General features: G+C 38.7%; 2 protein-coding genes and 1 long non-coding RNA gene across 9 annotated transcripts; 2 read left to right on the forward strand and 1 right to left on the reverse strand.

Moving 5' to 3' along the window:
* Positions 1–2,557: 2,557 nt before the first annotated feature.
* On the reverse strand, positions 2,558–23,114 carry EIF3E (eukaryotic translation initiation factor 3 subunit E). Of its 2 annotated transcripts, XM_052704421.1 has the most exons (14): positions 22,998–23,114; positions 21,305–21,419; positions 19,694–19,744; positions 18,767–18,884; positions 15,918–15,960; positions 15,375–15,479; positions 14,042–14,167; positions 12,654–12,778; positions 11,795–11,921; positions 10,189–10,290; positions 9,242–9,351; positions 3,734–3,836; positions 3,391–3,525; positions 2,558–2,721 (listed from the first exon to the last, which is right to left on the reverse strand). In XM_052704421.1, exons 1-14 carry the CDS (start codon positions 23,085–23,087, stop codon positions 2,683–2,685), a joined length of 1,389 nt encoding a protein of 462 aa, XP_052560381.1. In that variant the 5' UTR covers positions 23,088–23,114; the 3' UTR covers positions 2,558–2,682. The 2 variants fall into 2 exon arrangements, with proteins under 2 accessions (XP_052560381.1, XP_052560382.1); XM_052704422.1 differs by lacking the exon at positions 19,694–19,744.
* A 38-nt stretch (positions 23,115–23,152) lies between these two features.
* On the forward strand, positions 23,153–63,550 carry LOC128091363 (uncharacterized). Of its 5 annotated transcripts, XR_008211360.1 has the most exons (7): positions 23,153–24,127; positions 36,589–36,673; positions 40,763–40,826; positions 42,892–43,160; positions 57,221–57,343; positions 57,534–57,652; positions 59,227–63,550. It is a non-coding gene; the product is annotated as an uncharacterized LOC128091363 (long non-coding RNA). The 5 variants fall into 5 exon arrangements; XR_008211361.1 differs by lacking the exon at positions 36,589–36,673; XR_008211359.1 differs by lacking the exons at positions 36,589–36,673; positions 40,763–40,826 and having other exon boundaries at positions 59,227–59,330; positions 61,584–63,550.
* A 37,139-nt stretch (positions 63,551–100,689) lies between these two features.
* EMC2 (ER membrane protein complex subunit 2) lies at positions 100,690–138,206 on the forward strand. Of its 2 annotated transcripts, none has more exons than XM_052704428.1 (11): positions 100,690–100,801; positions 104,673–104,786; positions 106,037–106,101; positions 110,711–110,796; positions 113,378–113,435; positions 124,958–125,043; positions 125,215–125,274; positions 127,607–127,688; positions 128,830–128,940; positions 130,547–130,651; positions 136,958–138,206. In XM_052704428.1, exons 1-11 carry the CDS (start codon positions 100,762–100,764, stop codon positions 137,042–137,044), a joined length of 894 nt encoding a protein of 297 aa, XP_052560388.1. In that variant the 5' UTR covers positions 100,690–100,761; the 3' UTR covers positions 137,045–138,206. The 2 variants fall into 2 exon arrangements, with proteins under 2 accessions (XP_052560388.1, XP_052560387.1); XM_052704427.1 differs by lacking the exon at positions 100,690–100,801 and adding an exon at positions 100,956–101,025.
* The last annotated feature ends 5,973 nt before the right edge of the window (positions 138,207–144,179 follow it).

The raw sequence follows: 144,179 nt of genomic DNA on the forward strand, positions 1-144,179 counted from the left end.
CTCCGCTGAATTAAAGATGAAGTATGTTTTAGAGTTATTAGTACGCATATTAATACATCTGACATATTACAACAAAATGATTTAGATTGAAAAGAACCCCTGGGATTCATTGAGTTCAACTCCTTGCTCAAAGTTGTAACTTTATCACAATGCTCACATACTCAGTTGAGCATTTCTAAGGGTAAACATTCCTCAGTCTCTCTGGATGACTGGTTCCTGTGCTTGAAAAAAAAAAAAAAAATTACTTTTTAAATCTAATTGGAATTTTCCAATTACAATTTACTTCCAACTGTTTCTTCTTATTCTACACCAAGTGACTTTCAAAGAAGTTCTAGCTTGAAGTCTCCAATTACGTACCAACGAAGACGGCAATGAAATCTGTTCTTTGCCTGCTCTACTTAAGGAACATGCAGTTCCCTCAGATGGAGGTTTTATATCACGTGCTCTTGACTCCTCACTCTTTTGGTGGTAATCCCCACTGGACTTGCACAAGATCAGTATCTGCCTTATACTAGGGTTGTTCCATCCCAGACACAGGACTTCACACTTTGCTTTGCCAAAACTCAGACAACTCCCATCAGTCAATTCTTCTAGCCTGCTTCACTTATTCCGAATTACAACCTTGCACTCCAGCAGGTGGATTTCTCACTACCTCCAAGGTTGGTACAGCAAACTGTATGTGATTAGACAGAGGGAAAAAAATATCTGCCTTGAATTTTAACCACATTTAAAGAGATACCTGCTATTTTCATGGAAAAATCTGCTCCTACGACTTTGTTTTTTGGATAACAGATGACAGACATTAAGTGTCTTATAGAAGTTTAATATTACATTTGTAGAAGTTTGGGAAAGAAAAGGAATTTCTTTTCACTGTTACTAACAATTCAGATTCTCTTTTCATTGCATAATGCAATATAGAAATTGATTAATGAGGCAGTCTGGATGCCATTTTTGATGAATCAGTCACATGAAGGCTAAACTTGCACATTACTGAGCATTCAACACTTCTGTAGACATGCCCTCAGTATGCTATCAGTGCCAAAATACTGGTGTTTAAGTAAGATAAAATCACCTTGAAAACAAATTTTTTTGCACAAGAAAAGCTGTACTAGCCAATCCTTCCTTAGAAGCAGCACTGAGAAACAGAACTTCAAGCAATGACAAAGCCATCACTGATAGGATATGAGTAGTTTAAAAAAAAAAAAAACAAAACAAAACAACACAAAACAAGTGAGCCAACTTAGACTTCAAGCTGATTTAAAAGCACTATACTCCTAGTCTATTACAGTATCTTTCACATTACTTGATACTTTATGCCAAATTAGGTATTTAATACTTTTCATAAGTTATTCTTATGCAAGGAGATGAACATGTTGTTACAGAGAAGAGCAAAACAACAGAAACACTCCAAGTCAGAACTAAATATTTTCTAAGAACTTATGATCAAGTCACAAGGTACAAAGGTCCTTCTTTACATGAAATAGTTCTACAACTCACCTTTTGCCAGCTCTGGCATCATACTAACTGTCCAGTAAGTCCTTCAGTTTAAACAAAGATGAAAAAAACTAGCTGGGAAAATACTGTAGGAAGAGAGTGGATGAGTTAAAACAACTTGCTACATGTATGTCAGTACATCACTTCACAGAACTTCACAAAAAGAGCTAAGAAATTAATATGTGACTGGGATACAGTAAAAGGGAGTTACGTCCCCACCCCCAATCTTAAAAGTGAAATTGTGCAGATGCCATCTTTTCCTTTCCAATGCTTGCTCTGACCAATCAGTCTGTACTTCACAGAAAACCCAGGATACTTTCTAGGGATCTGACCTGGGAGGTGTTATGTTATATTCTGCAGAAAAAGAGATGCTAAGGAAGAAAAACAAAACAACAACAACAAAAAAATCACTGAAATGATGGCTGAAGAAAACCATGTTAAAATAGATTTTAAAAGTTACAACAGTCAAACAATACAGAATTTAGTTTATTGGTTGCTTTATGAATCTTCAGAATTTTGTCTTCCAAAAATAAAAGTTTTCAACCTACCAAGCTCGTTATCCACACCTTTAGAAAGGCTTTTCTGCTGAAAAAGTGCCACTCTAGAAAGAATCTCCAAAACCAGACAAGAAAACAGGAACAATCTATAATTCTGAAGCACAATGCCCATCCAAACTGCTTACATATGGACTATGCTAGGTTTTGCCAGGAGATGTATGTTAGAAATGCATTACTAATGACAAGCTTCTATGACAAATGCGGAAGTACAGAAAAAACAATTCTGATCTGGCTATTAGGGATGCATTTGTTCATACTGTGTGCTTTCCATTTTCTTGAAATGCAACTTTTGCAGAAGAAAATAGCTGCATATAAAATTCCCTGCTTATAAACTCAGATGGTTCTAAAAGCCATAACATCCCTTGGTACAAGGCAAGTAAAAATAGAAGTGACGTTTAAAATCCTGCAAACTGATCTAAAATGTTCCAGAATACCATTATACTAACAAGCCCCAGTACAATATAATTATAGTACTAATCTATACAAATTGGAGATAACACAGGTAGTTAAAAGTAGCCAATTTTATTCAAATGATTTTAAGATGAAACAATTGTCTTCTCCAAGTTAGACATACTTATCATACGCTTTTTATTCAAATGAAAACTGATAATTTTCCCGCTACAGAACTGTATCAATAGAATCCAGAGTCTTGAGTAGCCCAGTTAGGTGCCTAAAAACAAACAAAATAAGCATCAGTCAAAAATATGCAATACTCATTTCTTCTCCTATTAAGTTTCATACAACTTCCATCTAACAGAATCAACTTGCTAACTTCCCCTTTTTCACTGGTTGCTGACCAACATATTTTCTACTCCTGAGTCTGCAACCCTGTTCATTTTTCTTCTAATAATACTTACCCACAAATACTTGTATCACAAATGACACCGTCAGAGGAACACTGACTTACAACCCAGTATTGTCAAAGAGCACCAATGTGTGATGGAGAGGGTGATTTAACTTGGTGTTAATATTCAGAGTAATTCAAGTATAATTCACTCAGAAAAGATACTAGCTATTTTCATACATGTCACTCCTTAAAAGGTGTTTTTGGATGGTGAAAGGGACCATTTAAAAAAAAGAACAATCAAATGATTGAAACAAATAATTAGGCATTCTTTTTTTCTGTTTTGTAGTGAGAGGAAACAAGAGAAGAAAACAAGAACTGCTGTAAAAAAATAAACATTTGTCAATTTTATCAGTTGGTTCACTTTTGGCACCAGAACTAGAATTGAGCACGCCTGAGGAACTAAGGAACAGGCTAGAATTACACTTTTAACATCATTCACGTTCAAGAAAACAAACAAACAAACAGATTCTGAAAAATACAACTCATACTGACCTCTGATCTACCACTCTGATTCAATTTCTTCTCAATGTTCATAGCCAACATTTGGCTACGAAAAGACAGGCTTTTGGTCTTCTCAATCACTTGCTGATAAGGTGACACTGCATTGTTGCCCATAACTACATGGCCCTAAAATGCAATAAAAATAAGGAAATTTAACAGTAGTACATAAGCCTTTATTTTAATGCTCTGCTTTCAGAGCTTCTACAAAAGCTCTCTCTTACACAGAGCCAAAACACAGCAGTGAAGCTTACTGTAGTTTGTGGGCAAAGAAAAATGAAGTGGAACACACTACTTCTAGGTAAGAAATCACTTGGATCCATGCATGCAGTCTTACCAGCTTTGAATCCAGTTTGGCATCTAATCGTGCATTTCGAATTAGATTGACGATCCATCTTTCTGCTTCCTCAGGTGTCATATTTAATTTATCTGCCAACATACTAGAAGATAACAGGCTTATCAGAAGATCAAATATGGCCTCTCTCATGTTGATAAATATACTCAGAGCCTGTGAAATACGCATTAAACCAATACACGAAACATGGCACAGCACAAGGCTTTTCTTCACTGTTTTTATATAATTGGGAAACCTACTTTCCTTCAATTGAAATAACTTTAAAACATAAAATCCTTGTTTCCCTCCCCTTATATTTTTTCACCTCCTTAAAAAGGAAAAATCCTGTAACTGCTTGGAATATTCTGAATAAGGAATTCATTCCTTGAAGTACGTGCTTACTGCATATCTTATCTTTAACTTATATATTTATTTATATTCCTATTAAAGCTTGCCTACATAAGAATTCCTTGAAAAATTGTCTATTACGTTGTGGTGAGACTCCATAAAACAGCAACTGTTACTACAAGGGAAAAAACTGAATTCCTTTTACTCTTCTTTAAACCCAGACAGCAGACACATTTTAAGAGTAATTAGACCAGTAAAGCTGTTTGACTGTCACACAACTACCAATGAACTTTAAACTTCCAGAAACAAGGGCCACAAGAGCACACAGCTTGGTACACAATACATTGAGTCTTCATCATGCATTCAATGTAGATACACTACAGTATTCTGCAATTTCAAGGGTGATTAGCAGAGGAGGAAAACAGAGAAAGGAAAATGCTTAATGAAACAGGCACTCTTATCCAGAAATAATTCCCTCTGATGGTTGTTTCCTGTGGCTTCGCAGCCAACTCCTCCAGCTTCCTGCTGGCATTTGGCTCCCAGAGTTTATTTGTAACACTCATTCTTCCATCAGCTTCCAGACTGCGTTGACAAACATGAGGTAAGGGCTGCAGACATCACCAAAACCCAGCTGGTTACACTGGAGTTGCACAAGAGGTCAATTTGTCACCAATTTACAGGGTCTTGCTAAAACATTTTTCTGAACCCAAAAGCAATTTTATACTGATTACTGTTCTATCAATTATTAGCCAGTCCACATAGCTAGACTGCCTACTGATTCTTTATATGGTCTCTCCTTTTACACACTCTTATCTCTTAACTTTCTTCCAATTTCATTTCTGTCACAGATGAATATGAAATGAAGCAAGGAGAAAAATCAAAGTAACTTTAATATTGACCTCAGTCAGTGAAATAACAACAAATACACAACAAGGTACCTGGAATCTTACAAAGAAAAGGTAAGTAAAACCCAAAAATAGTTGCTACTGTTTCATCTGAACTTTTAATCAGTAGAGCACTTCAAAACTACAGTTATGGCAGACAAAGCAAAAGAACAGAAGACACAGATGTAAAATTTTTGTGGAATTATCAGCATATAAGCAAGGGGTACTGAAATCTCAGCAGGAAGAAACTACAATTTTTTTTCCCCCCAAGTCTTTGAATTTGTGCTATTAAGTACTTGACTAAACAAAGAAACTCTGAACTGAAAGAATAGTAGGGGAGAGCAAGCTAGGAGAATTCTCCTACTTTTCTGTTTGAGATATTTTATTAGAATCCTACTGATAACTCTTCCAGATGACCACACGAAGCGGCCACTGCCACAACTTCATGGATTAAGTTACCAACCTTTGCGATTTGGCTATGGAGACAATCAAGAATCAAGTAGCCAAGGATTTGGGTAGCATAACGTGAGGTGGCTCCTGCACCAAGTTGTAACTGGGTGCACAGACTTGAATCAAGTGACTTCCAGTGGTCACTTCTAAGTCACAGCACCCAAATTTTACTTTTTCCTTAACTTACAGTCCCTCTGCACTGCAGTGGGTGTAGGTGCAACATAGGCTTGTAGGGAAGAGCTCTACTGCAGAGCAGAAACAATTAATTGCTTGACATCATCCAGTAGATAAGTTGTACCTTTCTCAAGAGCCACTGAAGATAAGGTTTCTTAACCCAGTAGTCTTCATTAGCATGTATGTTTGCACAAGAAATTAGACCAATCATTCCTACTTCCTATTGTGGGAGACTGCAGTGACAACTATGATCAAAACCAGACTGAAAACTAGATTCTTCCAATTAGATAGAAAGTTAAGATGCACTCAAAGAATAAAGTGCACTTTAACTACTATGATGGGTTTAAGCCTAGTTTACTCCAATTATAACTTGTTTTAAGCAGAACACATGGAGTATGGATGCCAGCAAATTCCTGAGCAACACATTTTTCTCTGTAGATCCAATCCTCTTACACCCACTATTTGCCAACATAAGCACAGCCCTAGGAAGTGCTTCAAACCTCAAGATGACTTATGAGAAGGAATATATATCCTCTACACTCATGTACTATTAGTCTTGAAGGGACAAATAAGAGCTATAAATTGCTTTATCCATGTCTGTAGTTTACAAAATAAGCCTACCTCTGAAGAAGCTGAGCAAGTATGCTAAAATAGTTATATGGACAAGCATACAGCACACCTCTGTACAACTTCTGTACAGGTATTTTCTTCCTCCAACATGCACTTAAAAATCTTCAAAGTTACATAATGAAAGTAACAGAGGGCAGAGAAGGATATAAGGAAACTTACCTGAACTTCTAACTTTGAAATTCAAATTGACTTAAGATTCTAAATATAAAATAACAGGCAGCAGAACAGTCACTTTTCAGTAAAACAAAGGGCTTTTTAATGCTGGTAGTAATACTAAGACTTCAATCAAATTTTTAAGGCAAAAAACAACCCAATTTCAGCATTTGCTACAATTAGGCTCCAGCTCAGAGTTCCCTCACAGGCCACACTGAAGCAGCCAACACCACCTTAAAGTGCCTGGATGCGCAGCGCGAGGAGATAATCCTCTGGCAAAGTAACACAGCCAGAAAGCATTTTCAATCCTTCCAAACTGAATGCACTGAAGACTTATCCTAATTATAACTATGTTACAAACACCATTCTTCTACTGCACTATTAAATATGCATGTATTCAGTACTCCTGTCTACTGTATCATGTTTCATGCTGTTCAAAAAAAATAAAAATAAAGCTCTCCAGATTATTTCCACCCTTCTGTCTTAACAGGATGCTCACTTATTTGGTTCATGCTGGAAGAAATGCTATTTAAAGTTTTCCTCTGCATAAACAGAACGGTTACTGAACTTCCACACAGCCTCTATATATAAATAGACCTGTTGTGCTCTGTGCACTGAAAGATAAGATACAGAAGCATAAAGCATACTGAGCTCTTCGATTAAATACAGGCATATCAAAACTAATCAAATCACATTCTGAAATAATTTAATCTATTACCCTATGCTAAACATGGTATTTTAAACAGTAAACTAATTACAGGATGATTTAGCACTGATAAATTTAAAATTACAACTGATAAGGAAACTACGTCCTTTGGAAAAAAGTATCAGCTGCCTAACAGATGTAGTTAGAGAAATCAAATAAGCCTCCTATTTAGTATTTAATAAAGACATTAATATAAGTAATTTAATATATTTAATATACAGAAATAGCAGTTGAAATTGCTCATGGAGAGAGAAATGCAAGAACTCTGCTCAGCCAAACTTCAATAAGAGCATTCTGATGTGCCAGTTCCTTCAAATGAAGCCTAGAATGCACCAAGAAATACTTATGTACCCCACAGAAGCCCAAATCTAATGCTTGTCACAACTTGTGCAGAAGTTTAAGGCTTGAGTCCGTCATTTGAAACACTATGACCTAGTGCAAACTATCTCCTTAGTGATGACTGATTCCACATGAAGTCACCAGAAACGATATTATGCCAGCAATATCCACACCTAACTCAATTTATTACTTTCCTCAGAACACATCATTGCAATTATGGAATAAAGACACTGCTACCTCTACTTCCAAAACACACAACGAGAACAAACTAAAATATTTTTATCATGTGTGGTACAAAACTGTATAAACCATAAAGCAATAAATGCTCCATAGAGGATAATGTGCCACATACTTTGAAACATCAAACAAAGCTCACTATTTTTGCTATCATGAATCATTTCTTTCAGCAGAGACACCTGCAATGCATTAAAATGCATCTTCTAGGCTCTCTACTTATCACTTCTATGATCTGAGGTCTAATAAACTTCTAAGAATGACATTTAGCACTTAGTTTAAGAAAAACTATCTAACCATCTAACTTCATTAACAACGTGCGCCTTCACGGAAGAATCTTCTTCACAGAAAGATCATTTGCAGGAGATAGCAAGACCCTATGTAGTTTCGTGTATTCCAGAAACTCCACCCTTACAGAGCTTAGTTTACAAAGACATTATTCCAAAATTCTTATTTCAAAGTCCCTTCGTGTAATACTTTGATTCAAGTATTAGTCTCCTTACAAACATGGATGTAAGTACAAAAAAGCTCTGCTCACGTTGTTTAGTTCAGTTTACTACCTTTTAAGTATGCTTAAAACACTGCAGCAGAGTTAAGTTCTCAAAAAAAAAAAAAAAATCACCTTCTACCTTTGCATTGAACTTAATTACTTTAAGCACCTAACAAAATACGATCATTTTCCAGATACATTATTAAAGTAATTTTTGGGGCTTATCCTACTAGAAATGTTAACAAAAAGTCATCCTTTCAATAAGCTTACAAGGTTCTGGAAGAATTTTCAATCAAATTCTTCTATTTCTTAAATCAGGAAGCATTAAACAGCTTCCTCAGAGGGCCAGACAAACACCACTTGTTGCTAGTAGGTCTCCAAAACAAGACTCCACTGAATTGGATTGATTTACCAGCTCTGATTTCTGCTGTTTGGGGGATCTCTCCAATATTCTCCAGGAAAATTTTAAAGTAACATGGACATACAGAGAATGGAGGCATGCACCAACTGCAGCAAGATCTCAAACATGCATAACACCATTTTTTTGCTTAGTTTTTACAACAAAGGTATTGGAAAAGTCTGCTTTTAGAATATTAGTTTGAGGAAGTAGCAGACATCTTTGCCTATGGGAATATCATTGCCTTATAGCTGGATCATTCCAGTAATGCACAGGAATGAAGATATAATTGAAAAAAGCAGTACAACTCCAATCATTTTCAAGGGATGTGCAGTTAAGACATAATTGATTGACAGACCTATGGTTAGGTAAACAATTATTGTATTTGCTATTATTTACTTAATACTATCATTTTTTATCAATGTGTGCAGAAATGAATGCTTGCCTGGGTGGAGAAGGGAGGAGAAAAGACAATTTGTGTTAAATTTCATTAAAATCACGTAGCTTTAAAATATGACTGCTATAATTAAAACAAATCCCTTTAGAGCTATGCATCTAGAAAGACAACTACCTAATTAGGTTTTAGTTAATGAAAAAAATCATTACATTTGATGATTGAACATCTTTAGTACAAAAGTTTATGCTGTTTGTCGATCTCACTTGCAACTGATTTATCCGTACGGCTGTATAAAAAGAGCTCTCTTACCCAATGCTGATACACTGATGGATGCGACAGAAAGTCTCAAATATGAAGAGACGGGCATTCTCAATGAAGTCCTCAAGGCAGGCAACTAGGAAGAAATCATTCACAAGCACCTGCAAGCGTAAGGAGAAGAGGAACACTAAAAACAAACATCATGGAAAGAGTAATTTTTTTTGTCACTCATCTTATTTATTGATGGAACAATGTATTAAAAACTGTTCTCAGCATAATCCATGATGGACAGAAGAAGTCTGCATTTAAAATGACTTCTCATGAATCTGCAGATTGCTAAGTTTACATTACACACTAATCTGATAACTGAGGTTACCAAAACCTGAAGACCCCTGCAGTAACACACAGAACTTAACTACTCTCCTCTTACTTCAAGAGATTCTTCTCATTCTGTCTTATCACACAAGCCAGGTTCATCAGCAGTACAACTGTGCATGCTAAGTTCAGATAAAAGGATCACCAGCCCCTAGCAGTGAATAGAGTTACTAACCTTCTTATCTACTAAGATAACCAGTATCAGTCAAAAGTAAAAAAAAAAAATTAAGATCTGACAACGGTTTTCAGCTGTGAGAAGCATTAACTTTTACACTAGTCAACCCAAGCACTGCTTATCTTTAGCTACACATTTTACATGAATATACACTTACCTACCCTGATTTTACAGTGTTTTTCAATGTCACCATCCCAGAGCACAACACTCCTTGGAACAGAAGTTAAAGCCACCCATTTCTTCAATCTAACACTAACTGAGAAGCTGAAGCTCAGCCAGAAGCACAATCACTTACTTTATGTTCTAGGAGCTGACTAAATATAATCTTAAAGCTAACAAAAAAACACTGGCAGTGGAATTTCAGTTCAAATTTCAAGTAAGTTAGCTGACTTTTGAGAATTTCATACAGACCTGTAGTCAAAGAAAAAAATAGAATTATAGAGCTTACTGTTTCACACTCCCTCAACTTCTTCTGTGCACCATCAAAATCAAAGTTAACATACAGGCATTCCACAAATTCTGTGATGGGGTCCCTGTATGTGTAGGACTCCTATCAAAATAAGAAACACAACTCTATTAGGAATCACTGCAACAAGTTCACTTGAATATTATATACGTTACTCAAACAATTAGATACTGGAAAAACATCTCTTATAAGAGCCACATAAATGTTTTTAATAGTCTCATTAAATAACCACAAGTGCCACTTCAGTCCTAGCATTTAGGACTGCAACCTTCAGGTTAAGAAAGCATCCATGACTTTTACTCATCTTCTATCAAGCACTTCAGTTTATCAACAGATGGTAAGAACAGATATTCTTCCTAAGTTTCAATTTCAAGTCCAAATACCTCCATCATTCGATATACACAACAAGATAAGGCTTACACATATAATGCAACTTCTATACAAAGTACTCCATTTTGATATTACATAAGTTACTCAATCACAAGGCAGAAACAACAACATACACACATCTGTAAGTGTAAATTAAGATGCAAATACAACACCTTCTGGCATATCTCTAACAAGCACTTTACGACAGCTAAATTCAATCTGTTACTACCAGCTTTAGTACTTATAAGACCACCAGCGATTCAGTAAGTTACTAAAAAGGCTCTTTCAGTAGTAGATGAAATATTTTTCCTTACCAGAACTGTATTTATAAACCTCATTATTTAGGTTCAACATTTAGTTTTTACACCACTGTACTTTAAGTAATTACTGCTTATTATGTGAAAGAGCTTGGATAATATTTTCAGTTTAACGAAGATGAACATGTAACTGCCTACTATCAGTTCAATACTTGCAGAATCTTCATGTCGTAGTGTTTAGAGAATGGACAGACATGCCTATCACTACCAGCCTGCCATTAACACCGGACAAACCACTTTATTCAATGCTTCATTCCCCCCCTCCCAACAAGTTACAAGTCATCCTGCATGAACAACTTTCAGATCCATAAAATTTAACATTACAGAATTTGATATTATTCATCTACTCTGTATAGTTCATATTATGTAATATCACTTTATTAAACACATGAACTAGTATGGTATAATTAGTGTTTAAAGGTTAACTGCTTGTATACAAACTGCATGCTGATTTCAGACAAAAGCCTTTGCAATAAACCCCACAATCTCTACCAAGCATCTTGTTCCTTTTGTTACTCCAGTAAGATCCTAAGACTACTCAAAACTGTGAGAACAGAAGCATTTAAGAAGGGCATGCAAATCTGAATGTAAATCAGCATACAAAGACCACTTTTGAAATGTATCTTTTGTATAAAAAAAAACTCCTTGCAGTGATGGCTGAAAAAAATAGACTACGATTCAAAACCATGTCAAGCATCTTGCTGAATGTTCTGCACTTACAAGGGAGAGGGAAAGTAAAACTTGATATGCACATTTTACTCCTTAAGGAATGACTTCAATAAGAGGAAAAAAAAAAACAAAAACAGCACTGAATGTGTAAGCAGTCCCAGAACAAGCACATTAGAAGCCAGTTATGATTTCAGTGAAAAGGAACAGAAACTACTAGAGATTTCAGTTCTTACCTGCTGAATAACCTTGACGAGGTCCTTCAGCACTTGTCTACGCTTTCGAACATCCTTATTTGTTATGACTGCAGTAGTGAGATATCGGAGGATATGAGGGCACATAGTCTGAATTGCATTGAGATACCTAAAGAAAAAAAATAATCACAAAGTTCAGATAACAGTTCTCCATCAAAACATCACTTATGATAGACAGCTCATAAATCCTTCATACTATATGCCAGCAGTGTGCATTTAATCAAATAAAGAAGGATGATTTGTATTTGTTAACACTCTGATGATCTCTAGCTGGGGACAGGTAGAGTGCACCAGATAGTAAAGAAAGAGCAGTTAGCACTGCAGAAGAACAGTCCATATACTGCTGATAACTTCTCAGCATTAATCTGTTGTAGGTATCATACAGGCACAACAATTTAGTTCTCACAAACAACAGTAGCGTTTCAGTTTGCATTTTTATTCTTCTCAGATTTTCCTCAAAAACCCTTTTCAAATACATCTTAACAAATCCAATTAGGTAAGTCTAAAGGGCATCATCTTCCCCTACCACCCTAAAACATGCAGTAGGAGTGGTATATAACAAATATTCAATTCCCCAGAACACCAGGAAAAAAAAAAACAACAAAAAACAGTGCCAGATCTTACTGTTCTACTACCTGCCTCCCTGAAAAAGGACAGGTTATACAACCTTTCCCTTTCCCCCTCTCCTCCTCCCAAAACATGCTTAGAAAATAAAAAACAAGCATAATTACAACTTCTGAGACAGCTTCAGGGTGTGGACTCAAGGTGTTGGACAAGACTGCATAAATCATCTTTCTTTAATGATTCAAAAACCCCAGCAATACAGCACAACACAACTTACTGCGGTTGATAGAGAAAGAGGTCAATGATATTGTCTCTCCCTTTAGGATGATTAAAAAACACAAATAAAGACCAATGGATGAGCCATGTTCTTTGCTGAAGAGACTGCAGTGGAGAGCTGACTGACTGAAAGAAAAAAAATACAGCAATGATTTAAACAAAGATACTAAGACTTCAATTCTTAAAAGATCACCATGTTAATTTGAAGTTACTACATCCCTTTTTGATCCTGAGTTGTTTCTAGTTCTTCAGGCCACAGCTGAAGAAGGAACACTGCTTGGCTTCTCTACCTTTTTAGCTTATCCTCTTTTCTAAAGCATCACAACGTTTGCCATAGACTTTTTGCAGTGATGAAGCACCACAGAATAGGAACATAACCTTCATTTAAACCAACTAATATGGCACAAATAAGAATTCAAGTCTATACATTGCTGGATTTGCTCCAAAATTAACAGCAATTCAAAGGGCTGGAAAGCAATACGTTGTGAATGAATGGATATAACAAGTAATAATCACTCATGGGATCATAACAGCTAACTACTACGATTCTACCCAAAAAGCCATGGGAGTTTAACAACTAAATCAAATTTTAGAGTTTATTACAGCCATACAGGTTCATAAAAATTAGAAAATTTCAAAAAACTCATTAACATTACTTATCTGCCACACAAAATAAAGAACAATTCTGAGAGGAGAAGAAAAATATCAAAGCTCCTATTAAGATTCTGGTTTAGAATAGTAGAACATCAAGTTATTTCATATAAAGCCATTGAAGCCCAACAAGCAGACAGGAAGATAAGTTCTTAATCATGTCAGCTGCTTTGATTTAGTACTGCAGTCCAGTTCTTCCAATTCATGTTCCTGGTGCCCACCTGAACTCTCACTATCACATGGTAAGGAAGCTAAATTGACTGAAACCTGTTTCTGATAAAAAAAAAACTTTCTTGCATTTTTTAAGAATATCATTTTCCTTAGAACAGAGTATAGTTTAGACGCATACATCTACTTCCTTATATTAAAGGAACAGTATAACTCCCTGAAATTTAAGTAGCAGCTTCTCATAATGAAACCATGCTCTCAAATGCTCTCACATACATCCTTGAAGCACGTTTGGTTTCCTGGAAACACCTTAAAAGCTCTCGCTTTTTTTTTTTTTTTTTGCCAAAGCAATAAAAGAAAAGGTCATTTAAAAAGAAAGCTTCCATATTCCTTCGCCTTTTCTTTTCCAGCATCCTTTTGCTTTCTCACCACCACTGGAGGAATGCACAACTGTCTCTAATGAAGCACAGTAAACGGCTCTTAATGAGATTTCAAGCAATTCATATCAAAATTTGAGAACTAATAAACTCTAACCTCTCACCTCACTAACATGACCAAGATCGTACTTACATTGTTATCTATCGTCTCCTTCAATCTTGTGAGGTCTTCCATGGCTGCATCCCAATTCTGCATGAGAATTTCAGATGCCAGTTTCCCCCACAGTGAACTCAGAGCATTTCTGTCTGTTGCTGGAACCTATTTTAACAACAGCAGAGTTATAATCATTTTTTAAAATTATTAACTTCTGAAAAAGAGAAGAAAAATATTTTCTGGTAATATTTTTAACTTAAAGAATGTCAAACATGCACAATTCTCTCTTTAGATATATTTCATACAGCAATTTATATACATAAAGACAGCACTAAAACTTCTGAAGTAGAAACTAGAAAATCCTGAAAGACTCCCTGCTGCTGCAGTTCAACTTAAGAAATAATAATTAAATGTCATCTAATGCTCAGCCACTACTTCCAGGTTTTTCATACTATGCAAAAAATGTTTCCAAACCATTAGCACAAGCCTCTTAGAAAGCAGGTTCCCAAAGAACTTGTGATAGCAGGTATTAGTTCTTATGATGTGACTACTCTAAAGCTCTGCTAATGCTGCAACAATTTATTGCATTATAGAAATGCCCAGACCAACTCTAGCTTTGCAGTAACAAGCTTGTGTCCTAGAAGGGTAGTTCTGAGGTGCTAGTCCTGTGTTAGATTTATACAGGACTGGGTTTTGCTAGGTCATTGTGTCCAATTCTATTCACAGATCAGTTATAATAGCTTCTTCATAGATTGTCATCACACAGAATTTAGAAGAAAAGCTTTTCAGACTTAGTAAAAAATATATACATTAAAACTATTACCAGCATAAAAACAGTACCTGTTTTGAAATTATTTGACATAAAAGAATAATGCTAAACCTAGAAATAAAGCACTGAGAATTAAGGACATCTGCCCACAAATCGTTATTAACTAACTTACTTCCTCCCTCAGCCCATGAATCACACACACAGCACAAAATCATACAGAGAAGTTCAGCCTTATTATCAACATTTAGATGGATAATTCAATTCACTGTCACTCTCAACTCCATTTTCATTAAGATCTAATCTCAAAGTTACTTATGGTTTACAATCAATTTTAAAAGTTATTGCTATTTACTCTAGCAACATTTCACAAAGCTTAGGATAAGTTCCATGGAATCACACGGGTTCAAAATGAGAACAACATGGGTTCAAAGCAACCTTCAAGCCCATCCAGTTCCATCTCTGCTGCCATAGGCAAGGTTACCACCCACCAGACCAGGCTGCCCAGGGCCAAATCCAAACTGGCCTTTAATGCCTCCAAGAATGGAGCATCCTCAGGGCAAACAGTTCCAGCACCGCTCTCAGAGTAAACAATTCAGAACTTACCAGAACCCTGAAGAAGTACAGGTATTCTGCAGCTCCAGAGTAATTGCCACATTCATACTGGAATTTTGCATACCTGTAGAGTGTATCTAGGTACTCCTGTCTAAACTGAAAAGAAACAAAGTGTTTTCCTCACTAGGAAGAAAAAAAAATGTTTTTACACACCCCTTTTAATAGAAGCTTTGGAAAACCTTCAATAGCAACCATTACTATCTCTGAAAGTTATTGTGAACAGTAAGTACTATGCAAAACTACTTTAATCCACATCACTGAATTAGTGATCATGCTGGGGGAAAAACAGTTGAAGTTGTGCTTTACAAAGTAAGACACACGCTAGTTACAAGGATGCATTCTGTTTGTATAAAATGTATGCACTCAAAGACATTCAAATAGGCAGAATTTCTATTACTGAAGTATTCTACTAGCTACAATCAAGTCAGACAAGCCAAATCAGCAGTACTTTGCTGTTCAGTTGTTGGCTGTGGGGGAAATAGAGTGGAGATGTTTAGAACTGAATTCCAAAAGATATAGCAATAGAACACTTACACCATGCTTCTCAGCTAAGTAGTCAAACAGCATACGACCATCCCTAAAACAAAAAGATAAAAACTGATGTTTTCACAAAACAAACTGATTGCCACGTGCAACACCCTGCACACCAGCCTTCAACCATCAGAATCACCTAGTGTTAATTCAGAATACTTCTCCAGAAACTGTACAAAAGTAACTGCAATAGTAGTGAAGCAACCGTTCCTAGCATTATGAAAGTTTTATGTGGTAAAATTAACACAGTTTAAAATGAGTGCTACCAGCAAAAACTACCATCAAGAAAAAGTAAATTTGCAATTTGACAGCATTCTCAGCTTTCAGTATGAAAATTTATATCTGATTTAGAGCTCTTCTCAGTCCTGTTCTAATTCCATAGCAATTACTCTACCCAAGCAGTCGGGAGTTTAATAAGAGACAAGAGGGAAAAAAGCAAGTCAAACAGCTAGAAAGGAATTCTCCACCCAGTGTCAACACTTGGAAATAAGTGAGCAAACCTCTACCACAGACAGAGGCATCTGCAGGACACAATTGTTTATACCAGTGCATTTGTTAAATTCTAAACGTTTACATACAACCATATTTCTGAATTTCTTTTTATTTAGCATCCATAATAAAAACAACCACTCTTATTATGACAGTAGAGAAATTCAAGTGTCCTCTATACAAAAACAGGTTTATCTACAGCCAGTCTTCCATTAATGACCCCTGGATTTTAGATATGTGATATTATTGAGCAGTTCATTTTATTAATAGCTTTTTTTTGTCTAGTATTTGCAAAGGTTCCTGATCAGCTCTTAGAACAAAATTTTAGCACGCCAGTTTTTATCTGGTGATGTACTGCAATTATCTGACAACAAGCACCAACACTGAATCCATACACACAGTTTCTATTTGGAAATGTATTCAACTATCCTCTGTATTGCAACAAGGTGGTTCATATTATTAAAGTACTGTAAGAATGTTGCATTTTCTCTCTTCTAGTTCTCCCATACCTGCAGGTACCCTCTACTTCATTTCTTCTGAGAACTCATATTTCAATGGGGTGTGACAGACACAAGGACTCAAGCCTAGTTCTGAACAGCCTCTTAAATGGCATTTGATGAACACAGTTAAATCATATCTTGCTTTATAAAACTAAGTCCTTTTTTTACAAGCTAAGAATTGCAGTTCTCAGTATGACTTGCAGAAGATTTGGAAGAGCATCATCAGTTTCTTCCAGTGGAAGATTCTGCAAGGATAAGGGATGTTGACTATTTCTCTAGAAACATCTTAATATTCATTGATTATACATCAAGGAATCCAAAGTTGTCTCTTATTGATCTTTACATAATTTAATAGTGTTCTTTAGACAGATACTTCTTTTCAGTCCAATCAAACCCATTTCAACCAATATGTCCAATGACAGGGACCAGAACCTTCAGCAAAAAAATAGTATTTCTGAGTAGCAGAAACCATTCTGACATGCATATTCACAGAAGTCAGCAAGAGTTTCCTTACCCCCTGACATGCTTTTGCCAGCAAAAGCTTAAGTACTTTCTGACTATCAAAAGAGAAAATAAAGCTTCTCCCTGAAGTGCTAAACTAACCAATTTCTAATGAAATCCTGTTTCAAGTGTGCACTGAGAACCAATGCATTGCATCTCACCATTTCTGCATTGATAAAGACTACATCAGATTAAAAATCCTGGAAACAACATGCTGAGTAGAGAAAATGCACACTGTTCATCTGCAAGGGCCAAAAGGGGCGACTAAGCTTCTCAGCAAGTTGGGCGAGGATGGAAATAGGAGAAAAAGGATGGTAATCTGCACTTAGTTAAGTTCTTCCCTCAATTATTTCAGGTTCCCTTTGGGAAGACTTCTCAAAGGATTTCAGGTTGTGCATTTCACATTCATCTAAGAAAATTCCAGAATTAATACAATCCTCCATGCCAGGAGATGCATAGAGCTCACTGACAACAGATCTAAGCACTGGCTTCACCTACAAATTGAAGTTGAGCCTTAGATGGTCCATCTAATGTGGCACGCTACTCGAATCTTAGAGTAGGAAAGCTGAACAAAGGATCTGATGAGCTTTCCATACAAGGGTTAGACACACAACATAATAACAATGGCTCTAACATAAAGACAACCAGCAGTAACTTCCACTGAGTAAATACCACCCACCTTTCTGTTAAAGTCATGCAGTTAACTTTCTTAACTGTGATAGCTGATTTTTCACAGGGATTAATTAAACTTCAACCATAAAACTCACAGTCCTTACAGGCAGTATGTAGACTCTCGTCCTACTTTAATTATTCTCCAAATCAATTAAGAAATCGGACACATCTTTTTTTTTTTAAAAAAAGCAATTCCTAGCACAACCTCACATTCAGTTGACCTGTCCAAGGCAGGGAATGGAGAGAGTAAGAGGACATGCCTGAAAGAAACATATGCTACAACACCAGAAGGATGTTCAACTATAAAGCTTCTCAAAATGGAAAGACAGCATTCTACAGCCTCCTGTGGAAGGCAGATAAAGGAAAGAAGATAAATGATCTGTTATGAAAAAGTAATTTCATTTTTTTCAAACCTTATTTCAATTCCAAAAAATCCAGGCTGTACTGAATAATACCTGGCACTTGTCCACACTTGGTTCAGCTGAACATTAGTTGAGGAGATTTTTGTACAACAGGTAAAAGCAACAAAAAGCTGCTTAAGGCAACTTCAATCACCTCATCACAAACACTGCTTGCAATGGTTGAAGTAAAAACACCTTTCCTTGCAGTTGGTATACAGACAGCACCCCTACCATCAACACCTAAGAAGATACCAACAAGCCCTCATGAGGAAAATACATTAAAAGTTACCTAGTAGACTGCATTTGCCTTGTTGTCTCTGGGTCCTCAAACATCTTGACAATAGGCTCAGTTTCAGCTTGAAGCTGTTTCAGCTGTGCAACAACAGTTGTTCTCTTCTCACGCAAAGCTTAAAAAAAAAAAAAAAAAAAAAAAAAAAGAATTCCACATACAGATCGAGTCTTTGCAGAAACTAACATGTAATCACATTTAAATAGGTTTTCTTCCAATTGCTACCTAGCTTGATCTTCCAAGGAAGTCACAAAACCAGAGATACCTATGAACTTGTTGGCTTAACAAGTAGTCTCCACCATATGGTTTCTCATAGTGTGCACAGTTCTAATCAAACCACCCAAGAGCAGATACCTAAAATAGCCTTGGCTCAAGATAAGGTATGTTCAGGCTTCCACTAAAGGAGAAGCACCTTTTTAAGTAACTTTGCTCATTCCAAATAAACCTGGGGAAAAAAAAAAAAGTAAAAAACCTAAGCTATGATACTAATTAGATTTTCCTCTAACCAACCAGGTTCTAAAACTGGTTTTAAACTATTTTTAAACTATTTAACAACATTACACATGCTAACTGAGAACTCTTTATGAGAAATTAGTAAGAAAAAGTGGCCATCCAAGACTTCCATGTGCAATAAAACAAATAAAAGTCCAGCCCATGTGCTTAAAAACAAAACAAAAAAAAACCAAAACAGTAGCACCTTAGGACTGGAAATACACGCCAAGAAACATATGGGATCCAAGAAAGACAAACCAAGACCAAATCTTAGGAGATAATAGAACCCAGAAGCCACTGGAGAGGGTCACACACCAGGGCACAGAGCATTACAGTGAGTCCATCAGACTTTTCTTTCATGATTTCTTTCGTAGAGGATATCCAAAGTGGATAACACCATTATAGTGACCCAACCTAAATCCAGAAGTGACTTGCCTGACAGGAAGTATTCCAGTAAGGAGAAATTATCTCCAGCTTCAGAAGAATCTTGAGATTTTAAAAAGGGAAACAGATGAAAAACAGAAACATTCAGTTAACTTACTAACAAACGTTTTTCCCTTTCCCTGTGACTGGCTGCATAATCATAAGGTGATTATGGAAGGCAAGACATCTAAGTACACTAACTTTAGAAAATTTCTGCTACAGTAAGGTCTTAGCAAAAAGTTACTGCAAAATTGAATGAAGTCAGTAAGCCTGCAAGTAAAAAGAAATGGCACATACATACATTCTGTTAAATGTAAGCTATCTTTGCATAGGAAGTTCCACCTAAGAGTCGTTTGTTCAGATTGCTTGTGAAAGCATTAGCTCTGCTACTTCCTGTTCTTAGAAAAAAAGGCCAATATCAAATAAGTCATCATACTAAGATAAGTCCTATACTTCCAAAATGCATGCAGAGCCAAACATCATTAGCAAGATTAAAGTTGTTGGCCACTATGAAGGCAGTTTTCCCAATGGCCAAGTTCATCCAACTCAGGTGCAGCTATGAGCTTTCAAACCTAAAGAGCTTAACAACCTGCTTAAATACTTCACTGTAATCAGATGAAAAATATGATACTAATTACTTTTGAAGGCATGCTACTGATACTGTAACATTCTTCTCTAGTAGTTTAGAAAGTCTGGAGCAAGAGAAGAAAAATAAACTGCAGCTTTGAGAATTTAACAACCCTGAGATCACCTGATGGAACTGAAAGGTGAAGCTATCATTGTAACTGTTCCTTGAATGACAAAAGTGAAAACCTCTCATAACCTTCTCATAACTGGCACTATCAGCCCAATGGAGCACTGCATATACACCTATAAAAAACAGACAATGCTAACATATGACATATTTGATCAAAACATTCAATCCATCATCTGTAAGTCTTAACAGTTCTACGTATTTCAAAAGGGGCTATGAGTCTTTAGTTTGAAGAATCTGGAATGAGCAAGACTCAGGCAAAACAGCTGGAACCTGTACCCAGATAAGCAAAAACACCTGAATTTCTTCCTCCTAAGCTGCAGACTAGGCAAGCTGTAAACCCACTGCAGTTTAGAAAAAATTGAACAACTCCATAAGATGAACTAAAAGTGTGTAAACAGGGTGAAGTGCTTATTCAGAGAACAGCATCAGGAATAAGAAAGCTCACAATAAAGATACAATGAAAGAAAAGAAATAAAGGAAAAACAAACAAATAATGTAAGCTAAAAGTTAGTTATCTTATTTTTCTCCCCCCTAAGGTGCCATGTGGGAAGACTGATATTTTCTTCTTAAAATTTTAAAAGTCATGCAGAAGGAGATATTTTTCCTAATGATAGAACATTAAGCATTAGTTTTCGTATGCCTATAATGATTTAATTTGGACTTTCTCCTTCTAGAGAAGCAGCATTTATCTGTAGATACAAGTGATTAAGACCAGGTGTACGCAATGTTCCAGTATTATGCATTCTTTCCTTAACATCAAAGGAAAACAGTACTGAAGTTTGAGTGCCACATTAAAAATACTACCAGCTATTAATTTATAAGCTAAATAAATATAAAAATATTTCTTTATCAAATGAGCAACTTACCATGTGGAATTTCATCAGAATAAAGATTTTTGTACACATCCATAGCAAAATCCACCATGTTGGTATCACTAAGGAGATCCAGTTTTCCTTGAAGTAGTTCTTTTTCATTATATATCTGAAACAAAAATCATCAGCAGATTTCTTTGAATACTGCTAAACATTTACCATTTCAAATTATCCTAATTACCTTTATTGTTACCATTCAATTTATGAATTTTGTCCAACGAAATTATTTTAAACATCAACCTCTCAACTTTTCAAGGTCTGATACCTCTGTCAAGTGGCAGGGTTACCATAAAGCGTCTCTGTTTTTCTAGTACCAGTAAGACAATGCTAATTTCCTGCTATTTATGAATAGCAGAAACTTCAAAAGAATAGTTAGGAGACAAGTCATCTTTTTAGATGATCATTCCTAATGAAAGTAAATGAGTTACTTTGTGGGCCAAAGCAAATTATGAATTCTTCATGGAGAAAGCGGAGAGAATCCAACGTGAAAAATCTGACCAAGACTTAAAACAAACAAACCAACAAATAAAAGACACACCTGTTCTGGCCCCAGAACTTAAGGAAGCACAGCTCTGAGGGAAAGTTCAGTGAATGCTTTGCACAGTGCATTCTGACTAGTGTAGACTCAAGTTACTCAAGTTTAATCTCAAAAGATGCTCAAGATGAAACTTGAGTTGTAGCACAGCTTAATCTAAAATATGTCTACACCTCAGGCAAGCTGCATTGAGCTTCTGTAGTTGGGTCATTTTCTTTAAGTTTGTTTAACTTCTTAAAGGTCTTGGTAATAACTGAGCTATGCATTATAAATGTTAGGTCTTTAAGATTCAGGTGAGGATGTGAACTACCAAAAAACTCAAACATGCACATGTATGAAGGCTACGTTACACTTCATTGCATCATGATCTCTCAGACACAAAACTTAAGAGGTTAAGTTCAGCTTTGAACTGAAGAGTAGTCAAGATAACACACTGCAATAATATCTCTGCTTAACCTGTAGTGGTTCACAAATGCCAAAACACAAAAAACACCCCGGAGATGACTGTTACCAACTCAAACCCACACCCCAGACAGAAGAACTCGGCAGGCCATGTTGTCCCATACATGCATGTTGGGCTAGCTTATTTTTATGGCACCCATAATAGTACGCACTTCAAAATCCAAACTTGGGCAGCCTTGCACTTTTTGTCTCCTTTTTAAGACACTGGAACTAAGTACTTTAAGTAATTTTGATTGACACAAGTCCAGCGTGAAGCACCTCTGGCACAACCAGGTTTCACACGGGGATCCAGCTTCACACCCACAAAAACAACGAGGGATGGGACGCGGCGGGTCCTGCACTTGATCTGAGCGCAGAAATAAAACCAGAGCGGCAACGCTTCATCGCAGAGGCCGGTAAGTAACGCCGCCCGGGCCCCATGGCCCAGCGCCGCTGACAGCCATACCTGGGGAGCGGCCCGCACCATCACAGAGCGACGGAGAGCGAGCGGCCACGCGAGGCACAGCTCCCGCCCTCCCGCTTCCTCCCCACGCAGCGCACTCCCCGAGCCGGCGCAGGAGCGGGCCGCGCCCACAGGGCCCCGGCGAGGCAGAGGCACCGGCGGCACCCGGCACCGATACACCGATACACCGTTCCTCGCCGCTCGTCCGCTCCAGAGCCGGCTCCCTCGCACTTAGAGCACGCGCGTACCTCCTTGACAGAGAGGAACTCCAGCAGCGGGAAGACCAGGTGTCGGTCCAAGAAGTGCGCGATCTTCGTGGTCAGGTCGTACTCCGCCATCTTGGTGCGGGAAAGAAAGAGGCGGGGCGAACGCCGGCACGCGAGGAAGCGGGCGGTGACGGCCTCTCTTAAGGGCTGTGCGCCTGCGCGGGATTGCGACTGCGCCCTGACTGAGGGGAAATGGTCTGCAGGGCGCATGCGCAGGAGGCTTGAGTGTTCGCTGGTGTGAGGCAGGCGAGGGGCTGTGGGATCTTTGGGCTTTCTGTGTGGAAGGAATGAGTGGGCTGTGTCCGGGAGCTTCCAATCCCAAACTTGAGGTGGCTTGGGGTCCGTGTGGGCGCTGGCTGTAGGACCCCAGTGTAAGTGGTGACTGTGGGGCCTGTGAGCTCCCTGAAGAAGCTAGCAAGTGGCAGAGATCCAGGCAAACGTGGGAATACTTTCTTAAGTTTGGCCGTAGAAACAGAGGAGTCAGTGATGTTATGGATGCATCACAGCGTGGATACAGCATGTAGCCTGAGTCAGGAGGGCAGCATGTTTTCTAAGATGTAAAGTCACTCATTCTAAATGGTGTAGAAAGTGCTCTGTGCTTGTAATGTTTTCAGGCTTAAATTGTCTAGAAATGAGTATTTTCCAACAATCAGAAATTAAACTCAGTATATCTGCTGGCTTTGTAACTTATCTGCTTGTTCTTTGATTGGCTTGTGACTCCCTTCTTCATATTTTCTGCTAATCTTTTATTACTACGTTAACATGCGTTATATCCAAGCATTGAACAAGCTTGCCAGAAGTACTTTAGTGTTCATTTGTTTTGTTTACCTGATTGTGGGCTTTTTAGATTCATTCTTTATAACTTTGACATGGAGTCAGAAAGGACTTGTGGTGGTGGTGGAGATGATGTTGTACAGTTAGTTGCTATGACAAATGTAGTTTTTCTTTACTAAGACTTTGGTCCTGAATATGTTTCTGATGCGTGTGGCCTATGCTGCTGTCAGATACTTGGGGTATCTAAAGACATCTACCACAGCTGTACTGTACACTGAAGTGTGAAGCTGGTATCTTTTATCAGCTCATGCTGAATCTGTAGTAAACGGCTAAAGCAGGTAAGTGAGATTTTTCACAAGCTCTTTTCTCAGATTTTTCCATAATTGGCCTCCTTTGTTCCTGTGTTCCATGATCGTTTTTCTGCCTGGTCTAGAGTTTGGTGCATCATGGGGAACCTTCCAGCCCTTAACACCAAAGAACTTTTCTTTTGCATTTGTAATTTCAAGTGAACTATTTTTTATTCTATAAGCTGTGTGTGACATACCTCATGTTATAATCTTTTCATTTAAGAAAAAGACGACGTGTGCATCTGTGACGTGTGTTCATAGTAGAAGAGCCTATATTTTGTTTGTTCTCTTACACTGTGAACAACAAACTAGAATTTGCTGCAGCACCAGATATGATGCTGAACCTTCTTCTTTGAGGTACTAATGAAATGGAGACATGTAGATAAGGGAATGAAATAAATATAGTGTATAAAGCATTTATGTGGAGTGTTATTTAAAAAAAGAAAAGAAAAGAAAAGCACCATATTTCCAAGTGGTCAGTGGTCAAAAATGTACGCAGTAAAAAAGGATCTAAAATATGATGTATAACTGTAACTTTGTGGCTAGGGTTCTCGTCTGAGTTGGGGGTTGTGAGTTCTGCTGGCTTTTTATTTCTGTTAGGTAAGGGAAGATAGCTATGAAGAACAAGATGGACAACTCTTTCAAGTGGATGTCACCAGAACATGCCAAGAAGCATGCAGGGCTTTGTTTCTTCACATTCCTGCTCCCCTATTCAGTTGTTGAGGTATAAGGAATTCAGTCATGCCGAATGGGATACTGAGCATGAGGTCTTGGCTGAAGAGCCTACTGTGGGTTTTAATACAACAGGGAATGGTCCTGTTGTATTAACAGGATCATCTGATTTTCAAATCTTTCAGCTTTTTTACTTCTGCTGGTGACTGACATTAAACCACATTTTTTAGTTTTCTTTTTTAAAAGGAGTTTAACAGAAGAATCACCCACTGGGTAAGCAGCCTGCAAAATCAGAACTTTCTCAAACTGAGGTGAAGTGCCACTGGACACCTAGAACGCAAGTTTCTGCTTGAAGAATGGAAATGTATCACTACTTTCTCAGTTACTATGCATTAATAATACAGTTGGTTTCAGTTGCACAAAATTTTTTAAAGCATTTCCTTTGTTTATAGTTTTGTTGTCTTTTGTTTGTTTTTTAAAAATGTCATGTTGTTTCTGACAATACATGGGAAACATCTACATGTTACTATTAGCAGGTCAAAGGAAGAAAAAGACATTAACTATGAGTACACTTTTGTTCATGGCAGCCTGCTTTAAGGTTCAGCCTCATTGGAAGCTTGGAATAAGGCTGCATGAATTAGCTTATGTAAATTGTGCGTAGCAGATACATGAAGGTACTGCTTGAGAGTGTTCTCTGACTTTTTATCATGGCATGGAGTTGAATTTATCCAAATGAGTTGTGTCATCCTTTGAAATTATGCATGACTCCAGTGTTTGTCACAAGAATATAAGGCCCATTCCATCCTTGAGAAGGCATAAATAATTTGCTTAGTGAATCATAGGTGCAGACTATGCCTATGGCAGCTACAGCTGCTGTTTGTGTTGAATAGCAAGTTAATATATTACAGAGTAGTTTTAGAGTTGGTTTATTTTAAAAGTATTTGAGAAATTGGAAATAAGGATTTAATAACACTAAGCCATTCTGTCACCATTAGTGATGTGCTTCCTGTTTTGCTAGAGGGACGTAAAGGCAGTAGAATACAAGAAGAACAGTGAACAAGAGTATTAGAACTACTGGTGAAAAATACTGCCATGGTAGCTTTGGTGGGAGGCTGCAGAGCTGCCAGTGGAAAACAGGCTGTGAAGGCACAGATGGAGGGCCTGTAGCCATTCAAAATTCTAAAGAATCCAAGGCATTGTGCAGTGCTGCTTTCTATTTTATGCATGACTATCTGGAGAAGTAAGTACAGTAATGAGTGAAAAGGTGTGAAGAACTAGCTGGGAATGGCCTTTTAGGAAACAGTTCTGACAGTGCTGTGCCAAGAGGAGCTGTCTGGACAGCTTTTTATCTGTTGTAAATTCCCAAAGTGAAATATGCTATGTTGAGGAATATTGCTTGAAGAAAAGAATAAATATCACTTACTGAAATAGCTACACTGCCCTTGATGAAAATTATTCTAAAATACACTTTCATGGCAAAGCAGTTTTAGTCAGTTTTAACTGCGTAACTGGAAATTTGGATTTGTTTAGAGCTCTTGTGCAAACACCTGACTGAGAATTAGTATGAGGTGTTACTAACCACTGGGCAAGCTTTCACGTTTGACACAGACCAGACGTGAAGCCAAAGTGCTTTAACCTTGTAGACCACTTCCTTTCTGGAAATTCATTTTACTGTACTTAAGATATTTACTACTGTGCTTAAAATCTCTGTTTTTCTTTATGAAATAAAAGTCACTTGGCTAGAATTACCTAGGAAAATATCTCAAGATAATGGTTTCTTTTACTGTGGCTGTGATTCCATAGTTCTTAATTAGTGAAGAATTTTTGTCTAAAGGATACCAATTACATAATTGGTTTTCTTTATCTCATTGTTACCATAACAGTGAAATCCAACATTCTTCAGGTTGCTAGAATTAAATAATCATAATAAAATATTTTTCCTCTTGTATTATCAAGGGGATGCTTAACCTTTTGCACATCCTTTGAAACAAATGATAGATTGTGTGATTCAAATCTTATGTAACTTGTTTATTTTCTTCATTTCATTTGGAAATAAGATGCCTTTTAGCATTTTTTAATATTTGAAAAAAAAAAAAAAAAAAAGTCTTCATTCCATTACTTTTATTTATTTATCTTTATTGAAACAAAAATATTCCTGAAGTCAAGAATGGGACATGTACAAGAATTCATTTCATAGTCACAGAATTGTTTGAATTGAAATGGACCTTCAAAGGTCATCTAGTCCAACTCCCCTGCAGTGAACAGGGACACCTACAGCTAGAGCAGGTTGCTCAGAGCCCAGTCCACCTGATCTTGAAAGTCTCCAAGGACGCGGCATCTACCACCTCTCTGGGCAATCTGTCCTACCACCAATTTCTCCACTAATCCACATCTTTTAATACCACATCTAAATGTTTCTTGAACACCTCCAGGGCCAATGACTCAGCCACCTCCTTGTGCAGCCCATTTCTTTTGGAGAAGAAATTTTTCCAGATATCCAACCCTAACTTCCCCTGATGCAACTTGAGGCCATTCCCTCTAGTCCTGTTGATAGTTACATGAGAGAAGAGGCCAACCTCCACCTTGACACAACCTTCTTTCAAGTAGTAGAGAGCTATAAGGTCTGCCTCTTCAGGTTCAAGAAACAGTCTATTTCCACCTGAATTGTGGAGCATTTATTCTGCTCCCCATCCCAGACTTCCAGGTCAGGGAGTTGATTGTCCCGACAATAATTGATCTGACTTATAAAAACAGATGTAAAGAAGGCATTGAGAACCTCAGCCTTTTAGTTATCCTCAGTGGTCCGTTCCCTGCTACATCCAGTAAAGGCTGGAGATTCTCCTTAGCCCTCTTTTTTAATATAATTGTAACAAAGTTTCTTGTTCTTTTTTACTACAGTGGCCAAGTTGAGTTCAAACTTGGCTTTTTCATTTCCAATTTTCTCTCTCTGCATATCTTAACTTCTTCGTACTCTCCCTTAGTTGCCCTTCCCTTCTTCCACAGAAGGTAGGTTGTCGTTTTTTCTCCTGGAATCAGAAAAAGTTTCCTATTCATCCACACCAGTCTATCCTGCCAGCTCATCTTACAGCACAGGGGGACAGCCTATTCCTGTGTCTTTAAGACTTCCTTCTTGCAAAACCAGCCTTCCTGGACTCCTTTACTGTGCAGGACTGAATTCCAAGGGACCTTCCCTACCAGTGTCCTGAACAGTTCAAAGTCCACCCTCTGGAAGTCTAAGCTAGTGATTTTGCTGATCCCCCTCCAAACTTCACCAAGAATCAAGAACTCTACCATTGTATAGTCACGCTGCCCAAGGCAGCTCCTGGCCTCCACTTCTCCCACCAGTCCTCTATTTGTGAACAGCAGTTTTAGTGGGGCGCCTTCTCAGTAGGCTCTCTTACCAGCTGTGTAAGGGAGTTATCTTCTGCACACTTCCACACACTTCTTTCCCCTTGTCCTCTCGCAGCAGACCCTGTGAAACAGTGTCCCCTTCTTTCTTATAACCCCTACTTAGATACTGAAAGATCACTATTTGGTCCCCACAGTTCTCACAGCCTGTCTGTATAGGATAAGCGTTCCATTCCTTGGATCATTTTTGTGGCCCTCCTCTAGATAAACTCTAACAGATTCAAGTCTCTTCTGTTCTGAGGGCTCCATGTCTGCACACAGTACTCCAGGTAAGATTCAGTTCAGAGAAGCAGGGCAGGATCACCTCCCTTGACATTCTGTTCATGCTTCTTTTGATGCAGCCCAGGATATGGTTGGCTTTCTGGGCTGCAAGGGCACATTGATCGTGATCCATGAAATGGACCACCTCTCCTGCAAGGACAGGCAGAGAGAGCTGGGGCTTTTCAGCTTGGAATAAAGAAGGCTGCGGGGTGACCTGATAGCAGCCTTTTAGTATCTAAAGGGGAGCTATGGGAAAGAAGGGGACAGGCTCTTTAGCAGGGTATGTGGTGACAGAACAAGGGGAAATGTCTTCAAGCTTAAAGAAGGTAGATTTAGGTTAGATATAAGGAAAAAATCTTTTAGAGTGAGGATGATGAGGCAGTGGAACAGGTTGCCTAGTGATGTGATTGGTGCCCTGTCCCTGGAGAATTTCAGGGTGAGGCTGGATGAGGCCCTGGCAACTTGATCTAGCTGTGGTGTCCCTGTTCATTGCAGGGGGCCTGGACTAGATGGCCTTCAGAGTTCCCTTCCAACACTAAGGATTCTTTGATTCTATTGCTAGCTCATGTCCAGCTTACCAACCATCACTGCCCTCAAGTCCTTTTTGGCAAGGCTGTAGTCTGTCTTGTCCCCCAGCTTGTACTGTTAGCAAGAGTTGCCCTAACGCAGGTGCAAGACCTTGCACTCATGAGGTTCTTTTGGGCCCACTGCTCGAGCCTGTCTGGGTGTCTGAATGGCATCCTGTCCCTCTCGTGTGGCAACTGCACCACACAGCTTGGTGTCATCTACAGGTAGCTTCTGTCCCTCCAATCTTTTGCTACCGTTTTGATTTTGTTTTTGAAGCTAGCGAGAAAAGGCAAGAGAAAGCATTATTTAATTTGAAAGTAACAAATTTAGCTGTTTCTGCTTTGTCCAATTTTCTGCTTTCAAGACATTTGAAAGGCCTGTTAGAAGGCAGAACTAGAACTGGAATTTACAGAACACTTCACTGAGCTTAGTTGGATTGCTTAAAAATAAGTGAATTTGGCTCTATAAGTATGACATAATATGCTTTAAATATACAAAACAAGACAAAGGAAATTGTAAGTAAAGCTTTTTATCCCAACATTCTGGAATCAGTGAGGAAGGGCATAATTCAGTCTCAAATCTTTATTTTGGTGATGATGGGTAAGCCAGAAATAAACCAGTTTTGTTTTCTAGTCCCAAGTTGTTAGCAGGCAGATTTGGAGAGAAAACAAAGTTCAAGGTACTCCAACTCAGGATCAGAGGAACAAATGAGGTTTTTCAAAATATTCATGTGGTAAAATTATTTTTCAAAATAACAGTATAACGTTATAAGTCAAGATCATATGTAAATTAATGAATCTTTTGTTGAGTAGCTTAAAGTTCATTAGGAAGATTTATTCCTTTTATCAAGGAGAGAGGGAAAATAAAATTACAAAGGGCAATTATTTTGAATCATTTTATCTTCTGGAAGCATTGGGGATAGAATAATAGGTCAATATAGAAACGTTCCCCAATTCTTCATGCTGACAGACTCTTATTGTTTTGCTTTTCTATCTTTTAATTTTATTTCAGTTTTAGATTCAGGTAAAAAAAATAAACAATTGTAGAATGATAGTACATGAAAATCTGAGTTGAAGGTGTTGCAAATATTTATAGGACCATGCTTCTTAAGTTGAAAAATATCTGAATTTGATATGAATCTGCTTTCAGCCAGGAGTTTAATGACCACTGTTATAAGTCTCAGATATATTTTCTCTTTGTAGCTTTAAAGCAAACAGGACTTCAAACTATTTTATCTTAAGGTTTTTGTAGTATTTTAAAGTGTTTTTTAAAACTTCTTAATGGAGAGAATGCTTAATTTTCTCAAGGACTTCAGCATAGAGGCTGCAGACTTCAAGCATTATGTAGCACATAGGCATATTGCTTAAAAATGAAGATTGACTAGATTTCTTTTTTTTTCTAATTAAAAAGAAAAAAAAGGTAAAATCACATTCATGTAGGTCAGGAGTAATACCTGTAGAAGTTTACCAACTTGTGAGGAATTCATTTTTGATGCATTTTTTTATTTTAGAATAGTGCAAATACTTTGTTCCTGCTTTTTTAGTTACTGCACTAATTAAGTAAGATTGTGATGAAACTGGTCATCTTCCTTTCAGTAATTGTGGCGTGTTGTAGGTACCATATTGCTGTAATAAGGGCTGCAAATGAGTAACACTCACAACCCTACTCTTGACTCTTAAATACAGAGTTTTAAAATAACTGAAAGAAGCAGTACTGATATAAATGCTGTGCTTACCATGCTTGCTCCACATGTTCATTAGGAGCCAGTAAGCTCTGATTCAGAGGTCTGAAGCTCCGTGTGAACAACTCTGTGTTAAGCCCTCCTAACTAGAGCAAAAACAGAAAGATCAACTCAGTAAATTAATGGTCAAGCAAGCTTAAGGGGAAAATCATAGGATGGGGGAAGATGCTTGACATATATTCCTTCTTTTTTAGATTTAAAATCCATTGCTATACAACTACTATCAGTAGTAGCGGCCCAGACAGAAACTTAAAGTCATCAGAAAAACAGTTCAGAGTCAGAACTGAGTGGAAAGGAGCTGGAGCTCCTCCGCTTCTCGCTTTACCACCTGTAATTTTTTTCATAAGCCCATCCACTGTGCTGCCAAATAGCTCGTTTTTCCTGCGAGAAAGATGGGGTCAAGGAGACCAGGAACTGTGGTCTCCTGTTGTCTGCTGTGTACGTGGACAGGGCAAGTGTGGCAGATAAGTTGTAAATGTTTCTCAATCTAAACTAAAAATGAGCAAACGGTCCCTGATCACCCTTGGCAATTGTTTCCACATATTAACCTTGATCCCCAGAATCTCCCAACTTCCAGGATTTCTACTTCAGCTGGGATTTTCACCATCACCTTTTCATGTCCCTTTCTTCTTTCCAAAGCCTTATCTTTTGGGGGAACCCTTCTCTGAGGTGCTTCACCTCTAATTTTCCCAACCTACGTGATCAGCCTCCTCACAGAGGGTTTGGCTATGAACTGGAGGATTTGGTAGGTGCCATTCTGCAGACCCTGTTTACCAGTAGCAGTTCTCCAAGAGTTTAAAACTTCAGTTTTGAACACACGTGTAGACACAGTTATCAGTTGCTCAGTAAATATTTTTTTGTAGTTACCTTTTTATTTTGTTTACGATAATTAGTGCACCACAGATGCCTGAAAATACAAAATGAAGCTGGCTGCTCTCGTTTTTTGTCCATGAGAAGTGGGCTGAGTCACCATGCTGACTGTGACAAAAACAGTCCAGCCTTAAAGTTCTCCCTGTACTCATCTCAAATCAGCTTCTCCAGGAGGGATAATATTGTCTGCACAGTTGATGAGGAGGAAAATTGAAGCAGGGTGATGATAAAGACTTACTCAGAGCTAACACAATAGACTGGTAGCAGAAGCTAGGAAAGAGGGAAAGATCTGACCTCAGTCTGGTCTCTAGCAGTACTTAATTGTTGTAGGGGCCTCCAGTCGGTAATGAGTCTAAGACAGTGGAAAGGCAGAGTTTCTCACGGCGCGGGGGGTTGTGGTGAAGATGTTCATTCCTTTTCTTTTGTTCAAGAGTTGTCTTTGAAGGCATTGTTCCTCCACAGCTGCAGTAGCCTACATTCATTGTGATAATTATGGGACAATATGTAGGATGGATGATTGATACATGAGATAAAGTTGTGTAAGACTATTACTAGAAGATCATATGGAGATAATAAATTATGCAAAGACAGCTCAAAGAAATAAGCTAAGGACAAATTTAGTGGGGTGCAAAAATGGAATGGGGACAGCAGATCCAAACCAGGCTAAAAATGGGTGGGAAACAAAATACAGCTGTCCCTCCAACAGATCACATAACAGGGCATGAATTGTTACAGACAGGTAAGGCAGGAAAAGTACAGAAAATGGGTGACAGACAGAAAAGGAAACCAATTCTTCATGGTTATGAAAAGCCCTGCACTCCTTGTGCACCTCATCTCTTTCTTTCATACTAGAACAAGAACTAAGTGCACTGTTTTCCCTTGGCTGAGAAGTCCAGATGTGTGGGCAGGGTTTGGCTGTTGGAGAGGTTGGGACCAGCAGGCATGCAGCAGAGCTTGCAGAACAGCCTGGATGCAGCTGCAGAGGTGCTGAGATACAATGCAGGAGAGACCTCTGCTTTCTTGAGTTAGATTCATTCAGAGCATGGGAAGCAGAGCACAGGTAGATAGGAGGTCATTCCTAAAGGGTATGGGATATGTGTATGGTAACAAGCAGGCAAAGAATTTTCCTTCTTTTTTCTTTTAGCCTTAGTAAAATCAGTTCCCAGCTTTTTACTAAGGTATTTTGAGAGCCGAGTATTCTCACATTTCTCAGCTCTTCTTTTCTTACTGTGAGTCAGTTGTGCTGTTCTTCTTGGCAGTTTGAATTTAGCTTCAAGAACACTCTGGAAGATTTTGTAACAAAAAAAAAAACAAACAGAGAAATGGATAAAAAAGTGAAGATGCAACCAGATAAACTGTTGTTATAATTAAAGGATTCGATAAAGTCAAGATACTTTTTGTTAACAGGCACCTACCAAGAACACCACTTGGTGTTTTAGCAGATGCTGAAAGAAATGAAGACCCAGTTGGATGCTTTGCAACAGGAACAAGCAGTGTTCCTGTTCAGATTAATGTTCAGATTAGTGAAATCACCCTGTGGTTTTGGACTTCTCTCTCCTTTGAAAATAAAGGGAGATTAGCTGCTGACTGCAGTGTTGTAAGTGCCTCCGGTGGGACGAACTGTCTCAGAATCACCATTCTAAATGCAGCCTCAGAAAGCAGGGAGAAGGGAGAGCTGTCTTTCCTTTCTCACTGCTGTATACATAGTATGTTACTGATCTACAGAACTTTCCAGTCAATGAAATGCAACGTCTTTGGTTGCAATAATAATTCTATCCTGTCCTAACAAGGCTGCTACATCTGAATGTCTGGAAATCCTGTGGAAAAGTCTCTGTGTCATGATACAATATTAGGGAGTTTTATGCAAAGGCTGTTGAAGGTGGTGGAATGAATCTGTTGATTTCACTGGATTTTGAAAGTTCAGAAACAGATAGGAGATTTTGACCAGAGAATTAGCCTGACAGATAACATTATTGCCTGCAACAGCATATCATTTCCCATGCTGTGTTTAATTACCTTAAGATGTCTAAGGAAATAAAAGAAGTCCATTTTTCCTTTCCCCTCCCAAAATACTGAAAACATATCAATTACTCATGCTGATCTTTTACAATATTGCATTTGAGAAAATTCAGGCAGCACTCGATGCCTATGGGCATGGGACGGTTATGAAACTGTGGAAGTCCTGTGTTTTAAGTTGTGGAAACAGCCTTCGTTTGTGATGTTACATTATCTTTAAGCCCACAAGAAAGGTGTGGGAACTTATTATTTCCTTTTTTTTTTTTCTAAGCTGAGTTGTTAGCCCTTGAAAAATGGAAGTGCTGATATAATTTGAAATAGTATTTCCTGAAGGGCCATGTTGGAACAATATTCTAGGAGCTTAATAAGTCCCATTGTGAGAGTCATTTGTCATTTTAACCCCAGAGGCAAATTTGTAAAGGTTAGTGAAGGCTATTTGTCAAAGTTAAATAATTCAGCTGTTGTTTCTAAAATGAGTAGCTTGAAAATACTATTAGTTGTTGTTTTCAGATTATTTAGTTGCTTTTTTTTTTTAATGGTTTTGGATAGGGCAGATGGAAAAAAGTGTCTAAGCTGAAATTGTTTTCTCATTTGCTTAATTACGAAGAAATGGTTTTCTGTGTAAATACAGAAAGCAGAGCCAGCACAGAGAAGATCGCACAGTTTAAGAAAAATAGGATGGCCATTCTGTATTGAAAGAGAAACTCCGTATGCCAATCGCCAATACTCAAACAATGAAGATGTTTTAAATAGGATCTGTGTAAGAAGGAAACCTAATCTTTTATTAGTTAAAATGAATTGTGTATTCTGCCATTTGATCTCCTGTAAATGCGAATGATGGTTTGCAATTCCAAAATGTCCTCAGTATGCATTTCAAATGGTTATACTTGTAGATGGAAATGGAAGTTGCCAGTCTAGCAAATTCCCCCTGCTTAAAAACTTTAATAAACTATATCACAGTTACAGAAGCTATTTGGAATGCTAAGATAAAGGACTGATACATTAACTGTGTCTTTGCAGTAGCAAAAGGATTTGTGGTTATTGCTTTTTAACATACTTTATCACAGAATCACAGAATTGTAGGGGTTGCATAATTGTATGAAAATGCTTATTATTGAAAAGCATATTCCACTTAACTGCAGCATTGGCAATCTGTAGGGAGTTGTGTAACAACCTTTCTTCTTTTGAGGAATTCAGAGTTTTCTTTGTATTTTTCATCAAGTTACATTTTTTATTTACGGAGTTTAGGTAGCTGAGTTCACAGTAAGCATGCTGTAGGCTTACAGGGTTTGATTTAATTAAAATACCCTTTAGTTAGGCAATAGCCCTTCCACATAGCTTTATGGGCAGTTACACCAATTAGTAAAACAAATACCGAAACAAAAAAGGGGACTGCTTGTTTTCATAAACTTTTTAATCAGGAATCTCATCCCAAAAGATGGATCAAATCCTCTTTTTTAATTTATTCAACATAAATGAATTAAATTGAAACCTGATTAGCTCACAGTTGGGACAATCTCTCTGCAATGACTTGGGACACTTGCTAGAGATTATCCCCAAATCCCAGGCCCCATATTCTTCTGCACTGCCTTTTCTAGTGGCATCATTTGTTCACAGTAAGAAACCTTAGAGCCTTTCTTTTGGAGGGCTGCTGAAAGACTTATGCATCTTTCACCTGTGTTTTTAAATGCTTTTACGTTAATATTATACTGAAGAATTCTCCAATAAGAATTTCCTGAGAATCAGTCAATCAGTGTCTATAAAGCCCTTAGAGTTACATGAAGGCATTGTCCTGTTACTCTAAGCAGAAGGGAACTGCCATGACTATAAAGTAGTAGTTCCATTAGTTTGATGTCAAAACTATGCCTGCTTCTTTTCTGTTAAAGACAAAAGCTCTTGTGAAAGTGCTTGCTCATTATCGAGAAATAATGGGATAATACGGAGCAGTTAAGAATAAGACTTTTCATGCTTACATCAACAATATGCTAATGATGAGCATAACATTAGCCTGTTGACATACTGAATGCTTTAGAATAATTGTTATGTCAAATGTTTTTAAAAGTTCTACAAAGAAGTCATATTTTAAGTCCAGATCATAGCCAAAAGGTGGCAGTATTCTATTCAGTATTCATTTACAAAACAGTAAAAAATGCATGTGTTTATTAATGCTTTATCTCCTTCTAATATTGAATTAAGCTAGATGATTGTATCCTAAAATAAAATCAGTTTATTAAGAGTGCTCATTTAGAATGAAATCATGAATAAAATTAGCAAAAACTAGTCTGTATTGCATAAGTGTTATGTACTATGTGTATTTTTCTCATCATATGTGCATTTCACTGAAAGATAACTTTTTTTGGAGTTCTTGGGTAGATCAGAGACTTACCTAGAAGTCTTAGTAGAGTTAACTGTCTTTAACGTCAAAAATAGACATTAATCTCATGTGATTTTTAACGAGCCAAAAATGCTGCTGTATGTTTTATATACACTGGGGACTTAAGAAGTGTTTTCCATAAAGGGAGTATCAGCCTTTTTGTGCTGAGATAACAATAAGTTGAAGAATTGTTGAAATATTGTCTCTCTTGACTGCCAAGCTATTTAACTGCACATCAATGTTCTGTCTTAGAAACATTTGCTTGAATATAACTGCACTTACTTACAAACATTCTCCTCTATCAATATTTAAACTTTCATATGAAAATATTCTAAGTAAATTTTGATCCGTAGTTATGCAGATACAAATATAAAATTACTGTAGTGAGAAAATTAGTTCAATACAGTAAATAAGTACTTTTTTACATTAAATACTTTTAAAAATCAATTTCTGTTACAGCATTTTAGAAACTTTTGCAGGAAAATCAAGTGGCCAACACTGGGAACAGGTCTTTGATTCATAAATATATTTCACCCTTTTCAGTGCTGAAAAGTTTTGATTAAAATTATATGCGAGATAGAAGAGAAGCTGATTGAGAGAGCAGGACCTGGGAAATCCGATTGCAGAGGTATTGCTTTTTAACATATTCCCATATTCAGCTCGGGTAGAGTAAAATTCACACTTATCTATCTTCTGTAATGTCAAGGAAAACAGAACTAGTAGAATTCCTAAGGGAAATAGAATTAATAGGCGTTGATGTTCAACACTGACTTCTCTCTTTTGTCACCTTATTGTTCGGAATAGCCCATTTGCTCACTAAATCCCTAATGACTACTCCTTTAAAAAAGGCCAAAGAGCTGTTTTAGGAAGCATACTTCTGTTTGTGCATCAAAAAGAAGGTGCTGTGAAAACGAATTAATTACTTAATCAAGTAAGGCAGACATTGTATCGCTAGCACGGACTTGGCAAACATCATGGATGAAAGCAGGACGGAGATATCAGACAAATACAGTTAGATGCAACAGAAGGAACTAAAACTATTCAGAAGACCAAAACAAGTGATGTTAGTTCTTCATCCATTCACTCATTGCTTCCTAACAAAAAAGAAAAGTTCTGGGGAAGTACAAGTGTGTGTTTAATTGCTGACTTAGCTAATAATCTGTTTCGTGCTGCGGTCCAGTGTTTGTGATCCCTCTGCTTCTACAGTATATTCCTAAAGGGCATTTTAGAAAAGCTTAATTATGCAGAAAGGTCTGGAAATTTTCTGAAATTATTCTGGGAACAAATCCAGAGGATAGTGAAAACTCAAACATATTCTTGCACGTAGATATTGAAAAGAGCTATTGCTTGGGGCAGCGCGTTCCCAAGACAGTTCAGAGTGTTCCTGGGTGTGGTGAAGTCTTCTCAATCTTTGCATCAAACCTTAAAGAAATTTGGTCAGGAGGCACAGCATGACTACAGCAATAATATATTTACACAATATTTCTAATACTGTGATCCCATCTAAATCTGAAGATAATTTCATGTGCTTCAAATACAATGTAATTGTCACAGGTGTGTGTATGTTAAAGATCTTCTTATGCATGCATGCAAAGCTTGAGCAAATTATGTTCAGTTTTCTTGTAATTAATCTAGGTTGTGTATTTTTCCCTGTGTACAAGAATTATGCTTAACAATAAACTCTTATGATCACATGAAATTAGCACTTTAAATTGAAGTTGCTTTGCTAAGAGAAAGATGAGCTTCCTGAACAAAACAGTACAAGTGGCAAAAGCATTGGGAAGATTTTCTGTAAATCACATTGATATGCGGGAGGTTTGCACCCACTGGATATGTACATGCTGTACACCATACATTTATTGTTCTAGGTGCCCTGTGCATATGCACTTGTTTTGTGGGGCTGCTATCTCTGCTCTTTGGAGAAACTGTGGTTTCCTCTTGAACTTTTCTGCTTTTGCCAACACCTTCTGGTTTGTCTAGCTGCCAAATGCAGCAGCAGGCAGGATGGGGGAGGCTGTGTGAACGTATGGCAATTCCTGAAGTGCATGTGCTGCATCACATCTTGCTAATGGGGGGAGACTGCACTGCTGAGGCCCTAGGGAGTTAGCCCTATGTCTTGCTCACACTTCTACTAAAGCATAACATTCTGTCCCCTGTGTTCCGCCAAGAAAAGTTTGCAGATAAATCAGCAGTTTTTATGATATAGCAGCTGTTTAGACTTGTCCACATTAATTGTGAATATTAACAGGACATTTTCTCTTTGCCATTTGATATGGATTCGCTTTTTCTGGTCCTGTTTCTGTAGCAGACCGTTTAGTATCTAGCTTCCCATCTGGTTTTCCAAGCTTCAGTTTTCACTGAGCACACTTGTTCTACTTTAGTTAAATGTTTATTATCTTTTATTAATGGGCAAAATTTTCCAAAAACTGTTTTATTAGATTTGCTTGTTTCTATTCAGGATTGCTTTTCAGGAATAAAGTCAGAGCAAAAAGTGGTTTCTAGGAATTTTGGTGTCTGTTAGGGATTTTGGTATTTAACTTGGGCATAAAATGCATGGCCGTGTACAAGAGAAATATAGTTCATATGGAACTATGTCCAGCTTTCTTGGAAATCACAGGGAGACATTTCAGGGATTGGTGCCTTTGAGATAATGACAGCATTGTTAAGGGATAAGAAGACTGGGAATGAGATTGCTGTGAAATAATAGAAGCTGCAGGTCTGAAATTACAGATAAAATTTCATGGCACGTAAGCTTAAGTACAACATGGGTTTCACAAGAAATTGCTGCTTACATTGCAGACTTCTGGGAGATTATACTCTACATTCTGTAGCACTGGTATCTTCTGTTTCCACTTTTTTACATTCATAAACCCACACAATTTGAAAAATTAATTTTGGTGAATATTATAATGCCTCTAAGTATTCTTTTAAGAGCTTCTTGTTGTTTGATATGCATTATATTGTTGATTTTTAGTTTGCCACTTTTCTGCCTGCAACTTGAAACATTTTCCATACATGATTTCCTATTTTAGGAGAAAATGCTGACTTTAAAATTTCAGTAATGCTACATAATTGGATAAACCTTCTTTTCTGTCCCTCTCATTCTTCCTTCAGTTATCGATAGGGAACACTTCAAGGAAGATTTTCAAGTGTATTCTTTGCCAGAGATTTGAAGTCCCACATACCTTTACATTAGGCTTCAGTGGCTTTAAAGGAGTTGAAAATAGAGGAAGCTGGGAGATAGCTAGTTAAGAAGCAAAAGATTGTGTTAACCATTTGCCTATGAGTGATCCTGCAAAGCCTTAGTTAAATTGTTCCTGTGAATAGTTATTCTTATATTCAACAGCCATTGCTTCACGTGTAGTTTACTCCTGAGATCAGACTTAGTTAGCTTAAGCTTGCTGAGAAGTAAGGTGTTTGCAGGCATGCAGGTAGTTCTGTTAGTCTCTCTGTAACAGCTCAACCTGCAGGCCAGTTCAGGCAACCTGGAAAGTAGAGTAGAAATATCAGAAGGAAAAACTTCCACAGTGGTTCCTGGGACTGAATGCTGCCCATAAAAGTATTTGTTCATCTACCAGACTATGAGAAAGCTAGATGCCAGGAAATGCAGTTGAATATCAAGTAGATCAACATTTACATGTTAGTCAGCCCATCAGGTATGTGTCTGCCTGAAGGGTATTGAATATCTCTTTTTCTACAGAAACCAAATAAAAGTATGCAGGTGACTCTCGAAGCAATGCCTCCTATTGATTTCCATGGAAACAACATCAGGTACAAAGATCACAATAACACTATGATAGAGTAAGTTCTTAGCTACCACCTCACTGTGCTCAAGTCCACTGGTTGGTCTTTATCAGCATTCAGCAGGTGTTGATGAATGTCAGTGGGTGCAATATTTTGTGTATGGGTGAATTCAATTCCACACCTTTGCTTCATAGGCACTTCCATATCAGATGCCATTTTGTCAGTGTGCCCCTCTGTTGCCGTCTGTCACATAACAAGAAAATGTAAAGGAATACTGGTGGGAAGGTACAACCTCTACTGCCATACCACCAACATCCCCTCTGATGTTGTGCCTACATAATGAAACAGGAGGCGTTACTTTCAGAGCAGCCCTCATAGATAAGGAGAGCTGGAAGATATAATAGCAAAAAGAGTGTGTGGGTCTGGCTGTTGCTACATTGTGAGTGTGCAAGGATCTGTTGATGCTACAGTTCAGCTGTGACAAGTGAAAAAACAGAAACCAAGCTTTAAGAAGAGGTATTTGATTGCACCTGATTGTGTGCAACAAACCTTAAACTCTAGTACTATGAACTCCATTAATAAAATGTTACCTTGTATATCTGCAGTTGAAAATACCATCATACAAGTTAAAGAAATTCAACATCAAAGCGCTTCTGGACAGTTGCTGTGTGTTTTGTGGGCTTCTGTGCTGAGTCTTGTAGATATCCTAATTTTATCTGAAATGATTATAAATTTGCCTTAATATAGAGTTTTAAAACACTGGAAACCCGTCAAGAAAAAATACATCCTCTAAAAAGGAAAAGGTCCGTCCATGTGATCCATGAAGCTTCAAGAAGTTTCATTTGATCCCTTTGGCAGCCAACCTACAAGCAGTCTCTAAGAAGACCTTTCTGTGTACCAGACTTTAGGAATTGCTGAAATCCTGAGAAATACAAAAGTAGAAATGAACTTGTTCATATTTCTTTTCCCACAGTGATGAAGTAAAGATCTAATACTTTAACAATGGTGTTGAGTAAGTGCTGTGATTGAAGGGAAAGGTGAGTGCAGAGCTGTCTGAAAACCCTGAGGGCTTTGCCCTTTTCAGTTCAGCTTGCGAATAGTTACTTGGATGAAAATTTGTCCTCCTATTGGCAAAATATGTGTAAGAATCACAGCTGTTACTACAAACACTGAAAATATAATGGCTCTACGCTCTGAGTTCAAATAAGAACTGACTGGCTCTAGCTATTGTTGTAGAATTTAAAACTTCTTCTTATCTACGTATTCCTTCTGTGGCCATAACTGAGGATATCGCTAGGTAGATTTTTTAAAAACATTCAAATGTGTATGAAAGTGCAAAGTTTAATGATATCCCTTTATGAAAATGTTAAAGATAATTTAAACAATGTTGGCATGAATAAAGGCACTATCTGTTTTTTTGTAATGAAGCCATTAGGGTGATGAGCTGCTTGTCTTGATACCAGAAGCTGGTATGAAATAGCCAAAAGCAGAACTTCTTGCAGATACTAGCTCCCCAGAGTTTACAGTACAACTTAATTTGCAAAAGCTTCAGAGCAATAGTAGACTCTCTGATAGAATATTTTCATATTTGCATGCATATTACTATCTGTCTCATTCCTTCTTATTTTCGCATACTTGTAAGCATACTTTGCTACCAGAAATTAATTTGAATTAACATCAATTGTTAGTAAATGCATGGTTGGGCTGCTCCTAAAGCTGAAGGCTTGAAAGTAAGGGATGATTCAACACACTGCCTTGGAAACAACCACTTCAGCTCATTGAAATAAAATTCACTTCTCCATTTATTTCCTTTTATAGAGTATAATTTACCTTGGAATCCAATTCAATGTCTTTGTATTTCAGATTTCACTGATAACACTGTATATTTTCCTATTTACATTAGTTACACTGAGTTTATGAGAGGCAGTTGTAGGTTCTGCTTATCTGGTAAACAGTTGCTTGAGTGATTTAATTTACTGAAGTGCAAGGAATGGAGGAAACTTTTTTTTGTCATTGTTATTCAGTAAGTTAGAGGCAATTGACAGACATGTAGGATAGCTGGACAAAGTGGCAACTTTCAGCTCACTTTGCATTGAAATAACATCATTTTCCACTTTGTTTTAAATAACATTTCATCTCACACTGTACCGTTCCAAGGAGGCGTCACTATTGTTTTCAGTTTTTCTGCTGTCTTGTGTCCTCCGTGGGTTGGGGCTGCATGTCTTGGTTATTTGACAAGCTCCTGGTGTTGGTGCAGCGTTCTGATCAGAAAGAGAAAAGGCTGTGATTGTGCTGAGGGCTGTCATGAAGAGGTATTGGCAAAACCAAGCAGCGTTCTGGACTTTCAGTCTGCAAGTTTCACAAAACAGTTATTTGGCTGCCAAATATCAGTCAATTTTCATCAGCTGCACTGAAAGAAAAAAATAATATTGTTCCTGTAGGCATGATGGGCTGGAAGATTCATAGCAATACACAACTAACTTTGTGTTTTCTGAGCTGTTCCTCTCCTTTGCGTAGGTGGTTCAATGTTGTTGTCAGAACTCTGGTGTAGTTCACAGGCAGGATTCTTTCTGTCATCTGCTCAGCAGTTGCTGGCCCTTACGATCTAATGCCAGGAGTGGAGGAAATTGTTTGCAGTCGTGTGAAAGTGCAATGGCCTTGGTACAGGGCTGTCACTCAGTAGGGTGAGATGGAGAGCTTCCTTGCGCCTCCTCTTGTGACTCTGCATTTCCACACAGCTTTCTTTCAGGCCTTGAAATTAAACTGATACTTGAAGCAAGAACTGACTCAGCTGGTACTGACACAGCTCCAGTAATATGTGCAACCTCTTTTGTAAAATCTGCTGATAAAACCTTGCTTCTGTTGGAGTTGATGGAAAGGTTTGAAGGCAGGAAGACACCAGAGACTTGAGCAGGAGTGGAGTTTCCCCTTTTAAGACTTTGGCTTACAGTATGTAATAAACTTGGTTGAGGAAGGGGTGGTCCAGGAGCATCTAGATGGCATCAATGTGCCCAAATCCATGGGCCCTGATGGGATGCATCCACGTGTGCTGAGGAAGCTGGCAGAGGTGATTGCTGAACTGCTTTCTATCATCTTCGACAGGTCTTGGAGAACAGGAGAGGTGCCTGAAGACTGGAAGATAGCCAGTGTCACTCCAGTGTTCAAAAAGGGCAAGAAGCAGGTTCTGGAAAACTACCAGGCCAGTCAGCCTCACTTCTGACTCTGAAAAGGTGATGGAAAAGCTTTTTCTGGATGCCATCTCCAAGCAATTGGTAGAAAAGAAGGCTATCAGGAGTAGTCAGCATGGATTCACCGAGGGAAACTCATGCCTGACAAGAGTCATAGCCTTCTGTGATGGCATTACCGGCTGGGTAGGTGGGCAGTAGATGTTTTCTACCTTGACTTCAGCAAAGCTTTTAATACTGTCTCCCATGACATCCTGAGAACGAAGCTGAGAAAGTGTGGGATAGATGAGTGGACAGTGAGGTGGGTTGAGAACTGGCTGACTGGCTGAGCTCAGAGGGAGGTGATTGGTGGTGCGGAGTCTGATTGGAGACCTGTGACTAGCAGTGCTCCCAAGGAGTCAGTACTGGGTCTGGTCTTGTTCAATATCTTCATCAACAACCTTGATGAGGGGATAGTGTCCACTCTCAGCAAGTGTGCCAACAACAAAAAGCTGAGAGGAGTGGCTGACACACCTGAAAGCTGTGCTGCCATTCAGCAAGACTTGGACAGGCTGGAGAGCTGGGCAGTAGGAAACCAAATGGGGTTTAATAAAAGCGAGTGTAGAGTCTTGCACCTGGGAAGGAAAAACCACGAGTACAGATTGGGATGTGACCTGCTGGAGAGGAGCTCTGTGAAGCACCTGGGAGTCCATTCTGATGGACCATTCTGATATAGTGATGTATTTTTTCATCTCCTAAAAAAATTATTGAAGGAGATTTTCATTTAGGAATTGTTTCATATCTCAATAAAATTTTATATGTATGCATATACATTTGCTCTCCTGAGAGAAATGTCAAGGAATCATCTCTGTTTAAAGCTGACCAATTCTACTGAAAGTGCTTTATTATTCACTATAAGAATACGTTGACTGAAGGGTTATTTATTATAATATATTCACAGATGGTTGGTTAAGTAAAGTCTGAAATGTTTCAAGGGATGCCATTTCCAGCACCTTCTTCTGAAGACTCCTGATAAAAAATAGGAACATCAGGTAGAACTTTTTCCTTGACTCACGTCCTACTTTCTATCTGCCTGTTTTCTTTTAAACTGTTTTTAAAAGGAAAAGCAAATTATTGATTGCACTGCTCTTTTGTTCCTCCTGCTTGTTTAACAGTCTTATAAGTAATTTCTGAACCTGGTAGTCAATTTTAACTAAATTTGACTGAGGATTAGAGGTCTCAGAACTATTAAGGTCTTACGCATTTCATGAAAATTGATGCTGAAGGAGAGAGGCTCAAGTTAGTGCCCCAGTGAGTGAAGTTCAGTTATGGCTTGCCAGGGGAAATCTGCATAACTGATTGCAAGTTCACAATTGTAAAGTTAAACTCAAGTACTGGCTAGCTCAATCTTTCAGTGAACAGTGGTGTTTGGTGTGGTATTTGTTGTTATCATTTGTCGTTCTTTCTTTTTAAAGTTTTTGCAGAAAGGATTTTTATATTCTTGTATTTGACTCCCATTTGGCTTTGTGGCAACTGAATTTCTTGCTTTTTCAGCAAGAAGCTGGAATTTCTAAAACTGGAGCTGGAAATTCTAAAGCTGGAGTTCTAAAACTGCACCAAAATAGGTGGCTGATGAATTTCAGATGCTTTCGAAGCAGTATCCTATATGTTAAGCTTGCAGTTCAGAGATAACTGGCAGGTCACATTCTGTGATTAGTTATGAGAAATCTGCAGAAGTTATGGTTTAGTTCACTTCCAGTTTAGATTGCTCATTAAAATTTTTATTGGATAACTGAAATGATTTGTTTCAGAAGGAGTTAATGAAATCCCTCCCAGTAATATGTTAGGATAATTAAGGATTTCTATTATTGTAATTTATATTGCTTTAAATATTTTCAACATGCTTTAATTTCATTTCTTGCCAAAGAGTGCTCTTATTTTCATAGCATCAACTGGTTTTATCTGTAAAAGAGCATTGTAGTGTAGCTTGGAGTCCATCTTTATTCAGGCAGTTAATCTTTATTATGACTAATAACGGCTTTTAATCTCAATTAGTCCTCAGGGAATGGAGACATAAATGTTTGAACAAATCTCCTTATTAAACCATTTGCTCTGTGACTAGCAGTCACCTGAATGGTGCCAATAAACCTGACTGATATGTGTTCCCAACCTGCTGTAGGAAAGCAGAATTCATAATAACGTATTCATAGGCTTTCAGACCAGTACTTTGTTGCCAGAGAAAACAATTTACAGCCATCTGGCACTACACTGGCCTTGTAGCTTGATTTCCTAGAACTTGACACTTCATCACGCGGCTCATACTCCCCTATATAGGAGGTCTGGAGCTACCTGTGTTGGCTGGAACGGGCAATGCAGATAAAGATGCCATGGGGATAATGAGCATGAAGAGGTGGAAGAAGCTGTTTGCACTCTGCCTACCTTCCTGGTAGGTCAAACTGGGTCTCAAGGCACTACTCTCTCCTAAGTTTTCCAAGTTTGTGCTGAATGTGTAGCTCAGGTTCTAGAGGCTACGTAAGTAGCCCACTGCACACTCACCTATTGCTTCTTCCCAAAGAACAGCTGAACAGAACTGGTTCAAGTGTTCCTTCTTTGCACTGGTGTGCCAGGTGACACAATCATGGAATTCCCTTCACTGTTTTCCTTTGCAATTACAGATCCAAGAATGGCTTTGTCTTTCTTCTCAGATACCCAGGAGTTTCCTATTAAGAGAACATGGAAGAGTTCCCTTTAAAGAAACTAAGATGTTCTTAATACACTTACGCTGTTAGCTGTATGCACTGTAGACATAATGTCTAGCTCACAGACTATCAAGCGAAGAGTAGACTTACCCAGGATTTTCAGGACTGCTGCACTCTGAAACAGACTAGTTATATTTAGTGTTTGATTTTTCTGAGGTTTGTATGGTGCCTCATATGGTGCTCTGGCTGTCCTATACTTTGCTGGATTTTCTGTGGGTTTTTCTCATTAAGTGCAGTGTGCAGGTTGAACAGCAGTCCACAAGAATGGTGGTTTCATTAAATAAATCTTAAGGCGTGGATTGCAGGCTCTGGGATATGACAGAGAGCAGTGTGGAATAGGGGTGATTAAGCAAGCCCCATGAGTGTCCATGCAGTTCTCTAGGAGCAATGAACAGTGCATTTATGCACAGAGGGACACATGTTTTGATTTGAGGGGAACAAACTGTTTTTCTCCAAATGAAGGCTGGAGAGTAAGTTATCATTTATTCATTGTTGATCATCAGGTGACCTAGGAGAGCTGTATGGACCAGTTCCCACGTGATACAATCTACTGGATGATATGATGTCATACTGTGGTACTGCATGACAAAAAGGACAATACCCAGCTCCCAGCTCCCGGGGCAGTTTTCAGGAGTGGTTATTGCTTCCATTATAAATTATCAGATTTCAGCAGGTCTGGAAGTTACAACCTTTGCTATTTTTATGGTCTTGGTCATGAGTCTAACCATAAGGAAAATACTGCATGGCTTAAGACATTATCTTGACAGAACTTTTTTTTTTTTTTTTTTATCATCTCTTTGTTTATGATCATCATTTTAGAACCCCTTTTGCCATTTCTGTGATTTTGTAATATTGTACAGAAAGGCCTTAACTCATTTCAGTTCTCTCACCATTGCTAAATGAAACTATTCTTTCAGATAGTGAAAATAAGATCCATTGGGTATTTGGATGCTTCTGGATACTGTTTTCTGTCATCACTAGCACAGGAGTAATGACTAAGCATCATACCAGCTCTGAGTCACAGAGGACTAATGTCTGAATTCATACGTGCTTCCTTGGAAGAATCATCACAATCATTTCATGAAGCTTTTCTAATAATAGGTTCATTAATGTGTCCACACACGGAAGAAGTAAAAATTAGGTGCTTTTTCTACAGTTTATTCTTTTTCACTGAGAAAAATGTAGAAGGCATCATTCATCAACCCAAGTCAAGTCATCTTTCCACCCTTCACACTGTGTGCCCATGTTAACACTGTAGGGCAAATTAGGAATGCACTTTTGAAACCAAACTTTCAGCTGTCCATCTTGACTGTGCTCTGCTTCTCAATGTCTTGGAGTATATGGACTACATTCATTTGGGTTAAAGTAAACTGGAGGATGGACTCCTAGAACATACCTAATACTAGCCAGCTACAAGTAGGGCATTCAGCATATGGGGCTTGTCCAGAGCTCCTCCAGAAGTCCTTTTAAAACAAATCAAACAACAAAACCCTTTGTGCGTACTCTGTGGAATTCAAGTCTTCCATACCAAGTGATCTGCTCTACCAATTCTGTCCTCTTGCTCTTTTGTTAATGTGGAAGCCACAGTGCACAGTGCAATACTAAATGCTTTTAAGGAAAAGAACAACACAACAGAAGAACCATTTGTCTTTGTTTCTTCTTTATCTATTTGAAAAGTAGTTTTGCTTCACGATCTCCTAATGGAACAAGGATGTGTGGGCACTGTGCCATCTTTTGTTGGATATCTAGCAAACCACTAAGGCACTGAACTTTGTCTAGACACATATTTGTAATGTATCTTGTACATCACCAAGAATTAAAATCAGCAGCTTTTTTGTGTAGAGGGAGAATGGGGAAAGCAGAAAGTGTTTCAGATGTGTGTCACTTGTTCTTTCATTCATTTTTTATTCGTTTCAGAGGAGTTACTCGAGTTGCACTGTTTTAAACAATGAAAAAGTCTATGTCTTGCTGTCACTTTTTTCTTTATGTACCACCTAATACCTTTGAGGTTATTCAAATAAATGCACTCAGTTCTATTTTCTTGAGTGTCCAATGGCTTAATCATGCACATAAATGTGTGGATGATATTTATTTGACTGTTAATCTGTTAGTCTTTTTGACTTTATAGTAAAGCATACTCTCTTCTTTCCTTAAGAAAAAAAAATAAATGAAAAAAAAAAGTCGTAATGCTGCAGTTGAGATTTTAAACACACAAAAGTCAGGACATTCAAAATTATGACTCCCAAGGGCTGTAGCACAGACATGTTGTGCATGTGGTGTATATTAAAACAGGGATTTCCTCTCCTCTCTGTACTCTCTTGCGTATTTTCGTCTTTTAGCTTTTTCATACTGGCTGTGCGGGAGCTGCTCTGTGGGACTGGATCGTGCAAGGGCCCAGACGACAAACAGGGGAGTAGATTCCCTGCACATGAGACTCCTGTTCCACCCAGCAGCCAAGGAGCACAGCAAGGAGAGGGAGCGCCTGGGGACAGCTGCTGGCTGTGCAGCAGCACTGTGCGTGGAGCGGCTGGGATGGCAGTACAATGCCGAGTCCTGTCTCCACTCAGTGCTGGTGTCACGCTAGCTGTTCTCTGCTGTCCATATTGTAGCATTATCCTAACAGGACTTTTTTATTTTTCACTTGCGCTACTTATGAATCTCTTCTTTGGTGTCTCCCATACGTGTTGGTTATACAGTAGAATAGAAGAGCTCAGTTGGAAGGAGTCTTCGAAGAGCATTTAGTCCAATTACCTCTTCAAGGCTAACCACAAGATAAAGCAGATTAATGAGGGCATTGCCCTAATCCTCTGGAAGGCTGACAGCATAGGGCATCAATGCCTCTCAGGGAGGCCTGTCCCAGGGTTTGGCCACCTTCGTGGTAAAGAAATTTTTCCTGATGTCAAGTCTGATCCTCTCCTGGCACAGCTTTGTGCCCTTCCCACACATCCTGTCATCGCCCCACATCTCCCTCTGCTTCCCCTTCCCACGAAGTTGCAGAGAGCAGTGAGGTCACGTCTCGGCCTTATCCAGGCTGACAGCCCAGTGTCCTCAGCCTCTCCTCACAGGGCACACCTTCCTGCCCAGTTAGCAGTTTGTTGCCAATGCTGAATGCTTTTGCAGATCTTAACTTCCTTTTTAAACTGCGGAGCCCAGAAGAGCTGTGCAGTAGTCAAAGAATTGTTAGGTCTTCATTCACAGGCATGCTGTGAGTATCACAGATACTCCATGAATGATGCATTTCTCAAGAATCAGATGACAGTGAAGTTGACTGATGGTGAAGGCTGGATGCTTCTCAGTGTTTGTGGTGATAAGAATTATCTGAAGAGGCAGTTTTATTTCCTGGGTCCAGACACTTACCTTTTATCCTTGCTACTTTTGATGTTCTGTATTCCCACATAACCTGAACGAAGTGTTGCATTCTCTTTCATGTGGTTACTGTCTTTTTGCTGGTCGTATAAATAACTTCCAGTGTTTTCTGACTTGGCATAGTAAAACTCCCCAAAATTCTTTAACAGTAGAAATTTCTGAAGGCTGATAGGTGTAAATTGCCCTGAAGGGAACGTTGGTTTGTTTACAGTTCTCTAAGCTAAATTCTGCAGTGGAAGAGCTGCTCTGTCCAACTGTTTTCTTTTTTAACAAGCCTAAACCATTATACTGGTCCCCGGATTTTTAAAAAAATTACAAATATTGGAGACTGCCGTTATTAGTAGCTAAAAGTTCCTGCTTTTTCAATTCTATAAACATTGGGATAATTAAAATATTATTTTAAATACTTTTGAAATAATAGTTTTGGTTTAGATACTGCTTGTTAAGCACTTACTGTTGTAAAAATAAACACCTTTCTATTTCAAGTTATACAGACAGGATATTATTTCCAAGCACCTCTAGGCAGGGACTGAATGTGTCTTTGTATCTCCAGATTTGGAAGAAGGGCCCTAACCAGCATAGAGTTTCAATATTAATATTAAATGATGATCTTCATATTTGAAAATACTGAATCTGAATACACAGAAATTTGTAAATGCCAGCAACCTCTTTTAAATCATGACAGTGCTTTCTTTTTCAACTACTCTTATTTTTCTCTGGCTCTTCTGTATCTCCTTGGCTAACTGACTACTGGAACACAAAGCAGAATAGCAAGACTCTAAAGTTAATAACTGAAATGCAGTTACTTTGAAAATTATTTTCTCACTTCCAATTAGATGGCTAAAGGCTATACTGAGATATGTCAGGTGTGATGAGTATATGCATTACTGGCTTAAGGAGGAATTATATCAGAACTAAATATTCCCACCACTTCAATGTCAACTTCAATGAAGGTGAGTCACAGCTACTTCTGGAGATGGGACACCTTGTTCTGGTGGCTTCAGGTTACTGAGTCATTTTTTTAATTAAATTTTCTCTCTTGTGGTTTAACCCAGCAGGTGGCTGAGCACCACACAGTCATTCACCCACTCCTTTACCTTCCCAGAGGGACTGAGGAGAGAATCAGGAAAAAAACAAAGTAGAACTCATGGATTGAGATAAAACAATTTAGTAAGATACAGAAAAGGAAAAAGATAATAGTTACGACACTAATTATAATATATACGTTAATGTATATAACAAATGCACAAATAATTGCTCACCATCCCGTGCCTTGAGCAGCAAAAGAGAGAAAGATGAATTCCCACTCTATTCAAAACTCCTCCTATGTGAGGTCATACAATACAGAATATCCCTTAGGACAGTTTAAGTCATCTGTCTTAATTCTGTTCCCTCCCAGCTACTTGGGCCGTTTACTGAAAACGACCTTGTCTCTGTACAGCACTGCTTAGCAAGCAACTATAAACATTGGTGTGTTATCAACACTGTTTTTCCCCTAGAACCAAAACACAGCATGGTATCAGAGACTCTAAAGAAAACAGCTCTATCCCAGCTGAAACTAAGACAATGTCCACTCCTTATTCCATACCATTTACATCATGCTCTGGTCCTACCATTTCTACATGTCCCAACTAATCACTATCATCTGTCTTGATTTTTGGTAGATACACGCACACATATTATTCCCATAGTCTATGGGCCATCCATGTAAATTGTCCATGTTATTAATTTAGTTCATAACTTTGGACTCTATCTGTCATCAGCAATCATTCAGGGAGGGATGATTCAGTGTTGGGTTACTGCATGCAGAAGCTAGTTCTGGTTCCTTCAGAGTTTGTTCTTTTTTAACTTGAGTAATTCCTACTATACTACTTTTAACAAGACACAAAATAGTCATAATAATGATTATTTGGTATTATGTAACAGTTTAGCTACATGTAGTTTAAATTATGCTGTTCTCACCCAGCATCAAATCACCCTGAGGTACACAGTGGACATCCCGATCCTTCTGCATTACCCACCACTCAGGTCCTTGAGTAAAAGCAGTCTGACCAATAGACTTGCCTTTACCTGAGGCAGGAATAATTCAGGCTGTCATGCTCACAACGTTCTTTATATGCACCACCAGGACTTTATTCTCTTCTAATGTATGCAGGAGGTTTGACTGGGGAGGACCAGTTCAATTTGCACATCCCTGAGTGTTGACTAACCAGGTGGCTTTTGCTAAGCCCGTGTCCCAGTGTTTGAATATCACAGCGCCCATTGCTCTCCACGCAGTCTTTAACAATCCATTGTATCGTTCCATTTTCTCAGAGGCTGGTACATGATAGGGGATGTGCTGGACCCATTCAGTGCCATGCTGTTCTGCCCAGGTGATTATGAGATTGTTTCAGAAATGAATCCCATTGTCTGACTCAAGTCTCTCTGGGGTGACATGCTGCCACAAGACTTGCTTTTGAAGACCCAAGATAGCATTTTGAGTGGTGGCATGGCACACAGCATATATTTCCAGCCTTTCAGTGTTTACTTCCACCACTGTAAGCACATGGCATTTGCCATGGTGAGTTTGTGGGAATGTGATATGATCTACTTGCCAGCTCTCCCTATATATATGTATTTCAGCCACTGTCTTCCATACCAAAGGGGCTTTATTCACTTGGCTTTCTTAATTACGGTACATTTCACAGTCATGGACAACCTGTGCAATAGCATCCACAGTCAAGTCCACCCCCCAGTCCTGAGCTTATCTATTGGTTGAATCTCTTCCTTGATGGACTGAAGTGTCATGGGCACATCGACCTAGAAATAGTTCATCCTTCTCTTGCTAGTCCAGATCTATCTGTGCCACTTCAATCCTAGAGGACTGATCCACCTGCTGGTTGTGTCAGTGTTCTTCAGTGGCACAACTCTTGGGTATGTGAAGTATCTTTACACCCATGTTCTCTATCAGCAGCAGTATCTTTCCACATCCACAAGCCCAGATGAGTTTGCCCCTGCACTGCCAGTTGTGCTTCCATTGCTGTAACCACCCCAGAGGGCATTTGCCACCATCCAGGGGTCAGTGTAGAGGTAGAGCACTGGCTACATCTCTTGTTCAGCAATGCCTAAAGCCAGCTGGATGGCCTTCCCTTCTGCAAACTGGCTCAATTCACCCTTTCCTTCAGTAGCTTCTGCAACTCGTCATGCAGAAATCCATACAACAGCCTTCTACCTCCATTGCTTTCCCACATCATACCAGACACTCTGAAGAAAACAATTGTGTCCCGAATGAAACTAAGACACTCTTTTCTAACAATAGCTCTTTACTCAGACATATGAGAAAAGTTCATCTGAGGACCATCCTTAATGCCCTTTATTTCTCTGTGATATTGTGACAATGTTTGCAAGACCCTAGCTAATAGCAGAACTAATCAAATAACTCTAGAAGTAAACAATTTGTATTACTCTATAATTGTGTTCACAGAGTGGCACGATGTATGTGTTCTGCTAGCATGAGCCCACATTGCTCATTGCAGTGCCTGGCACACCCATGTACTCAGGGAGTCTCACACCATCCATGCTGACCCCTCGGAATCCTCAGAACCTTCCCTGTGAGCTCTGCATTTTCCTCCAGGTTGATGGCTTTATCCCATGCAAAATTCTTGCTTACTTGATACATGGAGCTGAAATCTGAGCAAGGTTAAAGAAGTCCAAAAAATAAAAGCAGATGTAAAAGAATTGGTTTGGATATGTGGTTTTACTCAGTGTTGCCAATTCAGTTTCTATTTTATAACAGGCTTCAGTGATGGATAAATGTTGTATTTTTAGAAAAAGAAAACACTTGCTGGTACAAAGGAAAGCGTATTCCAAGGTCTAATGGAAATTATACTACCTTTTCTTTCTTGATCTACAGAAAGAAATAAAATGAACTTACTCAGGCCTGTTTTTGATAAAAGGAGAAATTGAGAGCAATCACAAAATGGGAGCAAATAGCAGACATTATGAGAAAATACTGGATGGAGCAGCAGTCAATTGCCAGCACGATATTGTAATTGAATATACTAGATCATTGCTTTTGTCTTTAATGAAATGCTGTAACAAAGGAGTACCTTTTGTCCCTGCTTAAATATTTACAGATGATATTTGGAAGCTGTTATTAGAGTTAAATTAGAAGTGTGCTATTTTCTATCTTGTATGTTTGCATAAACACTCTCAGTTCACATTTTCTATTGAAGGAAGCACAAAAGGTTTCATTTCATAGCATCTGCAGTCTTTTCAGGTTACACATCTGAGTAGATTTATTTAACTCAAATGAAGAATTACGGAAGCAATTAAATTTCTTCCGTGTTTTCATGTCAGTGAAAGGCTTCCAGTTCAGCATTACAATATAGTGTTTGTTTGCATACAGCTAAAATGAGACATTCCATAAAAACAAATATTTGCCACTTTTGTCATCAGCGCAAGCATATGATAGCTGCTATCAACAGCTGGGAAAGAAATAAATACTAGGGTATTGGAAAAAACTTTTAAACTAAATCCCTATAGGAGTATACTGCAAGAGCACCAGCTTTACTCAGAATTATATTGATTTTCATCTTTGTCTTTCACTGCCCTAATTCTGCCTTGGTTCATTTGTTTGAATACGTTGACAAATTTACAAGAAAACTGTTGCAGTTATGCACAATGCCTGCCATTAAAATTTACCTTTTGGATTTGTATTTCCTTATGAACAATAACCTAAAGAACAATGTTTCAACTTGCAAAATGTTGTCAAAAATGCGTTTTGCAACGGGTTCCCCATTGACTCATTCTTTGTATCCTGTCATTGTAAATGTGAGGCTTTTCTGTCCCTCAGCAAGGATCTGTCTGGCAAGCAAGGTTATTTTCAAAAGCAATAGAAGACATTACTAATAAGAAAAATGACCTGATACTTCACTGTATCTTTCTTTCTCCTAATGAAAGATCGTTCAGTACAGTGTATTTTGCATTATTTTGCCCAGTCCAGCTTTAAATAACTCACGGGATACAATTCTCTATACTTTCTTGATGAGGTCCATTCTTGTGTATATCTGGTTATTGCAGTCTCATGTTTATGTGTTTTAATTTTTTTTTAATTATTACTTTTACTTAAGAGCATACTCAGTTCTGCTTCTGATAAGCTTTTGCGTAGCTCTGCAGAACTTCTCCCAGTGGCTGGGGCTTTTAGTGCTTCACACCGCTATGTCAGAAGAGGAGTTTATGTTTCCTCAATCTGCCTAAGAGGAACTAGGTCTTTGTAGGCTCTCTAGGATTCAGCTGGAACCAGTTAGAGTTTTCAAAGCCTTATGTTTGCACTAAGCTCAGACCAACTGGAGAGCAGGAAAAAAAGAGGAAGCATATCCTCTTTTTCCTTCTCATTAGTACAGGGCAGCATGTCTGAAATATATCAAACAGCAAAAATATTTGAAATTTATGTAAGAGTCCTTAGAAGACAGAAATAAATCCTGAGTTTATTCTCAACACTAATAAAACGCATGTTTTCCTTTCTTTTACACTCTTTGCTTAGTTGCTAACATGAGGATTCTGGAGGCAATCTAAAGCAGAAGCCAAGAGTGGGATTTGCACCTAAGTTTGACAATACTTCAGACCTTCCTGAATATCTCTGACCAGGATATCAAACGTAAGAACACATGTTATTCTGCAGCTGGACAGATCTTCTGTCAGCAGCATCACGCTATACCAGATTCCAAAGTACCAACATACCCAGTGTGCTAACTTCTTTTATCTATTCTTCTTAGGGTTTCTTTTGCATCGTTGGTGGGAACTGTGAGATTGTCAGAAATATCTGAAAGGATCAGTAGTCTTTATCATTAATTGTAAAAAATGGGTGAAATTAACATATATTACAGTTTTATGCTAACCATCTTTGTCTCTGTCTATCTTTCCATCTCTGAAAAAATCTACCTATAGTCAGTCCATCTGGAAGAAGTACACTGTCTCAGAAATGAATAAGTGAGATGACCAGGGAGAAAAATTAGTTTTGCTTTTATGTAAGATACCAGTATTTGTAATACTGGCATGTGGCCTTTAAATATGGACTGATATCAGTCAACTCTCAGAGATGGGTTTTACAGATGAAAGGCATGAAACAGAAGAAATGTGTTCCTGCATATATATATATGCATAAGGTCACTCCAAAAGTAATGAATGTCACTCCAACGCTAATGCTTCCTATTTATTTCCATAAAAAATAAATTAGATAAGTAAATAAGTAAAAAAGTTCACAGAATCATAGAATGGACTGGGTTGAGAAGGACCACGATGATCAACCTCTAGACAACAATGCTGTTTGATACAATTCTCAGCTACAAAACACTGTTTTTCAGCATAGTAACCACTATTAGCTGTGTATTTTCACCAGCAGTGAACAGGAGCCTGCACGCTGCACTTGTACAAATCTGCACCTGTAGAGGTGATCCACTGTCGCTTGATGCCACTGCTGAAACTCAGCACCCACTGCCTCACTGTGTTCACATCCATTGATTGGTCTTTGCAGACATTCAGCAAGCATCAGTGAATGTCACTGAGGGCAGTTTTTTGTGCATGGAGGAATGCAGTGACAAACCTTTGCTTCATTTGCATTTCCACATCAGACATCATTTTGTCAGTGCCCCTCTGCTGCCATCTGTCCCACTGCAACAACATCCGATGGGATACTGGAGGGAAGGTTCAGCCTCTACTGCTGTGCTACCAACATCTGCCTCACACACTGTGGGCCAACATAATAAAATAAAAGGCATTACTTTCAGAAGAACCCTTGTATACTGCACACTGCATACAGGACTTGGACATCTATAGTGGGATGAATCTTTCCAGACTGTTTCTTGAATTATCCTTGTCTTGTTTCTTATGCTGTATAAACCAGACTGTAAGACAGTGCAATTCAGAGGTGGTAATTTCAAGCCTGTCAGTGGAGCCTCCACAGTTGCTAAGACTCCCAACCTACCCAATCTACTTACTCATTATCATTAACCTCACTGACCTAGAATTAATGTGAATGTCCATCTCAGCCTAGACTTGCGGGTGGCATGAAAATTTACCAGCTGCAGCCCCACCCAGACTGTTCAAGCTAAAACCAAGTGCTCTAACAGCTTGAAACCCCTGGAGAACCATCTGGGTGAGCCAGTCCTTTGGCATGGAAGCATGTAGTGAAGCATTCTGCTTTGTACTGTCAAATGAAAGCTTTGCCCTGAAGAGAAAAATCTCTGAATTAAAACACAGTAATTCTCACTCACAAAGATAAATAGTTTACATAATGGAACTTGTTCTAAAATGCCGAGAGGTGAACAAAATATCCTGCATGGATGAAATGGTGGTTTTAGCTCTGGAGACCCTGGTTCACCCTTGACATTTAGATGGTGGCTTCAGCATGATGAATTAACTTTTAGGAGAGGCTGAGAAGGAGCTGCCCCAGCTGGTGGAAAGGGACAGGACAGGACCCTCCACTGCCACGTGTGATTTACAAGGGCTGCACATTGGGTTTCACAGCCATGGGTTTCACAGCTGAGGGCTTTTAGGAGCCTTAGCATTAAGTGAAATCATGTTTTAAAACAAGCAATGTTATTCTGTTTTCTTATTTGTTTTTCTCAGCTTCTACTGAGAACCCACAGTTTTCGGTAACCCTGAAATGCTGCATGGCAAACATGGAGCCATTTCATGAGTGGAGCTGTACTTCAGACAATTCTGTCCTCTAAAGCAATTAAGAACTATTGCTTTGCTTCAGCATTATGTAATGAAGTTTCACAACGAAACCAATTCTGGAAGTTGATAGAACATTTGGCACAGGTTCCTTATTTCTGACTTTTCTACCTCTTCTGTCCATGGTAAAATTGTGGTCCAATTCAAAGCTATGGGACAAGTAATGTTTAGAACAAGCTGTTCCAGAGCCAAATAAATTACTGGGAGTCTTCCATTGGTTTTGGTAATTCATATTGAGGAGGAACGTTTTGCCAGCAGCTCAGATCAAAGCTGCAGATAGGAGAAAATAAATCTGCTTTCTTTTTTTTTTTTCTTTTTTTTTTCTAAGAGCCTCAGAGGAGGAGGCAGCCAGTGCAGAATACAGTGCAGACCCTTCCTGTCTTTTCAGAATAACTTATTTCATTTATTTTTGTTTTACACTTTTAGATATATGTGGGTTTGAACTCAAAGCAAAGATAGAGTCCAAACCTTAGCATGACAGAAAGCGGGCTTTGTATCATATTTGAAAACTCTTCACCAGTCTTCGTACTCTCTTGGACTGTAAATTAGGTAAGGTTTCTATCAGTATGCATTATTGGTAATAAGAAAGAATAATTTATATAATTTGTTCAACTATGGTTCTCAAGCAGGAAAGTCTTTATGTATGCATTATATACATGCATAATGTTCTATCCCAAAACAGATGGTACATTTCCCAAGCTTGTTACATATTGCCTGAAGGTGTATTTCTCATTTTTAGATGCGAACTTACCTGGTGAAAATGTCATGGAGATGAGAGAGAAGAGATGCAGAAAAGCAGAGAGTTTCCATCCTCCTGCCGACCCAGTGGAAGACAATGCTGTAACAGCAGGCGTCTGAGTAATTTCACAAAATCGTATATCAAACTGGGAGGGACCCACAGGGATCATGGAGTCCAGCTCCTGGCTGGACCACACAAAAATCAAACCCTAGGTCTGAGAGCGTTGCACACATGCTTCTTCGGCTCCGATAGGCTCGGACCACTGCCCCGTGCAGCCCGTTCCGTGCCCACCGCCCCCTGCTGCAGCCCCTGTCCCTGACCCCCCTCCCCCGACGCAGCTCCATGCCGTTCCCTCAGCCCTGTCACTGTCACACGGAGCAGAGCTCAGCGCTGCCCTCTGCTCCCAGTGAGCAGCTGCAGCCGCCATCGGGCCTCCCCTCAGCTCCTCTGCTCTGAGCTGAGCACAGCCAGGGGCCTCAGCACTGCCCGCACATCTCGCCCTCCAGACCCTGCCCCTTCTTTGTTGTGCTCTTGTAGATGCTGACAGTGATCTATAACGCTCTCTAATATTAATCTATACCCTTTTTATACTGTGGTCCCCCAGACTGCACCCAGTGCTTGAGGTGAGGCCGCACAGCGCAGAGCAGAGCAGAACAACCCCTTCCCTCGCCCAGTGCCGGTGCTGGGCCTGATGTTCCTCACCCTTGGCCGTTTTGGCTGCCAGAGCCTGCTGCTGACTCACCTTCCACTTGCTGTCAACCAGAACCCCCAGCTCCCTTTCCATTTGGCTGCTCTGCAGCCTCTTGTCCTGTGTTCTGTACATTTTTGCAGGTTTGCCCCATTCCAGGTGCAAAATCCAGCACTTGTTCTTGTTGAATTTCATGTGGCTGCTGACTGCTCAGCCCTCCATATCTGCAGTAAGTTTTTTTTTCCCAGAAAACGTCTTTTTCTGCACAACAGAAACTTTGAGTGAGAAAAGTATCTTCAGTAGTTGCTTACGTATCAAAAGGGAGCTTTGTCTTTTTAAATAATGATAAGTAAATGGCCTGTAGTTTTGTTTAGTTCATGGGAATTACTAGTATAGTTGTAAAGTGTTCATAACACAGTCCTGTCCCCCCCCCCAGCTGTTACAGTTGACTTTCCTTGATAATGTTTCAAATATTCTTCTCCTTCATCTCTGCTCCTAGACAGTACACTTCCTTGCACATACGTGTTGTGATTCCTTTCAGGAGTCTCCAATTATCAGTTGCTGATATGAGAAGTAATTTAATATCACAGTGGCAACATTTTTTTAACTGTTTTTAGGAAACTTATACTGTCTAGGCCTAAAGAAGATGGAAAATATGGCCAAGAAAATTTTTTTGTTTCTTTTTGGTATTTCTCCAATAAACTGAAGAAACAGAAAGAATCAAATTACAACTTTGTATTTTCAAGTGTGATAGACTTCAAAATTAAGAAAGACTATTGTATTAGCTTGTCAATTGCTTGACTTATTACTGCCTATCTACCTATCTTATCATACATTTTCCTTTAATTTAACAGCCTGAAAATTTGATTTAATTTGTTGTGACCTGCTACTTCTCATTAGAAAATAAATGGTCTTGAAGAGAAACCCTGTCTTGGTGGATAGCACTACAAGATCAAGATCATCTCCGTTCAAGAGGGGGTCAAAATGTTCTTTATTTCTTCACAGTAAAACAGTGAAGTTGTGACTAGAGTCTGCCTTGAACTGGTGTTTCAGTTCAGAATGCCAGCACACGTGAAGAATGCTCTCATTCTGACCATCTGTTGTCGCAGGTAAATTGAGAGATGGTAGCACACAACAGTGTATTGTTGTAAAGAAAGTTTGTACTGCCTTAGTATTAGAAGTTGAAGGGCTTATAGAATATTTTCTGACCCTGAAAATGTTAACTTTTCCTTTCTTTCTTTGGGGGATGTTTTTTTTTCCCCAGGTATATGAAGAAAAAGTGATGATTACAATAAGAGAAATTGCAAGAGATTTTCCAGATCTAGGGTCAGTGGTGACATCCCCATAAATCATGAGTAACCCTAACACAGACAGTCTTAAAGAGGCTTAGTTGTCATAAACATATATACTTAGGTAGAACTGTTCCCGTCATATTTATCTTTCATTCCATAGCTTATAGAAACCAAATTTCTGTCATCGACAATTATTAATCATGCATTTACCCTGCTGAGACATCTAATAAAGCATCAAGTACAGAGTCTGAACATGAGTGAGAGAAAAGGAGAGAAAACAGAGAAAACATAATCCAAATTTTTTAAAGTGAGGGGAAGAAAAATCTCACAGAACATCTGTTCACCACATGTTCATAAATTACAGTGGGATTTTGAACTTTTCTTCTCTCGTCTACATGTCACGCAGATTTAATAGTTCATAATTTTACAAAAAACAACATAATTATGCACCATGCTCAAAAGAACATGTGATCAGCTCTCCAGCAGCACTGCTGCAAGCTGCTCTCTGTTGATGCCAAGCTTGCAGCAGTTCAGCATGTTGTACTTTCTCAGCCCTTGCATGGGAGGCTCATTATTCATGGCAAGACTGAAGAAAACACCACTGAAATTCAACTCATGAGCCTGGGCCTGAATATGATAACCTTTGACTCTCCAGGGAAATTAACATTTTGTGCTTAGACCACAAAAAATATTGGAATGTAAGATCTTACTGAGAAATACTATTTCTCATTGAGAATGCACCTTTCCCCGATCAGTGCGTTATAGAACAGGTTTTTATTTAGCTTAAATGGAAAAGAATGAACAAAGCAAGTATTACATAGAAGGCGTATTTTGCAAATTTTTTATTTGTGGCTGAACTACAGATCAGAATCTAAAAATATGTGCTTCCATCTACTTGACTGAGACAAGTCACTGGTGTACATATGAGTACATGCAGTCAAGTTTCTTCTTGCCATTTACTTCCCATGAAACTGATCCATCTGTGCATAAAACCTATGTACAGATTCCAGGTCTTGGGCTGATTCTGCATCCAAGGGAAACCCTTGCAAATATTTGTTCTGAGATGTGAAAGAGAAGAGGGAATTTAGATGCAGAATTAGGAATAGAAGGAGAAAGACGAGTATCATGAAAGGAAATTGTGCTTTTGTATTTACTTCATTGTCTCATTTTTAAAATTATCCTCTTCCCTACCAAATAACAACATCTTAAAGAACTTATAAACGTACAAGGATTTTTCCTTTATAACATACACACAAACAAAAAACATGGATTCCAGCATGCAAGAAGCAAAAGCAAAATATTCAGGAAGCACACTTGCAATAAACAAATTGGAGATTAAAACCATCCCATGTCAACATTCAGATTCGTTAAGACCTCAAACATATAAGCTTTAATGTAGTTGTAATATACAGATTTAGAGTACTCTTCAAGAAAAATATGACTCAGGAGCAGTTGCCAGCATGAGAAGTTTCTGCTTTTTCTTTTCCTGCTGATGATAATTATGATTTAGGGCTCCATATTAAACAAGGAAGGGGCTGCAAACACAGTTTGAAATGTTTCATATTGGTGTTTTAATGAAGATCCCATAGATGCCATCTTCTTCTACCTAAGTTAATGGATTGATTTAGGTAGAGGTTCTGTAAAATGTAGTAGAAAATCTTGTTGCAGTTAGAAAATCCTAGCAAGAGATTGATTTCTATGTAATAAAATTACTTCATTAAATGAAATCCTCATATTTCTTCTGAACTCTTGAGACAGCTACCAAATTTTATAAAAGGCCATTAAATGTAGTGCACAGCTGGCATTGGCCTGCTGGCAGGAAAAATGATTTTCCCCATCTGAGTTCTCTGAGAGAGGTCCAAAGCTGCCACAGAACTGAACAAAGCTCTGTGCACCACAAACTGCTGAGGGAAACAAAACACTGCACAGGAGCAGGGGCCACTGACCAATAGACTGAGTCCCCCAAAGCAGGTAAAACTGAGAATAGAACGTTTGAACAAACTTGTTCAGAATTGCCTTTGTCTGCAGCTTCACAGTTATTTCAAGCACACGTGCTTTATTTTTACACAGGAATTGAGAAAAATTATGAAGTTGGTATGCCTAACCAGCCCAAATTCCAAGTTTACAGATCATTATAACTGCGGAAACTGCTGGTCCACCCTTTTATTTTTCAGAGGTAGAGAAGGTGGAGTTTTTTGAGTATGAGGTGAGATTGTGGCAAGTCTTTCTGCTTCCATCATCATGATTTTTTTTCACCATTCCCTTTGCCTCTGTTGTTGTCAGGTGCACTACAGTCCTCTTGTCTTGCAGACTGACTGTCTCCTTGCACTCAGAAAACTCAATTCAAGTAGATATCTTGTGAGTCTGCAAAGATAAATCAATTCCAATGTTTTTCATCCTGGGAAAAAGGAAAGTAGAAATCAGTTACACAGTAAGCATGGAGAAGTTCTGACTCATACCTAATTTGATCTAATCTAAAGTTTATTAAGCTCAGAAGAATTTGACTGGTTTCCTTTTAGCTTTATTTCAGAACAATTGTTTGTGGTGCATGCTGCATCTCTGGGCACTTCATCTCTTCATCTTTCATCCATTTTTATTTAAGCCTTTGTTTCTCAGTATGGGGTGATATGTTGATAAAATAAACTACTTATCTTTGTTGAAATTACTCTTTTTGGTATGAAATGTTGGGTATGGTATGGTATGAAATTGCGCATTACTCAGGGGGAAAAAGTCCAAGAACTTTGCAAGATTTTAATTAAAACTGAATCATGGCATAAATGAACAGCTAGAAAACAGTCTGAGAAATTCAGTACTATCCAGTTGTCATGTTAGTTCCTTCAGTTATTTAATTCCAGAGAATGTTTGGAGTAGTCAAACAGGAGATTGATAGCAAACTTCTTGTGAAGAAACTGTTTGCTAGGTAATGTCCATGCCCCCAGGAGTTGCAAAGGAAGCTCAGAGAATATGCAAGCTCCTGGTACAAATAAATTATTTTCTCAGGGAGGAAGAAGATCTATGGGACAGGAGCCATTTGTTGAGGGAATTGATTTCAAAGAAGAGTACCAAAGCTCAATGATGCAAGCTCGTTGGAGACGGAACAGGGTAGAGAGATATTTGCCTTCCTGGGTTTAGCTTTGCTTCAGCTTTACCTACATATATGAGAAGTTGTTCATTGTTTGCTTGATTTTTGCAATCAGAGGCTGACCATACACCAGATGATTCCTGTGGCTGCAGGACAACGCAGCCCTCCTGACAGCGGACAGAAGTATATGACCAGAGGAGATTATATGTACTGGAAAAACCACTGAACTGAAGTTTACAAGTTGTTGGTTGTGAGCTGTGACAATGCACCGTGCATTAATAATGCACCTTAATGTACATATGAGGGGAAATCTTGAAGAAAACCTGCACGAAGCGTGTATTCACTACAGTGCTGTGAGTAGCTGGTAGAACAGAGTTGAGAATGTAATTTAGCTAGTGAACAGAAAACAGATAGAAGAAAAAGCAAGAAAAGGCCGCACCTAATGTTCAGAGTAAGACTTCTTTTCTCATTGAAATGTGAAGGTGGATTCCCAAATCTTTGTTCCAGATTTTGGCTCTATGACAAGTAAGTATAAAGAGAAGAAAGATGAATGTGACTATAATACACAGGCAAAGCTGTGCATATCTGATGCGTAAAAAGAATTTGGAATTTTGAGGTCTGCTAAATCAGTTGAGTCTTACTGCAATGTTTTTCTGGTTCATTTGGCCAGAGAGCATGTATTAAATCTATATGACCGTGCACATAGGCAAATATTGATTTCATTAGTAAAGAAATTGAGAAAAATATGTGATGTCCTAGTATCTGGTTATCCAGTTCTAATACACATTCCTTCTTTACTCAGACTTCTACATGAATGAAGGTCCCAGTCAATTCATGAGGCCCTTCTGCCCACTCTATAAAGGTTAAGTCCATTCAGCAAAAATTGAAAATGAGAGTTGAATACTGTGAACAATTAAATTCTGCATTTGAAATAATAAATGCATAGTCTCATGCATGTAAATTGTACTGAAATCTTAACTTTTTTTAGACAAAAATGAATTTGAAACAAACTTATGGCACTTATTCTGTAGAAAATTTGCAATCAGTGAGAAGTCTGAGTTTATTGAATAAATAATATAACCTTATACCTTAACATTCAATAAATTAATATAGACTTACTTTTGAATAAACAGTAGGATTTTAAAATTTCAACAAAAATTAATTTTATTTATTGCAGACTTGGGTAGGACTATGCTTATTTACTACATAGGGTCATGAAATATTCAGTTTAAATGCACTAAAGAGATCTGTAAGTGCTTCCTGGATTTCCCAACCTTCCAAAATTCCCATGGAAACATTGAATCACCAAGGTTGGAAAACACCTCCAAGATCCAACCATCCACCAATCCCATACCACCAATATTTCCCCACTAAATTGTGTCCCCTGGTACCACATCTAAACGTTTCTTGAACACCTCCAGGGATGGTGATTCCACCACCTTCCTGGGCAGCCTGTTGCAGAGCCTGACCACTCTTTTGGAGAATAAATTTTACTCAATATCCAATCTGAATCAATCTTTCATGATGGATAAGCAAAGGCACATCTTTAATGAATGGCTCCAAGTGATTTTTCTGTCACATCAAGATTTATACGGAAAAATGGATTAATAGGAACCTTCTGACAAACTTTTCAGTAATTTATGCTTTTTATATTTAACATTTAATGTAAATTTGATGTTGAACAGCAGTTCTGTAGCAGTAGTTTAGCTACTGGACACCAAACAGTGGAGATGTCTGATGCTGAGGGATCTGTTCAGGAGAGCTGTGCTGGCTCACATCACTTCATGATTTCCTTAGAAGGAAGTATGAAAAAGCCTTCAGGAACTGCCACCAATGGAGGCAGGCTTCTTTAGCTCCTTCTCACAGCTCGGGGGAATGGTAAGATTTTCCCATGCAGGAATTCATAGGCTTGGGGATAGATCTGACAGTTCCGTAGGAGGGGGTTTCCAGCCTGGATCCTGAGCAACTACTTGCTACAGGTGGCAGGTGAGGGAAGTATGCACGTTTGTTCTTCCTAGCCCTGCCAAGTGTGCTGCTGCTCAGGGCAGGCCCGGGGGAAGGCCTGGAAGGAAACATCTGCTCACTGGTCAGTGCCAAGCCATGCGGAGCTGATGGTGGCTTTGTGAGGCATTTGGTGATGCCGTGTGTTCATGCTCATTTCACAGATACTGCTGCTGTCTGTGCTGGGTTTAATATTGGGAGGGATTGAAGGAAAGTACCTTGGGAAGGATTATATGAGGAGAAGACACATAAACCTTTCTTCCTGACTCAACTTTGTTATTTTCACAAATGTGGAACACATTTGGTCTGGCATCCCGTTTGATTTGTTTACTGCTTTTGTGTCCTACATTTGCAGAGGCTTTCCAACTACAGATACTTCTTTCATCTGGCCTGGCTCTGTCTTCTGCACAGAAAGCCCAGTTTAGGTGGGTGGAGTACACGTCCGGGGTGTTTGGGTGGGCCGTCAAGGAACATGCTGAACTTTTGCAATAGCCTGGGCTGTACTTTCAGCCCAGCTCAAGTGTAGAAATTCTGGGATTAGTTTGGAAAAAAGATTAGGCAGCATGAAATGTCAGCCCTTACCTTGGTTGCACACAGCTCTTTCTTTATGTCGTCAGTCCATCTATATGCATTATTACAGAACTGTTGAAAATGACTCTGGCTGTGTGTTTTCATAAACCTGTGGTATGGCTCATTTTCAAACATCACTTTCATTATAAAACTGTGACTCCTGCAGTGACCTGAAACTTGCCATTTTCTGCTTGCATTGTAGATAAAATAAGAACTGGTTTTTCATAGAACCGTAATTCCCAGTTTAGTTGGGAAGTATTCCAGTGAAATTGCCTTTTTCCTCTCTCCTGAGCATCTTCTTTTTCTCCATCGTTTCTGCTGGCCTTCACCTGTTCAAATATGCTGAGAAATTACAGTCTGGCTCCACTGCCCTGGCCACCAGGCGTATCTGCCAGTGGAATTTGGAGATCTAAAAAAAATTATTTTATTCTGCATGTACTCTGAGACTTGGTGCATAGACTCATTCTGTAGTCTTTCAGATATGCATTGACTTCACTTAAATGCTCCTGTAACAGTCAAAAAGAAGCCACTTTTTCCCCCAGAAGCAGTTTCCTAACGTGCATTATTGTTGGCAGCATCTGCAGATAAACTTCTTGTAATTGATTTAATAATTTTCAAATAAAAAAATTATGATAGCTGTGGACAGCTATAAATAACAGAAATGAAACACATTATTTGCACAGTGCCTTCACATGCACTTGTTTAGCTCTTTTTGCTGTTAAGTTGAAACATCTGTTTCTATGGAAGTGGAGCATTCCATGCAACAAACACAGCACTGGAAGTGACCCACATATTAAATGACAACATTTGACAAATTCTTGCAGTTGATTACTGGGGAGGAGTAGACTGTGGTTATAATCAGAGTAAACCAAAAAAATGTGTACCTTTATAAACCTAGAGTTTAAATGAAACATCTGTACCAAATCATGTCAGTAAACCAGCACTGTAGCCAACTACCAGACCGTATGATAATGGGGTGTTTTTTACAATCCCTATTTCCATCTCCATCCTCCAAATCAGGTCCAGCCTGTGCCCACTGCCACGAATTCTGCTGGAAAACAATTGGGATAGTGTTAGGCTGCAGTGCATGCTGTCAGCTTGGATACAAATGCCTGTAAAAAGTTAGTGATTCCAACACATCCTGGAAATCATAAACACAGGTAGAAACTCAGGTAACTACCAGAGTGTGCTGTAGGCTACAGCCTTTTCTGGGTATTTTAACCAAGGCTCACACCTCACACCTTGATAAGTGTGGATATGCTTCAGTGACTCTGAAATCTGCTTCTTAAGGAAAAGCACTTGTACAGCAAGGATGTGGACATTAGAATAGCAGCAGTGCATAAGCTGTTGATAAGCTGAGAGAGACTCAGGCTGACTGAGAAACCCAGGTTTGGTAGCTCACTTAAACATAATTCTTTGGGTCTGTGGAGCTGGTATACAAAAAAATTGAAGCAAGTACAGGGGATTTTGAGTGCTTTCCGATGCTTGTTTAATGAGTAAAAATCAAATAAGAACTAATTTAGTCCATCTTTTTACTCAGATTCTTAAGCAGATATTCATTAGTAGTACTTGATTCTTATTATTGCAAAATATTTTCTGAATTAATACTACTAATGAAATAAATACCCGTTTTTATAAAATCAGTATTGCATAGTCATTACACGTAACTCATCCTACATGGTGATCTCAATGATGGCTCTGCTTGAGCAGGCCTTGGATCAGACGACCTCCAGAGGTCTCTTCCAACCTCAGCCATTCTGTATGATTCTGTATGATTCTGTATGATTCTGTATGATTCTGTATGATTCTGAATGATGTTGTAGATGACATACTATAAAAAAGTCATTATGATATAGCAATATATTCAGAACTCTTTGACCAACATGATTGATGCTCAAGAAAAGTTGAAATACTGCAGTATTTCTTGAGTAACACTTGCAAAATAGCTAGCACGTGGGAAGTTCTCACTAAACAACTAGGTAAGTGCTGTTGGGCAGAAACAAAAGGACAGGCTATATGAACTGTTAACAACTGATGAGTTGTGGTCTCAAAATTTATACTCATTGAAGATGATGAATGGTGTCCGTCAGGGGTCCATCTTGGGATGTGTGCTCTTCAATATCTTTAGCAATAACATAGGCAGTGGAATCAAGTGCACCCTCAGCAAGTTTGCATACAATATCAAGATGAATGGTGCAGTTGATACGAAAAAAGGAAGAGAAGCCATCCAAAGGGACCTGGGTGAGCTTGAGAAGTTGGCCCATGTGAACTTAATGAGGTTCAACAAGGCCAAGTGTAAGGTGTTGCATCTGGGTTGGGGCAATCCCAAATATGTGTGCAGACTGGGAGAACTCTTGAGAGCAGCCATATGGAGAAGGATTTGAGGTTTCTGGTAGACAAAAAGCTGGACCATGTGTCAGCAGTCTGCACTTGCAGCCCAGAAGCCCAAAAGTATCTTGGGCTGCTCCAAAAGAGTGGTCAAGAGAGGTGATTGTGCCCCTCTGCTCTGTCCGTGTAAGGTGCAATCTGGAGTATTGCACTGAGGTCATCCAAGCAGAGGATGAATATTGAGCTGTGGAGTGTGTCCAGACAAGGGCACAGTAATGCTCAGAAGGCTGAAACACGTCTTCTGTATCTTTCAGGTTTCAGATTAAAGAAGGTAGATATAAGTTAGATATTAGGAGAAAATTCTTTACTCAGAGAGTGGTGAGGCACTGACCTAAGTTACCCAGGGAAGCTGTGGATGCTCCATTACTGGAGGAAATCAAGGCCAGGTTGAATCTGATCTGGTGGTGGCGATGCTGCCCATGGCAGGGGGGTTGGAAATGGATGATCTTTAAAGTCTCATCCAACCCAAGCCATTCTGTGGTTCTTTAACTCTCCTAAAATGCTATAATAATCAGATTATGTCATTACTTAGAGCTAACCTTACAGAGCATTATGGCAATGAAGATTTATGTCTGACAGGTTCTTATTTAAGAACAATGAATAGTTTTTTTAAGATAAATAACAGGTTTTACAATAAGGATGTAGTAAAAGTCTATAGAGGATTCATTTGTAATACAATTTTGATGAATTTGGGTTATCAAATATATTTTTTTTCTCAACTTTCTATTTGAATATGCAAACAGTGTACAAGAAGCTTAAATGCTTAGATAAAAACATAGAAATTGTGACTGGTAGGTTCTGAATTCAAGAATAAAAAAAGTGGAAAAGCTGTGTAACCAGTGTGCTTAAATATACAAGAAAATCTGAAATAAAAAACTGAATTGGTTTAAGATAAACACAAAAGGGGAAAAAATAGCTAAAGCTCAAAGGACTGAGAAACACAAGAGCATCTTTGTTCTAAACATTTTATTAAACTTTTTCGTAGATTTATAAGTGTTATTGTCACGAGAGACTATTAGATCATCTGGCCTGACTTGATCTTGTATAAAAGCAATGTATACTGAGTCCTCTGAGAGGGCTCTTCCTCAATTTATTGGATACTGTATAACTAATAAACTACAATGCTATTACACAAAATGAAATAATTTGTCAAACAGAGTATTAAACAATTTTCAGAATATACCTCTTGAATAGCCTTTTTGATGACGTTTATTTGAAAGACCAATTAAAAACTTAATTCCTAGTATTTATCTGAATTTCAGCTCAAGTTGTCTGCTGCTGTTGTTATAACATCTGACATATATAGGAATAAAACCACTTGAACAGGGCTATCTAAATTTCCCTTATTTTTTGGCATCTTTCAGCGTCAGGCCATCAGTATATGCTCCAGTATATTACTTTCTGAGTCATTTATAATGGCACAGATGTACTGTTTTATAAAGCTGAAAAAGTATCTCAGAACCTGCCAACATCAGCGTCTAATTTCTGAAGACTAACCTTCTGGTTTGGAAAATTTTTACAATGGTTGCATGTCTGACTAATTAAAGTTGTCAGCTTAATCTGCCTCATCAAATACATTACTTACTAAAATTCTACTTATATATAGGAAGCATGTTGGTAATTGGCAAAATCATTCCAAATTATATATAAAAACAGTTTCATGGATTTTTTTACACCATGATGTGAAGGTTGCAAGTTACAAACTCTGCTTCATTGCTCATGCATAGAACTTTATATACTGCAAATAATAGCTAAGTTAAAAATAGTGGGTATCACAGAATCACACAGAATCACAGAATTGTAGGGGTTGGAAGGGACCTCCAGAGATCATCGAGTCCAACCCCCTGCCAAAGCAGGTTCCCTACAGCAGGTCACACAGGTAGGCATCCAGGCAGGTCTTGAACATCTCCAGAGGAGGAGACTCCACCACCTCCCTGGGCAGCCTGTTCCAGTGCTCCGTCACCTCACTGTAAAGAAGTTCTTGCGCACATTTGTGCAGAACTTCCTGTGCTGCAGTTTCCAGCCGTTTCCCCTTGTCCTGTCTCCACTCACCACTGAAAACAGTCTGGCCTCGCCATTCTGCCCCCCACACCTTAGATATTTATAGACCTGGATCAGGTCCCCTCTCAGTCTTCTTTTCTCAAGGCTGAACAGACCCAGTTCACTCAGCCTTTCCTCATAGGAGAGATGCTCCAGGCCCTTCACCATCTTCGTGGCCCTCCGCTGGACTCTTTCCAAGAGATCCCTGTCTTTTTTGCACTGGGGAGCCCAGAACTGGATGCAGTACTCCAGATGAGGCCTCACCAGGGCAGAGTAGAGGGGGAGGATCACCTCCTTCGACCTGCTGGCCACGCTCTTTTTAATGCACCCCAGTAAGCCATTGGCCTTTTTGGCCACAAGGGCACACTGCTGGCTCATGGCCAACCTGTCGTCCACCAGGACACCCAGGTCCCTTTCCGCAGGGCTCCCCTCCAGCAGGTCATCCCCCAACCTGTACTGGTGCATGGAATTCTTCCTCCCCAGATGCAAGACTCTACACTTGCTTTTGTTAATCCTCATCTGGTTTTTTTTTGCCCAGCTCTCCAGCCTATCCCGGTCTTGCTGAATGGCAACACAGTCTTCAGGCGTGTCAGCCAATCCTCCCAACTTCGTATCATCAGCAAACTTGCTGAAGGTGGCCATTATCCCCTCATCAAGGTCATTGATGAAGATGTTGAACAAGACCGGACCCAGCACAGACCCCTGAGGAACACCACTGCTTACAGACTCTGCACCACCAACAACGACCCTCTGTGCTCTGTCAGTCAGCCAGTTCTCAACCCACCTCACTGTCCACTCATCTATCCCACACTTCCTCAGCTTTGTTATAAGGATGTTGTGGGGGACAGTACCAAATGCCTTGCTGAAATCAAGGTAGACTACATCCACTGCTCTCCCCCTATCCACCCAGCCAGAGACAACATCATAGAAGGCTACCAGGTTGGTCAAGCACGACCTCCCCCTTGTGAACCCGTGCTGACTACTCCTGATAACCTCCTCTTCTTCCAGTTGTCTGGAGATGACATCCAATACAAGCTGTTCCATCACCTTTCCAGGGACAGAGGCGAGGCTGACTGGCCTATAATTGCCTGGGTCTTCCTTCTTGCCTTTTTTGAAGACCGGGGTGACGTTGTCTATCTTCCAGTCTTCAGGCACCTCCCCCGTCCTCCAAGACTTCTCAAAGATGACAGAAAGCGGTTCAGCAATCACCTCTGCCAGCTCCCTCAGCACCCGTGGATGAATCCCATCGGGTCCCATGGATTTGTGAACATTGGTGTTGCCTAGGCGCTCCTGAACCACCTCTTCCCTGACAGAAGGGAGGTCTTCCATTCCCCAGATCCTCTCACTAACCTCCAGGGTCTCGGATTCCCGAGGGGGAGCTTTTTCACTGAAAACAGAAGCAAAGAAGGCATTCAGTATCTCCGCCTTCTCAGCATCCCCCATTACCAGAACACCCCCGTCACTTAGCAGGGGAGCCACATTCTCCCTAGTCTTCCTTTTACTGTTAATGTACTTGAAAAAACCAAAGTATTTTCATAGAGTCATAGAATCATAGAATGGCCTGGGTTGAAAAGGGTCACAAAGATCACCTAGTTTCAACCCCTTGCTGTGTGCAGGGTTGCCAACCAGCAGACCAGGCTGCCCAGAGCCACATCCAGCCTGGCCTTGAATGCCTCCAGTGATGGGGCATCCACAACCTCCTTGGGCAACCTGTTCTGTGTGTTACCACCCTCTGTGGGAAAAACTTCCTCCTAATGCCTAGCCTAAACCTCTCTGTTTCAGTTTAAAACCATCCCCCCTTGTCCTATCACTATCCACCCTTGTAAACAGCCATTCCCCCTCCTGTTTATAAGCTCTCTTCAACTACTGGAAGACCACAATTTGGTCTCCCTGGAGCCTTCTCTTCTTCAGGCTAAACAAGCCCAGCTCCCTCAGCCTTTCCTCACAGGAGAGGTGCTCCAGCCCTCTGATCATCTTAGTGGCCCTCCTCTGGACCTGTTCCAAGTTTAACAATTTTAAAGAAGTTAATAGTCCGGATAAATTTCAGAAGACCTCTTTTCATGTATGTTAGGCAGGTAGAGTTATTCTCCCAGTAAATCATGCTACAACTTAGCATCATCGTTTTCAGGGCTGTATCATATTATACTCACTCCAGAGAAACTCTGAATTTTTTAAGAGAATGACTGCTACCATTTTGGATTTTTCTTCTCATATAATGTACAATTATTTCACTTTATTTTGCCATTTCTATGTCGTATGGAATCCTGTCTCTATGGCACGACAGTTGAAAGTCTGCAGCACAATCTTGACAGCTGTTCTGAAGCAAAGACTTGATGCGTGCTGCATCTGGAGGTGCTGAGGTTTGAGTTCAGACAGTGGAAAAGTCCAATTTCTCTTTTGGGATGACTGGGATAGATTTACTATATCTAAGCTATACTATTCAGGAAGGGGACTCCATAAGGATCTACTCAGGCAGATGCCTTTGCAAAATCAAAGCCAAACATTCTATGGCACATTTTGGGATACTACAAAATAAGTTAAGTAAAAACAAGCTAAATATTCAGTTAGAGGACTCATGGAAATTGCCTATGCTATTCTCAAATGGGAGCCAAAAGGTACACATTTCCTGTTCAATTTTTCTTCTGATTTTTAAAATATGTTTTTGTTTAATTACTGTATGCCTTTGTGAAATTGGATCCCAAATTCATAGCAGACTTCATGGATGTCTGGAGATTTGCTAAAATTGTAATAATATTAATCTCAATAAATTCAAGCCTCCTTAATTAAGATGAGGTCTGTCTTAAAGAAGGAACATGGAAGTGAAGAGTTTTGTTTTTTTTAACTTGATCCATTAAGATTTTTCATCTGGCTTAATGACGATCCTTTATTAATGATTTATTGTCCTCTCCAGTTAAATGCTATTACTTCAAACATTTGTATCACCTAAAACCAGTATGTCCTTATAGTTACAAGAAAGCTTTAATTATATGGACTTACTAATTCTTTATAAAATCATAGAATCATAGAATCACTAAGGTTGGAAAAGACCTAAAAGATCATCCAGTCCAACCGTTCACCTATTCCCAAAAGTTCCCTATTCCTAAAGAAGTGCCATACAAAAATACAGTTGTTTTTGCTTTATTTCACTGGCTGGAAAGATCACTAGCTTGATCACTGGAATTTTCTTGATTTTTTCTAAGGCTCTGCAACTATTTTCATCCTTCTAGATGGTGTTTCCAGTGAACTGAGCACCAGCTAGGAGTCCTGAGCACATTGCTGAAGAAAGACTGCAGCCAGTGGGCAGCACAGGATCTCTTCTGTCCACACTTATCCCTCTCCAAGGATGTGTTGTATCACTTAACAGAAGCTTGACTTAAAAGTGCTACTTGGGGCTGGAGAGAGCATTCCCAACCTCAGCCCAGTTCCACTCTCTTTTGCTGTGAAGGAGCTGGCAAGACACTGAGATGCGCTGTTTCTCTCCAACACCCAAGCATCAGTGCCTGAAATAGTGGAGGTTCTGGAAGTGAGATCAGAATGTTTGTGAAAGGACTCAGCATTGTGGTGAGAGTCAGCAGGTCAGGTTGGTGGTTGGACTTCATAGAATCATAGAATCACAGAATGGCCCAGGTTGGAACCTGGTCCTCGAGGATCATCAACCTCCAAACCCCACTGCAGACAGGGCCACCAACCTCCCCATTTAATACTAGACCAGGCTGCCCAGGGCCCCATCCAACCTGGCCTTGGACACCTCCAGGGAGGCATCCACAACCTCCCTGGGCAGCCTGTTCCAGCACCTCACCACTCTCTTGGTAAAGAACTTCCCCCTGATATCCAACCTAAATCTTCCCTCCTTCAACCTAAAAGCATTTCCCCTTGTCTTGCTATTATCTATCCTTTCAAAGAGTTGATTCCCCTCCTGTTTGTAGGCTCCCTTTAGGTACTGCAAGGCTGTAATGAGGTCACCCCGCAGTCTTCTCCAGGCTGAACAAGCCCAGCTCCCTCAGCCTGTCTTCGTACGGTAGGAGCTCCAGCCTTCTGATCATCTTTGTGGCTCTCCTCTGGACTCTGGACTCTCTAACAGCTCCCTGTACAAGAAACTGGGGGCCCCAGACCTGGATGCAGTACTCCAGATGGGGCCTCACAAGGGCAGAGAGGGACAATCACCAGACTATTCCTGCTGGCCACCCCTCTTGGTGACTTGGTGATATGAAAGGGTTTTTCCAACCTTAATGACTTTATGACTTGGCAAAGCCAATTGCAGACCTTCTTGGGATGCTCTTGGATGTTATGGTGATGGTTAATATAGAAACCCAGACTTGTCTTAAGTCCTATACTTCAAATGATGATTGCTACTGAGTGCTTCATTCTGTAGCTGTACCTGATCAGATTCCAGTTCAAGCATTGCCTCATGCTTGTTGTTCACTTCCAGTTTCAAGTCTATATTTTCATTTGATGTCACTGGCATTGGAAATTCAGAAATCTTTCCCAAAATCAGTCAACTGGGAATAAGGTAGTCATCCACATAAACTTCCACTCTGCTTGTGTTTCAAAACATTCAGAACCTAAGACAATCTTACAACACTGCAGCCCTTTGTTGAAGACCCTATAACTCATAGAAGTACAAAATGTGTTTGTATTTTCTGGGCAAAATTCTATCCAAATCGTTCCAGTCCAGAGGAACATGCAACCTCAACAGAAAGACTTTCTCCATATGAAATGAAATACTAGGATTGCTGTCGATGTACTCACTTTCCCCAGGCTAGCTCCATCTTCATATGGTTTTAATTGGGTTCTGACACTCCGTCTAATCAGTCCATATTAAAGAAATGGCAAAGGAACTTGAGTTTAGTTTTGTGTATTTTAAAATTGCATATTTAAAGGATTTGAGTATCAGCCACAGAGTGATTTTACATTTAGTGGAGCTGCTGGTAGGAAAAGAAAATTGAGAAAATCTCAAAGCTGCTCAGTCAGCTTCACTCACAGCACATCTTAAGTAGAAAAACCTTGTTTATCATAAATTTGATATTATGCATTATATGGGAACCCACTGTATTCCTGGCATGTTATTTTTAAGAACTGTTGCTTCTTAAAATCAGAAATGTCACGGAAGTTTCCTAATTACTTTTTTACCCTTATGAAATGTTCATTTTCTGCTTTCTCTCGTGATAGAAAGACTAAGAGCCCTTCAGACTTCTAGAAGCTAGAGAGGTTTTACTTGAAGAACCGATGGCCAAGTGACAGTCGGACGGCGTGAAGTCTATTCAGCACCCAGACGACAGATTGTTTCTAGAGCCTCTGTGGTTGGATTTGAATCTCATCTTTTTATTCTGAATGCTAAATCATTATTATATATTATTCAGGAATCAAAATAGTTATCTTTAGTATGATAAAATAATACGATGAAAGCCTGAATTATAATTTCCTTGTCATTTAAAATGTAGTTCTGTACATTTTAAATCATTTATACTTTGTGCGCTCATATGTACACTTATTTGTGGCAATCAGACAGTTCAGAACTATTCTTTCTTTCTATCTATTCTTTCTGTCTATTCTATTCTTTCAGAACTATTCATCATAAACCTCCTACATACCCACAAAGTAACTAAATTTTTTGTATTTTGTGTTACTTGGATAATTCTTTTCTGTGTGGATATGCTCCTTTCCCTTTACTCATGAAACCAAATAACTGGAGCATAATTGAAAAGAAAATTCCTTAGTTCTCTTGTTTGAAGTATATTCACCTCTCTCAGAAGCTGTAATGGCCCTTACCAAAATTAAGTCAAGCGGTTACAAAGCTTGTCAAACATCTACCATTTTAACCTTAATTTAAAGGAAAATTTATGTCAGATTGAACAGATAACATCATGATTTGTCAGTCAACTCAGACTCACTTTAGTACTGAAGGCGCTGTCTTGCAAGTGCTGAGCAATCACCTGTTTTGAAGTTCCCATACTTGACTGATCACCCTGAATCAGTTCAGGAACCAAGAATGCCTTCACTGTGTCTGATGTTCATACACCAGAGCCCAACACCTCTGTCTCTGTAAAGAAAGGAAAAAGGAAACTTATCCTCTCTTAGACTCTCTCCTGATGCTGCTTGAGTCTTTCTGTCTAGTGACAACTTTTCTTTTGTAAAAACAGTGGGTAGGAGGAGAGCGGATCAGTACAGACTCTCAGATCACCAGAATTTACAAACTTACGCACACCAAAATCAGTTGTAAGAAATACATCTGGAGCTAGCAGAGAGAAAGCTGTTCACCTGGCTGTTCCACTCCAAACGTTTTAAAGGACTGTATTAATGGTTTTACTCTCTTTTACTCGATACTGTCTACAGTGTAGACCCAAAACTAACAATCCCCTAATTAATCCCTTCACTGTAGCTTCCAGGGAGCCAGCTGCCATTTCTGCCACTGAGTCATTGGCATTAGGCTTTATTAAGTTTGAGTACACATGATGCCTGGCTTGGTGTAGTCACATCTGTGTCATGAAAATTAATGAAAAAGTATTTTTAGATCATTTATTGATTCACTTACTTAACTTATTCACACATTTAAACTCCTTTCATCTTTCATGTGCTGTGTCATTTTCCCTGATTACAAAGAGTGAACCAGCATGGCAGACATACTCAGCTCAGTCTTTGGCTCTGATTTCACAAGGTTATCTCTCAGGGCAGGTCATTACGTAGTACCTTATCCTGAATAAGGGACTTAGATACTGTAAGCCCTTCCCAGCCATCCCAAAAGAGAATTTGTACTTTTCCACTGTCTGTACTCCAGCACCACCAGATGTAGCATCCGTCAGATTCTTAGTCTCAAAACAGCTGTCAGCAGCGTGTGCAAGAATCTTCATGCCCTGGCATGGAAATTGTATTTCACATGACATACAAGTGGCAACATCAAATCGAAGGGATAATGGCAGACAGTGCTCCAAAAATATTTGGTGGATTGGTGGAAGAATAAATCAGATCACAGGCATCTTCAGTGGCACTCTTTTCTATTTACCAACTCAACTGAAGTACTTATGTGCAGTATTGTCTCCCCCCACAAATGTATTTCCCCTCTCTCATAATTTTGGCATTTTTATAGAATACTTTCCTCTCAGGTCTGGTATCAGATTATGTTTATTCTTTCAATTCCACTTGCAGAAATTGTATCCAGGGTGGAGTTATTTCTTCAATCATCTACTGAAATCAGCTTCTTTCTGCCTTCCCAGAAACCCACCACGTTGTTTAGAATAGTCACACTGAGATAACCTAGCTCAGTTGTTACACAGCAGGATGGAGACATTTACCGCCCAAGGTGTGCAGTTCCAAAACATCCTTCCAGCTGAAGTAGAAACAAACAACTCTATCAGGTCTACAAAATGCTTTGCTGCTGAGCAGGAGTTACCTTCAGTGAGGTTACTTAAGGAGCTCCTTTGGGGTGCATTTGCTGTGTTCCTGTGTTCATTCTTTGTGTAGTTCCTCAAGAGCAGAGTCTGTCCTCGTACTAAAATTCATTTCTGTTAGGCATATTGACTTTCTTGTCCAAAACAGAGTGGATGTGCCAAGCTTTCTTCCTAGACAGTTTTTGTTTTGTTTTGTTTGTATAGGTTATGTCTCACCTATATAGAGGAGTCCTCTGATGCCTTGCTGAATATCCTGCAAGTCCTGTGCTGTGTGAATTGAAAATTATTTTGTAGGCTCAGGTTGTGGAAACACGAACCAAATGTCTGGTGGTGAACATGATGGCGCTTGAAGTCCTACAGAGAGCAGCCACTCATACAGCTCTCCTTGGTATTAGTCTCCTGCTTTGCATTTCTTACATGCTGTGGGTAGTCTGGTTTCAGTCTGTTGTTCCTCTCCCCCTCATTGCTCTTTCAATGGCAATCAGAAGCCAGACAGCTGCCCCATTCTCCTTCAGATTGGTTACTTCGGCAGGTAGCAGAGTAACATGGTTATGCAAGAGGCCAAGGGGCTCCCTTTCTCTGGTCTTAATTCTGCTTAAGAATTCAAAGACTTGTTTTACAGCCACAGAAAGCAATAGAAAAAAATCTTCTCCTTCATGTACTAGAGTTGATACTTCTTATCTACAAAGCCTGTAAGACATGGCACAGCCTACCACACCTCTTCGGTGGTTTACCCCTGTTGAATCTTCTCTATGTGCACAGCATAACAGGTAAAGTTTGCATGGTTCTGTGCAACACCATTTCAATGTACTTTCCTTAGGCTGAATGCTCTGGGAGGCAGAAACTGAGGCCAGGATCTGCATTTTGGCAAAGCTATCTATGTGAGCTCTTGAGATCACTGTACAGAGAGCCAAGCCTCGCACCAGAGGTGCAAAATCTGCTTATGGTTCTGATGTGTTCACTGTGGCCACAGAGAGCAGAGAGTTTGAAGAATTGCTTCCCAGTGAAACACTAAGAAGCAAGAAAAATGCTACTCTCAATAGAGGGATCAAGTGCGTCCTTACCAGGGAATTCAAGACAACTTTAAGAATGGCTAGAAAAGCATACTCATAAACAAGTGTTGAAGATGTCCTCTATGGCAGTTGCCAGCTTTCTTGCTAGATGTACCCTTCTCCAGCAATATTCTCCTGAAGGAAGCAGCAACAGGTTCAGAATAATGTATTGACTAGTTTCCAACATTCTTTAATATAATTTTTGAACAGGATAGACAAGTTTATGGCCCAATATAACCCAACGTGGCTGCATTGCCCAACACAGTCTGATTCTATCCCATCAAATACTTTATTTTAGGATCCAATATATAACAATGCTCTGTTATAGCTGCCAGTGGGAGTTGTTATTTTATGATTGCTGGTTGTATTCACTTTGAAAAAATATCTTAAGAAGATGAATGCCTAAGATAGTTCTGCTGCGGCTGACGGATTTTTGATAGAGTTCCTGAGAACAGAGGGAGGGCCATTTCAGGCCATGGGCCAAAAAATGCTTTATTTCCTAAAAATCAGAATAAGAATGGGGAGTAGCAGCAGACAAAATGAGCATACACTGAGAAAAGTGCTTTAAAACACTTTCTGTAATGTGTATGTTTCTGCACATTGCATATAATTCTGTAATGAACTGTTTTCTTAGATAGGCCTACTGTGAAAAATTTGCACTTCTTTCTCCTTTTTTTGTCCCCTGAGAAAAGCTTTACATATGTTTTAAACAGTGATAAATGGCTCAGTTGCCATAATGCCTTAGTCTTGATTGACTGCTATGTATATTGTACGTGGTATGTTACATGCCATTTTCTAACACTTGTTTCCTGTTATTAGTCAAACTTCATTTCATCCAGAACAATGGCTGAATTGCCAGATGAAAGGTGAGGACTCTGGTGAAAAGGCCAAACCAGTCATGTTTTTGTGTCACTGATAATCAGGATGAAATTAATTTTGCACGCTAATTAGCTAACGTGAAATAAGGGAAGCCCGTGGGGGACATTTCATTAATCAATATTTCTGTTTTCATGCTAGCAAGCTTTTCTAATGTTTAGAAAATAAATTCCATCTGATCTTCTACATGGACTGCAGGGAAATGACAAAGGATAACACCTGGACCTCTTCTCTCTTTCTTGCTGGCGGGCAGTGTGAAACAACATTTGGACTTGAGATCGTGAAAGGTGCTGTCAGAAACGTTCTTCAGAGCTATGGAAAAACACCAGGTAGAGGATTTGCTTGAACACACGAATAAATTTCAGCTACTTATCTTAAAGTTTTAGCTCCTTTATAAAGCAGTAGGTGACATGAGTCCAGTTAGAAACAATTAATCGCAATGTTCTTGCCTGATACGGTGACTGTCACATACACACAAACATGGCTGCTTGCTTAGAGGATGCTGGGAAGATGGCACAGAACAAGTACGCCTACCAAGTGGCACAGGTGACAGAAAGATTAAGTGCATGTCCGTGCCATACTCAGAGTGACCCTGCCTGTGATGGCTCTGGTCTGATGACACTGCTGGTCGTTGTGGTGTCACGGTCACATTCGGTGTCATCATCTTACACACAACAGTGAACTATTCACAGAAGTCACAGCAGAAAGCACCATGAGCAGATCGCGATTTGACTGCAGGGCTTCGTTTCTCTTGATTTTTTGTTGGTTTCTATCCCATCTGAAAACTATGTGTGAGTTGAAGGATGTTGAAAAGTAAAAGAATAAATCAGACCCTATGGAACTGGACAGACTTCATTCACTCATGCTGAAATCACCTCTTGTTACAGGTAAAGGCATTGCAGGACGCCTTTTTAAGAACTGCCTCAGCGCAGGCATCTCAGGGAGTGCAGCAACACGTGCCACTACATAAGGGTTAATGCAGTTTGGCGCAGCCAAGGCAGTAACTGCAGACGAGGACAATTAGACTGTGGATGCTGATGGAGTTGTTCCTTTCCTGGGGTGTGCTGGAAGTCACAAGGCCAAAGGCCAAGTGACTTCACTCTTCTCAGAAGAGGCCATGACACATATCCTGGAATGTCACACTGAAATTGCAAAAACATCTGACATGGACTGAAGCTCTCTACAGACACCAGTGTGAGCCCTCGGATATTTCTCTCTTCCGATCACTGATTTAATAACCCGGCACACCGCTTGGAGCTATTAGAGATAAGTACTCAGCTATGACTTGTAGATCACGCCAATACTATCGTGTAGTTTCATGTCTTACTACAGCTTTCTTAGGCCACCAAAGCAGGCTTTTTTTGACCTAGTCAGATAATTCTGAGTGCTAGACTGTTTCTTGATACCTTGATAAACACACTCGTCTCTTTACCTGAAGGAGGATCATTTCTGAGAACTGATGTTTTTAGGATTAAGTTACAGAAAAACTGCCGTCCATATGTGCTGTGCGAAGTAAGCGAAGCCAAACACAGCCCAAACTGTAATAATATCAGAAGAGCAATAATTTGAAATGAGGTGGCTTGTTACAAACTGCAGTCTGTTTGGAAAAGAACTCCTTTTCCTCAGCCCTTGAAGTTCAAAGGCTCCATTGGTTACAGTTTGTACAGTGCTGTGAGTTCCTCACATAGTGCTCTGAAAGTGGCAGGATTATCTCATTTTTCATCACAAAATGATATATCTGAAGGATGAAAATGAGTAACCAGTGTCAAACCTAAGATGGCCACTTATGAGCTTGCGTATTAGTTGCAATGAGTATATAGTTGTGTATTTCATAAAGATTTTGATTTTCAATGAAAAGAAAGTACCGCACCGTTAGCAGAGTTGCACCACTTTGTACCAATACCACAGAATCACAGAATGGCCTGGGTTGGAAAGGACCTCAAGGTTCATGAAGATCCAACTCCTCCTCCACATGCAGGGCCATCAACCTCCCCATTTAATACTAGACCAGGCTGTCCAGGGCCCCATCCAACCTGGCACTGAACAAATCCAGGGACGGGGCATCCACAACCTCTCTGGGCAGCCTGTTCCAGCACTTCACCACTCTCTTGGTAAAGAGCTTCCCCTTGACAATAGAGGAGGATGCCCATTTGATCTTTTTACTAAAATGACACACTTCCTTGTGAATTCTAAATCTGACCACTGCCAGGAATAATAAATGCATTCTGTGATTTGTTTTTCCAAAGTCTTTCTGTCAGCAGCATGACAACCACAGTACACAAAGCACATGATCTAGACATCAGGTTATTACTGAGAATGTAATGCATATGTATCTCCATGAGAAATAGGGAAATAAAGAAAAAAGGAATGTGGAAGAGTACAAAGCTCCATGAAATCCAGGAGGATCTTCATTATAATAAGTGATCAGCTCCAGAAAAAACCGCAGTCCATGCAGATGTGAAGGTCTCCATAGGCTAAGTTTTTGCATTTTTTGTTGTAAAATTTTAATAGAAACATACAGCCTGAATATTCTTCTGATGAATAGACTAGTTCGTATAAAGCCAATTTCTATTCTACCTGTATACTCCTTTGCTGAGGAGTACCCTGAAGCTACAGCCAACCTTATTCTGGAAGGCTGCTCTGTGGAGGACAGGCAGCTCCTACATGGGAAAAGTCCCTGTGAAGGTGTGCTGCAAATCCCAGGGCCCTCTGCATCTGTAGCTTCACCCATGTGAGGGCTCAGCACTGGGGTGCTGGGTACCAGCCATGGGAATGGGAGCATCTTCCTGGCTGAATGGTGCGAAGGAAACTCTCACTGGGAAAGTATTCCATAGTTCTGGGGACTCTGTTTTTGTATAGTTGTATATCATGTACATTCTTCAGAAATACAATCACATATAAGCAGAATTAGAATGGTCTCTTTTAGGATTTTGCAGACCTCGATGCTGTGTGGGATGGATTGGAAAAATAAGGTGACACAATAATCTGCAAATGTTCACCCAGAAGGAAAGCATCAGCAAGTTTGCTGGAAAACAACGTTCCCCTAAATACAAAGCATTTGTTTCACCTTGCTACTGAAACAGGAGCCTACAAGAGAGGGACTAAGAAGAATCCTCAACTCCTGCAGGCTGCTCTGCTTCTGTGATTTCAGCACAAATATAAGGCAGCTGAGGTTCCCAGATGGGCCTTTTCCCCTGCTCTGCTACTGAGTTTGAGTATTGTCAATGAGTACTGACATTCTCAATTTATTAATTTATGAAGAAATGGCTGCAGCTGTGTTGACCACCTTGCACTGCTGTTTGCAGGATTAAGCAGCAGTTGGTAAAATATTCAAACATCATAGTGGAATAAAGCACTAATAGTCTAGGGCAGTTTTCCTGTGGTATGAAAATGAGCATGTTAATGCTTCTGCTTCAAATCAGCCTGCCAGTTAAAATGAAAAGAATGTGCCATCCTTCCTCTTAAGACAGTCAAATGTATTCACCTCTGCTTAGAGAAAAGAAGCATGAAATAACCATAAATTGCTTCAGCAAATTACAGTCTAGACTTGCTGATTTGTTTTAACAACATGAGATATCAAACCCATATGCAAGCATTATTGTAAACTGCTGTTTCTAAATGTCTGTAAACGTATTGTCCTGTAGACTGAGTATCACTGCAGCCAAGTAATTACTTAGATTTAATATGGAATTTGTAACAGGAAAGGAGTATTCACTGTGTCACTTACAGCAGTCTGGTTTTTCTCCTCTCATGACATCTTTAGACAGAGGGTCTGGGTCATCACTATCATTTGACAGAAATGGAGCTCGCAGAAGATGAGAAAGCTGCTTGTGGTTAGGTAACACCAACACAGACAATGAGCTGTGCACCTCCAAGAGGAAAATGAAACAGGAGTCAGGCTGCATTTAATTTTTAATGATTTTTGGTGGTTGTCCATGTTTATCTTTATAATTTGTAGTACCCACAAATGCACTCATTTCCTTCAGCAGCTATGGAAGGCAGGGAGGATTACCCTTAAGGTTTTCCTACAACAGAGCTTAGCCTATTTCTAGATGATGGTGAAAGCTATTGGTGGCTACAAGTGATTTCTTTCCTTTGGTAGCACACAGTGTTCAGCCAAGTACACGCACAGCACATACATTGCAATCACAAGTTCAGAACAATTCCCACTGAAAACAAGATGTGCATGCAATTTTAGCTTTTGACCACGTGGTTTTACAAACTCCATCTTTATAAAACAGATTGGTAGAGATTTTCAAACCTAGGAATCTAAAGCTTACAGCACCTAGTTGGATTGTAACTGTGACAGTGGCTTCTTTGACTGGGACTTAATGGTTGTATTGCTGAAAAGTTAATTTTGGAAACAAGAATTCCTAAATGTATAGAGTAATTGCAATGATTAATTTCTGTAGTGAATTACTGGCTCATAGAGTTCAAAGATGTATAAGCAGTGAAGTAAAGGCAAAACCCAACCAAAACGGCTGTCACAGAGAAATGTCACACAATGAAAAATCATGAGTTTCCCATTATTTCCCTAAAAGAGAAATATTGCAAAAGTGCATTGTACGTGTGGAAAACAACATTAAACCACCTGCCACACACTTCCCCTGCAGCGTCATAGATTTTGAACGTGTTGCTCTCCTGGAATGCACGTGCAGAATGAAGAGGATAGGGTGATGCTGTAACCATGCTGTGCCTTGGCTGCACAGAACCACCTCTCAAAACGCTCCCTGTGTGCACTTAGACCCTCTCCCATAAGAAAAAGTAGCCAATTTTTCAGATCAACTTGTTTTGAGCATTGTAATAAGACTTTCGCATTACTTTTGATACAATTGCTTGTTCAGTTTCAGCTTTATCCATCTCAGCAGATAAATAATGTATGCCCTTCCCGTTTCCTATGTGAGATGATGAGTGAGGAGGTGCTTTTTGACAGATGTCCAGCAAGTATTTTCAGAAGGGATTTTTCAGTCAAATGTAGCCGTTACAGCTGTCTAGTCAATTTAGCAGTGGCATCTCAGTTTTCAAACTTCAGCCAAGTTTCCCCATAGCTGTGACTAAACAAGTTCAGTTAGAACTGCATGAAGGGACATAACAGCTCTTTTTCTCTGCTTAGAATTACTCCAACACAATTTTTTTTTTTTGCCTTCAGAAAATGCAAAAGCTACGTTGCCACATGAGAAGGAAAAAAACTCAAGAAGTTTTGATAGTCTGAAGAATGTAAGATGAAGATAACATTCATATTTGAGTACAGCATAGATCCTAAGATCTTTGCCTAGAATTACCGCAGGAATTTAGGTATATAACTTCTTTTGGCATCCCAGATTCCTCTCTTTCAGAAACAAAAGGCATTCATACTACTGAAAAAAGATGTAAAATGAGAAGAGTAAGAAGATATTAATGGGATATGACACATACAATCTAGATTACTAAACTTTTAGTACAAAATGTTAAGTCTCAGTTAAGTTGCTAAGAGTTGCTACCATTAACCATACATGAAAACACAAGCAGGAAATCCACAAGCATTGCAAAACAAGAGCTACATATGTTTCATTTATCACCTCAAGCAGCCTAAGCTGTAAATTTTTAAGGAATTTAAAGATTCCTTCATTTTAAAGTTCTGAAAAGTTTCTTGCCTACTAGCAGGAAGTTGTGATTTCTTCACTACAGCAGTGAATATCAACTATTTCATGAGGTCATACTTTCTTGTTTGTCATTTGATAGCAAAATATTTTAACTGAGCTGTCAGTAAGTATAAACCAAAATAAATACTAAGCTGACTAAAATGAAAGACGATACTGAAGCTAATGATAAATTCTGTTCTTCAGTAGAAACTTTTTCCTTCATTCTGATTTTCAGAAGTAAAATATTAGTAAAATATGAACTACTCAGAAAAGAAGTGATCCCGTTACGATGCTTTATATATGGTGAGGTCCTCAGTAGCTACTTTTTTTGACAACTTTTGCACATCTTTATTTCAGAAATAGTGGAATAAGCTTTTGTTCTTTTCCACATAATGACCCTTGGGTTTTTACCAGTGATACCTTTGAGAGGAATGTTGTGGTTGAAAGTTGCAATTGCTTTACTAATCCATCTCTGGTACTCATTGCAGAACTACTGTGCAATTGAGGGAAAGACAGTAACAACTATTATTTTAGCAGTCATCTATTTGCAAAGGAAAGTGCTGATGACTAAATAATTTGTTGCACATGTACTGATCCAGATTCTGCTTGTCTTTTGCAATCAAAGCTCTCCTTGATACCTCTTCAACTGAGACTACAAGCATAGCCAATTCATTCCCCAAACACTGAAGGCCAAGTTTTTCTGTTTTTCTAGAAATGAGTACTTTCCTACCCATTGAGTATACATGTAATCACTCTGGCAATAATACGTAGGATTGTCACAGAGTAAAAATCTATTCTAAGAAAGTGAGCATCTGAATGGCAGTACCCACAACATGAGCTTGTTTTACATTACCAAGTATGTACATATAACCCTCTAAGTTCTCACTACAAGGAGTCTTCAACCAAGCAGCTTTCATGCCATGGCAAGTGGGTTTGAGTTACCCAATATTCATTCACTAGTGGAAACTCCACTCCAGAAGCATAATGAAGATTTTTCTCTCCCGGTGTCCTGATGGTTGGTATTATATCTGGGGGCTATGCAGACATTACCTCTCACTTCAGTCACTGTGATGCCATTTCTTTAAAAGGTATTCAGATCGTAAATAATAGAATCACAGAATATCTTGACGTAGAAGGAACTAACGAGGATCATTCAGTCCGGCTCTACACACAGGACCACCCAACACTCAGTATTTCTGAGAGCACTATTCAGATGCTTCTTGAACTCTGTCAGGCTTGGTGCTGCAACCACTGCCCTGGGGAGCCAGTTCCAGTACCTGACAACCCCCTGTTGAAGAAAATCTTCCTAACACCAAACCCAACCCTACCCTGATGCAATTCCATGCCATTCCATTGGATAGTGTTGCTGTCACCAGAGAGCAGAGTTCAGTGCTGTCCCTCCGCTCCCTATGAGGAGCTGCAGCCACTATCAGGCCTCCCCTCAGCTCCTCTGGACTTCACAAACAAACCAAATGACTTCAGCTGCTCCTCATGCATCTTGCCCTCTAGACCCTTCCCCTTCTTTGTAGCCCTCCTTTGAATGCTCTGTAATAGTTTTATGTCCTTTCTATATTGTGGTGTCCAAAACTTTGCACAGTACTCAAGGTGAGGCCATACCAGCACAGAGCAGGGTGGGACAATCCCCTCCCTCACCCAGTGGCAGTGCTAGGCCTGATGCTCCCCAGACTTCAGCTGGCTCTTTTGTCAGATGCTTTTGACTCATGTTTAACTTGCTGTCAACCATTTCCTTTCCGCAAGGCTACTCCCAACCTCTCATCCCCATACCTGTGCATTTATCCAAGTTTGTCCCATTCCGGGGCAGAATTCAGCTCTTGTTCTTGTTCAACTTTATGAAGTCTTGTTGAACACAAACACATTACTTGGTGATTTGTCAAGATCTCTCTGCAAGGCCTCTCTATCCTCAAGAGAAGTAACATCTCCCAGTTCAGTGTCGCCCACAACCTTAGTATACCTTCAAGTTCTGTGTCTGAGTCATTGATGAAAATACTGAAGAGAACTGGCCCTAAAATGGAACTCTGCTAGTGAGTGGCTGCCAGTTTGATGTAACCCCATTTGCTATAACCCTGTGAGTCCAACTACTGGCCAATTTTTCACTCATGTTGTTATGTTTTTATCTAGCTATTGCTGGACATTTTGTCAAGAAGGATGCTGTGAGAAACACAGGAAATGTCAATACAGAGTAGTTTCTTCCACTTGACAGGAACTGTTAGAATGTATATATTCAGTGATTTTTTTCTTGCCTGCAAAACTATGCTAAAGACATATGCACAGTTTCCTTCAGTTTCCACAGTAAGCAATTTCAGCACGTAATCCGTGTTCCTCTCTGGTCAAAGTTTCCATCTGCAACTTACTTTCAGGAGCTGGAAGACAAGCAGTTGTGTTGCAAGGAAGGGCTGTTGACGTCAAAGCTGTGTCTGAGGCAGGTCTGGTGTGCAGCTTGAGGTTATAACTTCCCTTATACTTTGGTCCTTTGAGAAAAGTTGTAGTTAGAAAAAAAGACAGTTGATCATTTATGTGGCTGTAGAAGTGTTTGGATTCTCTATTAAGCTGGTAGCCACTGACAATCATCTGCAGATTTTAAGCTTCAAGATCTGAATATGAGAAAATGAGAAACTAAAAAAGTGACCATATGCAATTCATATTTGCGTCTCTCAAATATGTTAATTTTTACAGATCTTACACGAGAGTTGTATTTATTAACCACCTCTAAGGACACACCATGCATTTTTACATTCACTGTTGCCTTTTCCAAAACTTGCAGTTTCAAGGAACAGCAAATGAGTGATAAAAAATAAGTAAAGAGGAACTATTTAATTAAAAAAAGACAACAGAATTTATCACTGAACTTAAAGGAAAATAAATGCATTTTTAATTTATGCTTACAGCACAATGTCATTAAAGCAGAAGGATGTTTCGATTGTGTACTCGCATGATCTTCTCCCAGTAGTATTAACCTATTTTTTTTTAATTTAGGGTTAAAAAAACAAGCAAACAAAAAAAACGAGTGTGTGAAAATATATGCCCTTGAATTTCTTAGAAACTTGATTGCAAGTGTATACAGTTTTTGAGTGGCACAAAATTCCCTTTAACTTTGTGCTACTGGCCTTTGCCAGGAAGCTAGCAAGAGACAGAGAACACAAGAAGCCTCTTCAGATACACTTCAAAATAAAAAGTAGCTTATTAGGGAACTTGGGAAATACTTCCTCATTCTTATCAGTTTCTAAATGGAAAATGAAAGAGGCGTACATCCATCTGTACAGTGGATTGCAAAGAAGCATATACTAAAGTGCACTGTATCAGCAGCCCACACAATTTGCTAATATTTGCAAGTAAGCTGTTACAAAGCTGAGGCCACTTACAGCCTAGTGAGAAAGGTGCAAAGGGCAGATGCCCCCCTACTTTCTGGCTGTGCACACAAGGTAAGCTGTGCAGAGGTTAATCACTCCACATATGGGAAGCATACATGATCTCCTCCATAAGCACATAGGTAATTCATCAGCTGCGCTTGGGATTAATGCAGGGAAACTCTATTGGATACTTGAATGGACCTTGGTAGAAATTAGAAAATGCTTCATTGGAAATGACAGGAAATTGCTTCATTGTAATGGCAGGGCCTGCTTGTAGAAGAGGCAGGGAATTCAGATTTTGCGATCCATTTTCATAATCAATGGTATGATTACCACTGTCTGTGTTCTCCTGGGAATAAAAGTTCTGAGACTTTAGAGCTGCCAAATGTCAAATGTTTAATTTCCAAAATAACGCATTTCTTTTGAAAGTTTCACAGGAAACTTTAATTTGGTGAGAATCCTTCGACTGGGAGAACAGCAGTTAGATAGCAGAAAGAAGGAAAGGTGAAGGGCTCTGTTTTTGCTATTGTTTTTCTGGGAAAAGTAAGACAGGGAAAAGAAGGCAACAACTGCTAAAAACATGGAGGGAATCTGAAAGATGGCAGATAATCATAACGTCTGCATGCAGCAGTTGTGTGTTGAATGTTATCCTTGAATATTCACCAGGAGTCTGCTGCCTTGGGTCATGCGCTAGGCCCCAGGGAAGAGAGGGTCCAGAAATGTCTGCAGTCTACTGTGAAGTTCAGGGAGGGAAGTAACAGCAAAGAGGAGGCTTTGCTGACACATAGTCAGCTGACACAAAGAGGAGACTTGCAGACACATAGTGATAAGAAGAAACAAAAAACTGGTATCTGAATGGGAACAGTTATGCATCATATAGCCATGGGGACAACAGAGAAGAAAAGAATTATTAGCATGTTTGCCTTATGACAGTTTGAAAAGGTGAAACAAAAGATGAAACAGAAAGGAGAATCTGGCTTAAGAAAAAGAGAATAACTATGGTGGAGATAGTCAATGACAACAGCTTAATGGGGAATGATGATGATATTTAGGAGATCACCAAAAGAACAAAAGGTAGTATGATATCAAAAAGCTGGGAGAATAGAAAAAATGCAACTTAAGACCCACATTGAGGAAAAGCAGGACTGTTTTACAGAGTAGCCCTTGTTTGTTGTAGATTATGATATGTGCAATGGAAAATAACAGAGGAGTATGATTAACATGTAAACACAGTGTTAATTTCAAGCCTGGAAAAAATAGGTCAGCAAGCAATAGTATTTCCATGGGACCAGAAAAAGTCCGAAATCCATTCTTCACTTGTGGTTAAGTGCCATGGCACAGTTCCTGCTAGAATAGATGTTAAATGACTCTTATCACCTTAAATAAAAAGTTCACAGAAGTGCTGTAAATCAAAAGAAAAAAAACAGTCATGTGGTACGAAGCAAACATCCACAGATCCATCAGAAGAAACTCCCAGAGTGTGGACCAAATGTCTGTGAGGCAGGCAGATGGTCAGAGAAGCTGAACAAAGTAAGCAGTGAATAAGTGAATGTAAGAGGTTCCCTAAGAGCCCTGAGGAGTATGGATCAAGCTTATGAGCACTGGCTAGATACACATATGTGTTTAAAGATAAGACACACAGACCTTTGGGCAAGCTGAGATCCTTTTTTCTCTCCCCCTAATAACATTCACAGTAGGGTACAGGTGCCTCCTGTTATTTTGAGGATTTTCATCAAGTTTCCCCTGCCAGGATAAGTCTTAAGAGAATCCAAATATACACGAAGTGCATCTACCCGCTGCATAGCATTGCAGCCTGTAACAGCTGCTGGATGGTGGTGGATTATTTATGGGGAAGTCTGGAGGCAAGAAGGCATGGTCTCCGGAGTCATTTGGATGCCAGTTTTACAAACACTCTATACAGTGATGACTTGCTTTATCTGTTGCAACATATGGGAAAGTGGAGGTAATTTTTTATTGGAATAATACCTGGATACTGATGAACTCATTAGCTGATCTGAAAACCTGGAAAGGGCTCCCCAAAGTAATGCAGGTCCAAGTTCAGCAGACTAGGGAAATTAGGAAAGTCACGCTAGAAATTTATTAGTGTATAATGATTACAAACTTTTCAGGATCACTTCATGGTCAATGGCATTTTTATAGCACGTTTGTTATTGAAATTCTTTACTTTTTTTCTTTTTTTTTTTCTGCTTACTTTTTCTGCCTTCACAGAAAAGCATGAGAAGGACAAAAAGTGTTGTACAAAAAGCAACACCTGCTTTATTACATGAAATGTAACACATGCAGTTCTTTCTCTTCTGCATATATACACCAAATAAATATAGCCCATATGGCATTCTGAGTATGTATGTGTTCACATTCATGCCACACATAGTTATGCTTTCAAGAAGTCACCTGGTAACTTCAGTGCTATTCCACAGACTCTAAGTACTCCTACCATGGCAGTGCTGTACTGAAAAAGATACTGATCTGCAGGGCAGATGTTATCTCAGAGAAGTTCTAAGTCTCTAAGTACATAAAACATTGATTCTTCTGCCGAATTGAATATTCATTTAATTGCAGCTTTCTGCCTGCAATTTTGAGATCACGAAACATGATTTCTGAGGCTTGTACGTATTGCTTGGTGGTTTGTAATATTTCAGTAATGTCTTGAGGCTTTCTGTTTCATTGCAAATGCATTTGCAGCAATAAATAGTTCAACAAACACTGAATTTTATTAAACTGGCAAATACGCATGATAAAGAAAGCTGAACAAGCCCATAGTCAGCTGTGCCAAAAGCAAACAAGTGTTTGCTTTTAAATGCTAAAATAATGTGCAAATGAGATTCAGCACAGCTAAAACGCAGAATAATTCCAAAACTAAAGTGTGTATAAAATTAAAGCTCAAGGGGAGAATGGTCACACCATCAGGCTATATTTCCAAAACAGAATGGATTCATCAATTCACGATTAAGGAGATCCTTAGTCATTTTTTCCTATCTTTGTCCACAGTGCGTTGCTCTTTCAATGTGTTTGATATAACAGATAGATCAGAACACTTTGTCCTGAACCAGACCAAAAGATCCTTCTCTCTTAAAGCACTTGTTGGGTTATTTTTCATCTGACTACAGTAACTGCTTGAGAACCAGCAGACAGTTGCACCAGCATAACTGAAGTGAGGCTGTGTTCTCAGGGATGAGTCAACAGATCTGAATGTAGACAGGCAACTACCTACATCAGCCTTTGCAGCCTAGTCTTGCACATGGCATGAATATGCTCCCCTTGAAGTGATGCCCTGTACTGTAGTTCCCCTTTGCTTTTTACTTTTCCTTCCCAAAATTTCTGCAGCAAACAATTGCAGAAGAAGAAAAGACAGCCTTAGTCTTATAGCTGCTGAGATTCAAGTCCCAAGCAATGAGCACCAAGATTAATCCTCTGGTCATCTGCAGCAGCAATGGCATATTCATGCTGATCAGCAGGTGGCTCACTCCACAAAACACCAGATGCTTCTGTGGAAAAGAAAAATACCCCATCCCATGTTTTGATTTTATTTTTATAATTATTGCATATATTTCTCCTCCTTTTCTCTTACATCCCATCTTTAACATTACAAATCCACTGCTTGCATTTTATAGTTTTATCGTGTCTACACATATCTGTGACAGATGATTTCAGGGATGAACACTGGAAGACAAAGCAACTGCAATTAGATCAGATTCTTGTTTTTCATACAGACAGAATCCAAACTCTCAGAAATAAAATCCACCTCCTAAAGTAGTCATTCCTATTTTGTCTGTTCTTCATCCTCTTCAGTGGCACACTCGACAGTCTTCCCAAGCAGTCTTTTGCTGCGCTTAATTATCATTACCAGTAACTCAGTGTCCCATCTTGGTGGAAAGTAGTTTTTCTGTAAATGGGACGTGGTAACGTTTGACATAAAAGGTCTGTTTGAGTAGACAGAGCTTCATTGCTCCCTTTCAAGCTGATTCCCTTGCTAGGAATGTAAATATTTCATGGACATTCTGGCTGAAAAAGTACAGTGCCACTTTATGCCAGTGAAGAACTTCCTTCAAAGACATCCTTTTGCAATTCCAGTGACTGCAAAATATATACATGAAGAAAGGGGAATGATCAAATTGTTCTGCCCAGAGAAATTGCAGATTTCCCAACCCTGGAAGAATTGTAGGGGCTCTGAGCAACCTGGCCTAGTGGGAGGAGTCCATGCCCGTGGCAGGAGGGTTTATATTAGATAATCCCTTCCAATCCAAATCATACTCTGATTCTATAATTATTGCTGTAACTCACAGATTAGATATATCTTTTTATATAAAAGCTTGCAAATGTCACCTCTTAACAGTGGTGAAAGAAAGGAAGACCATCACCAATGGAGAAGAGAGAAAACTCACAGGAACTTTGTGTTAAGAACTTTAATGACTCATTCCCTGAGAGAGAGAGATGCTAATAGCATTGTTTTGTCTTTCTCATTTTCAATGGCTGTAGCAAGGCTCAAGCAAGGAAAAGAGATATTCCTCTAGAGAGAATTCATCTAACTAAGGATAGGCATTTACAATGAAGACATCTGCATTTCGCTAGGCCTCTCTATTCCCTTTATAGTTAATGGAAAGAAAGTTTATTTTAGGCCGATTTAGCTTAGGCTTTGCATACGTACTTTAGGATGAGATGCTCCCCACAAATGCGTAATTTGCTCCGCTAGTGGTTAGGTGGACCCTAAGATAAATAGCTTATATATAGACACCTACACTGTATGTATATAAAGTGAAGTGAGATGAATTCTACTGCTGCTGACTTTTAATGTGATTTTTTTCCATAAAAGAACGCACTTAATTTGCAGGCAAAATTACAGCCCTGTTTTGATTATTTTTTTCTGAAGCTGCAGTCTATTAACACTCACTCATGCAGATTGTAATGAGGTATTGTATATTCTTTTTAAAATCTTATATAACAGCTCCAGTGTGTAACAATGTCATGGTAATGAGAATCACAGTTTTCATTATTACGAGACATTTTCTGCCTGGCTTGTGCTTTTAAAATTTCTCTCATTTGGCAGCCATACTGCCAAGGATGTGGCAAAGCGGGGGAGATGTTAGGGCAGTGGGAAAGATGTGTAAATCATTTATGGAAGTTTCTATCCCAAATCAAAGCTAGTGACACCCCATGAAAACCAGAATCCTCCTTAACTTTTTTTTTTTTTTTTTCATTATCAGTTCATGAGAAAACTTCCAGATATTTTTCTTCCAAAATCAAAGAGGGCAGAAAATGAGCTGGCTCTGTAGCCAAGGATGCAGCTGAGGCTGCAGTGCTGGAAGGATTTGTACAGAACCAACTAATGCAGCTGTTTCAGAGCAGGCACTCCGTGCACACGAGAGCCACGGTGCTCTGCCAGTGCAGTTTCCATGTTCTAATATTGTTCTTCAACACTCTGTTTCTATCTCCAAAAAGAAGCCTTAAGCTGAAGAAGGACTGGATGAAGCAATCAGCAGGTTAGCATTCAGAGGACTGGCAAGTATCTAACGCAGCTCTTTGCAGCAGAGTATGTAGTCAAGGCGTTCTTGGCCCTCGAATGAATTCCCTTTAATTTCCTGTGGAGTTGTTTCATGTGTTTGGTGCAGTCATGGCTCTTCAGCTTGGTAGAATAAAAACGCAGCAGGGGAGGCTGCTGCAAATACTAAAGTGTGTTACTGCTGTTTTGACTGCAACGCTGGTGGTCAATATACTCCTCCAGCACTCCCTGTGCTTCAGGTACCCCATACTTCTAACTACCGACTCAGTGTGACAGCAAGTAGATGTGCTGGTAAAGCAGTGGTGGTATAGAAATTCATAAATTGGGCCAAGGAGGCCAGAACGGTTTGTTAGGAAAATGAGAAGTTAAAGGATGGATAACAAGATACATGGTGCCACTAAACTTCTAAGAAGTAGAGGGAGGAAAAAGGTTGGAGCATCTAGAAAAAATGACATTGACATTTTTCACCTCACAAACCTACACTACTTGCAGCAGCACCTGACACTGAGCTGAACTTAACACAGATGTGTCTGAATACTGAACAGCCTTTATAGTGGTGTGGTTAGAAACATAGATTAGAGTTCCCAAATGGGACAGCTAGATGGTTTGTGCATGAACGAGAGGTGCGTTCTTCATTACACTTTATGATTTTAGGCAAACGACAGCAATTCCCTGTGTTTTGATTTTCTCATCTCTGTACATAACACACCTTTCTGGGGTGTTCTGAAAAACACAGAGAAATGTAATTTCTCAGTGTGAGGAGGTACCTTTCTTATGGCATGGCATGGGTGTCATTTCTCCTTCTGCTGAAGTCAGACTAGATTAGTTCTCACCATCATTTGTCTAGGCACATGATAGCCATACCTTCTTTCCACTCTGTGTTACTTCTCTTTTTAAGGGTAGAAATAGAAACCAGTGTATCCATGAATAAAACATGCTGCCCTACAAAGAGATCATTTCCCCTCCAAGGCCAATGATTGTCCTGACAACAGTGTCTCAGAAACATTGCAGAAATAATGAGACATAGCTGAACACAAGGAGAAAACTTGGAAGAAGGAATAGAATTAATAACTAAGGATTGGGGGAAAGCACAGGAGAATTCCTTGTTAGACAGACACAAGGTTCAGAAATGAGAAGATGTTTTAAACGGTCAGGATGTCAGGAGGGTGTTAAAAAAACATTCTGAAGCATACTTCAGCATGGGGAGAGCACTGTAATTCCCTTAACTTCAGTACAATTTATTTCAAGACAGACACAGAAGACTCCAAATGTACATGACACACTATTGCAGCTATGAGGAGATGAGTAACTGGGCTGGGAGCTGGAGAGACAAATGCAGGAGGGACCAAATGACTCTCTGCAGCCACAGGCCTACAGGCATACAGCTGTTGAAGGCCCCACCGGGCTGGACAATGTCCCTGGGACCCACGCAGCTGCAGATCCCCAAAACAGGCACCTCTGGGTTCTTCCCCACCTGCTTCAACCACAGCCAGCAGCCCTGGGGAGCTGAAATATTCCCTGTCCCAGGAGGAGCACTCTCCTGAAGTAGATAAGGAAAGTCTAACGTGTATTTTGCCTCTACGATGGCATTACGTCCTCTTGTAACTGCTGCGCACCACTCCTCCCAGCATCTTTCATAGGGAAGCTCAGGGTGGCTCTGCCATCTCCCAGTTGGGCTGGCCCCATTCCATGTGTTTGTTAGGACCAAAACTAGGGCAGCTGCCCCATGGGGTGTGGGCACCAGGCCTGCCTTCCAGAGAGCTCCCCTCCAGCAGCCATTCATTACTGCAAAACTTTGTTAATTCTAGTTAGAGGAAATCACAGCTCCCAACACTGCCCAATCTAATTTAAACTTCCTCAACTTATTATTATTAATGGATTCCTATACTTAATTAATGCCCACAGGATCTAGTTAAGACTGTACAAAAATTTTTAATTAAGCATGGAGAAAGTAGTCTTCAGGACAGCTATTTAAGCTTGTGTACATTGAGCTAGCAAATGCTAAGATTTAAACATGCACTGCCTTATCATCTCAACACAGAAACTTGGATCTGTAACATCCACTGCCATTTTAAAATTGGTCTCAGGAGGCTTCCAGAATATCTTTTAGAGTATCACATTGTGGAGGAAATGCTGTTTGGCATGCTTAGAATTGTTAGTGCTGTCAATTCATCAAGTTGATATATATTTCTTGTTTTCCCTAGTGTTCCTAAGCTGCCTCCTCTTTGCCTTTTTTCCTGGCATGCTGAATGATGTAATTCTGGGAGTGTTCTCTATTTGTGAGTGTCAATAGCTAGGAAGATTTATCCCTTCTGTATAAAACCTCCTGTGGCTATTACCTCCTCCTGTCTTTTACCTTAGGAGTTAGAAAGAACTAATTTCAAATTGACTACAAATACAAGTGCTGAATTAGAAAGTCAAAATGTTACAGTTTTGCTGTTTTCCAAATATAGAATTGTTTATGCTGGTCAAAACAAGAAAAGGATGCAAAATTTTCCAAGATGACTTACATAAATTTTACTCAAACTGTTCATTTGTGGTGATGCTGTGGTAAAACACAAAAGCAAGTTAAAATGCTCTTCTCTCTACATTGCCCTAGTAAACTTGCTGCAAGTGGTAGCAAATGGTATCCTGGGGTCCATCAAAAGAGGGGTGGCCAGCAGGGACAGGGAGGTGATTGTCCCCTCTACTCTGCTCTTGTGAGGCCCCATCTGGAGTACTGTGTCCAGGTGTGGAGCCCGCAAAACAAAAAAGACAGGGAGCTGTTGGAGAGGGTACAGAGGAGGGCCACTATGATGATCAGGGGACTGGAGCACCTCCCCTATGAGGACAGGCTGAGGGAGCTGGGCTTGTTCAGCCTAGAGAAAAGAAGGCTGTGAGGTGACCTCATTGCAGCTTTTCCAATATCTAAAGGGAGCCTACAAATAGGAGGGGAATCAACTCTTTGAAAGGGTTGATATTTGTAGGACAAGGGGAAATGGTTTTGAGTTGAGGGAGGGGAGATTTAGGTCGGACATCAGGGGGAAATTCTTTACCCAGAGAGTGGTGAGGGGTTAGAACAGGCTGCCCAGAGAGGTTGTGGATGCCCCGTCCTTGGAGGTGTTCAAGGTCAGGTTGGATGGGGCCCTGGGCAGCCTGGTTTAGCATTTAACGTGGAGGTTGGTGGCCCTGCATGTGGCAGGGGGTTGGAGATTCATGATCCTTGAGGTCCCTTCCAACCCTGGCCATTCTGTGATTCTGTGATTCTGTGAAGTTTACTAATTTATTTTCTTACTTATTTTCCTTTCATGTTAGAACATTCATAACCAGATGTATGGCAGTTTGTAAAGTTTCAAATTTAACACGAGTGTCAGGTAGGGTTGAGTTCAAAGGCAGCTACATTAAAATACTGAGTCCTTAATTCATATAATTCAAGTATCTTGAATTTCTTGTATTTTTCATTCACTAATTTATCTTCTGGAACTCATATTTACCATCACTACACAAGTTAATAATATCTATAAATTCTCTGAGAAATGTGTCAATAATCTCAAATTACTTTTCAAGAAATGCATCTGAACAAGCACATGAATAATTTGGTTGATACAGAAGAGAAAATAGAATATGTATTGTATTAATTCCCAGCTTCCATGGATCCTACACATGCTACATTCATTCTTGCAACACAGATATCTGAGTTGATTTTGCTTACCTGGCATCTGCCTCAGGGATGCCACCCTTCTTACATTACTAAGTACCCTCAACATTACTAAACTAAAATAGCTTCTAGACTGTATTAGATAATGAGCCCAAGTATCTCTGTATACCTTGTATCTCTGGATATATACACTGGACAAAGATTTCCATGCTTTTTATTCTATTCATAAGCTGTATATTAAATTACCATCTTCTTTCTCCTCAATCTGTATCACTTCTCTGAACTGTAATTCTGACTGAATTATCATTGAATTGGGTGATAGGTTTCATAATAAAACAGAAAGGGTTTTTTTCATTAGAAACTGTGCAAAAAAATGTATTTGTTGATTTTTTTTAAAATTTTCATATGTAAAATCAGCCGTGACATCTACAAAAGGCTTAGAGTGATTTTTCTACATTTTTTAAACATTCCCCTCAAAAAACTTTGCAGTTGACACTATTAAGTAGAATCTGGATCGCTACCTTTCCTGTTGGTTCCTGCAGAAGCGGCACAAGAGCAAAACATGACAGATTCAGAAAACAGATTTCACATGACTATTGCCTTTTTAGAGCCTTATAAGTTTTATTAGCAAAACACTTCCAACTTTGAATTAAATGATGGAGCTCATTGGCACTACAAAACAGTTTTCAAAACCACTGCTTTCATTTCCAAGAAGAAAAAGCTTAATACCAAAAACATTTCTGTGTCCAACTACAACAGTTATCTGGCATAAATGGATTTGTAACAATAATTCCCTGCGCTTAGTGACTGTGGAAGGTTTTCTCTTCCACAGTACAAAGAGAGGAATGCAATGGAAGGGTCAGTTTTGAGCTCAGCAGAATGCAACATATGTGATTTTAGGCAAGTCGCTCACAACTAGATCCAAAAAGGCAGTAGGCAACACTTACAGCGCTTCACTTCAGGATCCAGACTCTTATAGCGCAGGTGGAGTGCTGCATGTCTTAGGAAGCAATCAAAAGTAATTGGAGAGCTGCCTAAATCTAACTAACAGAGAAATCAGAATTATCTCTGAGAACAGTAACTGGACCACATGCTTGTGAGGCATGATTTCCTAAGTCCTGCTGAGACAGAAAGTTTTGGGCAGGTACAGAAGCACAAAGCTCAGCATCCAGGGAACTGAAAGTCAGTACCCCTCCCAAACACTTCAAACACACATTTCTCAAATTTCCGTATATTCAGCATCAGGTGACAGCTGACAAGGCTTTTCGAAGGATCCAAATTTTGGGTTTCTGTGCTATAAAGTTTTGTCTGTCTCCGCTAGCTCAGCAATCCAGCAGCGTTGCACTCTGCAAGCAAATTTCTCATTTTACCTCATTTATACGTGTGTTATACTGTAATGTGTGGAGCAGGTGTGTACTAAATCCTTTATGGACCATTAACCATTTTGCATTCATTCCTTTATCTATAAAGCAGGAGCAAGATTTACCTACTCCATAGGAATACTATGAGAAAAAATACATTAAGGTTTTCTGAAATGTTCAGGTAATACAGATGCTAGCATTGTAGAATTAGCTGGAAGTTGAGTGCTGCTGCACAAAGACTAAATGGTAGTTCTTCCAAACAAGTGACTTAGAAGAATACTAAAAATGATATTTGAGAAAAGAGAAATAAGGTAAGTGCAGTCTTTCTAGACCACCATTTGAATTCCAGTTAAAATCTTTCAGCTGTCAAAGGCATTAAACCTAATTACACTATAGATTTTATTAAGGATTATTATTTTTTTTCTAATTCAGAGTAAACAACACAAATATAGAAACATTATTATTTAATATAGTGGACATTTATCAATGCAGATGGGAATGGACTTTGATTAAGGAGTCTGATACCTGTCCAGAACAGCTCTTCCCAGAACTGAAGGTGAATGTGAGATAGTTCCTAGTGATATTTTCTAAAAAAATTGTTTTTTAATGTATCTGAGGTTAAAAACATGTAACCATTCTTTTGAGCACTTTTAAAGTTCATATTACCCTGAAAGGAAAGCTACAATTATTTCTTACACTGAAATGGAGAGCTTTCTTTACTATGAATCCTTCCACCTACATGGCTGTGGCAAGAACAAGTCATGGTGTTAAGAGACCCAGAGGAGACAAAAGTGGCCTGACTCTGTGGTCACCCACAGAGCTCTCGCTTCAGCCTAACTCAGGGCTCCTTGACTCAGTGCCCAAAATTTGTCATCTTCACAGTTTATTAAACAACCATTGGTTTGAGAAAACTAACAGAAATCAACCACTCCTCATCTTTTCCAAAACAAGCCCTGGAAGAGTGGTTAGTAAGCTTCAAACACATAAAAGCAGGTACTTTTGTGCCACACTTCAAAGATCATCTAGTTCCAAACGCTCTGCCATGGGCATGGTTGCAAACCACTAAATCTGACAGTAGATCAGGTTGCCCCATCCAACCTGACCTTGAATAGCTCTATGATGGAGCATTAACAACCTACCTTTGCAACCTGCTACAGTGCCTCACAACACTCTGTGAAACATCTCCCTGACATATAATCTAAATCCTCCCTCCTTTAGTTTAAAACTTTGTCCTATCACTATCCACCTGTGTGAAAAGTTGATTTCCCTCCTTTTTATAAGATCCCTTTAAGTACCAGAAGGCCACAATCAGGCTCCCTGGAGCCTTCTCCTCTCCAGACTGGACAAGCCCAGTTGCCTCAGTCTGTCTTCACAGTAGAGGTGCTCCAGCCCTCCGATCATCTTTGTGGCCCTCCTCTGCACTCTCTTCAACAGCTCCACATCTTACTTGTGCTGGGGGTCCCAGACCTGGGTGGAGCATTCCAGATTGGGCCTTACTTGGGCAGAGCAGAGGGGAGCAATTCCTTCCTTGTCCTCTTGTGATGCAGCTCAGGATACTGTTGGTCTTCTGGGCTGTAAGTGCACACTGCTGGTTCATGTTAAGTCTTTCATCCACCAGGACACTGAAGTCCTTCTCTGCAAAGCTACTCTCAAGGAGTTCTTCTCCCAGTTTTTAAATATATTTGCAATTTCCCTAGCCCAGTTGCAGCATCTGCATTTGGCCTTGTTGAACCTCACATGGTTCACATTGGCCCACTTTTCAAGCCTGTCCAGGTCTCCCTGGATGGCTTCCTTTCCTTCTGTCCTACCAACTGCACCGCTCGGCATTGTCCGCAAGCTGGCTGAGGGTGCACTCAATTCCACCACCTGTCACTGGTGAAGATGTTACAGGGCAGCACTCCCAAGTCAGACTCCTGGGCTACACTTTTGGTGTCTGCTCTTCACCTGGATGCAGAGCCATTTACCACAACCCTTCTGTTGCAACCTTCCAACTAACTCCTCATCCACTGTACAGTCTACCCTTTGCACTTGTATCTCTCCAATTTAGAGATAAGGATGTGAATGTTTGCCCTGTCTCGTATTTTTCCTTAGCGCCAGCTTTGGACATTGCTGGAAACAGGATTTGGGCTGGACTGGTCTTCAGTCTACTCAACGCAGCTGCCTCGCGTCCCGAGCGTTCAGCACACAGGACGGCTGACATTTGCGGGCGACCCGCGCGTTCCGGCCGTCCGGCGACACCCCCGCGCCGGGGCGGAGCGGAGCGGTGCGGACCGTAGGCGGTGCCCCGCGGCCGGAGGCCAATGACGGCCGCTGCCGTCACGGCGCCGCGTCACGCGGGCGGCCGCCAAGATGGCGAAGGTTTCGGAGATGTACGACGTGACCTGGGAAGGTAACGCCGCGAACAGCCGCCGGCCCGGCTAGGGACGGACCGGGAGGGCCTCGCGCCTCGTTGCGGCCCAAGCGGTGGCTCGGAGTTCCGTTGCGCTCCGGGCCCGAGCGGGCCGGAGCCGGTGTGCTCGGGCCGGGCGGTGAGGCGAGGTGACGGCGGCTCTTGCCGGATGCTCGGGCTGTGCCGCCGGAGGGCCCGTCTCGGCGGCCTGCCGCAGCCAGTCGGTACGCGGCTGGGCCCTGCCTGCCCGCAGAGCAGAAACACGAAGGGAGGGGGCGAGCCGCTTGCCGTGCCCGCCGTGCTGCCGGCCTGGCGTGGGGTGGGTTTCCCCGCGGAATGAGCTGAGCCAAGTGCCGTGGCATTCAGTGGGTATATCGCATCCCTGTGTCCTGCCGGGAATCACGGAATCACAGAACTGCTCACGTTAGAAAAGACCTTCAAGGTTATCAAGTCCCACCGTAAAGGAAAGAACTCCTCAGCGGGGCCTGCAGCACATCGTGGCTCTGTCCTCCTCCCAGAGTCCCCAAAGATCACAGCTTGGATGTCAGGCTGTTGGTAGTTTGATGGGTCCTTGCTGAAGGCACAGCAGTCTCTGGAGATATCTGTGCCCAGCTGCCTCCTGCCATCTTCTAGAGTGGGCTTCTCCCTGCTGTTTTCATTCAAAATTTGGATAAATGCTAGAAAAAGCATCTTTCCCCATCATGCTTTATACTGTTTCTCATGCCATTATCTTTTTGGTAAGGGCAGTTCAGTAAAGTTGTGTTATTTTTACAAGTTATTTTTATGTATGTTGTGAGAAGTTACTGTAACAGTTGTAAAGGTGTGGCTGGAAAGTTGCAGAGAGGAAAAGAGCATTAATTGACAGGCAGCTGAAAAGGCCAGTGACATCCTGGCTGGTATCAAAAATAGTGCCGTGAGCAGGAGCAGTCCCTCTGAGCTCAGCACTGGTCTCGCCTTGAGTGCTGTGTTCAATTTTGGGCCTATCACTGCAAAAAAGACATTGAGGTCTGGGAGTGTATCCGCGGCAGAGCAAAGAAATGCGAGTAATCTGAAACACAAATCTCATGAGGAGCAGTTGAAGGAACTGGGATTGTCCAGTCTAGAGAAAAGAAGGCTTAGGGCAGACCTTATTGCTCTCTGCAACTCCCTGACAGAAGGCTGCGGGAAAGTGGAGGTCAGCCTTTTCTCCCAGGTAACAATAATGTAATGATAAGTGACAGCCTTAAGTTGCCCCAGGAGAGGTTCAGGTTGGATATTAAGAAACATTTCTTCTCTGGAAGTGTGATGAGGTTTTGGAACAGGCTGCCCAGTGAGCTCTTGTGTTGTCTGTTGTTTAAGCTGCTTGGCTTACATGGTTGTGCACTAAGGAGTTTGATGTTTTCATGTGAGAAGTTTTTCAAGGAATTCTTTATAATTGCTGAAATTACCAACAAGACTTATATAACAGGCTGTGCATGTGAAGCCTCTTTTTTCTTTTTTTTTTTTTTTTTTTTTTGCAAGTATGTGTGTTGGTGAACATTATATACAACAAAGAGAAAATCCCAAATGGATTGTAAAGCTGAACACTGACCTCAGCATCTCTACTCATTAAAAACATCCACTTTAGATGACAAAATTGCTTCCTTCCTCTGACTTAGATGCTGAATTCACATTTACTATGTATGGGAAGACTCAAAAATAGAAAACAATCTCACATTTTCTCTCTATCATCATCTGTTTGCAATTAAATGGTGATGAAATATTTTTGTTGTGTTCCATTCTGTGTTTGCTTCTTTGTATTCCTATTTTCTGCCAATACTAAAGGACAGACCAGTTTACTCTGGATTTTATGTACGAATTGATGTGATTAAAGCAGGCAAAGGTGAGATCCTGAGATTTGAGGCCACTTTGAAAGCGAAGTTGTTGCAGCCAAAGGCAGCATCAGCACTGCCAGTTGAATTTCCTTTGCCTCTTCCTGCAAGTGCAGAGTGCCGGTTAGGCTGGAGCAAGGACTGGGGCTGGAGACCTGCCTGGAGCAGGAGCCAGGGCCGTACAGACCACGCGGGTGGAGGTGAGCCCATTCTGCCAGCGGCGATGTGGCTGAGGGGGTTTGTTTGCTTGGTATTTTAAGAGGAGAGAGTTGAGCTGAGGTGTGGTGGGAGATCTGGTATCTCTAACAGAAGGGCGATATAAAAATGAGCTCCAGGAATGTAACAGCTAGGGATTGACTAGGGCACTGGTTTTTGTGTGTCGGTGTCACATTTTCCCTGTATGTCTTGTATGTTTCTCTTCGTATGTCCCTGCTAACAGGCTAACTACCTTCATTTCATGAGGTGCTTTTAGATGCTGAAGACTTGAAACCTGTGGTTCAGCTGAATACATATGAGTCATTATAAAAGGGTTGCATAGTATCTGGTTGCTCAGCCCGTATTACCTGACACCTTAACAAGAACAAAAACAAAATAGGCACTATTTCCTTTGGCTTCCTGTAGACTGCTGCGTGTCTTTAGGGAACAACAAACACTGTGGCAAGTAATTTAAATGCTGTTCTGTTTGGAAGTGTGCTGGAATGAAGACATTGAGAATTTCCAAGTAAATGCATAGTTGGGAGTCAGTTGGCTTATTTATTTGTATGCATTTAGCTTGTCAGTTTCTGTGAATGTTTGTGTTCTCTCACATTCTTGCTGTCTAACTTTGAATTTCCAGGGAGCATCATGTGTCTAGAACCATTTAACTTTACTTGTGCACATGAAACATAACCGTGTGATGGTTTTGGTTGAAATTCAAAAAGCAAAATGTAGCACAAAAGCAGTCATGTGGGTGATCCAAGATCACTCCAGGTAGATAGAGCAAAGTTCGGTGCTTAGTTTTTAGCTGTCAGTCATGTTAACTGTGTGTTTGGAAGTGCAAAAGAAGCTGCCAGTGATTAGATCTACCATTGCATTTGCTTTCCCAGTTGCTGTAAAGTAAGAAAAAAAAAAAAAAGAAACTGGCAACAATTTTCATGGTATGTTCATTTTCAGTAAAACCACTATCTAATAGTGAAAACTATTTTCCTTTAGTTCCTCAAAATGTGTTCTTGTGTACGGGACACATACATGTGTCCAGATGTAAATATGTACACAAAGTCATTCTTAGCAGTTTTCTGTTCCAAAGAATGAGGAAAACCTCAGCTAGGTAGTGCTGAGTAGTGCTCTCTAGATGACTTTGTGTCTGCCTACACTCTTGGACATTTGTAGTAAACGTACTCTTGAAATTGGAAGCAAACACAAATCCTAATGTTAAAAAAAATCACCTTTTCCATCCTGATTTACCTAAATAAGCAACGGTTGCTTTTACCTCTGAGCACTTCTGTGGTGTAGGTAGAAAGCTTTTGCTTCCATGATTGTCTTGTAGTTTGTTTTGCTAGGAGCATGCAGATCCTTTTTGGAATGGAATTTTATGCTATTTCTTACACTGGTGAAAGTGAACTGCTGTTGAGTTCTCATAGTTATTCTAATGCTTTCTTTACTTGAAAATGTATTCACGTGGAGCAGAAATAGTTTTGATGTTGTTTTGTAAATACAAATGTAAAACTACTTGAAAGAAAACTCCTGAAGCCTGTTTTTCTTAAAACTGGGCAACATCCATTAAATTTTATTGTTTACTGAGTAACCAGCACCCTGCAAAGCTAGGAGTTGAATTATTTATATTACAGCATGAGCAAGGCTTGAGTGATTCAGGCTCCAGAGGTCTCATACATACACACATCTATTAATGGAAATCACTTTTTCAGATCTATTGCTTTCTAAACCTTGCTTCATATGCATATTTTAAGAAATAAAGTTCAAATTCCATTCCTACCTGGGAATCTGAATATTTTCTCTTCAATTCCTTTCTCTTTTCCCTTCAGATATGCGTGATAAAATGAGAAAATGGAGGGAAGAAAACTACCGAAACAGTGAACAGATAGTGGATGTTGGAGAAGAGTTAATTAATGAATATGCATCTAAGCTTGGAGATGACAGTAAGGAAGTGTTTGTCAGAGTATCCATTGCTTTTAGATTTTATTTCATTTGTCTGATTTTGGTTTTCACTTTTTGACTTCTCTGACTTTTTCTATTTCTCTGTTGCCTTCATGCATCTGATTGGGAAAATAGGACTTTTTAAAGTCTTAATGGGTTGCCAAAATTCCCAGGCTCTATTTCTTTCCCAGATACAGGCTTCAGTGAAGACAAATGTAAAAATTATTCACTAAATATTTAGTTTAGTGAGTTAGTTTGTTATTAGTTAATTATTAGTTAGACCATGATGTGAAAACAGCGTATATATATATTTCATTTAGTTTTCATTTGACTGATTTTCTGTTCTTCTGCAGCATTGAAAAATTGAAAAAGGTAATCATAGAATGGCCTGGGTTGAAAACTGGGCTTGGTACAGCTACCTACAAAAGAATTGTCAGTGTTTCCCTCTTATTTAGAAAAAAAGTAATTGAAAACTAACCTTGATTTTACTCTCAAGTTACAATGTTATTGGTAATTTATGAGAATTACATTTTAGTAAGCAGTTCTTGAGGAGCTTGTTCCTCTCAGATCTTACCATTTTTTATTTTGCAATACTATTTTGGAAGACATTAGCTTCGGTTTCTGTTCTGTAACGTATGTAAATCAAATCAGGTGTACCTGGTAAGTTTAGAGTACTTGCAATACATGTATTGATATTTTCTTCTGCCATTATATGATTTTTCTATAGCTTGTATAGTTGCTCTCCAAAGTTCTTTAAATTCAAGAACTTAATGGACCCAGAACAGAACTACTATAATCTGTCACTGATTTAGAAAAATTGTTCCATTCCAGGAAGAAAACAATATAGTAAACTCCTGGCAGGAAACAGTTAAGGGAAATTTGTTTTCATTCTAACCTACGGCTGTTCTCCAGGTCTCATCAGAGGGCATGTCCTAATGGGGATCTGTTTAAAAGTTTGCAGCTATAATGTTAGGAATACAAGAGAATTTGAGCTTTTTGCCTTTCAGAATGTCAGAAAGTACTTTATAGTACTGACAGCAATAAAACTACTTAAATGCATTTTTAATTGATTCCATCAGTTTCTTGAAATGTCCGTTGTTCTGTAATGATCCACAGAAGAATCAGGGGAAAAATATCTGGATATAGTTCATTGCTCTTATTTTCATTGTAGTTGTTTCCCTTTATGTTAAAAAAATAAATAAATAAAAATAATGATATCAGTTACCTCAATTTATGTCTCTTTTGTGTCCAGTTTGGATAATATACGAACAGGTGATGATTGCTGCCCTGGACTGCAGTCGAGATGATTTGGCACTGGTAAGTTTTTAAGCTGACTTTTCTCTCAAACCTTAAGTTTTCTTCCTGAGAAACTCTTCTGGATAGTTACTTGGACATTTGTAGGATATTCTGAACTCCATAACTTGGTCTTGTAGGATATCAAGAAATAGACTGCCGTGAAGAAACTGCCTCCACCCACCTTCAGTAATGTCTTTAAGTAGATCATGTCTCTTCCAAGAGCCATTAAAATATTTACAGCTACTTTGCTATGGGCTAAATTTCACAATGTTGCCATATTGTGCAGTAAGTGTTTGCTTATTAAAAAATTCCCAAAATATATAGTTTTTTTAATGTTTTGAGGTAAAAATGCCCTGTCATGTATATACAGTACCCTGTCATATCTATACAGTATATCATGCTGTCTTTGCTGGCAGTGTTTGACGCATTGGAGCAAGTCCAGTTGGTGTCCACCAAGGTGAGTAAGGAGCTGGGCTACATAATGCGTACTAAAAGACTCAGAGATATAGGTTTGTTAAGTCTTGAGGAGGCAAAGAAGAGATCTTTGTTATCTTCAAATCTGTAAATACAGATTTGTAGAGTGTTATAAAGTTATAAAGTAAGTGTAGACAGACTTTAGTTGATGCAACAAAGGACAAGTGTGATAGGTATAAGTGGCAGCAAAGAAAATTCCACTGTCCAGTATTAGGAAAAAAAGTTTTTAATAGCAACAGTGGTGAACACTTTTGGGACACACAGTACAGAAAAGAAGTGATATTCCTTGGAGATTCTGAGAAACATGTTGCCGTGTGGTCCTGAATCACCCTCATTAAGTTGGAAACTGGCTTTGTTATGAGTGAGGGTTTGATGCAGGTGGCCCCTTCTGATCCAAATTATTCAATAATTCTGAATATAAATATTGTTAATGGTCATTTGGTTTTAGTAACTTTGTGTGCAGATTTATTTGAATTATAAAAATAATTCAGACTAAGTGAGCCTGTTTTGAACTCCTAACAGCTGCTCACTAGTTGAAAAACAACACTTTCCAAGGTTCAGGTAATTCACAGGAATTACTTTCCCAGTGCCTTGTTCTCTGGCAGCCAGAAAGACACCATTTTGAGCTTCAGGTGGTGTCATTTGGGTGAAACCTAACGGTCTGCGATATGCAAGGGATCAGACTAGGGGCTGTACATGGGAGAAGGGCAGTTTGAAAGTAGGCAGAACCAGACAAGTTTTTCTTGAGATTCGTATATATATGGTACAACGGAGTACTGGAAAATAGAGAACAACACACTGAACTGTGTATGAACCTGGCGAACTTCCCTTTTATTTGTGACTCAAAAGAAGACACCACTATAGTATAGTTCTCTGTTCAAACAAAAAAATAAATGCCTTTCTGTGTTCTGATTTATATCTAAATCAATTTTGGTCTTTATTTTCGGGAAGACTTTAATGGAATTGTTGAGGCAGCCAGTGCTGAAAGATCAGCTGTGAAACGCTATTTGTTTTTACTGACCATGGCAAAGATTTTGAATTTGTTTCTGTGCCCTCTAAGAGATATTGCTCGGGGTGAGGCAGTGCACGTTTTGTATGCAGCTCAGAAAGGAGGTTAAAGGCTTAGAGCCAAACTGGGTGATCATTGTGGTCCTTTTCAACCCAGGCCATTCTGTGATTTATCTGGCTTTTGATTTGTGTTTTTGTTGTTTGCTTTTTCCTTTGGTGAAAGTGCCTGTTACTGTAAGCACCTGCATTACCAGTGTTTAAATGCTTAAGTTCAGATGTATACTTCTTTACCTTTTGTCATAGCTTTAAAATTAAAAGCCAATGTTGCTGAAAAAATCAGAAAGCAGATTAACTGCAAATTGAAGTTTCACAAATACATGAGATTTGCGATCTAATTGCTGAGTTTCTGGGAGAAACTGAAAAGTAGATTATTGATGTTGTGTAGAACCGGTTCTCTCTGTGTGAACTTATAGAGTCTCTTGTTAACAAATGCAGCATTTCAGAATCACAGAATCAAGGTTGGAAAAGACCTTCAAGATTATCCAGTCCAACCGTCTACCCATCACCAATAGTTCTCACTAAACCATGTCCCTCAACACAAAATCCAAACGTTCCTTGAACACCTCCAAGGTTGGTAACTCCACCACCTTCCTGGGCAGCCCATTCCAGCTCCTGGCCACTCTTTCAGAGAAGCAGTATTTCCTAACGTCCAGCCTGAATCTCCCTTGATGCAGCTTGAAGCCATTCCCTCTTGTCCTATCACCAGTTACACAAGAGAAGAGGCCCACTCCCAGCTCACTACAACCTCCCTTCAGGTAGTTTCTCTGAGAGCAATGAGGTCTGCCCTGAGCCTCCTCTTCTCCAGGCTGAACATTCCCAGCTCCTTCAGCCGCTCCTCATAAGCCCTGTGCTCCAGACCCCTCACCAGCTTTGTTGCCCTTCTTTGAACCCGCTCCAAGGCCTCAATGTCTTTCTTGCAGTGAGGGGCCCAAAACTGGACACAGTACTCGAGGTGCGGCCTCACCAGAGCTGAGTACAGGGGGACAATCACTGCCCTGCTCCTGCTGGCAACACCATTCCTGATGCAAGCCAGTAGGCCATTCGACTCCTTGGCCACCTGGGCACAGTGCTGGCTCATGTTCAGCCAAGCATCAATCAATACCCTCAGGTCCATTTCCTCTACGCAGTCTTCCAGCCACTCCGTCCCAAGCCTGTGTTGTTGCCTGGCATTGTTGTGGCCGAAGTGCAGGACCCGGCATTTGGCCTTGTTGAAACTCATCCCATTGGCTTCAGCCCAGCTCTCCAGCCTGTCCAGATCCCTCTGTGGGGCCTCGCTACCCCCAGGCAGATCCACACTTCCAGCCAACTTGGTGTCATCTGCAAACTTACTGAGGGTGCACTCAATGCCCTCATCCATGTCATCAATGAAGATATTGGAGAGGACAGGCCCCAGCACCAACTCCTGGGGAACACCACTTGTGGCAGCTCACCAGCTGGATTTGGCCTTTCACCACCACTCTCTGGCCCAGCCTTCCAGCCAATTCTTTATCAAGCCAAGAGCATACCTGTCCAAGCCATGGACAGGAGAATAGCCATTAGTCCAAGCCATTCTGTAGGAAAATACTGTGGGAAACAGTGTCAAAGGCTTTGATTGAAATATATTTGAAATATAATACATGATTATAGGGAGTACAGGTTAAATTTGATGGGAATGACTGTACTGCTGAGATGAGAGCAATATGTAAGATATACATAGCCTAGCTTATCATGCAGGGGACTTCTTTTGGATTGTTTTGAAAAGTGCTACAGCAATTTGTTCAGAGCAGTCTCACAACTTTTCATATCAGATTATTTCTTCTGATTTCTTAACGTACCTAATAAATTCCTACCTAATGAATTTCAAAAAAAAAAAGGGAATTTATTTCGGTCTCATAGCTCCTGAATTCAACAGGATGGTGACCTAGTTGGGTCTACGTTGAGTGGTTCTAGTCTCACAGTACTTCTGCATTCTTCATCAGCATTTCTTGTGTTGTTAATCATTTTTTTTTTCTGGGTGAAAGTCTGTCTGCAGCTTTTGGGACCCAGTATTACCGCAAGTTTTGTCAGTTTTTGAACAAGTGCAGGAGAAAAGCAGTGAAGGTTTTTCTACTTCACCAGCAGCTCTTCATCTAGCGACACAGCACTTGTGCTAATTTTGCTAATTTTTACTGATTTACTTATCTGTTTGTATTTCTTACTTTGACCAGTGGATGTGATGAAATGGAACAGATTATGTGGATTGACCTTAGCCAGAAACTTAGATTTGAAGAACAGATTTTTAAACTCACTTGTATAAATAAATGCTTTGAAAAGGAACATTGTATGTGAAGCTTTTAACAAAGCTTCAACCGTTTGTCTTCTGAAGAGACTCACCTCTATTCTGCTTCTCATCAAAGGATTCAGCTACAAGCCTTGCACTGCTGTGTAGCCACAGCTATGATATGATTTGTCAGTTTGCTCTGGGGAAGTTGTGACTCAGTCCCTCTGTCAAACATGCCTTTTTTTTTTTTTTTTTTTTTTGGCTAATCTGGAGAAATCTGTCTATGTTGAATTCCTTTTATCCAGCCTAGATGTCTCATTGATTTCAGGAGTTAGAAGTTATACCTCCTCTGCCAACAGGCTCTGTTCAAGCCAGTGACAAACATTTTCTTTGGATTTCAAAGTTTTATTTAAAAAATAAACACAGAGCACAGAATTAACATCATTTGTTCCATTATAAGATATCCATTTATTAAGGAAGTATCACGTAAGTTCTTACTGTCTTTATTTTTCTTAACTGTCTTGTGTTATTATGAGGAAACTAAGTAGACTTCGGTAAATGAGTTTACTTATAGTAAATGAGTTTACTTTTCAGGGCAAATAACTATTTCCAGGAAGCCTCAATGATCTAAAAAAACTATATGGAAAATATTTCTTAAAATTAGTCTTCTGACAGACAGAGTTTCAGTTTATGAACTTTTCTTTATCAGTACATTTTATTGCTTATTTCAAAAATAGGTGTTTACTTTTAATCAAAGGTCATGTTTCAGGCTGTTGAATTTATCAGCCAAGGACTTCTTTTTTCTCCACTTCTGTATTCACTGTAGTATTTTTTATTTTATTTGTACAGTTTTGTCTTCAAGAACTAAGGAGGCAGTTTCCTGGGAGCCATAGAGTTAAGCGATTAACTGGAATGAGATTTGAAGCTATGGAAAGGTAAAACCTTGATTTAAAAAAAAAAAAAAGTATTTTCTATGTGGAAAGATGCATGCTATTTCTTAAAAAGGAATTTGGGGATAATAAAAGCGTGGCAAAGCAATGCTATCCAGTTTCTACAAAGAAAATAATGGTGTGCATGATCATGTTATGTTTAGACATTTTTTATTGTGTTTTTGCTTGTACTATACAATGTTACATTTTTGCAATGTTCTGTCAGACTTTATAGATTGGAAAGATCTATTACTTGACAGTCTAAGTTATCATACAGTAAAGCATGAGGCACTTTTTTGGCAAGGTCTGTGAGGTATACATTTCATCTTGCAGACCTAGAGCAGAATATGAAAATGACTGACAGACTTTTTTTGCTTCACTGTACTTCTGTGCTTCTGATTGCTTCAAAATGGAGCTCTTTTTCTTTTATTCCAAGTCTTTGTAAGTCCAGTAGAACTTAATATGAATCACTATGGAGTTCTTCATAGAAGCAGTTCAAAAATGGCAGAAAGTAAAAGAGGAAACATTGTAAAATATCCTATAAAATGTTTATAACATACCAAATTTAATATGAATTATTAAAATAATGAACAGTTGAGAACTTTTCCGAAAGGAGTGACCTTCATTTCATGCCATACAGAGTTAATGGGATTTCAAGCCTTTGGCCCATCTTTAATGAAGGAATTGGAATTTCAAAGTGGATACCTAAATACTTTTTAAAAATATATTTAGCAGATGTTCTTTATCCATTTCCTTGCAAAATTAAATCTGAAAATGTAGTTTGATATGATCCATGAGTGAAAGTCCTTTGCTTGAAAAAAAAAGGGAGGATAACTGGATTTCATTAGCACAGGAGCAGTCTTAGTGCAACTAGAAGTTCCAGATTTCATGCTCTACACATTCCTGAAAAATTTGCATTAAACTTAGCAGTCTCCTTTTGTTGTAGGGTAGAAGTACACTGAGAGCTTAGCAGCTTAGCAACATGTTTTCCCCCCTTTTCTCAAAACTTGTCCAAAAGTGAAAAATATCGTAATTCTGTTCAGATATGTTTGTCTACACTGAAGGTGCTACTGCATGGAGGCAGATCTCTATAGGAGTTAATGACCCCCCAAACACTATGTTGTTTCAGCAGTGAAGTGGGACTGAGCTTCAGCTTTTCAATAGTGTTTTTTTAAATTGTTGTGGTATTGTGGTCAGTTTAAATCCTTGAGACATGACTATGAGGTGTGCAGTATAACAGAAACCAAGATTACTTGTCAACAGGTTTTCTCTAGAAGCTGGAGGAGAAGAATGGGCTTCAGATGTGGGTCGCTGTGTACAGGAGCCCACCTATGATTGTTCTGAACTGTGCCCTAGGAAGGCCTGCCTCTTTCCACTGCCTATAAATGAAGCCTAAGGAGACTTTGTCTGGGGGTGATCACATGCTCTGTAGAAGTGCACTTCTAATTAAATTCCAAGTGCCTTCGAGAGTTGTTAAAATCCTGCATTCCTCACCAGAAAGGGGAAATAATGAGGAACATCCTCATAGACACTTGCTGATCAAGAGAATACTCTTCTGGAACTTAACTTAGTTAACTGGGGGTTATGGCTTTAAGTTCAGCCTTGTGAAATACATGGGATAAAGTAGCAGCTAATGGGAAATGTAATTACGGTGTTTAATGGCATTTCTGCTCAACTTGCCAGTAGCAGTCACCTTCTACTTGTTACTGCTTTTGTGCTTCTTTTCACGTTTGTGCTTTACTTTATGGTAACTGGATTGGAAAGCTGGGCTGTGAATGTTGTGGCAGTGCTCAGAAAGCAGTGTGAGTATGTAATGTCTGAGGTGAGAAGGGGATGTGCAGCAACAAAATCAGCAGTACCTCAGAAAAACTGCTTGTCAAAATATGTGTGAAGAGACAAAGCATGCCTTGGTTGTGTGCTGATAGCCTGGTAGCTGTGTAGTCCAATGTATTTTGAGTTGAATCGTTTAATTTGTCCAGTTTGGGTTCTGCACATGGCTGGCTAAACCATGAACCTGTTTCCCAGAAGACATACAGTGTTTATAGTAACTGGAGTAATTTATTTTGAGCAAACTTGAAATAGCAGAATTAATAAAACCTATGTAGTGGTGGTGGAAAACAGTTTTCTTTCATGACTTATGGTAAAGTCTAGGGGTTGCTCTAGTGTTACTAGTCCTTGTAGTTTACTGTTTGCAGCTTACATTTATAAAATTGTAACAAAACAGATATATGAGAAGTTTTAAATTGCAGTAGTTAAGTGAAAAGTCATTATTTTGGCCTATCAAATTCTGGGATTTCTGCTTCTTGGGAAAGAAGAGAGATTTGGGTTGTGGTGATTGGATCTATGGGTACAGAAGAAAAGAACAGAAAGAAGGAGTATGACAAGTTTGTGTAAAATGTATTAGTTGCTGAAATAGTATTCCATGAATGAATTGCCATTTATTTTATTTAACTTTGTCTGCACAATTTTGTTTGCACAATTGTATTCAGTATAAAACGTACAGGAGTGTTATTGACTATTGCAAGAACAGTCATATAGTCAGAATTCTGTTTTAGCAAAAACAAATGTGAATGATTTCTTCAAACAGGTACGATGATGCCATCCAATTATATGATAGAATTTTACAAGAGGATGCAACCAATACAGTAAGTTTAAAAAGCTTTTCTAAACTGCAGTGGTTTATTTGAAATTGACATTTTGTGGTTTTCACTGTGGAAAAAATGTTTGTCATGTATTGTCATGTCATGTATTACTGTATTTGTTTCCTTTAGCTTCCTAGTATTATAACTGTGTGTTACCTTGTTGCCTTTGTAACAAATAAGATTCTCTTGATGAAGAGATGATGTGGTTTAATACTTGCTTAAACACTGAATTTAGAGGACATAGGATTATAGCTGTTAACCTTTCCAGTAATCCTTAATGAGACTTAGATTGATGTCAGTTAACAATGATTGTTATCAGTTGCTTGTTTGAAGGATATGTTTGTCTATGTTACTTGATTTTGAGGAACTGGATCTCAGTATTGGTTAGACTTCTGTGCAAGTAAAATACTTTGGCTGTTGTAGACATTTGACAGTCTGTTGTAAACTCTCAGTGGTACGTTTTAAACCTCTGCCTTTCTACACTTGTCTTATTTGATGTGGTCTGTTATTCAGGAGTTGAAATGGATTACGGGGTCAGCAAGCCTAATTGGTATATATAAAGTGCAAGCACTTACATGAAGTAAACCATTAACAAAAAAGGGATGGCGACAAATTATTTTTAGGGCAATGTATCTTGAAATAATACCAAGTTGATCTCTCAGACAACATTGATAGACTAAAGTCTGACATTTAGCATTGATTCTGAACAGTTTTTTGGTGTGTAGGTAAAAAGAGCTATTTCAGTTCTTCACTCCTAGTTTTCACTTCCCCTAAACTAGTTTGTCTTGAACTTTGTTTGCAAGAGAAATGTAGGTGATCTTCTTAGTAAGTCTGTGATGCTTATGACAAAAAGCTTGAACATAAGATAAGTAGATTATTGCCATGTATTTTCACAGATTTTAGTAATGCACAACCCAAAAATACACTAAGTCTTCAAAGTCACAAATGTTAAAATGAGAAGGAAACCATCTACAGTGAAGCCACAAGAGTAGGTCACTTAGGTGCACATTTTATGGCTTTCTGCTAAAGCCTTTGAAAAATGGAGCACCATATTACAGTGACATCTGTAGACCACAGGTCTTTGAAGAGTGCATTTTTGTCAGTTTCGCTTTTCAGCTGTCTCAACATAGCTAATGTCATCTGAGTAGGGTGTTTGTGGGATGGTTTTCTAGAACAGCGTAATATGTTTAAGTAATATGCCTAATTTAGATTTTTTGTGTGAGAAAATCATTAAGATCCATAAAACATTAATACTTAGAAACATAAGATGTAAATTTTGTAACACTTCCATCACTTATTGGATTTCTGAAAATCTGAGACTAGAAGCAAGCAGTTAAAAAGAGCAGAAGTTTCTTGCTGTATAACTGTTGGATAGGTTGGCTCAGTCTTGCCTCTGAAAAGTGAAAATTAAATATGAAGTTTGGAGAAATTGACATATGTAAGTTTCTTTTGTCTTTTATCTGATAATTATTTCCATGCACACATGTGACTGCTGTAGGAAAATAATCGAGATTTTAAAAAGAAGCTGTTGCTCAGTTTGTGTTGGCAGTCACCTTACTTTATACAATTTCTTCTGATGTGTGGACACATGGAGTTGGTTATATATATTAAACAGTTTGGCAAGTGCTGTGAGTGAAACGTAGACATTTGTTCACACAAATCATGCAAAAATCATACATTGCATCAACTGACAGTTTCAACTGGTGAGAAGAATGGGAGAAGCATTTTCAAGAAAAAATCCTTTATTTTAAATTCCTGATAGGCTTCTCCATTGTAAGTGAGCCTTGAAATCAAATTATGTAATGGGCACTTGTGCTTTTGGATGAGGTTTTGTTGCAAATTTTGAAATTGAAGTTAACACTAATTGTTAGATTTCATTTCTCAAAATACAATTCAAAGTAGTATTCTTAAAATATGATAATCTCTCAGTATTTCTCAACCATCTCAATTCTCAATACCTCTCAACCATCAAACTTCACTCTATTAAAAAAGCTTATTTGTGTAACAATGGAGCAAAGTTAGTTTTGTCATTTCGGAAATCATGTTTCATTTTCCAAAGCTTGTAGGCATTAGGAGTCACTCTCTTCTCTAAGGAGGTTAGTATCCTTGAATGAAATGTGACTTCTGTGAATAGCACAACTTGTGTGCATTTTAATGCAATCAGCCTGGCAACCTTTTCCTTTCTTGCCTGTTTCAGAGGAAATACAAGCATATTAGAGCTGCAGTTGGCAGATTATTCTGCTATTAAGGCTGTGTAATATTTTCCATCACAGGTCTTTTTTTATTAATTAAAATTTAATTTAGTATCCAATTGAAAGTCTTTATACTGATGCCAAACAGTGGCCAAGTTTTTTATAGACCAGCATACTTACGCTGTTTCTCAGAACGAAATAAGGAGGACGTTGTTTTTCATAAGGATTGGGAGAAAAGGCTTGGTTGGTTGTTTTTGCCATTAATTTATTTTATTGGGGAGGCCTCATCCTGTTGTACTTTGGAGTAAAGCCTTGGATACTGACAGGAAAACAACTCTTAGTAGAATGCAACTTTTAGTATTCTATGAGGAAAAACACCAAAATTTGTCTAAATTACAGGTATTTGAATGTGTTCATTTTGTGATATCAGTAGAAACTGCTGAAATTTTTTATTAAATACATTTTCTACATGTATTGAGCATGATCTATCCCAGGCTACGGAGAGAAAATGCAACTTCTAGCTATTGTTCATCATTACTGTAGTGTTGTGGGAAAGGATCAGAAAGCAGGGAGGTTCGTTTCTTTTCTGAGTTGCACCCAGGTGGTGAGTATGGGAAAAGAACATCCCAAAGGAAGAGTGAAAAGGGAAGAAAGCAGAAATCCTGAGTGCCAAAGAGAGAGGGACAGGTACAACAAAGTTAGGTGGTTAGTTAACAGATGTCAAATATTGTGCAATAGGTGGTTTGAAGGGTAAATGGGAGATCAGAAAAGAGCAATTTGTATTAACACTTACGTCTCGGGGATTTTTCCTTCTTCTTTTTTTTCTTTTTTTTATTCCTTTTTTGTTCTTTTTCTTTTTTAATAAAAAGAACACTTGAAGCACTTGTTTTCTTCTGTCAATAAACAACTTTGAGACCTACTGGTGGAAGTTGTCTCATTGCCTGTAGTACCTGGTGTGTACTAATTGTGTCAGTAACTGTTTAGGCTGTAATAATGAAGGCATATACCAAGGAAACAGTTCTTCAGTTCTGTTATTTCACTAAAGAGAACACAGCTTTACTTCGTATCTCCTGAGGATATACCTGAAGGCTCAGGTATGCTACTTTAAAAATGCCAGAAAATGCAAATTCTTAAAATGACCAGTAGTATTTTCAGTTAGTAGGTACTATTGAGCTGTACTGATTAAGATAATGAATGATAAAATTTCATATAACTTTGTAATATGAAATTTAATGGCACATTTAATCCCTAGCTATTTTTAATCAGTACAGTGGTCTTCACAGTATTTTCAGCATCTTTCATTACTGGTCCTGACACTACAGTAGCAATTAGATTTTTGATAGTTTTTGTAAAATGTAATGGGAAATCTGCTCAAAAATTGACATGTCTATATTTTTCTACATGATATTCAAGACCTAATGTCTTGAGATGAGTTTTTTTGCATAAGAATTTTACAAATTAAAATAGTATCTGGAGTGGTTTTCTATTTCTTGCTTGTCTGCAGCATCCATGTGAAAGGAAACAGTACTACCATTTAACATGCGTAGAGCAGATGAAAACAGCTCTGCAAAATTGCTTAGGACTCAGTTTCAAAGTAGATGACTTTCCAATTTTGCCACTGATTTCAATTTTGTAATGGAATTTAAATGATAATATAATTTTTAAACCGTGTGTTCATGTCTGTATCAAATTATGTTAAATGCATTTTTGCATTAGTGTATCCTGGCAAAGATGTCTGCTTTTGGAGAGTATTTGCATATGAGCATCCATCTACTTTGATAAAACAAGTAAGTATTTTTATGAAGTGAGCCCTTCTTTAGATGACCTGTCCAGAAGTGCAAAGAAGACTAATTGTGAAAAGGAAACTGAGATCACATGTCCAAGTTTTGTGCTGGTATCTAAACCACTCCACTGTCATCTTAGTACAGCTGTAGTTTGTCTTGATACTTCAGCTCAACCATCAATAAGATTGCAGAGCACTTAGTCAAGAAAAGGGGAAAGTGAGATAAGACACACAGTTCTGCCTTAATTCTAATCCCCAGAAAATCTGATGTCTTCATTGGAGTGATTCTTGCCACTTTTTCAACTAAGCTTTTAATGCAAGAAGACACTGTATATGCTTGCTTAGCTTAGGGTATGTGGATAATCTTGTTACCTTCATGGTCTAGTAAAATAACATTCACTGAATGAGGAATTAAAAATGGAGTTTAAAGAACAAGACAGTAAATTACTTAAGAACTTGGAAAGACCATGACTTCACCCAGAGTGCTAACAGCTGTTTCCAGGAATGATCAACAAGTATATTTATAGGATCACATGAGTTAATACACTGTTGTATTTTGAGATTCTTTTACTAGACAAGCTATCTTGAGATGGCTGAAAACATATTGGAGTCCAGATACTAGAAAAAAAATGAGAGTAAAATCTTAGCTTTGTGTATCATGTAAAAAGGCAGGAATTAAATATCATAAATAGCTTCCTAGCATTTTTTTTTTTTTAAATCATTGTGTATTACTACCACCTTGACTATACAGGTAACTTATTTTCTTCCAATTCCTTATCTTTGTTGATCAAGGTCTGTCTGAACATCAATACTTATTTATAGTGTGATCAGTGATAATTCTTTACAGTTCCTGCAGTAACGATGCATTTATTTTGAAGAGGCCTCCATTGAAGTTCTTGCAGGTTTGTCTACTGGAGGCTTTTAAATTTCAAAAGGGAAAATTGCTTACCAAATGAAATACCTGCTAATAGAGGGAATTTTGTGAAGTGACGCGTATGCTTCATTGCAGACGCTGATGGTCCTGCTGGGAAAGATGCAACTAGTCCCAGGTTTAGGTTTGTATGGTGGTAGGTTTAAGGGGAGTTGAAGAAGAAAGTTTGGCACTGTGCCTGACTCAGGATGGAGTTAGTGAGAGATATGAAGAGCTGCAGCTGCTGCTTTGGATAGTTCCCCAAGGAGGTCTGGTGATTAAACTGGGGGTGCAGAACAGGGATCCTGAAGAAAAGTTTTCACCTTCTGACAGTTGGAGCGTCATCTGCCTTTGTAAAACTTGTTTTCCTTCTTGTTTAATCATAGTGCACTGAGATAGGGGAGTACATTCCAGCATTTTTCCCGTGTTTTCCTTTTGTGGGTGTTAGCACTTTTTTTAAACCTTTGTGGAGATTTTGTTCCTTGAAATAAAGTATTTGAAGACATAAGAACAGCTATCCTGAATTTATGCCAAAAGTGCATTTAGCTTGTCTTGTTTTGACAGTGACCAATAGCAGATACTGGAAGAAGTGTATAGGAACTGGGCAGTCATACATTATGCTCTAGTCTGCTCTGCCAGTTTCTATTAATCTTCATGTTATGGTTTTCCTGTGCCAGAAGTGTTAACTATATATTTTATAGCTCTTCATGAAGTTTTTGCATTGATATTTTTTTTTACCTGCCTTTTGAACTTGTTTAAATTTGTAGTAAGTTTGCTGTGCATGTGTCTACAGTATCATTTAGCAATGAAACTTCATCATTTATTCACTGATGGAGCAAATTTCTTTTCTTCTTACCTTTGTCTGCTGTGATCAGTTGTTTTCTGTTGACTTGATTCCTTCTTATTCATGATTTTGTGGATCTTTTGCCTTTTTCATTACTCTAAACTGAGAAGTCCTACTCTGTCTAGCAGTTCTTTTTACCATTTTGTATTCTGAAATCCTGCTTCTCTCCAAGTGTCCTTTTTACTTGTATTTATTGTTTAGATGAGAAAGGAGAGCACACATCTGCAATTTGTATTAAAAAGCAAGAGCGTTGTGGAACTCTACAACAGAAAAGTGATGCACTGTATTCTTTTCTGATAATTCCAGCGTTATCGGGGTTTGGTTTTTAAGGGAAGATTTTCTGTTTTGTTTTAAGACACCTTCAGAACACTGGACTGTCATTTTATAGAACTGCTTGTTGCAACTCCAGCATTGTTCCTGAATGGCCAAATTCAGAAAGCTTTGCTGAGTTCATTAAATTAGTATTGTTTCACCCTTTATGCATGCATCCCTTCATTTGGATTAAATTTCAAGGGCTGTTTATTCCTGCTAGCAGTTGTTCTTGTGAATGTTATTCTTTGCAATTGACTTTTATTCTTTAGACTTGAGTAACTCATTATCATCAATCAACTTGAGCCAGTCTGTGCTAGATCACTTAAAATTATGCTGAACATACGACCCTGGGATTCTCTGTGAGGAGAACTGACTTTACTGTTTTGATATCTTTTAGCTACTTATGTACCACACGAAGAACTTTCCTTACTAGTCCAGGGCAGTTTCCACTACAACTGTGTGAGGGATCCCGTTGAAATTCTTTTTGAAATCAGAGCTCACTTTTAAATGGATCTATATTGATCCAAGCCATTAGTGACTACTTTGAAGAGCTCCAGTAGATCTGGGAAGCTTTACTTTGTTCTTACTCTCCTTTAATAAATAACTTTTTTCCTGTTTTCCAATTCTAGGCCTGAGCTTTTTGGCCTTTATGGCTTCCACCAATTTGCTGTGTGCTGGTTGCAGACATGATGGGCTACTGTTTCTTAGATTTACCTCTCGAACTCTGTAAAAAAACTGTGTTCAATATTGCTATTTATGCTTTGACACTATCCATAACACAGTTGCATGGAACTTGCAACTCTCTTCCATGGTTCACTTAAAAAAAAAAAAAAATGTCTGGTAACAGCAGATCTGTTATTGTGGTTGTATTTATATGTATGTATATATTATGTGGTACTTTTTGATGTCTGTGTAATTCCTTTAACTCCATTGTAATTGTTTACACCTTTGTTTTGATTTGCATTTTGCAATTTGAAGGAAAGTATTTTAATGTGTCAGACTCTTAGACTAATGCACCTTTTCTAAGTTGTTAAATCATTAAAAAAGACAACTTATGGCATGGTTTACTAATCAAATACAGAAGTTGATAAATGTTCAAATCTTCACTGCACTTTGAGTCTACTTAATGCCAATTAAAAGGAATCATGACAAATGGGAGATTAGTACTTGTGCCAGATTGGGGATTATTTGTCTTTAAAAGAAATAGCTTGGAAGGGTTTGTGGTTTAATAAATGTGACGTAGTAAAGTACCTCAGTCCAGATGATACTGATTACGGTATAAGTGTTTCTTTAAGATGGCATATGTCTTTCCATTAAGAATGCTGGATTTACAGAATCAGTCAATAACCATTCCAATATTTTGTTTTAAACCCTGGAAAATGGATCGGGCGAATACCATATCGTATGTTCTGTGCAGTCACTGTGTATCTCGTTGCAACACAGAACATTTTGTCTTTTTTTTTTGTTATTTTTATTAGGTAAGGTGGAAATGGATTCAGTTTGTTTTTGCATCAGACCGATTCTGAGAAATCTTACTTTTTTAAAGAGCTGGGAAGGAAGATGTGAATGTCATTTTTCCATCTTTTTTAACAGAATTGTTACAACTATCTCACTATGCTCTGTAAATTTCAAAACAATCTCAAATCAGGTTGTTGAAAATAGTTCTACTGATGTTAAAACAGGTAATGAATTGCATGTATAAAATATGCCAGGTAAATCTATAGTATGGGTGAGAATCTACCTTTTCTCTGAAAAGTAACCAGTTTTTGTCTGGCAGAGGGACTGTTAGCATTGGTGGTGGTTCGGCACAGTAAAGCAGCTTGTTTAAATTGATGGAAGTACAGAAGATGATACGCTGTGTGCCTTTACTTACCCCACTCTCCTCAAGATGCTCAGGGAGCTGCCTGGACGTGAGGCCCTGCTCACTGAGGAGGAAACTGTGGCACACAGGGACTTAGAGCATAAATCAGAAGAAGAATTAGAAGTTTACAGCATACAAAATCGCCCACATCTGATTTTAGTGCAGGCCTTCTCATATTTGATTTTCTTAAAGCAGACACTCCTGAATTTTATTTTATTAAAAAAAAAAAATAATCTGATAGTTTTATGGTATTTAAAGAAGAGCTAGAAAGCGTGATGGGAGAGTAGTCTGTGAATACAGCTAAAGCAGTGCTGTTTTGCTTCCAGGTCTTTATTTTTCAATCAATCCTGAGACTCCTTGGGATCACAGATCTGAACAATCTGGATCTCTTCTACTGAACCACCTGCCTTACATGTATGTCTCTTGGCTGCGTGTTCAGAACATTTTTGTTACATTTTTATTTGTGATTAAAAAGTGATATGAATTTCCTTAAAAAAAAAAAATTACCAAAAAAAAAAAAAAAAGGAAAAAAAAAAACAAACAACCTTGTGTTTTAATTCTCAGCTATTTTTAATACTTACAAAAATTCTGAGCCAGTTCAAAACACTGTGCTTCCAGTTCCCAGATTCTCCTTTGAATGTTAGCACCTGTTTGAATGTGCGTCTTCCTCAAAGAAGAGTTCTTTGTAGATAAACTGAATTACCCCAGCTGTTCTGAAGGTGTGCATGAGAGTGAGGAGACTGCAGATTTCAAGCCCAGAAGGTGTTTTAATTTTGATAAAGGGATTGAAATTGGAAGTTGTAAGCACTACTTTTTTCAAATATGAAACAAAATGTGTTATTTTGAAGAAATTTTATGTGCAGTTTAGAAGCAAATAATCTCCATTAAAAGTATGTGTAATTTGTCTTATTCTGAAATGTTACCATCAGAACTTGGTCATTATGTCTAACCCCTTTACCCTTGATTTTGATTATATTACATGACATTTTTGTTATAGGTAAACATCAGCTGAAATCTTTGATGAGGAATAGTTGTAGCTTGTCCTTAATTACATCTTCTTGTTACAGTGATTTATGTTATTTGGGAGTACTGTGGTTAAGAAATAAAACAGCCATGGAGAGAATCTGTTTGCAGGCACATTTGGAGGACTTCCTTTCCATGCAATTGAAGGATTTACGTTAGAAATGAAATAGGAAGATGGCTCATTTGTAGAGTGTTCCTATTTGTCATTGCAAATGAAGCTGTCAGATGCGTTGATTGATTTTATATATTAAGCAGATTATTTCAGTTCTCCGTTTATTTTTTTATCTGTCTTTTGATGGCTCTTTTTTCCCCTAAAATTTTGAAAGTAGCAATTGAATTCTCAGTCCAAAAGTTACATCTTAAAGTAGCTGGTCTGTCACCTGCAAAAAACCTTCTGTCTTTGTAAGCCATTATTGCAGGCTGTGCTCCTTTGCCTTCTATGCAGTTATCCCACTCCCTCTTCTTTGGGGTTTCCTGCTGTGGGTAATCCCAGCCCTGGACGGGCAGTTTAATGCTGCTGCAGCACTTCTCCCACGGCAGGGGTAACGAGGGTAACGATCTGCTTCGTGAAACTCTCTTCATGAAATGGGATAGTCACCGAGTTGGTGTTTTGGGATTTGAGGTGGTGGTTTTTTTTTGGTTTAGTAATAGTAGCAGCTGATAAACATGTTATCTGTTTCTTGTTACACTTAACAAAAAAAACTTTAAGAAAGTTTAATTACGCTGTTATCTTTCTTTTAAAAGCTCTCTAATAAAATAAACAGCGCACGCGATTGCTGCAGCGATAAATGTGGTCAGCAGTTAAAACTTCCAGAGTCAGTTTTGGATTTTAGCCAAATGTCTCCCAGTAAAAGTAGAAAGATGAATGTCATTTCACATGTTGCAGTTTGACAGAGGCGCAGTGGATAACAAAGCGACTGTGGGTAAACCCACCATGCTGCCTGTATCCTAATTTTTCTTCTTGTTTTTAGGGATTCTTTCTCTACCTCTGCTTTGTGTTTAAACTGAAGAGTGAAATACTTTTTCCTTGAATTGTTTTCACTGGATTTGCAATGAGTATATGCTCTTCCCCGGGGAAGTGAACAAACTCAAAGGAAAGAATAAATTCACAGTTAGCATTAAAAAACATCTCTGGTTATGCTGATTTCTTATGTTACTTCAAGTAGTTTACATAAATGATGCATGCACTGCAGTGTTCTTCCAAGAGAAATGACATTCTGTCAAATGACATTTAAGAATAAGAAATTACTTAAAAGAACAGACATATTTAAAACACTGTAAAAATGCACAAACTCTTTCAGGGTATATGTGAGTGTAGTCTTAGGAAGGTTCATCATGAAGAAACTGATGTGAGAACTATCTGTTTCTGTGCAGTCAAGGCTTCTGTAAGACTATACCCAACTGAATAACCTCTCTGTAAGGAATGAAGTGGGCTGACAGTTATGGGGGGAATAAGCAGTGGGACTATTACAGGAACAATGTACAAGTTTTTCATGAATATAATTATCTCATGGACAAAAGGCATCTAAGTGTGTGTGTACATGCAGATAGATCATGCAAAACAGACCATCTGTCTTCTCGTGTCTGACAGCAGTTGTGATCACCCAGGGAGCAGAGCTTACAAGCACGGCATTTGGCCCATGGTGCTCTTTGAGGCAGGTTAAGCTGGAATTTGGAACTCCTATTCTGCCAGATTCCAGATCTGATGACTTTCAGACTGGTGGAGGTATATTGCTGTTTGCTCCAACCTCTGTCAGACTACTGGAAAGATGTCTGTTGGTTTGAATTACACCTTAAGTGCACCTTGATTTAAAACTGCTAGAGGTCAGGAGACTGTGTAACCAATGTATTTTGGAGGCTGGAATATAGTAATTAGCTATTAAAATGCTGTATATATTTTTCTCCTGGTGGTTCATAAGAAGTCTAATGGAGTTCAAAATTTCAGTACAGTATAATTATTGTTTGTTTTTACATTGTTTCTGATGAAGTACATATTCTGCCCACGTATTGAAGTACTGTTTGCCTTTGCCATCAAAACAGCTTTTTCATATTCCGATTACATTGAAAGGCCTACTTTGTGCTCCAAAAGTGTTGAGAAGCTTGTTCATGCACTTGGTGTATATTCAATAGCAATTAAAGATGGCATTTAGCACTTTGATGAGAATCTTTCAAAATGGCTGAAAGCCATATTTATACAGTGGCAACCAAATTGTATCTATGGGAGTCTCTGAAACTCAGTCACCACGTCTCCTCTATAGTCTTGGACCTTGTGAATGACAAGGTGGGGGCCTTTGGAATGGCTGCAGATTAGCATCTCCTGCTGTTTTCTAATTATCAGAATCTGGACAGTCATTTCTTTGAATGAAATAATGCATACAGTTTGTGCCTCCAAAGAACAGCATACATAATGTGATTGTAAGAAAAGGTTTTCAGTCCCTCAGTGGGATGTCATAGGGTATGTTTATAAACTCCAACCTAGCAGTTGTTCTGCAGTGGAATTCCACTGGTATTGAGATAATAATTTGCACAGTCAAATTGCTTTCTTTACAAAAACCCAGGGAATTATGAGACCCTAATCCTTTATTAATGTCAACCCATAGGCAGCAAGGAAGCGTAAGATTGCCATTCGAAAAGCCCAGGGGAAAAATCTTGAGGCCATCCGAGAGCTGAATGAGTATCTGGAACAGTGAGTGTCTCATAAGAATACAGATTGTGTTTTGCCTATTCTCATAAATCTTTTTAATTAAAATGGAATTTGCATTTGATTTGCGCTTTTCCTTCCATGTTGGTCATTTACAGAATCCCTCTACACATTTTTTCTTTCTGCCTTTTTTCCTCTCTTGTCTTTTCTGTACAGATTTGTTGGAGACCAGGAAGCTTGGCATGAACTTGCAGAACTTTACATCAATGAACATGAGTAAGTTGTTTGCAAAGTCTTCATAAAAACGTTAAATTGAAATATGCTCTGTGCAAGTGAGAGACCTCAGTGATTGTTTTGAAGAACTGATGGTAGAAAGTATGGAATCTCATTTCCAATATAACAGACTTTCTCAGGAAATAATTAACAGACTTGTCAGACTGCTAGGACATTAATAAGATATTTGATTTTAAAACAGAAGAAATTTCATTAATTACTTGTATGTTTCAGGCATTTATTAAATCTTTTTTTTTTTTTTTGAATGTTTTAAGTGTAGCAAGAAACAGCACACAGCACACGTTTTCTCTAACTTTTCTTTCAAGTGATGTTTTTTACTGGGTATAGATTTTAAATTCTTTGCCTCTAAAAACAATTGATCACAGCAAACTATGTGTAATACTCTTATTTTCAATTAGTCTACCTCTGCAGGAACTTTTAGTAACCTTTAAAAAATAAATGAATAAAGCATGGATCCAAAGTTGGAGGAATTTGGTCGCCTGGGTACAAAACCCAGTGCAATCAAGAATGCTGGATGTTGTTGTAACTTGCTTATTGGATGTTTAATGTTTTTGTTAGCTTTTTTTATTGCTGCAGTGACAGGAGGAAATCCCAGTGTGAGAGGATTAGCTCAAAGCCTTAGTGCAAGTTTTCTAATATCACAGTATTAATTCTAACCTCCACCCAAAGGCGTATCTTTTTCCCTCACTTCTTTAGTTCTTCAGCCCAGCCTGAATTATACCACATTGTTTCCTTCCTTCCTTTCTAGTAGTGAATCAGATTCTCCAGAAAGAAATAGCCTTTCTCACAATGATGAAAAAATTGTCCCCGTTCGTAAAGAAAGCATCTGCTAAACTCTTTCAAATGCTGACTTATGGAATAATTAAATATTGAGTATATGTATGTGTTTAGAAATACATTCAAGCAGTGAAATCTCTTTGTGTGTGATGCAATGGAGCAAACATACGTATCCCATTACAGTTTTTTCTTTTTTTTTTTCCCTTTTTTTCCCTTTTTTTTTTTTTTTTTTTGCTATAGTCTTTATTACAAAATCGTGTAATAAAACTTGAGAAAGAAATTGGTTTTGCTTGTATTTGCCTTGGGCTGTAATTCAAAAGTAAAAAAGCTGAACTTTCTCCAGTTTATTGAAAAAATTGACTGTGCTGTTTCCTTTATAAGCATCATTTATTATTATAATTATTTTGATGTAGATAAAAGAAAATGAATCTTGTCTAAAAAAGCAACTAATTGCTAATTGAGAAAAAACAACGGTATTATCAGTTGTTCAGCAGTATCAGAAATTCTGCCTTACTGGTGAATTCACCACGGTGTTACTTTTGTTCATAAACATGCCTAAATTAACAAGATGTATGTAATCCTTACTTCCATGTTTTGTTTTGATGTAAGGAGTGTGGCTTCTGCTTTTGCAGAGTCAGATTATTATCCTTTTATTTCCAAATTAACTTTTGAGATATATACCTGACTGTTACAATGAAAACCCCACAGTTTGCTTGTTCTAAGAAATAAGATTTGACTGTGTTTTAATATTCTTCTTGTTGCTGAGTTGCTTTTACTCTGATTGTATTTACCAACACAGGAGTTATAAACTTGGTCTCTCTGAATTTTAGCATCACGTCATTTAAGCTATGAGCATCAATTCTATCATATCTGTAATATCCTGCAAATTCTTATGGAAACCCTGTTAGCTGAAAGATTGTGAAGCTACGATTTTTATTAACCCAAACAAACATGTAAGATTATCTTTGTAATTTATTTTGGAGGGCTTTCATTTAAAGAACGAATACTAGAATTTTTTTTGCAATGATAATGTGCTGTTATTTGGACTGGGGTAGTGCTGTTTTTGTATACATATTTTTAGACTGCCTGACTTTTGCTACTGTTCTGAAGGGTTTTTGACCACACTTCTGTGGTTGAGTCTGAGTAGGTAGCTGACTGATGACAGTAACCACATTCTGATGTATAGTGTGGTGTATGAATCACCATGTAGCTGAAAAATCTTGCAGGAAAAAAATAAGAACTACTTCATGTTGTGTTTTCTGTTACATAATCCCTGTTTCTACTTATTACATTTGTTAATAAGAAATGACACTTATTAGTAAAAAAGGCTAAATATTTCTGCTTTCCATATGTATTAAAACTGTTTTTAATGTAAAAAAATTGTGGTTTCAAATGTAACTTAAAAATAAAACATTTCTTTACATTGTGAGTCATGGGGAGTTACAAAACAAGTAGGGCTCCTTTTATTGTACTGTAAAGAAACTGAGGTAAGCTGTGCACTGTTTCATTTTTATGTCACTGTTATTATATTCTTCAGCTATGCAAAAGCAGCCTTCTGCTTAGAGGAGCTTATGATGACTAATCCACACAACCACTTATATTGTCAGCAGTATGCTGAAGTGAGTATTTCTGAAAAATCAGTTATGTTTGAATACATATTCTGGGTTTTTTTTGTTACTGAAGCAGTGAAAATGGAATAAAAATGTATTTAATTTTTCCCTAGGAGATTTAAGACTGCGTGCAGTGAATGGTAGCTTCTCAAAGAACTTCCACACTAAGAAAGCTGTTTTGTTACTCAGTGTGACTGAACTATAAATAAGAGTCATGGCAGGAATTACTGAAGATAAAATTCCTTTTAAATAGGCTATTCTCGTTGAAGTGTTTATTCACTTTTCAAATTAACTGCATTAGACTTTAAACTTTTCCACAGTATTGGAAGACTATGTATCATAACTATGAAGCTATAATATATTATCTAGTACTGTGGAGCTAGATTTTGGAATCCTTCACATAGGAAATTTTGCCTGAAAGAGCACTCAGTGTGTGAAGAGAGGATCCTCTGAAGTCGTACCTTTAGAATTTTAGACAGTTGTAACCATTTTCCAGATGTGTGATTTTTTTTTCCTAAATTATGCTTTAATTACTTGGAATTAATTTGATTTGTTTTGTTAGCATGGATAAAATTGAGTTAGCATCAAAACTTGAAAGTCGACACAGCCTTGTCATAGAAAAACTATGAAGCATGTCTTCTAATAGTTCTCTCCTTTTGTTTTGACTCTAATAGCAGTCAAAATTAATAGAAAAAATAATGGAGTGATCTTTAAACTTTGTGTACTATTTTTCAGTAAATAGCTAATGAAAGACAATGTGTTGCCTACTGTTGTAATGCTGTGCTGAAGGAATTTAGAGTTAGTACAGATTCATAACTGTCAGAACTTAGATTTAGATTGAAAGTCCATTGTAATTTCATAAGAGACTATCCCAAGATTCTAAGTATTGAAAGTGCAAAATAATCACTATCTATTTGTATAGCAGCTGATTTAAATTAATGTTGGTTTTCCCTACAGTTAAATATTTTTACATTAATTCACTGAAAAGAGTTCAAGTTTTTCCCAAGCCAGTGTTTGGCCTTTGGTAGAGCTCACCTGGAATATCATGTCAAACAAACCTGACAAGAAGTTTCATAGTATCTTTGAATCAAGAGTGGATGCCTGAAAATATGGATGATGTGCAACTTTCAGGAGCCTATTGTTTTTACAGGTTAAATATACTCAAGGGGGGCTTGAAAACCTAGAGCTATCAAGAAAATATTTTGCACAAGCACTGAAACTTAACAACAGAAATATGAGAGCTTTGTTTGGGCTTTACATGGTGAGTTTGATTGTTTTTTTCCTCATGTTAACGTTTTGTAAGCTTTAATGAACGTGTGTCATCCTTTGGCATTTGCTGTATTTTCTTCTTTTTGGTTTAACATAGTATTTAATAACAGTGTTAATCGTGTAAACTATAGGGTATGAACAGCATTATGCCTGTGATCAAAAGTGATAAAAAGATATTAAAGCTAGTTTCTGTATTCCAGTATATGTATCTTGACTCCCAATCCGAGGTGGGGTAATGATACTTCATTAAATCAATTTTCAAAGCATTTTTTAAGAAGCTTGAACTGTAATATTCAGTTGCTTTTGAAAATGTTTTCCTGTGGAAGCAAAGTCTTGGCTTCCTATGCTTTCCCTATATAAATTCAAACTTTTTTTTTTTACTTCTTGTTCTTCTTGTCTTTGTTCACACAATTTGATCACTGATTGATATAGCCATCTTCCAAGTTTAACTATCTTAAGCTATCAAATCATCCTTCAAATCAATTTCATCAAAGATCAGCTCATTCTTTAAATATTTTATCAGTCATTTTTATTATTTGTAAGAATTTTCATTTATGTCAAGCCCTTTCGGGCTTCAGTATTCCCAGAGGCTTCACTTGCACAATACTAGTAGGTGACTTAGGCTAATCCATCTTCATCCTCTTTAAATGTCTGTAAATCCCTATGTTTATGAATTCACTTGTGCCCCAGTGTAATTTCATCGCCAGATACCAACTCTCTTTTGTTATCTATGTAGTGTAATGCCTTTCTGACAAGCAGAGCATATGCTAGATCTTTTGTACTTACCGGACAGGATAACCAGATTGCAGCAAAATTTCCACAGCAAGTCTGCTCACATAGTATCAGCCAATAAAATTTGCATTATTTTCTGTGCTCTTGCTGGAGATAAATACACATCTGTACATTTGTTATTTTTTTTTTTAAGTTATGAGACCTGTGTGTGTGTTCTTACCCCTTTCCTCCTTAGTAGCCTCCACAGGGGTTGACCTTTCTGATTTCTGTGCTTATTTTACATTGAGTAACTCTTGGACCAATCACTGGAGCACTGCATCAATTTAGAAATGCATTGAGAGTAGATATTTTCTGCAACTTGAAGAAGCTGATCTATGCATTTGTTGTCTGTTTTCTTCACTGAAGTACTCTTAAGCTATAATTCTTGCCCATTTTTCCACAGAATTATTAGCACACCAAAGTAACTTCTTGAAAGGGAATTAAAATCATACACTTTTCCGCAGGATGGTGAACCTCTGAAGAGTACCAGCACATTATAACTACTTTCTTTTTTCCAAATGTTGCAGAGAAAAATGGCAGTTGGATACAGGAACAGAGCATTTTATATCTTCTCTGATACATCAAATGGGAAAAAATAGTTTGTAACGTTTAGTTTAGGAAATTAGCTGATTATGTCCAAATTCTGTTCTTAACTCGGTACATAACCAAACTTAAGTCTGGTTTAGTGAATTAGAACAAAAAGTATTTTAAATAGTTTAGATAATTCTTAGTTGGATGCTGTCTGCCAGCTAGTAGTTTTTATTTATTTATTTTCATGCACATACTTTTCGTAATTGTACTGTTTTTCTACTTTTTTTTTTTGCTAGTCTGCAAGCCATATTGCCTCCAATCCAAAAGCAAGTGCAAAAATGAAAAAAGATAATATGAAATACGCCAGCTGGGCAGCAAATCAAATAAATAGAGCCTACCAGGTTAGTATCTAATTATTTTCTGATGCTCTTAATATTTTCTGTAGTTCTTTCCTGCACTTCTATCAACTGCTGTTCAGTGGGTTACATATGATAGGTGTAAATTGTTGTAACTTGTTTGAGTTTCTTGCATTCTACTTGTTTGTTTTCCTGGAAGCCCTACTTAATAAAAGGTTGATACTTTACAGTTATTAATTTATATTACTTACAATTTTTATACATTTCTTTTTTATTTAAATGGATACTGTAATGCTGACTTCCAAGACTCAGTTCTAGAGTTAATATTTTAATAAAATTTAGTATGTCTTAATTCTAAAAATTACTTGGTTATCTACTTCTTCTTCACTAGAAATCAAATTAAAATTTTAGAATTTTGGTTTCTTTCAATTTAATCTTAAGGAATATTATTATTAAAATCATACTTTAAATAGAATAGAATAGTTTAATTGAAATAGGCTCTCAAAGGTCATCCAGCCTAGTCAAAAGTTAAAGCAGATTCGTGAGGGCATTGCTAAATGCCTCTTGATTCAGGTTGGACAATAGGAAATGTTACTTTTCCCAAAGGGTGGTCAGGTGCTGGAGCAGGCTGCCCAGGGAGGTGATGAAGTCACCGTCCCTGCAGGTGTTCAAGAAATTTTAGCTGTTGTACTGACGGACATGATGGGAAATATTGGTGATAGGCAAATGGTTGACTGGATGATCTTAGAGGTTTTTTCCAACCTTGGTGCTTCTGTGGTTTATTGAGAACAGTGGTGGTAGGTGGACAGCTGAACTGGATAGTCTTGTAGGTCTTTTCCAACCTTGGTGATTCTGTGATTCTATGTTTCTAATAATTACCTTAGGGACAGTTTATCTGTAAAACTGTGAAAATGTAGACTTTTTAGGCCACGTTCAAAGCATACTAAAGTCATCAGGAGTCTTTTCAGGTATTTGAGAAGTCATGTATAAACATTTAGATTTACTTTTGTTTACTTTTTTCCCTCTCCAAGTGTGAATGAAAACACATTTTAGCTAATAGGTTCTTCTGTCCTTCCATCCCAAACATATTATGTCTATTTAACTCCTTACAGATACTCTCAATGATCTAGCAATCAAAGCTTATGTTTATGAGCTTTAGCATCTATAACAAACGGTTCAGTTCTTCACAGAACTCTTTTTCTGAGCAAAAATGTTGGGTTTAAATGAGGAGACTTTACTTGCATGTAATTGTTCATTTCTGTCTGTAATATTTCAGAATCCAATAGTTATTTTACTGCTGCTGTTCAAAGTTAATGCTGCCAAGTGGCTTTTTGACAAGCTTCATCTATTGCTGAATTAAATTAGGATTTTCCTTTATGACCAGTGCAGTTTTCCTAATATTGTTGTGTCAATCCACTGCCAAAAGTGCAACTTTTGTGACTGACATGTTCCTGACGTATTACAATTTTAAAGTAGTTTTCACTTCCCCTGATTAAGCCTATGGCTTCTGACTGTACTTTACTGTGAGATATATCTCTTTAGAAGCAGTTTTGTGGGAAATATGTTGTGTCTGAGGACATAATTAAGCTTTTTCTACTTGAATGCATAAGCTTTCTTTCTCTGTTTTACTGTTTAAATGAGTTTTTATGCTTGATTAATCAACCACGTACCTGTTCATGACAAGAAGGTGTGTACAAATTACAACGTTCATCTCATTTCCCATAAATAAGAAGGACTTCTTTTGACTTCAGTGTGTCTGGTGTTCTAGTAAGAACATTATTGATGGAAAACGTAAGTATTGCAGGATTTGTGAGGGAAAACTAAATAAAAAATTGAAGAGTAGAATACACGCTAAATTTGCCATTGACAGAATAAATCAAGTTTTAAAAGATGTCTGAATTTTAAGTGAAAACTATTATTCCATGTTTTACGTCTTAATAAAACAACCTGCTTAGATTAGGGGAGTTGTAAACATATGTTTTAAGGGAGTGTTATGACGAAGTTTTATGGTTGAAAGCTCGGGTAGACATCCCTTAGCTCTTCTGGGAAATGGCCTCCTTCAGGGTACATCAGAATGAGAGCATAAAGTCAGTGTTGGCTGTGGGTTGCTGGCATACCAAGACTAAAACCTAGAAATGCATCTCCATATCCTCATTATAACAAAAGTGTAAATGATAGTTTGTAGTTACTTGACTCGGAGTGAAATAATCTTTTTTTATTCCCCCACATGGCTTTCTGTTAGCATCACAATCTCTAAGGAAATATGAATACTTGCGTTGTTCTTTTAATTTTTTACTGGAAAGCATACTTTCAGTGTTTCTGTGAAGTTATTTTGGAATTTATGTGACGAATATTTGATTGATGCTTAGCAGCACGGGTCACATTAAGACAACTAGGACATTAAAACACGTCGTAAGTTCTTTGACTTCATACTTTTGTGATACATTGCATAGTTTAGCTGCTCATTTTAGCTGTTTGGAACATAAAGTGACAAGCACCATATCCAACTGGAATTACAGAGGGAGTTTAGCTATGCAGAAAATCGTATCTATTTCAGCCTAGAATTTGGTGAGTAACTGCTGTGGACACACCCTTCATCTTCAGAGTACCATGAGAAGCTCTAGTGACCAAAGCTGGACAGGATTACCTCAGCCCTGCCCTACTGAGGGCAGCCCTGCCCTACTGTTGCTCTGACATGATTATGGAGGGCTTGGCCACTCCAGTTTTCATGGCAGGGACTTAACACCAACTGCTACAGCAAATAGTGTCTGGTGATGTAGTAGGTGGGTGGCACTTTCCTCTACGAGTCAGTACTGTGATGTGTTGCTCCCCTAGTTTGTTGAATGGTTGGAAGTTGTCAGCTTTCAGACATCAGGATGAATCCTCTGTGGCATTTGCCAGTGAAAGCCCTCACAGGCTCCCTCCAGTAGTGGAGGATTGTCTAGCCAGGTTATAAGCTAGTTACTTATATTGTCTCTATAAATTCTCCTCACTTTTCCTTGCGTTATCCAAAGCTCTCTGCTAAGTGAAATGAGACCCTCAAGAGTCTGTTGAGCTTGGCATCAACTTCTTTTATTAGTTGGACCTTCTTACGCTGTTGAATGCAGTTTTTCCTTGAGTCATAGTCTAGAGGATGAGATGCATTTAGAATCCTGACATGGGTGCCAAGTCAAATTATATGCATTTGTGACTTTAAAATTGCTTTCAAGCAGTTGTCTTGCAATAAGATTTTTTCCCATTTTGAGTCTGGATTTTGTACTTGAAGCACCAGCAGTACAAACAGTAATTTTGAAAACCTGCTTTATTTTTTTTCAATTCAGCTCTGGCTGTAGTACCATCGGTTTTTGTGTTGTTGTTTTTCATACCATTTACTTGAAATATTTTTACTGCTCCCTTCATTTTAGTTTATTTTGTGACAGGTAGTTTCCTTTGGCACTTGATTTTTGCTTTTCCTGTGCATTCTTGTTTGAAATCCGAGGAATGCTTTAGTTTATTGTCTTTTTAAAAATCAATATTTGTGTGTAAAAAGAAAACCATATTTTTACCTTTGCCAGACTGTAAAACAGTGTTTCTACAGAAAAAATGTGATAAAAATAGTTAAGGTTAATTTTGTTTGATTTGAGGTTGTGTTGTTTGCTTTCTGGTTTCTGAAGAGCATCAAATAGCTGTGCTTTATGTGGTTAGTATTTTGATGTTATATGTGTAACCATGCATGCTGACCACTGCTTCTCATCTGTGCCTAACTTAGGAGGTGAAGTAGTCAGGTTTTGTAGCTAGGGCTGCTACTTGCATCTGGAAGTGCTGGCTGCTAACACTGTCATTCTCTAGGCCACTTAATTTTGAGTGACTGAGTGAGAAGAAAAAAAAAATAGATACTGATTATTTGAAGAACTGTTGTAAGTTCAAGCTTAGTTTTGCATTGCTTTATCACTGCAAAACTCTGGATTATGCAGTTTGTGCTGATCCTGTGAAGAAGCCTGTCATTTTGTGACTGAGAACATGAGTCCCGCTGTTATTTTAACATTGGAACAAACTGTGGCTACCTCTGGTGCTCTTCAATTAAGTAATTAGTTTAACATGTCTTCTGGTAAAAGCATTTCAGCAGAGGCCGGGAAGGTTGATTAATGCTCACAAAAATCTTAAATGTGATCCTATTTGTAGTAGTTTTTCAGATATATACTGCTTTGGTACATTGCTGAATTCTTCTATGTTAGCAATCCACATGGAATTTATGGTTGGAGAGGTGATTTTGTTACAAACCATTTAGGAAACAGAAAATTAAATCTTGATTTTAAGAAATGGATTCCGGCTCAATCAGTCAAATTGCTGTGTAATGGCAGAATAGACAAAATAATTGTTCGTCAGGGTAAATTTGAAGTGATTAGATGTCCAAGTATACTTGTGTTTGTTATGATGCAGAGTTTGATTTTACTTGTTCCATTTAAAGTACATGTCAATATCATGAAGGCAGCCACTCCTGAAACAAACAAGTAGTGTTTTTAAGCTAATATATTGTGTCAGTTTTGTTTTCAGCATCTCTAAAGAGAAGTAAAATAAATACAATTCTTATTTTCAAGCTTTCCTCTGCCTGCTTTCTGTATGTCCTACCAAACGTGATGTTAGACCGTAGTATATTCAGACTCCTGTGCTTCTTTATTTTGTTTTGGAAGTGCTTTGAATAAGAAACAATTCTCCTGTGGAGGATTTTGTGTTCTGGTTTTACATTTGCTTGTTTTGATGAAAGGCTTGGACTTCCCCAAGTATCAGCTTAGGACTGCTCTTGTTTAGGTTGAAGAAAAAGAGAGAATTCATTAAATTCAATTTCTTATCTCATCTAAAGAAAGCTTTGATTTTCCTTTAAAGTTGACTATTGCAGGTCATTATGAAAACTTTGCAACCTGGAAAATGGTACATATTGCTAGAATAAAAGCAGGGAATGTCGGTTCATCTTCTGAAAATATGAAATGTGAAAATATGGAGTTTTCAGTTTGTCCACTAACTGTGAACTATTGTCACAATAACTGAACTTCATTTTCCTATTTCATGTGAAATATCTTTTCATTTACTTTACTGAAGCTGTTTCTTCAAGATCAGTACTGATGCAGAGTCCTAGTGTTAAATTGTAGGCTAGGGGTCAAAAGCAGGTTGACAGGTCCTGCAGCTTGTTGCTGGTGTGATTTTACCTGGGTCTGATGACTTAATCTTTCTTAACAGGTCATGAAGAGTTTGCTAAATTAAGTTAATTACAGGAGAGATGGGGCACATTATAAATCAAGGGCAAACTATGCAAGACAGCAGTGGAATTTGAAATAAAAAACATAAACACTCAATAAATTTTCAATTTTAAATGTTAACAATTAGGCAAATAATAGATTATTTTGCTAACTGCAAGTTACAGTTACTGCTTCTATAGTTTCATTACCACCCCAGCCTCAAATGCAAAACTTTTTAAATGAAGGTGTATTAGAAATGATTGAGAGTTTTGTTTGACTGAAGACCAGCACAGTCAATAAATCCACTGCGCTCAGTGTGACTGATGAGTGATGGGAGCCATCACTACAGTTACAATACTCCTTTTGAAGTCAGCATGGGGTAATCAGCAGCTCCTCCCCTTCTTAGCCTTCCTTTCCCAAACTTGGCTGCACATATCTTAGAGAATCTAAAGCCATAACATTAGAAAATAGTGTTTATAAAGCTGTATTTTTCCTTGCTATCAAGGCAGAGTTTCAGATCAAAGCAGAATTTCAGATGCTCTCTGAAATTGCTGTTGTAACAGTAGGTTACAATCAAACATGAGGTCATTACTTCAGTTACTTTGAACCATAAAATGCAATTATAGGATGATCGCATTGTTCTGTGGTAGATTTTGATAAGTAGAGCCTTCTCTGTCTCGGTGTAACTAAAATAGAAAATAAATCATATTTGTAATTTAAACAGTAGCAAGACCTGATACTTAAGCTAATCTATTTTCAGTGACATCAAAAATTAAGTCAAATAAAATTTATGTTAAGGCTCACAGAGCAACAGGAAGATCTCTGTCATTAGAGAAATGTTAATTTTCAAAGTGGAATATTTGTTAGTACTCAGTACGTAAATTCTGATTGAATGATTGAAAGTAAGATTTCTGTTATTTTTTCACTACTTACTAGAGGAAGGATGATAATAACTTTTGTTCTAGTAAAAGTGATAAGGTTTTAGTGTAACATTAAAGAGGATGTTCTTTTGACTTTGTAGTAAATACAGTTAATAATTTTTAGGGCTTTTTTGTCATAGTTGATGCTTAGAACCTTTACTTGCACAGAATATTTTCTTATATATGAAGAAAATATATTTATTTCTTTATTTTTTTAGTTTGCAGGTCGTAATAAGAAAGAAACTAAATACTCCCTGAAGGCAGTGGAAGACATGTTGGAGACCCTGCAAATCACTCAGTCTTAAGTTGGCACAGATGGTCCAATATTAAATTTTCAGATTCTTTGATCAAACTTTAATAACTTCTGGGTTATGTTACTCCAGTACTGTTAAAAATTAATTTTGTATTGATTAATATGGCTACATAAAATGATCCTGAGAAGTAAAATGCCTATTTATTGCTGCTATTTGAAATGTGATGAATACCCACTGAAATGAGTAACTTATCAAAGTAGATGACATAAAGAAATGTAATGAGTTGCACAACAGTCTCTTTAGATTTTGTATGTACAGTACCTGCTTTTAAGCCATAATTTGTAGAAATAAACTTGTTAAATGACTAAAAGGAATTACAGTGATGTATTGAACTTGTCAATGGAAGCTACAAATTTATATATGGAGATTAATAACATATGTTAGAAAATGTTATCTTACTTGAATATTTAAGAGTTAAAGCATGCTGCAGATGTATAATTTGTTAACTGTTTACCATACGAGAAGAGATTATTTTGCATGAATACACTTTATTAGGGGAAAACATTAATGATTTTATGAATTATTTGATATCTGCTACTGTAGAAATGGAGAGAACTTTTTTGTATACATTTCTTCAGAGGGTGTCCTGTACTGGCTTACGGCCAAAGACATTTGTCTCTGTGGCTTTCTGGGCAAATGTTTCCATGTCCACTTAGTTCTCCAATCAGTAAATCCGTGTGCTTCTTTTATTTCTTTTTTTTTTTAACTCCTTCTGTGTGTCCTTTGTTGTACACATGTTCCACATCATGAATTTAAAAACCATCTGAATACAGGGACTGCCTGCTGGTCTGTTCTAATTTTACAGTACCTACAGTACTGCTGCAAGCTATGGCATATGAGCTCCACGGTAACCAGGTGTTCCTGCACTGTAAGGTTGTTCTACTGCCTTATACTTACTGGAGAATGCAAGTATTTTTATATCCATAAGCATGAAAGATCTAGTGCACTGTAAACGTGTGTCATGTTTGTCTTTTAGGAGCTTGTTTGTTTACTCAGATAACTGGCCAAGCACCTTAATCCACGCATTTTGCAGTTCTGGTAATTTTGTCTTGTGCTCCTTCTGTGGCACAGCTATCATTTATGACAGCTTCAGTCATGTTACATAATGGCAATGTAAGCCTGACAGATTCAAATAAAAGTAATTGCAGTGTCATTTTCCTGATTGTTCCTAGCACCCAAACTGATCAGATCTCTGAGTTTACACTGCTTCCTCTATATAGGTTAAAGTCTGTGCATTGAAATGTCCATTCTGTAGCCTTGGGATAGGAGTAATAAAGCCGAGCTCTTGCTTAAAAACAAAGTGTCAACAAAAACTTCCCAAGTGGGTTCAAAACTTGAAAATGGTGGTTGCATGAATTCATGCCTTTAGGAAACATAAGATCTCATTCTTAGTATCTATGAAATACATTATAAGCAGTGAATATGATAGTGTGACAGGATGAATGCTATGTCCTGAGAGTAAATTGTGTCTAGAATCCTACATTAACTTGTTTCAGTGCTTAGGAATTACAAAACTGCTATTACTGTGCAGTATTATTATTAAATTACCCAGTTTTAACCTGTAGAAATTTTATAAGGTCATTTTCGGGTCGGTTAGTGAATTAATGTTTGCAGATAGATTAAGTATATTTCAGGTGGAAAACCAAGTAAATCCCATACGTAAAGCTGTGTGCATTTCCATTCAGATTTGTTCTCTTTTACTGTATGAGTGTGCCATCTAGAGTTTTAAATCCTCAGTAGTCTTGTTTTTATTTTACCTACATCTCCAATAATTTGGTTGCATTCTAAAATGAAAAATGATGGGAAGCTGTACTGTGGGAATCACTTAGACTAAGGAACAGTTCAGTAACCGGAGTTTATTCAGTACAGTTGGTATTTAGCCTCCTATTATATTCCCTTCCTAAATGTAAATATACATTTACAAAATAAAGGGAATATTCAATAAAAACCTGTGTGGAAGTGTTATGGTAGACACTGTAGCACAAAGAAACTGAAGTTGATCTTTTGAGTTTGAAGTGCAGTAGAAGATACGTGTTGTAAAGCTTCACTTTGAGAGTTATCAAACTGATTTGTATGAAGTGATTAATGCTATTGAAGCATTTTACAGCGTGGAATTTGTCATGATGAACAGCTCACATATATTTGTCACTTACACAAGGAATTTGAATTATGCAGCTGAGGTTTATGAGATTTTAACTCCAAGCTACTGAAAAAAAAATGGCAGCACCGAATTATTGCGCAGGAGGCAACTGAGGTGCTGGAAAGATACAAGGTGTTGTATCTAATGCTTTATTCAGAGGCAATTTATAACAAGGAATTTAAGTGCAGGACTTAGATATTCTGTAAAGATGTTTCAGAGGTTTGTTGGTAAATTCTGTATAGTAGACGACTTCAAAACTTGTAATTTAGATTGCTGCTTAGGATCTTTCTCATGCACTCTGATTTGTGCTTATGTTTTGGCATAACTCTTCCACAGTAGAGTTTACAAATTGGACTAGCAAGTATTTATGGTATATTTATATTTACTTCAAGAATAAATTACTCCTATGAAAAAATGCATGCGCAGTCTTTCATGCAACTGTTGAGTTGCAGCAGTGGAAACACAGTTTTGTTTCTATATTTAAATGAGAAAAAAACTGACTTTCTTTGTCTGCAGAGGAAAGAATGGTGTGAAATGCCCTGCACTTTCAGCAAGCAAAGGTACACAACTGAAACTGATAGAATTTGATCTTTATAGAATTCAGTTTCCAGTCCAACTCAGTGATTCTGTCATTCGTTGCTGACGCTGTCTTGCATTAAAGAATGTGTTCAAAGAATGGGTTACTTAGTTAACAAATGAACTTGATTGTCCCTTTTTGTGCTCTGACAGCAACAAATGCTACATAAAAATGTTATCAAGTATGCAGTCTCCAAAATAAAAGGCTGTGCATTGTTTCAGTTAACAGAAAGAAACCTGAGGCCTTTGCAATTATCAGTGTGTAGCAATGATTTGAGTCTTTTTATTCTGCCTTTAATAGTAGGCTTGATGTGGGGGGCGAAGTCTTATCTGTTGAAGTAAGGGTCATTGAAGAGCCAGCTAAAGCTTTGGTGTAGCATTTGTAATACAAATGTCTGGTGACTTTTTCTGGTCTTTTTGCCTAAATGTTATAGTTTACATTCTCTTGTTGAAAAAGTACTCATTTAGAATATATCCCTAAATCTCTGAAATTTGGAGCCCAGAGTATCTTGCAGTTGCTATTGGAAACTCTGTTATTGGTCAACGGAGGACTTCCTCTTGGCAGCTTTGTATTTGTGATGGCATCCATGTTTGCTAGTCACTGCATTTACAGTGGAACTTGTGTTTCAGCCAGCTTCAGAAGGGAGTGGGAAAGGAAAGCAAATTAAACTTGACTTACTGGCATGAAATTGTTAGCTTCTTGTTACTTGCAGCCTCATCTTCCAAGAACACCAACTGTAGCTGTAATCAGGTTTGCAGTAATAATCCTGCTTGTAACTCAAGAGCTTCCATATTTTCAGCTGTAAAACCGGTGCGCCATTAAAATCTGAAATACACCAATTTCAGTTAAACAGTGCTGTGCAATGTGCACTTATGCTGGAGCTGGTGGACAGAGCAGAGCAACTCTCCCAGCCTCACTCATATTAGTGTTGGAGTAGGGGAGCATCAGAACAATTGTTTAATGTTGGGACTTTTTTCTCTAGGAAACTAATACTACTCTAAGCAGTGTTTCGAGACATAACATTACTCGCATTGCTGACTGCTTGAACAGAACGTTAGGACTAACTATTATTTAATCACAGATGCTTGGGTCTTTGTGGAGAATAAAGTACTTGATATTAATCTTATCTGGAATAACTGTGGACCCAGAGAGGCCTGCATCTTCCTGATAGGCACCAGCTGGAAGTTAGATTTAATCCAGAAGCTAGTTTTCAGAAATGGACAGTAATCTACTTGCCTCTTCATGAACAAGTAAACAAAAAACTCAGAAGCACACCAAAAAAGCACCCACCTTTGGTAAAGAGTTGTTTTCCAGATGCTGAATATGAAATGGAAGACCTTTATCCATAAATTTAGTAGGTTATTTTATTTTAATTTGTTCTGTGATTAGAAAACCCTCCCTTCAATATAAAGTAATGCCAACCTTTGAACGCTTGCCTAGAATGCAGAAGGGCTAGAGTGCAGTACAAGGACTTGCTCAGCCAGTGTGCCACACTAGGACTCTATGACAAGTTCGAAAGAAAATGTCATTCATCTGTGTTTAGGGTCCCACAAGTGAGTATTCCTGGTGTGCAGGCATCTGTCAGCTGAAAAGAGCTGAATAAGACCAGACCAGTACAGCCTATCGTCTGCAGGTGGGTGGTCAGAGCCCTAGCTCCCAAATCTTCACCCAGCCATCGGCGGGTTGCACATCAGCATCAATCTGCCTGCAGGAATTCTGCCCTTCTAGAGACTTTCATCAGCATTTTACTTCTACCCCCCTTGGCCTCTGCCTGGTAGGATTCTTGCAGATGATTTATCCTGAAGTGCAGCCTTACCAGTTTCACTGGAAGGTGCTGAGGTGTGAGAGTAGAGGTGAATCGTTTTGCTGAATAGATTCTGGATTTTAAAAGCTTTTACACTTTCTTAACTTCAGTTGAGTGATTAGCACACACCTAAGGGTTGGAACAGAGCCATTTACCTTGTACTGAAAGGACATCAAGCAACAAGACCAGTCTGCTTAGCTTGTTATGGATGCTTGATAAAGAATGTCAGTGGATTTTATCATGCTGAACCATGTGCAAATGTGTAGCAAGATCTGTTGTTTGTGGGGTCTGTAGTTTAGTTCTTGCCATCACTGGACCGTCTTCTGTGTGTGAGAGAGCATGGAGTGAAAACTTGGTGAAAACATTTCCAGATGGGAAGCCCTTTGTTCAAGGTCAGAGAGATGGATGAAGGAGCACCTTTTCGGTTTGCATGAGTCAGCGTAGGTCCAGTAGTTCTCTTTCCTGTAGAAGATCACAAAGGATGCTTCATTTTTGTGTGGCGTAAATAGTGGAAGATATAAAACTGTATTTAAAAGAAAAAAAAAGAAATCCTGAAAAAAAATCAATGTACTCCTCTTACTTTAGCTGTTTTCAGTGTGACCTTGTTGATGTTAGGATTTGTCATGCCATTTGGTTAGCACATAGGCATCCGCCTCAGGGCTGCCAGTGCAGAGAGACACATTTAGAGTGACTGTTCTCTTGGGAAAAGTTATTGATGGGCTTCCATCATTGCAGGTCATGGCCTATTTGCATTGGCAATGGAAGCACTACTTGCCCCATTGTCAGTACTTGCTTAAATAAGATTCCTCTTAGGATTAAGGCCAGTTTTCCCTAAAGAACCAGGGATCTTTTCCTCAAATGTAAATGGTTGTATTCTGTAGCAAGATTTTAGCTTTTGGACATGGTGTTTGGAAGTGAAACTTTAAACCAGGCAGATGTAGTCCTCCAGGGAAGAGGCTGCAAAAATCAGCGCTGAAGCAATTTCAGGAAAGTGAGCAGCAAGTAAAATTAACCATTACTTGTGTTTATTTAGGTAATTGAGCTTGACACAGTGGTGTGTCTGACAAGTTGGTTTGTGTTTTTTTATTCCGTTAAATACAGATATGACACTCAAAGCTGTCATTGGCCATCTGAGACGGATTGTTTCAGTTTAGACTTTGGAAATCAGTAAATGTGAATAGATCGCTGTGTGGGCAGCAGCATAACCAGAACACTTCTTCTGGACAGCTGTTGCAGTATGTTTTGTTTCTTAGGATCAAGAATGAAAAAAATGAAAAAAATCTATTTTACTGTCTATTAAAAGTCAGTAATATGCTGTGTCCTTTTTACTCATTTACATTTTCTTCATTGAATATTTAATGGGTTGTTTGGGCATTATTTATTGGCATGCTTTATTGTGAGCTGGCAATATATTTGAAAGATTCAGAGGGAGAATGAAAAATCTGAAAATAATGTAAAACCTTGGAATTGCTGACTGAAATTGAGATGAATTATTTGTAAAATGAACACAGAATTTGTGTTTTGGACATCTTAAGAACATTTAGTGAATTGTAACAATGTTCTAATTGTAGCCAGGCCAAGCTTTTTGATCAAAACTTCCCAGAAATGTGATGTCTGCATGGAGCCAAAAACTCTAATAAGCGTTTAAGTAAACTTTGATTTAGTTAAGTGTAGGCCTCACCCAGCCTAAGGAAGAAGCTTTTGCTAATAGGGATATTTTATTCTTCTTGGGAAGCTCCCATATTCAAGTAACATTGAGCCTGATTAGTCATATGAAAGAAGTGAGTACACCCATTATCAGCATAGTTTCACTGAACAAGGTTTTTCCAAATGCAGACTGTCTTCTTAGTAAAGCAGAGATGTAGATGTGGTCATTCGGGAACAAATTTAAGAGAGGAAATCGATGGATGATGCCATCATTTTGTGAGGGAATTGGATGAAGAAGTCTATCGAGAGATTTATGTGTTTGTCCTCAGGCTCCTTTTTGTAAAGTATGCTGGAGAAAAAGCCCTCTGCAGAGAAGGCTCGTTTAGATTGGCTGCATTTCAACTGTTTAACAGAAAGTGAATTTTGACAAGTGCCAGTCCGACAGACTGACGAGCAGCTGATACTAATGCAGGATCATGGTCCTGTTTGGGTTCCAAGCAAAGCACCTGGGCCATCTGTAGCTGGGTGGTGGGGCTTGCCACTCAGCTCTAACATCTGCCTTTAGGACATGGGCAACCTTTTACATGTCCTTCCAGTGCCTCCTCATGCTGTACAACATTCTGAATGCCTTTATAACATGAATAGTACCGTAAAATAAATAAATAAATAAATCTAATGATTTGCTGGTTCAGAAGGGATAGATAATCTGATTTATTCACATCAACTCTAGCCAATGTATGTACAAACTCTTTTTTTTTTTTCTTTTTTTTTTTCTTTTTTGTGAGCTTAGAGGCCCTATGTCTCAGTATTTAGGCAACAAAGTAACGGATTGAATTCTTAAAGTCATAGCTACCATTTGGCCTTGCTTGCACATTTTTTATTCCGTTTTTTTGAGAATCCGACCACATATTTAAGTGCTTAAGTGCTTAGACATGGATTTGATTCTTAAATTTCAGCA

Source organism: Tympanuchus pallidicinctus, unplaced genomic scaffold (assembly GCF_026119805.1).
Source record: "Tympanuchus pallidicinctus isolate F22 unplaced genomic scaffold, pur_lepc_1.0 scaffold5, whole genome shotgun sequence".
In the NCBI taxonomy this organism is placed as follows: domain Eukaryota; kingdom Metazoa; phylum Chordata; class Aves; order Galliformes; family Phasianidae; genus Tympanuchus; species Tympanuchus pallidicinctus.

Excerpts from the sequence above, each read along its gene's own strand:
- EIF3E (XM_052704421.1), bottom strand. The coding sequence starts at position 23,087 with ATGGCGGAGTACGACCTGACCACGAAGATCGCGCACTTCTTGGACCGA. Across the intron at positions 15,961-18,766 it reads AGGCAAATGCAGTCTACTAG|GGATGGTCGTATGCTGTTTG; the intron begins GTAACTTTTAAT and ends TTTTTGTTTTAG. Across the intron at positions 2,722-3,390 it reads ATCAGAGTGGTAGATCAGAG|GCACCTAACTGGGCTACTCA; the intron begins GTCAGTATGAGT and ends GTTTGTTTTTAG.
- EMC2 (XM_052704427.1), top strand. The coding sequence starts at position 100,971 with ATGCTCGGGCTGTGCCGCCGGAGGGCCCGTCTCGGCGGCCTGCCGCAG. Across the intron at positions 101,026-104,672 it reads CGGCCTGCCGCAGCCAGTCG|ATATGCGTGATAAAATGAGA; the intron begins GTACGCGGCTGG and ends TTTTCCCTTCAG. Across the intron at positions 106,102-110,710 it reads GTCGAGATGATTTGGCACTG|TTTTGTCTTCAAGAACTAAG; the intron begins GTAAGTTTTTAA and ends TTATTTGTACAG.